This window comes from Coregonus lavaretus (genome assembly GCF_964263955.1).
Source record: "Coregonus lavaretus genome assembly, contig: HAP1_SCAFFOLD_799, whole genome shotgun sequence".
Lineage (NCBI taxonomy): Eukaryota > Metazoa > Chordata > Actinopteri > Salmoniformes > Salmonidae > Coregonus > Coregonus lavaretus.
This window is the reverse complement of record NW_028156671.1, coordinates 1-108,200: the sequence shown is the minus strand read 5'-3', so window position 1 is coordinate 108,200 and position 108,200 is coordinate 1. Positions and strand designations below refer to the sequence as shown.

The 108,200-nt window shown below is 43.8% G+C and overlaps 2 protein-coding genes and 1 pseudogene across 3 annotated transcripts in view; 1 reads left to right on the top strand and 2 right to left on the bottom strand.

Annotated features, from left to right (window-relative positions):
• The window catches only part of LOC311126101 (unconventional myosin-VIIa-like), a gene marked incomplete at its 3' end in the record, with an annotated part of 52,765 nt that extends 38,110 nt beyond the window's left edge, over positions 1-14,655 (bottom strand). The window contains exons 1-11 of the mRNA XM_084200125.1: positions 14,613-14,655; positions 14,239-14,340; positions 13,729-13,881; positions 11,961-12,145; positions 11,084-11,205; positions 10,086-10,228; positions 8,651-8,764; positions 7,756-7,909; positions 5,560-5,636; positions 4,277-4,396; positions 3,493-3,639 (exon numbers count right to left, since the gene is read on the bottom strand). Of these exons, the coding sequence (XP_084056251.1) occupies positions 3,493-3,639; positions 4,277-4,396; positions 5,560-5,636; positions 7,756-7,909; positions 8,651-8,764; positions 10,086-10,228; positions 11,084-11,205; positions 11,961-12,145; positions 13,729-13,881; positions 14,239-14,340; positions 14,613-14,630 (1,335 nt within the window). The 5' untranslated portion in view covers positions 14,631-14,655. The remainder of the gene's footprint in view (positions 1-3,492; positions 3,640-4,276; positions 4,397-5,559; positions 5,637-7,755; positions 7,910-8,650; positions 8,765-10,085; positions 10,229-11,083; positions 11,206-11,960; positions 12,146-13,728; positions 13,882-14,238; positions 14,341-14,612) is intronic.
• Positions 14,656-32,348: 17,693 nt separating this feature from the next.
• LOC311126099 (histone deacetylase complex subunit SAP130-like) lies at positions 32,349-94,961 on the bottom strand. Its single transcript, XM_084200124.1, has 21 exons — positions 94,892-94,961; positions 92,436-92,540; positions 81,569-81,654; positions 80,397-80,588; positions 79,777-79,971; positions 79,425-79,524; positions 78,004-78,566; positions 75,317-75,441; positions 73,060-73,207; positions 70,795-70,864; positions 68,772-68,876; positions 68,162-68,464; positions 67,751-68,017; positions 67,334-67,514; positions 61,073-61,159; positions 58,080-58,456; positions 44,377-44,631; positions 43,983-44,108; positions 40,516-40,616; positions 36,015-36,128; positions 32,349-35,560 (listed from the first exon to the last, which is right to left on the bottom strand). The coding sequence occupies exons 2-21, from the start codon at positions 92,527-92,529 to the stop codon at positions 35,402-35,404; spliced, it is 3,648 nt and encodes a 1,215-aa protein (XP_084056250.1). The 5' UTR covers positions 92,530-92,540; positions 94,892-94,961; the 3' UTR covers positions 32,349-35,401.
• Positions 94,962-95,756: 795 nt separating this feature from the next.
• LOC311126100 (uncharacterized protein C14orf119 homolog) lies at positions 95,757-96,373 on the top strand (annotated as a pseudogene). The gene has a single exon. The product of its transcript is annotated as an uncharacterized protein C14orf119 homolog (transcript).
• The last annotated feature ends 11,827 nt before the right edge of the window (positions 96,374-108,200 follow it).

Genomic DNA, 108,200 nt, shown 5'->3' with positions numbered 1-108,200 from the left:
TGGTTTGTGAGGCCCTACAATGGATAGAAATCTGAGAGGAAGAGTTCGTGTGAGAGGAGGTCGAGGTGGTCGAGGTGGTCAGCGAAGACAAAGAACAGTAATATCTGATGAAATCAGAGCTACTGTGATTGACCATGTTCTTGTCCATGGTATGAGCATGAGGGAGGCTGGACAAAGGGTACAACCAAACATCAGTAGATTCACTGTGTCCACCATAATCCGAAGATTTAGAGAAGAGAACAGGTAATTACCTTTTTTTGACATTATAGTACAGTATGTAAATGTTGACAGCAATTACTGTATGACATACTATATACTGTACCACAGTATACTGTAAGTAAATATATGTTTCAGTACATCACTGTACCAATGTACTGTAGTATTGTAATGGAGGGTTGGTCTAACTGTTTGCAGGCCTAGTATTCCATGTATATTTTTTGTAACTCCATGTTCTCTTTTTGTAGAATTGAAAGACTGCCACATGGGGGTGGGAGGACAGGTATGTTCTCCCCACACCAAGAGACCCTAATTGTTGATATGGTCCGTGAGAACAATGCCATTAAACTGAGCGAAATTCAGCAGAAGATCATTGAGGACCATTTAAATTTTGAGGGTATCAACAGTGTCAGCCTCTCTACTGTTGTTCGTGTCCTCAAGCGCAACAGACTGCGCATGAAACAGCTATACAGAGTGCCCTTTGATCGCAACTCAGACAGAGTCAAAGAGCAAAGATTCCAGTATGTACAGGTTGGCATATATCCAGACACATTCAATGTTGATTACTCTAAGTAGTGATTTACTGTAGTGGCCTAAATCACTTTTTCCGTATCACTTACAAAACTATATCTATTTCTACAGAGGGTTTTTCAACTGGATGCAATGGAAAGACCCCATCAATACATCTACATGGATGAAGCTGGGTTTAATCTCACCAAAAGGAGAAGGAGAGGCCGTAATGTGATTGGCCATCGGGCCATTGTTGGTGTTCCTGGGCAGCGTGGTGGCAATGTCACATTATGTGCTGCCATCAGCAATCATAGGGTTGTCCACCATCATGCCAACCTGGGGCCCTACAACACTCACCAGCTCCTCATTTTCCTCAATCACATGCGAGATGCTTTGTTAGGGCAGCAGGATGAGCATCCCATCTATGTTGTTGTTTGGGACAATGTGAGTTTTCACAGAGCCCTCCAGGTTAGAGAGTGGTACAATATGAACCAAGGTTTTATCAATCTTTGCCTTCCACCGTACTCTCCTTTCCTAAACCCCATTGAGGAATTATTCTCCTCATGGCGGTGGAAGGTATATGAACGCCAACCTTACACCAGGGTAAATCTCCTGCAAGCCATGGGCCTGTGGTGACATAGGTGTGGAGGCATGCCAAGCCTGGATACGGCATGCCAGGGGTTTTTTCCCCCGTTGCCTGGCCAGACAAAATGTGGCCTGTGATGTGGATGAAGTCCTGTGGCCTGACCCAGTACGGAGACATGATGCTGTGGCTGAGTAATGCACTTATTTGTATATTTTTGTACTTTATTTACATGGCAAACGCATAAGATTTCTGTTTGTTTTTACAAGTGCTACATGTAAATGCACAAGATTTCTGTTTTGTCTTTTTGTACAAGTGCTAAATGCACAGGTTTTTTTTGTTTTGCAACATGCATTTAGCCTACAGTGAACAATAAACATTTATTTCTCCAGCTTCATGTCCTGAGCATTGTGTTTTCTATTTTTCTACGTAGTGTTTAGTGACTGTTCAGTAGTGTTTTTTATTTTGATTGACTCAGGGCACGATTTGACAACATAGTTCAGTTTTGAGCACAGATTGAACTGTTTTGAGGTGAAAGTTTGGTTTTGCAAGAAGAGTCTGAGGTTTTGTGAATGTAGCTTGAAAATTGGGTTTTGTGTTCACAGTTAAGAGAAAAGGAGAGCAGCTTTCAAGAAATGTGTCTTAGCAATCGAGAAAAACTGAAACAGGTGTGCCTTCTTAAAAGTTAATTTGTTGAATTTATTTCCTTCTTAATGGGTTTGAGCCAATCAGTTGTGTTGTGACAAGGTAGGGGAGGTATACAGAAGATAGCCCTATTTGGTAAAAGACCAAGTCCATATTATGGCAAGAACAGCTCAAATAAGCAAAGAGAAACGACAGTCCATCATTACTTTAAGACATGAAGATCAGTCAATACGAAACATTTCAAGAACTTTGAAAGTCTCTTCAAGTGCAGTCGCAAAAACCATCAAGCGCTATGATGAAACTGGCTCTCATGAGGACCGCCACAGGAATGGAAGACCCAGAGTTACTTCTGCTGCAGAGGATAAGTTCATTAGTTACCAGCCTCAGAAATTGCAGCCCAAATAAATGCTTCACAGAGTTCACAGACACATCTCAACATCAACTGTTCAGAGGAGACTGTGTGAATCAGGCCTTCATGGTCGAATTGTTGCAAAGAAACCACTACGAAAGACATCAACAAGAAGAAGAGACCTGCTTGGGCCAAGAAACACGAGCAATGGACTTTAGACCGGTGGAAATTTGTCCTTTGGTCTGGAGTCCAAATTGGAGATTTTTGGTTCCAACCGCCGTGTCTTTGTGAGACGCGGTGTGGGTGAACAGATGATCTCCGCATGTGTATTTCCCACCGTAAAGCATGGAGGAGGAGGTATTATGGTGTGGGGGTGCTTTGCTGGTGACACTGTCTGTGATTTATTTAGAATTCAAGACACACTTAACCAGCATGGCTACCACAGCATTCTATAGCGATATGCTATCCCATCTGGTTTAGGCTTGGTGGGACTATAATTTGTTTTTCAACAGGACAATGACCCAACTCACCTCCAGGCGGTGTAATAGCTATTTTACCAAGAAGGAGAGTGATGGAGGGCTGCATCAGATGACCTGGCCTCCACAATCCCCCGACCTCAACCAAATTGAGATGGTTTGGGATGAGTCGGACCGCAGAGTGAAGGAAAAGCAGCCAACAAGTGCTCAGCATATGTGGGACTTCCTTCAAGACTGTTGGAAAAGCATTCCAGGTGAAGCTGGTTGAGAGAATGCCAAGAGTGTGTAAAGCTGTCATCAAGGCAAAGGGTGGCTACTTTGAAGAACCTCAAATATAAAATATATTTTGATTTGTTTAACACTTTTTTGTTTACTACATGATTCCATATGTGTTTTTTCATAGTTTTGATGTCTTCACTATTATTCTACAATGTAGAAAATAGTAAAAATAAAGAAAAACCCTTGAATGAGTAGGTGTTCTAAAACTTTTGACCGGTAGTGTATATATATTGACAAAAAAATATATGGGGGATTGGAAATGATGCAGACAATTACATTGATGGAAGCTACAATCTATCTGCAATATTAAAGCTCTCTAATTCCGGAATGTTCCGACCGGAATTTCAAGAAAACCTGGGAATCTTTGGAAAGTTAATGGAATTTTGCAACCCTTATTCCTCCATGGGAATTAACGAACTATTTTGTGATGGTACATGCCTGTTCTTGTTGAAGTTCTCGAAGCCGAAGATGTCCAGCAGACCGATAGACTGTCTGCCGTGTTCAGTGTCCTCGGGAGGAGGCTTGAACACAGCCATGTTGATCTTCCCCACCACCCAGACAAACAGTCTACCATATATGGCCTGGTGGAGGACAGAGCAGAATACAAGCAAACATTATCATACTGTATTATGATTATTATAATGCATTATCATATATTATCATACATTATCATACGTCAGCATCCTGTAGCTCAGTTGGTAGAGCATGGCGCTTGCAACGCCAGGGTTGTGGGTTTGATTCCCACGGGGGGCCAGTATGAAAAATGTATGCACTCACTAACTGTAAGAGCGTCTGCTAAATCACTAAAACATTTTTTTATCTAAAATACATTATTATATTATAGCCAAGCATCGGAGATGATAATGTTTCTATTTTTACCTCATGACTGAAAGTTCGCAAAGAGGAGTGTCTGATTTAAGCTCCAGATATATTATGGTCTTAGCAGGAGCCGATGCAGTCTCCTAGCCTGGTCCCAGGTCTGTTTGTGCTGTCTTACCAACTCCTATGGTCATTCCCTAGCCTGGCCCCAGATCTGTTTGTGCTGTCTTACCAACTCCTATGGTCATTACCTAGCCTGGTCCCAGATCTGTTTGTGCTGTCTTACCAACTCCTATGGTCATTACCTAGCCTGGTCCCAGATCTGTTTGTGCTGTCTTGCCATTGTCACTCAATTTTGCAAGACAGCGCAAACAAGACAGCAAGTGGTACCAGCCTCACCTTGACAAACGCGTCTCTGCCGTCCATGGCCTGGGCTGAGGTGAGGGGTTTGGTCACACTCTCCCTGGAGGTCATGAAGGAGCGCTGGGTCAGACTCTTCTCCAGGGCCTTGGGGTCCACCTGGACCACAAACAGAGAGGGACATCACAGAGGACAGTGACAGGTTAGGGTCCACCTGGACCACAAACAGAGAGGGACATCACAGAGGACAGTGACAGGTTAGGGTCCACCTGGACCACAAACAGAGAGGGACATCACCGAGGTCAGTGACAGGTTAGGGTCCACCTGGACCACAAACAGAGAGGGACATCACAGAGGACAGTGACAGGTTAGGGTCCACCTGGACCACAAACAGAGAGGGACATCACAGAGGACAGTGACAGGTTAGGGTCCACCTGGACCACAAACAGAGAGGGACATCACAGAGGACAGTGACAGGTTAGGGTCCACCTGGACCACAAACAGAGAGGGACATCACAGAGGACAGTGACAGGTTAGGGTCCACCTGGACCACAAACAGAGAGGGACATCACAGAGGACAGTGACAGGTTAGGGTCCACCTGGACCACAAACAGAGAGGGACATCACAGAGGACAGTGACAGGTTAGGGTCCACCTGGACCACAAACAGAGAGGGACATCACAGAGGACAGTGACAGGTTAGGGTCCACCTGGACCACAAACAGAGAGGGACATCACAGAGGACAGTGACAGGTTAGGGTCCACCTGGACCACAAACAGAGAGGGACATCACAGAGGACAGTGACAGGTTAGGGTCCACCTGGACCACAAACAGAGAGGGACATCACAGAGGACAGTGACAGGTTAGGGTCCACCTGGACCACAAACAGAGAGGGACATCACAGAGGACAGTGACAGGTTAGGGTCCACCTGGACCACAAACAGAGAGGGACATCACAGAGGACAGTGACAGGTTAGGGTCCACCTGGACCACAAACAGAGAGGGACATCACAGAGGACAGTGACAGGTTAGGGTCCACCTGGACCACAAACAGAGAGGGACATCACAGAGGACAGTGACAGGTTAGGGTCCACCTGGACCACAAGCAGAGAGGGACATCACAGAGGACAGTGACAGGTTAGGGTCCACCTGGACCACAAACAGAGAGGGACATCACAGAGGACAGTGACAGGTTAGTCTGGAGCTAACAGATATCACACCATATTCTTGTGTACTCTTTTGTATTCTTGAGAACTGAAAGCCGGTTTTGGGGGTATGGAGACACCTAGAACGTCTGGGATTGAGGCTAGTGACAGGCTTACCTCCAGAAGTTTGCTTGCCATGTTGAAATGATTTGACGTCATGACGTCACAGCTCTCCAGATTATTCAAAATGGTGGCTGGAAGGATCAAAGGTAAGGAAGTCAGTTACAGTAGGTATTTCAATGGCCCAATGGATTTGACATGCAAAAATCCTGTATCTCAGTTGGTAGAGCATGGCGCTTGCAACGCCAGGGTTGTGGGTTCGATTCCCACGGGGGGCCAGTATGAAAAATGTGTGCACTCACTAACTGCAAGTTGCTCTGGATAAGAGCGTCTGCTAAAATGACCAAAAAATAAATAAAAAATGTCTTCCTCCCCAACAGGCCCACGCCATGGCTCTATCTCAACTTGTCTTTCCGTGATTCCTCACATTCTGTTTTTCTCTCAACCTTATTATAGTAGATGGTCCAAGGAGAGATGATGGGTTAGGGTTAAGTCCCAATCCTAGACCAGGAGAGATGGGTTAGGGTAAAGTCCCAATCCTAGACCAGGAGAGATGATGGGTTAGGGTAAAGTCCCAATCCTAGACCAGGAGAGATGATGGGTTAGGGTAAAGTCCCAATCCTAGACCAGGAGAGATGGGTTAGGGTAAAGTCCCAATCCTAGACCAGGAGAGATGATGGGTTAGGGTTAGAGAATGTCCCAATCCTAGACCAGGAGAAAGGATGGGTTAGGGTTAGGGTAAAGTCCCAATCCGAGACCAGGAGAAATGGGTTAGGGTAAAGTCCCAATCCTAGACCAGGAGAGATGATGGGTTAGGGTTAAGTCCCAATCCTAGACCAGGAGAGATGGGTTAGGGTAAAGTCCCAATCCTAGACCAGGAGAGATGATGGGTTAGGGTAAAGTCCCAATCCTAGACCAGGAGAGATTATGGGTTAGGGTAAAGTCCCAATCCTAGACCAGGAGAGATGGTTAGGGTAAAGTCCCAATCGGAGACCAGGAGAGAGGATGGGTTAGGGTTAGAGAATGTCCCAATCCTAGACCAGGAGAAAGGATGGGAGTTAGGGTTAGGGGAAGTCCCAATCCTAGGGCAGGATATGTGGGTCAGGGTAGTCCCAATCCTAGGGCAGGAGATGTGGGTCAGGGTAAAGTCCCAATCCTAGGGCAGGAGAGATGGTTAGGGTAAAGTCCCAATCGGAGACCAGGAGAGAGGATGGGTTAGGGTTAGAGAATGTCCCAATCCTAGACCAGGAGAAAGGATGGGAGTTAGGGTTAGGGGAAGTCCCAATCCTAGGGCAGGATATGTGGGTCAGGGTAGTCCCAATCCTAGGGCAGGAGATGTGGGTCAGGGTAAAGTCCCAATCCTAGGCTATAAGAGACCATGAGAGGAATCCAGGAAGGGTGAATAGAGCAAAGTCATAAAACCCTCCCTGATCATGACCTTCAAATATATAAACCCCTCCTCCTCCTCCCTGATCATGACCTTCAAATATATAAACCCCCCCTCCTCCTCCCTGATCATGACCTTCAAATATATAAACCCCTCCTCCTCCCTGATCATGACCTTCAAATATATAAACCCCTCCTCCTCCTCCCTGATCATGACCTTCAAAGATATAAACCCCTCCTCCTCCTCCCTGATCATGACCTTCAAATATATAAACCCCTCCTCCTCCCTGATCATGACCTTCAAAGATATAAACCCCTCCTCCTCCTCCCTGATCATGACCTTCAAATATATAAACCCCTCCTCCTCCTCCCTGATCCTGACCTTCAAATATATAAACCCCTCCTCCTCCCTGATCCTGACCTTCAAAGATATAAACCCCTCCTCCTCCTCCCTGATCCTGACCTTCAAAGATATAAACCCCTCCTCCTCCTCCCTGATCCTGACCTTCAAAGATATAAACCCCTCCTCCTCCTCCCTGATCCTGACCTTCAAAGATATAAACCCCTCCTCCTCCCTGATCCTGACCTTCAAAGATATAAACACCTCCTCCTCCTCCCTGATCCTGACCTTCAAAGATATAAACCCCTCCTCTCCTCCCTGATCCTGACCTTCAAAGATATAAACCCCTCCTCCTCCTCCCTGATCCTGACCATCAAAGATATAAACCCCTCCTCCTCCTCCCTGATCCTGACCTTCAAAGATATAAACCCCTCCTCCTCCTCCCTGATCTTCAAAGATATAAACCCCTCCTCCTCCCTGATCATGACCTTCAAAGATATAAACCCCTCCTCCTCCCTGATCCTGACCTTCAAAGTCAACGTTTCCCAGGTGGAGTAAAGCAGCCAGTAACTTGTTGATCTCCCAGGAGTCATTCTCAGAGAACATCAGGATCTTCATGGCCGAGCGGAAGTGGGCATACTCCTTAATGTCATCACGCCCATCGCAACTGGTGCAGTTTCCCTGGCAACGCAGAACAACAACAACCAGGCTCAGAACAACATGATATTGATGCATCTCGGACCTGGTCCCCATTTAGATCAATGAGCAATTATCCATTCATAACTCATACATGTGCAACACTGGTATGCATTGAAGTTTATTCCATTCCAGGTATTCCGTCCCATGTGTTGGTAGTAGTACCAATGATGTCCATAAACACAATACACATACATGTAAATATAAACTATTAGAATATACACTGAGTATACCAAACATTAAGAACTCTTTCCTAATATTGTGCTGGCCCATGTTGACTCTAATGCTTCCCACAGTTGTGTCAAGTTGGCTGGATGTCCTTCGGTTGGTGGACCATTCTTGATACACACGGGAAACAGTTGTGCATGAAAAACACAGCAGTTCTTGACACAAACCGGTGCGCCTGGCACCTACTACCATACCCCGTTCAAAGGCACTTCAATCTTTTGTCTTGCCCATTCACCCTCTGAATGGCACACATACACAATCCATGTCTCAATTGTCTCAAGGCTTAAAAATCCTTCTTTAACCTGTCTCCTCCCCTTCATCTACACTGATTGAAGTGGATTTAACAGGTGACATCAATAAGGGATCATAGCTTTCACCTGGTCAGTCTGTCATGGAAAATGCAGGTGTTCTTAATGTTTTGTACACTCAGTGTATATGTCTATGTGTTGTTACCATGGTGATGTAGTTGTACTATATAGATATGTGTGTGGTTGTTACCATGGTGAGGTAGTTGTACTCTGAGGCGTTGCCTAGAGACAGGATCTTCTTCTGTTCAGCAGGCATCCCCATCAACATACAGTAGAATATGTGGTAGTTCCTCTCCTCAGGGGCCTGCACATACAAACACAATCACAACACACAGAACACATTTTACCTCTATGGACCTGCACAACAAACAATACTTCCTAACCACCCATAACGATCTGTAAAACATGGGAGTGAACTTCCACTTGAGTGGAATTTTCACTTAGTCATGCATTGATGTCAATGGGAGAGTGAAAATTCTACTTATGGTTTTTCTCAATCGCATACAAGCGATGTTGTCAATTTTCGAAACAGAGTCCACAAGACACAGAGCTCTGTGGCCTTTTGCAAAACAGTAAATGGGTTTTTAAAATGTATTTGCTTTCTCAAAACATAAATACATTCATCTAAACCGTATTATAAACTATATTATAAACTACATTATACCATCGGTATCGTCAAAATCCAATTCCATGTATTCAATACAAAGGCTGGTTTGCCTCATTGTTTTGAAGACTTTCCATTGGTGCACAGAAACGCTATCCACAATAGAAATAAGGAAAGGTGAATACACAATGGAGAAACACAACTGATATGAATGTATAGGCCTCAACCCACACCAAAGCAAAGCTCTATAATGAACGGTCGTGATGACTTTAAGGAGTAACACAAAGTTACTTACAAGTAACCCAACTTCATGCTCTAGGTTTCTGCATGTCCGCAATATTGTAAACAATCATAATAATTAGACAGTCCCCACTGCCTGGATATTTCCAAATATTTTACATGGTATGACACTGATGGGGTGATTTAGAATTTTGTGCAGTGGTATTCAACGATTGCCATAAACAGTGAACACAATTGCACACATTTATCTTTTGTAATTGTGTATTCACTGATGACATTTGTATTTAAAGTTTTTCAATAGACCACCTAAGATATGCAAGTCAGGCACTAGGGCAAGAAAATTATCAGTAGTTCTGTAAACGTATTTGAGCATTTGATCATTGCTGTTCTGCTATAGATACGTTTCAACACAGATCCATTGCTTGTACGCCATCGAGAAAAACCGGTACGTGGAAGTTCAAATTCACCCCTTTAGTTGTAACACATATTTATTCACATTCCCACAGAAACGTATGGATGTTTATGGGTATTCCTCTGTAGCTCAATTGGTAGAGCATGGCGCTTGTAACGCCAGGGTAGTGGGTTCGAACCCCGGGACCACCCATACGTAAAAATGTATGCACGCATTGACTGTAAGTCGCTTTGGATAAAAGCGTCTGCTAAATGGCATGTTATTTATTATCCACGTCTCCTACCTGTCTGCTAAATGGCATGTTCTTTATTGTCCACAACTCCTACCTGTCTGCTAAATGGGATATTATTTATTATCCACGACTCCTACCTGTCTGCAGACGCGGGACTTCTCCAGTAGGTACTGCTCTATCTTAGCCCCTTCGATGGCCCCGCCCTTAGTGAAGTTAACGTCCATGTACTTCCCGAAGCGACTGGAGTTGTCGTTGCGGACGGTTTTGGCATTACCAAAGGCTGAAAGAAGAGTAGAAGTTGCAGTGTGTTTATAAGGCAGAATAGCAGAAGTTGCAGTATGTTTATAAGGCAGAATAGCAGCAGTTGCAGTATGTTTATAAGACAGAATAGCAGAAGTTGCAGTGTGTTTATAAGGCAGAATAGCAGAAGTTGCAGTGTGTTTATAAGGCAGAATAGCAGAAGTTGCAGTATGTTTATAAGGCAGAATAGCAGAAGTTGCAGTGTGTTTATAAGGCAGAATAGCAGCAGTTGCAGTGTGTTTATAAGGCAGAATAGCAGCAGTTGCAGTGTGTTTATAAGGCAGAATAGCAGAAGTTGCAGTATGTTTATAAGGCAGAATAGCAGAAGTTGCAGTGTGTTTATAAGGCAGAATAGCAGCAGTTGCAGTGTGTTTATAAGGCAGAATAGCAGCAGTTGCAGTGTGTTTATAAGGCAGAATAGCAGCAGTTGCAGTGTGTTTATAAGGCAGAATAGCAGAAGTTGCAGTATATTTATAAGGCAGAATAGCAGAAGTTGCAGTATGTTTATAAGGCAGAATAGCAGCAGTTGCAATATGTTTATAAGGCAGAATAGCAGAAGTTGCAGTGTGTTTATAAGGCAGAATAGCAGAAGTTGCAGTGTGTTTATAAGTTAGTGAAAAGGAGGAAAACAGCCTTTCATTAGGAAGGGACCACAGGTCCAGGGAGAGCAGATTGAAATCACATTCATGAATTCTTCTGGTGCAACAAGATCCCAGCCTGATGAATGCATGAATGAATGAATGCATTAATTAATTAACACATTCATTCATTCACCCCATCAATCAACCAATCTATCAATCAATCAATGCTCTTTAGGACAACCCCAAAGCATTACCCTCCAGTATAGGGTTGGCCTCCAGTATCTGTTGTTCTATCCAGGAGTGTTGCCCGCTCACAGCAGCTAGAAACTGCAGCATCAACTTGGTGCTCTCTGTCTTCCCTGCCCCAGACTCACCACTGAAACACACAGGGAACATAGTTTAATCTAATGTACTGTTCTCACCACTGAAACACACAGGGAACATAGTTTAATCTAATGTACTGTTCTCACCACTGAAACACACAGGGAACATAGTTTAATCTAATGTACTGTTCTCACCACTGAAACACACAGGGAACATAGTTTAATCTAATGTACTGTTCTCACCACTGAAACACACAGGGAACATAGTTTAATCTAATGTACTGTTCTCACCACTGAAACACACAGGGAACATAGTTTAATCTAATGTACTGTTCTCACCACTGAAACACACAGGGAACATAGTTTAATCTAATGTACTGTTCGCCACCACTTAAACACACAGGGAACATTGTTTTAAGGCTATACAATCTAATGTACTCTTCTAGTTGATTTTTATTATGGTGCATGGTCCTGTTTTTCAACCCTAGTTACTGCCCACTGGGCAAAAACTTGCTGAATCAAAGTTGTTTCCACGTCATTTCCACCAAAGAAAATCAATGTGATGACGTTGAATCAATGTTGAAAACTGATTGCATTTGCAAAAAGTCCTCAAAGTTGTTTTAAGTCAGGGCACGTCCTCTTTTTTTTTTTTTGTTGACCTAAATCCAATGACATGGTACATTTTTTGTCATTGATTTCACGTTGAATTTATGTTAGTTGACAACTCAACCAAATGTAAATCAAAACTAGACGTTGAACTGTGGGTAGGGACTAGTACGTCTATGGAGAATCCCCCCCCCCCCCCAACCTGATGACACAGCACTGGTCCTTCTTGTTGCGTCTCATGTTGAAGAAGCAGCTGTCTGCGATGGCGAACACGTGTGGAGGCAGCTCGCCCAGCCGGCGGTCCGTGTACAGATGCACCTGCTCTGTAGTGTAGAGGGGCAGCAGCTGGTACGGGTTCACTGCCACCAGAATGGAGCCTGTGTAGGTCTGGACACAGGACAGATAGAGGGAGGGACGTTATCTGGCTGTCACGCACACACACACACACACACACACACACACACACACACACACACACACACACACACACACACACACACACACACACACACACACACACACACACACACACACACACACACACACACACACACACACACACACAGTGGTCGTGAGATGGGTGATGTGGGCACAAGAGAGAGACGTTATCTGTCAGACTGTGGTACCACTGATGAGAAGCGTGGGTGTCCGGCAACACCAGTCGGTTAACAGTAGTAGCACATTCATCAACACTACACTATAACCTTTAGTCTCGCTTGCCTGAGACAGAGCCTGTATGACCTCCAGCCAGGACACAACACAGAGAGGGGATTGGCTGCTCAGGCAAGGAAGTGTTTCTGATTTACTTTCCAGATACAGCAGCTGATGAAACTAACTCTGAAAAAATGTGATTAAAAAAAATAATAAAAAAAATAAATAAAACATTGTTATTTCCTGATAGTTGCTGGTTGAAAATACAATCTACACTGGACCTTCTAATCAGCAGGTTTGCATGGGGGCGGGAGTTTCGGCATTCCATGGTGACATCACCAGGCTGTAAATTTATTTAATAGACCAATAACAAAGAGAGTTCCAAACCTCTCTGCCAATAACAGCTAGTTTTCAGTTTTACCCTTCCCACTCAGACCACTCCCAGATAGTCCTAGCAAAAGTCTTGCTTGAGAAATAGTATTTTTTTTGTTGCTAAAAAAAACTATTTTTGCCCATTTGAATAGAAATCTATTACAGTACGGTACTTCATTGTTATGCAAGAAATGATTTGATATTGAAATAAAAACATCTGCATTGGGCCTATTACCCAGTCATACCAAAACCTAGCAGCCGTAAGGTTATAAAGTCATTGCAACGGGCTTGGTGTTCAGAAGCCGCATCGCATTTCATGTTCGTAAACGTCATAAATAAAACCAAACAATCGTCCCTCTGCTTTCTATGTTTCTATCTAGTTCTGATTCATGAAGGCAAGACAGCGGCGTTGGCAGTTTGGCAGGGCAACACTGGGACGTTCTCATTAAACACATAGAGCCTCATTGGTCTCTATGGAGACTAACACCAGTGTGATAACCTTACTACAGAGCAAAGTCTATCTATCTGTCACTGACAGAGCATTCACTTCAGTCAGAGAGGAATACAGCGTCTCCAAGGAGCCTAAACCACCAATCATCATGAACAAGCTAGTTATAGATCATTTATCGTGAATGGGGTTCTATTCAACCAGGAAGATGACAGTTGAATCTTTGCATAATGTTTGATCACATATGATCAGTGGTATGTCAATAAAAATATATGTGGTTCTAGCCGGTCCTACCTTTCACACACCATTAATCTCTGCAACTTCCTTATAGGTTGTTATCAACAAAGGCATAATTTGTTTAATTTTGCACATCCCATTTCCAGCTTGGGGGCAATGACTGTTAAGAACTTAGTAAGGTGGATTATAGATACAATCATATGAACAGGGACTAAATCGTTTTTATATAGTATACTATAATATATGTATCTAGTATACTAACATAGATGATACCCTCCTTGTGTCGGACCAGGAGGTTTCTGAGGAGCCCGGCCTCGTTGAGGTCCCCCAGTCTGATCATGTCGTCCACTCCGTTAACGGACGTAGGGTGCATGGGCCGGATCCCATCCTCTTCCTTCTGGTTGATCTCATGCTCCTGCAATGATCAATAACACTATCACAACTTTATCACAATATCAGGATCAAATATTTCTTCCAGAGGCCAAAGATTTCACACAACAACAAAAAAAATTGTTTCTTTCAATTCAAATAACTACATTATTTTCTCATGAGAATTTATTTTGTGGAGCGGTTCAAGAAAAAACTGTAAATATACATTTTTTTTAAAACAGCTAAGAGGACAGGACACTTAACAATATATCAAAAAAACATTCAGGTATACAGGACAGGTACAATACCCTCCAGCGGACAGTTAGGAGGTACAGGTAGGTATTGGACAGGTATTGGACAGGTATTGGACAGGTATTGGACAGGTATTGGACAGGTACCATACCTTTCCTTCATCATCGAAGAGCTGCAGCTGTCCAGTGTCGGTCAGCTTGACCTCAGCTCCGATGGGCACCCCCAGACCAGAGTCCACCCACACCCAATCACCCTGGGGGGGGGGCAATGGACATTGTCAATACTGAGAATACTGGAGTAAATACTGAGATAAAACTATGGGAATTCACCTACAGACATGCTATGAAACATAATGATTCAAATCTTTAAACTATTCCCCCCCCCCACCCCAATAATATCTGATGTTATATTCAGTCTGTGACATATTTTCTGTCAAAGACAATGTCGAAGATAGGACCTGTTATAAATCATGCAAGCAGATCTTCAACATTTAGTATGAGAGGAGTACAGTAATATGTATCTTACCTTCCTCAAAACCACCATGATTAAAAACGTCTTGTCTCCAGTCTGTAGATTTAGAGAAAAAACACAGCTGTGTAAGAGTCCATACTGTATGATGATAGTGACTGGTCTTCGTTCCAAATGGCACCCTATTCCCTACAAAGTGCACTACTTTTGACCAGAGCCCTATGAGCCCAGGTCAAAAGTAGTGCACTATACTGGGAATAGGGTGCCATTTGGGATACAGACAATATAATCGGTCCTATAAAAATGGCTGCCATTTCGGCCAGGACCACTCCCTTTACAGCAAAACAACATTGACACATTATGACACCTGATGGTCAAGCCCTTGGGATTTCTGCTCCAATAAGTTTAATTAAAGATGAGGTTTTACCATCTCATATTAAATCAAATTATTCAATGGAATCTGAATCCCATTTAAATCCCATTAAGAATCAAACCCCACAACAATGCATGTGGACAGATTGAAAATGTATCATGTGACATGGCATATCTTATCACTGGCTATACTATGGCTGTCATCACACCACCATTAGATTAATCAAAATAACTTTGACAACTGTGGGTCAAACCCCTATAGCAGAAGTTGACCAAGACCATGTGTTACCTGTAGAGGTCTGTAGAAGCCCTCCCTGGTCCTATAGTCAGTTCAGTCCTCAGCCACCGTTCAATTGTCTGTCCTGTCCAGTCCACCAAGAGAAAGAAAGAAACTGTGAACCAGGAAACAGGAGGACAGTGAGCTACGCCAACACAGCACAGCCAGCACCCCTTTATGGCCTGAAGACTTTGATCCCAGACACCCAGCATGGATAATACTCAGAGCAGGTACAGCCAGCACAGGTACAGTGAGGAAAAAACAGTATTTGATCCCCTGCTGATTTTGTACATTTGCCCACTGACAAAGAAATGATCAGTCTATAATTTTAATGGTAGGTTTATTTGAACAGTGAGAGACAGAATAACAACAAAAAAATCCAGAAAAATGCATGTCAAAAATGTTATAAATTGATTTGCATTTTAATGAGGGAAATAAGTATTTGACCCCTCTGCAAAACATGACTTAGTACTTGGTGGCAAAACCCTTGTTAGCAATCACAGAGGTCAGACGTTTCTTGTAGTTGGCCACCAGGTTTGCACACATCTCAGGAGGGATTTTGTTCCACTCCTCTTTGCAGATCTTCTCCAAGTCATTAAGGTTTCGAGGCTGACGTTTGGCAACTCGAACCTTCAGCTCCCTCCACAGATTTTCTATGGGATTAAGGTCTGGAGACTGGCTAGGCCACTCCAGGACCTTAATGTGCTTCTTCTTGAGCCACTCCTTTGTTGCCTTGGCCGGGTGTTTTGGGTCATTGTCATGCTGGAATACCCATCCACAACCCATTTTCAATGCCCTGGCAGGAGGTTCTCACCCAAGATTTGACGGTACATGGCCCCGTCCATCGTCCCTTTGATGCGGTGAAGTTGTCCTGTCCCCTTACCAGAAAAACACCCCCAAAGCATAATGTTTCCACCTCCATGTTTGACAGTGGGATGGTGTTCTTGGGGTCATAGGCAGCATTCCTCCTCCTCCAAACACGGCGAGTTGAGTTGATGCCAAAGAGCTCCATTTTGGTCTCATCTGACCACAACACTTTCACCCAGTTCTCCTCTGAATCATTCAGATGTTCATTGGCAAACTTCAGACGGCCCTGTATATGTGCTTTCTTGAGCAGGGGGACCTTGCGGGCGCTGCAGGATTTCAGTCCTTCACGGCGTAGTGTGTTACTAATTGTTTTCTTGGTGACTATGGTCCCAGCTGCCTTGAGATCATTGACAAGATCCTCCTGTGTAGTTCTGGGCTGATTCCTCACCGTTCTCATGATCATTGCAACTCCACGAGGTGAGATCTTGCATGGCGCCCCAGGCTGAGGGAGATTGACAGTTCTTTTGTGTTTTTTCCATTTGCCAATAATCGCACCAACTGTTGTCACTTTCTCACCAAGCTGCTTGGCGATGGTCTTGTAGCCCATTCCAGCCTTGTGTAGGTCTACAATCTTGTCCCTGACATCCTTGGAGAGGTCTTTCGTCTTGGCCATGGTGGAGAGTTTGGAATCTGATAGATTGATTGCTTCTGTGGACAGGTGTCTTTTATATAGGTAACAAGCTGAGATTAGGAGCACTCCCTTTAAGAGTGTGCTCCTAATCTCAGCTCGTTACCTGTATAAAAGACACCTGGGAGCCAGAAAGCTTTCTGATTGAGAGGGGGTCAAATACTTATTTCCCTCATTAAAATGCAAATCAATTTATAACATTTTTGACATGCGTTTTTCTGGATTTTTGTTTTGATATTCTGTCTCTCACTGTTCAAATAAACCTACCATTAAAATTATAGACTGATCATTTCTTTGTCAGTGGGAAAACGTACAAAATCAGCAGGGGATCAAATACTTTTTTCCCTCACTGTACACTGAGAGAAGGTCCACCCGGAGCAGGCCCACCCGGAGCAGGTCCACCCCGAGCAGATCCACCCGGAGCAGGCCCACCCGGAGCAGGCCCACCCGGAGCAGGTCCACCCGGAGCAGGCCCATCCCGAGCAGGTCCACCCGGAGCAGGCCCATCCCGAGCAGGTCCACCCGGAGCAGGTCCACCTGGAGCAGGCCCACCCGGAGCAGGTCCACCCCGAGCAGGCCCACCCGGAGCAGGTCCACCCGGAGCAGGCCCACCCCGAGTAGGGGAGGGATACCTCGTATAGCAACCACCCCCCTCTCAAACCTCTGTCTGTAGGATCACTGTTTCCTAATTCTATTTCAGCATTAGGATAGGTGGTGTTGACAAACCTCTGTTAGTGACAGGCGTCAGGTAGCTTAGTGGGTAAGAGCGTTGTGCCAGTAACCGAAAGGTCGCTGGTTCTAATCCCCGAGTTGACTAGGTGAAAAATCTGTCAATGTGCCCTTGAGCAAGGCACTTAACCCTAATTACTCCTGTAAGCCGCTCTGGATAAGAGCGTCTGCTAAATGACTAAAAATGTAACAGAAAAGGAATGTAAAGAGTGCTTTAAAGCAGCCTAATCAAATGTGAATTACATTATATTTGAGTGGCCTGCTACACTAAATGTATCATAAACAATGTTGATTAAGGTTACTGCAGCACCTTCAGAAAATATTCATACCCCTTGACTTGTTCTGCTTCTGCCTGAATTTAAATGGATTAAATAGTGGGGTTTTTCTCTCCACCATCTACACACAATACCCTATAATGACCAAGTGAAAATATGTTTTTAGACATTTTTACAAATTGATTGAAAATGTAATACAGAAATATTTAATTAACATCAGTACTCACACCCCTGAGTCAATACTTTGTAGAAGCACCTATGGTAACGATTACAGCTGTGTCTTTCTGGGTAACATTTTGTACATTTTAGTCATTTAGCAGACGCTCTTATCCAGAGCGATTTACAGGAGCAATTAGGGTTAAGTGCCTTGCTTAAGGGCACATCGACAGATTTTTCACGTAGTTGGCTCAGGGATTAGAACCAGCGACCTTTCGGTTACCGGCACAACGCTCTTACCCACTAAGCTACCTGCCGCCCTAACCGGGTAAGTCTGTAAGAGCTTTCCACACCTGGATTGTGCCACAAATTCTGTCAAATTGGTTGTTGATCATTGCTAGACGGCCATTTTCAGGTCTTGCCATAGATTTTAAAGTAGATTTAAGTCAAAACTGTAGCCAGGCTACTCAGGAACATTCACTGTCTTCTTGGTAAGCAACTCCAGTGTATATTTGGCCTTGTGTTTTAGGTTATTGTCCTGCCGAAAGGTCAATTAATCTCCCAGTGTCTGGTGAAAAGGAAACTGAAATAGGTTTTTCATTTGCCTGTGCTTAGCTCCATTACCGTTTATTTTTTATCCTGAAAAACTCCCCAGACCTTAACGATTACAAGCATACCCATAACATGATGCAGCCACCACTATGCTTGAAAATATGAAGAGTGGTACTCAGTAAAAAAAAAAAAATATATATATATATATATATATATATATATATATATATATATATATATATATATATATATGTATTCACTAAACTGTAAGTCGCTCTGGATAAGAGCGTCTGCTAAATGACTAAAATGTAATGTAATGTAATGTAATGTAATGTGTTGCATTGGATTTGCCCCAAACATAACACTTTGTATTCAGGACAAAAAGTTAATTGCTTTGCCACATTTTAATTAGTATTCAAATCAAATCAAATTGTATTGGTCGCATACACCTATTTAGCAGATGCTATATCACATGTAGTGAAATGCTCCAACAGTGCAGTAATATCTAACAACACACAACAGTACACACAAATCTAAAAAGTAAAAGAATGGAATTAAGAAATGTAGAAATATTAGGACGAGCGATGTCAGAGTCCGGAGTATAGATTGTCTCTACATCCCATCACACATACATACAGTGCCTTCAGAAAGTATTCAGACCCCTTGATTTTTTTCCACATTTTGTTACGTTACAGCCTTATTCTAAAATGGATTAAATAAAAATAAATCCTCATCAATCTACACATAATACCCCATAATGACAAAGCAAAAACAGGTTTTTAGAAATGTTTGCAAATGTATTAAAAATAAAAAACAGAAATGTCTTAGTTGCATATGTATTCAGACACTTTGCTATGAGACTCGAAATTGATCTCAGGTGCATTCTGTTTCCATTGATTATACTTGAGATGTTTCTACGACTTGATTGGAGTCCACCTGTGGTAAATTCAATTGATTGGACATGATTTGGAAAGGCACACACCTGTCTATATAAGGTCCCACAATTGACAGTGCATGTCAGAGCAAAAACCAAGCCATGAGGTTGAATGAATTGTCCGTAGAGCTCCGAGAGAGGATTGTGTTGAGGCACAGATCTGGGGAAGGGTACCAAAACAGTGGCCTCCATCATTCTTAAATGGAAGAAGTTTGGAACCACCAAGACTCTTCCTAGAGCTGGCCGCCTGGCCAAACTAAGCAATCGGGGGAGAAGGGCCTTGGTCAGGGAGGTGACCAAGAATCCGATGGTCACTCTGACAGAGCTCCAGAGTTCCTCTGTGGAGATGGGAGAACCTTCCAGAAGGACAACCATCTCTGCAGCACTCCACCAATCAGGCCTTTATGGTAGAGTGGCCAGACGGAAGCCACTCCTCAGTAAAAGGCAAATGACAGCCCGCTTGGAGTTTGCCAAAAGGCACCTAAAGGACTCTGACCATGAGAAACAAGATTCTCTGGTCTGATGAAACTAAGATTCGACTCGTTGGCCTGAATGCCAAGCTTCACGTCTGGAGGAAACCTGGCACCATCCCTACGGTGAAGCATGGTGGCGGCAGGGACTGGGAGACTAGTCAGGATCAAGGGAAAGATGAATGGCTCAAATTACAGAGAGATCCTTGATGAAAACCTGCTCCAGAGCGCTCAGGACCTCAGACTGGGGTGAAGGTTCACCTTCCAACAGGACAACGACCCTAAGCACACAGCTAAGACAACGCAGGAGCGGCTTAGGGACAAGTCTCTGAATGTCCTTGAGTGGCCCAGCCAGAGTCTGGACTTCAACCCCGGTCTAACATCTCAAACAAATCAAAATATGTTTTATATTTGAGATTCTTCAAACAACCACCCTTGGCTGATTAAGGTAGCTAGCTGCACTAAATGTACCATAAACAAGGCTGATTAAGGTAACTAGCCAATATTATCATGGTCCTCTGTAGCTCAATTGGTAAAGCACGGCGCTTGTAACGCCAGGGTAGTGGGTTCGATCCCCGGGACCACCCATACGTAAAGAAAAAAATGTATGCACACATGACTGTAAGTCGCTTTGGATGAAAGCGTCTGCTAAATGGCATATTATTATTATATTATCATGTATCAGCTGAAAGTAAGAGACAGATTTATAGGGGAGGGTTGTTCAACTTTTTTTTTTTTTCGCTTTAAGGAGTGTTGTGTGTTTATTTTTTGGGCTAAGGGGAGGATATTTCTTCTCTGGTTTACATTCACTCTTATGCAGGTTTTACTATATAATTTATTTCATCCACATTTCCTTATCTGCTTGCATGCGCACCTCCCCTATATCAAGGTGTTTTGGTACTTCCTTTATGCACAATCCAAACTGTGCAGCGGCCATTTGATGAATGGAAAGAAACATCTGTTACAAAACACCAAAAAGTTTAATGACATTCGGAGATTGTTAAACCGAGCCGTCGATACTGGGTAAATCTACAAGGTAGGGAGGGACGTATGTTCTGTTTGTCCAGATTGACATAGTCTATTTACTGTGGTGTTGAAAACACAAAACCATGACATTGAAGTTGGTAGAAAATGTGATGCATACCCAGTATTTTATATCATTATTAATATGGCATCAACATTGTGAAAGTCTGATTTCCCCTTGTCTGATCATTGTCTGCAGCCGGCTCTGATCGTAGCTTAAATGAGACGGGTAGGAGAGAGTGAGCACCTCCGTGGCGGTCCGGTGAACCCTCAACCTTCCGGCCCATAGCCCTGTGGCATCGACTGTGCCACAAAAGCATAAGTCAATAGCAGGTAGCTTAGTGGGTAACCCGAAAGGTCACTGGTTCTAATCCCAGAGCCGACTAGGTGAAAAATATGTCGATGTGCCCTTAAGCGAGGCACTTAACCCTAATTGCTCCTGTAAATCGCTCTGGATGAGAGCGTCTGCTAAAATGTAAATGTAATATCCATATTTATAAACACAGGGTTGCTGCATTATTTGTGGTCGTAAACATTATTTTGAGTTAATTCTATGAGGGGGGAGGGTATGCAGTCTTTTTTATAGTACAAGGTGAGGGCCATGTGAAAATAGTTTTTACGTTGGGGGGGCATTTTTTTTTTATAACACCTTGAATTGGACCAGCCCCCAGTAAATTTCGAACTGTCCCTAAAATGGCAGCAAAATAATGTCTGTTTCCTAGAAATTAAACCATAATGGTGAAGGACTAATGGTGAAGGACAATTTACGTGGCCTTCGGACTAATCTGACGTCAGAGGGAGACGAAACTTTCCGCTAATCTCCCACAAGGGCAATTAAGCTGTAAAGAATTGAATAGAGAAAAGGAGAGAGAACTCCAGGTGTAGAATACATCAACTTTGGTGAATGTTTCACTTGGTACATAGCTACATAAACACAAGTTATACCGGTTCTCTCACATAACGGTGGTCCCGTGTGGCTCAGTTGGTAGAGCATGGCACTTGCAACACCAGGGTTGTGGGTTCGATTCTCATGGGGGACCAGTACGAACAAATATGAAAATATATGTCGTCACTCTGGATAAGAGTGTCTACTAAACTGTAATCATTGACCAATTACCACGCACAAGTAACCTCAGATATGTGAGTGTTTTTTTACATTTTAGTCATTTAGCAAACGCTCTTATCCAGAGCGACTTACAGTTAAGTGAGCGCATACTTTTTTACACGGGGCTATATTTTTCTATTTTGAATCACAGTTGGTACTGTTAACAAGTTTCAGCTGATCAATATGAAACACATTGGCGTCAAACAGATTGAGCTATAATCTATCATTGAACATTTAATTAAAATAAAACAGTCAGATGCCACTGCTATCTTCTCATACTGTATATTCTAATCTGTCTGCATACCTCACAGGTGTAGAATAGATTCGCTGTAGATGTTTCAGACGGTAAGTTTAACAAGTTCTACTTAATCAATATGAAACTCATTGGCCTGAAGTAACAGAATGATCAATAATCATTTGAACATTTTCTAATCGAAATAGTCTACCACACGCAGTCTAATCTCAACCACCAGCGGCTCTCTCTGCCTATATGCGGTAGCTATTGAGCCTAGGGGTGAGGTAACCTGCTGCCAGATCCAGGGTTGGATAGGTTACTTTCTAAATGTAATACGTTACAGTTACATGTCCAACATTTTTATAAAGTAACGTAACTTTTGGATTACCCAAATGTAGTAAAGTAATCAGGTTACTTTGTTACTATTGGATGACTTTCCCTTTAAAGAGGCATTAGACGACTAAAAGGATCATTTAAATGCATTAGGTGTGTCGTCGTAGTGGACTGTGATTGGTGGTCCTCATTAGGTGTGTCTTCGTAGTGGTCTCTGATTGGTGGTCATCATTAGGTGTGTCGTCGTAGTGGACTCTGACTTGTGGTCAGACTTGCTCAGGTGGAACAAACTTAAAACTTGTGCCTTTTTCAATGCTGAATTGAATGTCACTAACCACGTTTCTATCCTCAGTTGTTATGCGAGTAAAGTTATACTGTATATAAAAAAAATAATCACCACAGTTGTGACGGGAAAAGGAAGTTTCGGTACAATTTTATAAATGCCACCAGATAATTTGTTTGTTTGACATGTTGGGATCTTTTTGTTTCAGTAAAATTATTTATGCGAGAAATGGCGGTGGAAACGACTATGCATAAATATTGATATAATAACTATCATATGGAAGTAAAGTTGAGTCACGCGTTGATACGGTGTGTGGTTCTCCCACCACGACTCGGGAAACCATGCAGTTTATTAGGCTACAGATGAAATAAATAATTAACTTTACAGGGGTGGTGAAAATGCAAAGTGATGAGCTTGATGCTCCTTTCCTATATACAGTATATCGAGGGTCTTTTTCTGGTGACATGATGATCGATGCTTGGCTGCCGTTTGACAAATTTAAATTGGCTCACTCTTTTGTCCATAATAATCTAATCGTGTAGGCTATACCCGCACCAGACTGGACACATTCACTTTATAACGCAACATTTTTTTGTAACAAAACCCTAAATAGAATTTTAAAATGGGACAGAAATCCATTTAACTTGTATTTTTTATTCCGTACATGGGAATTTAACCGCAAGTAATTTTTATGTGCACTAAATCATCACGCACAGCCTTTGATCTGCAACAAGTCAATTTGATGGAGACACATCTCTGGTGCGAAAATGCGCATATTGTTTTTATGCTGAATTTTTAATATTTGCATGTAAATATGTCGCCAATAGGATGGAAACCTAGCTATAGAGAAAACAGAAACCCAGAAAACAGAAACCTAGCTATAGAGAAAACAGAAACCTAGCTATAGAGAAAACAGAAACCTAGCTATAGAGAAAACAGAAACCTAGCTATAGAGAAAACAGAAACCCAGAAAACAGAAACCTAGCTATAGAGAAAACAGAAACCTAGCTATAGAGAAAACAGAAACCCAGCTATAGAGAAAACAGAAAGGTGTCATAACGTATTTTTTTTCTCAAACATTCTTTCTGAATTTTAAAAGTTATCCAAGAAGTAATGATCTAGTTTTTCTAAAGTATCTGTAATCTGATGACAATATTACATTTAAAGTATCTGTAATTTGATGACAATATTATATTTAAAGTATCTGTAATCTGATGACAATATTATATTTAAAGTATCTGTAATTTGATGACAATATTATATTTAAAGTATCTGTAATCTGATGACAATATTATATTTAAAGTATCTGTAATCTGATGACAATATTATATTTAAAGTATCTGTAATCTGATGACAATATTATATATTATAGTATCTGTAATCTGATGACAATATTATATATTATAGTATCTGTAATCTGATGACAATATTATATTTAAAGTATCTGTAATCTGATGACAATATTTTTTGCTGGTAATGTAATTGTGATTACAGTTACAGTTCTTTGTAATTAGATTGTAATGTAATCATTCACTCCCTGGTTAGATTTCTCCATTATCGTCTCATGCATCTGTTTTTTTACCTCTATAATCAATTTTTCTTCTCGTCAAGACCAGTATGTAGGGGATCTAGTTTCAGGCCTTTATTTTACGCCTGCCACGTCAGGTTACAATGGTTGAGTTTAATAAAGTTAGGTTACAATTCAACAATATGCATGTCTCTCTTTATGAGACAGTGGCTACTAACCAGTTATCACCAAATTGCTACCCATTACAATTACATCATTGGGCTGACCAAAATGAAGCTTTAGAATGAATCTCTGCATAGTAACATCCAACAGGAAATGTAGATTTTCTGATATCTGTACAATAGATGTATAATCTTATGTAGACTAGGCACAAACATTTATTTTACAGGCACTGATATTCTCAGAGGTTCTCAGAGGTTCCATCTTGCCTAATGTCATTCACATTAACGTCATTCACAGGTGACAGGTTACACCCAGGTTTATATTGCATAGTTACAGATAGTGGACGATTCCATTCTCTCTTCATATAGGGTGTGGTAGAGGCAGCTTCCTGTTTGAATTCCATTCTCTCTTCATATAGAGTGTGGTAGAGGCAGCTTCCTGTTTGAATTCCATTCTCTCTTCATGTAGGGTGTGGTAGAGGCAGCTTCCTGTTTGAATTCCATTCTCTCTTCATGTAGGGTGTGGTAGAGGAAGCTTCCTGTTTGAATTCCATTCTCTCTTCATATAGAGTGTGGTAGAGGCAGCTTCCTGTTTGAATTCCATTCTCTCTTCATATAGAGTGTGGTAGAGGCAGCTTCCTGTTTGAATTCCATTCTCTCTTCATATAGGGTGTGGTAGAGGAAGCTTCCTGTTTGAATTCCATTCTCTCTTCATGTAGGGTGTGGTAGAGGAAGCTTCCTGTTTGAATTCCATTCTCTCTTCATATAGAGTGTGGTAGAGGCAGCTTCCTGTTTAAATTCCATCCTCTCTTCATATACAGTGCCTTGCAAAAGTATTCATCCCCTTTGCCATTTTTCCTATTTCGTTGCATTACAACCTGCAATTTTAATTTATTTTAATTTGGATTTTATGTAATGGACATACACAAAATAGTCCAAAATAGTCCAAATTGGTGAAGTGAAATGAAAAAAATAACTTGTTTCAAAAAATTCTAATAAATTAATAACTGAAAAGTGGTGCGTGCATATGTATTCATCCCCTTTGCTATGAAGCCCCTAAATACGATCTGGTGCAACCAATTACCTTCAGAAGTCACATAATTAGTTAAATAAAGTCCACCTGTGTGCAATCTAAGTGTCACATGATCTGTCACATGATCTCAGTATATATACACCTGTTCTGAAAGGCCCCAGAGTCTGCAACACCACTAAGCAAGGGGCACCACCAAGCATGCAGCACCATGAAGACCAAAGAGCTCTCCAAACAGGTCAGGGACAAAGTTGTGGAGAAGTACAGATCAGGGTTGGGTTATAAACAAATATCAGAAACTTTGAACATCCCACGGAGCACCATTAAATCCATTATTAAAAAATGGAAAGAATATGGCACCACAACAAACCTGCCAAGAGAAGGCCGCCAACCAAAACTCACGGACCAGGCAGGGAGGAAATTAATCAGAGAGGCAACAAAGAGACCAAATATATATATATTTTTAACCTTTATTTAACTAGGCAAGTCAGTTAAGAACAAGTTCTTATTTACAATGACGGCCTACACCGGCCAAACCCGGACGACGCTGGGCCAATTGTGCGCCGCCCTATGGGACTCCCAATCACGGCCGGTTATGATACAGCCTGGAATCGAACCAGGGGGTCTGTAGTGACACCTCAAGCACTGAGATGCAGTGCCTTAGACCACTGCGCCACTCGGGAGCCCAGTGGTCTAGATAACCCTGAAGGAGCTGCAAGCTCCACAGCGGAGATTGGAGTATCTGTCCATAGGACCACTTTAAGCCGTACACTCCACAGAGCTGGACTTTACGGAAGAGTGGCCAGAAAAAAGCCATTGCTTAAAGAAAAAAATAAGCAAACACGTTTGGTGTTCACCAAAAGGCATGTGGGAGACTCCCCAAACATATGGAAGAAGGTACTCTGGTCAGATGAGACTAAAATTGAGCTTTTTGGCCATCAAGGAAAACGCTAGGTCTGGCGCAAACCCAACACCTCTCATCACCCCGAGAACACCATCCCCACAGTGAAGCATGGTGGTGGCAGCATCATGCTGTGGGGATGTTTTCCATTGGCAGGGACTGGGAAACTGGTCAGAATTGAAGGAATGATGGATGGCGCTAAATACAGGGAAATTCTTGAGGGAAACCTGTTTCAGTCTTCCAGAGATTTGAGACTGGGATGGAGGTTGACCCTAAGCATACTGCTAAAGCAACACTCAAGTGGTTTAAGGGGAAATATTTAAATGTATTGGAATGGCCTAGTCAAAGCCCAGACCTCAATCCAATTGAGAATCTGTGGTATGACTTACAGTGCTATGAAAAAGTATTTGCCCCCTTTCTAATTTTCTCTACTTTTGCATATTTATGATACTGAATGTTATCAGATCTTCAACCAAAACCTAATATTAGATAAAGGGAACATAAGTGAACAAATAACACAACAATTACATATTTATTTCATAAACAAAGTTATGCAACACCCAATTCCCCTGTGTGAAAAAGTAATTGCCCCCTTACACTCAATAACTGGTTGTGCCACCTTTAGCTGCAATGACTCCAACCAAATGCTTCCTGTAGTTGTTGATCAGTCTCTCACGTCGCTGTGGAGGAATTTTGGCCCACTCTTCCATGCAGAACTGCTTTAATTCAGTGACGTGTGGGTTTTCAAGCATGAACTGCTCGTTTCAAGTCCTGCCACAACATCTCAATTGGGATTAGGTCTGGACTTTGACTAGGCCATTCCAAAACTTCAAATGTGTTGCTTTTTAACCATTTTCATGTAGATTTGATTGTGTGTTTTGGATCATTGTCTTGCTGCATGACCCAGCTGCACTTCAGCTTCAGCTCACAGACGGATGGTCTGACATTCTCCTGTTGAATTCTCTGATACAGAGCAGAATTCATAGTTCCTTCTATTAAGTCGTCCAGGTCCTGAGGCAGCAAAGCATCCCCAAACCATCACACCACCACCACCATGCTTGACCTCTGGTATGATGTTCTTACTGTGGAATGCATAGTTTGGTTTTCGCCAGACATTACTGGAACCATGTCGTCCAAAAAGTTATACTTTTGAATCATCTGTCCATAGAACGTTCTTCCAAGAGTCTTGATGATCATCCAGGTGCTTTTTGGTAAACTTGAGTCAACTTTTTGGACGAGATGGGTCCCATTATGTCTGGCAAAAACCAAACACTGCATTCCACAGTAAGAACGTCATACCAAAGGTCAAGCATGGTGGTGGTGGTGGTGTTATGGTTTGGGGATGCTTTGCTGCCTCAGGACCTGGATGACTTGCCTTAATAGAATGAATAATAATAATAATAATAATAATATGCCATTTAGCAGACGCTTTTATCCAAAGCGACTTACAGTCATGCGTGCATACATTTTTGTGTATGGGTGGTCCCGGGGATCGAACCCACTACCTTGGCGTTACAAGCGCCGTGCTCTACCAGCTGAGCTACAGAGGACCATTCATGAACCATGAATTCTGCTCTGTATTAGAGAATTCTACATGAGAATGTCAGACCATCCGTCTGTGAGCTGAAGCTGAAGTGCAACTGGGTCATGCAGCAAGACAATGATCCAAAACACACAATAGAGTCTACATTAAAATGGTTCAAAAGCAACTCATTTGAAGTTTTGGAATGGCCTAGTCAAAGTCCAGACCTAATCCCAATTGAGATGTTGTGGCAGGACTTGAAACGAGCGGTTCATGCTTGAAATACCACAAATGTCGCTGAATTAAAGCAGTTCTGCATGGAAAAGTGGGCTAAAATTCCTCCACAGCGACGTGAGAGACTGATCAACAAATACAGGAAGCATTTGGTTGGAGTCATTGCAGCTAAAGGTGGCACAACCAGTTATTGAGTGTAAGGGGGCAATTACTTTTTCACACAGGGGAATTGGGTGTTGCATAACTTTGTTTATGAAATAAATGAAATAAAGATGTAATTGTTGTGTTATTTGTTCACTTATGTTCCCTTTATCTAATATTAGGTTTTGGTTGAAGATCTGATAACATTCAGTATCACAAATATGCAAAAGTAGAGAAAATTAGAAAGGGGGCAAATACTTTTTCATATCACTGTAAAGATTGCTGTACACCAGCGGAACCCATCCAACTTGAAGGAGCTGGAGCAGTTTTGCCTTGAAGAATGGGCAAAAATCCCAGTGGCTAGATGTGCCAAGCTTATAGAGACATACCCCAAGAGACTTGCAGCTGTAATTGTTATTGCATGCTCAAGTTTTCAGTTTTTTTGTCTTATTTCTTGTTTGTTTCACAAGAAAAAATATTTTGCATATTCAAAGTGGTAGGCATGTTGTGTAAATCAAAGGATACAAACCCCCAAAAAATCCATTTTAATTCCAGGTTGTAAGGCAACAAAATAGGAAAAATGCCAAGCCACTGTAGGGTGTGGTAGAGGAAGCTTCCTGTTTGAATTCCATTCTCTCTTCATATAGGGTGTGGTAGAGGCAACTTCCTGTTTGAATTCCATTCTCTCTTCATATAGGGTGTGGTAGAGGAAGCTTCCTGTTTGAATTCCATTCTCTCTTCATATAGAGTGTGGTAGAGGCAACTTCCTGTTTGAATTCCATTCTCTCTTCATATAGGGTGTGGTAGAGGAAGCTTCCTGTTTGAATTCCATTCTCTCTTCATATAGTGTGTGGTAGAGGAAGCTTCCTGTTTGAATTCCATTCTCTCTTCATATAGAGTGTGGTAGAGGAAGCTTCCTGTTTGAATTCCATTCTCTCTTCATATAGTGTGTGGTAGAGGCAGCTTCCTGTTTGAATTCCTTTCTCTCTTCATATAGGGTGTGGTAGAGGAAGCTTCCTGTTTGAATTCCATTCTCTCTTCATATAGAGTGTGGTAGAGGAAGCTTCCTGTTTGAATTCCATTCTCTCTTCATATAGAGTGTGGTAGAGGCAGCTTCCTGTTTGAATTCCATTCTCTCTTCATATAGGGTGTGGTAGAGGAAGCTTCCTGTTTGAATTCCATTCTCTCTTCATATAGAGTGTGGTAGAGGAAGCTTCCTGTTTGAATTCCATTCTCTCTTCATATAGGGTGTGGTAGAGGCAACTTCCTGTTTGAATTCCATTCTCTCTTCATATAGAGTGTGGTAGAGGCAACTTCCTGTTTGAATTCCATTATCTCTTCATATAGGGTGTGGTAGAGGCAACTTCCTGTTTGAATTCCATTCTCTCTTCATATAGGGTGTGGTAGAGGCAACTTCCTGTTTGAATTCCATTCTCTCTTCATATAGGGTGTGGTAGAGGAAGCTTCCTGTTTGAATTCCATTCTCTCTTCATATAGGGTGTGGTAGAGGCAGCTTCCTGTTTGAATTCCATTCTCTCTTCATATAGGGTGTGGTAGAGGCAGCTTCCTGTTTGAATTCCATTCTCTCTTCATATAGGGTGTGGTAGAGGCAACTTCCTGTTTGAATTCCATTCTCTCTTCATATAGAGTGTGGTAGAGGCAACTTCCTGTTTGAATTCCATTATCTCTTCATATAGGGTGTGGTAGAGGCAACTTCCTGTTTGAATTCCATTCTCTCTTCATATAGGGTGTGGTAGAGGCAACTTCCTGTTTGAATTCCATTCTCTCTTCATATAGGGTGTGGTAGAGGAAGCTTCCTGTTTGAATTCCATTCTCTCTTCATATAGGGTGTGGTAGAGGCAGCTTCCTGTTTGAATTCCATTCTCTCTTCATATAGAGTGTGGTAGAGGCAACTTCCTGTTTGAATTCCATTATCTCTTCATATAGGGTGTGGTAGAGGCAACTTCCTGTTTGAATTCCATTCTCTCTTCATATAGGGTGTGGTAGAGGCAACTTCCTGTTTGAATTCCATTCTCTCTTCATATAGGGTGTGGTAGAGGAAGCTTCCTGTTTGAATTCCATTCTCTCTTCATATAGGGTGTGGTAGAGGCAGCTTCCTGTTTGAATTCCATTCTCTCTTCATATAGGGTGTGGTAGAGGCAACTTCCTGTTTGAATTCCATTCTCTCTTCATATAGAGTGTGGTAGAGGCAACTTCCTGTTTGAATTCCATTATCTCTTCATATAGGGTGTGGTAGAGGCAACTTCCTGTTTGAATTCCATTCTCTCTTCATATAGGGTGTGGTAGAGGCAACTTCCTGTTTGAATTCCATTCTCTCTTCATATAGGGTGTGGTAGAGGAAGCTTCCTGTTTGAATTCCATTCTCTCTTCATATAGGGTGTGGTAGAGGCAGCTTCCTGTTTGAATTCCATTCTCTCTTCATATAGGGTGTGGTAGAGGCAACTTCCTGTTTGAATTCCATTCTCTCTTCATATAGAGTGTGGTAGAGGCAACTTCCTGTTTGAATTCCATTATCTCTTCATATAGGGTGTGGTAGAGGCAACTTCCTGTTTGAATTCCATTCTCTCTTCATATAGGGTGTGGTAGAGGCAACTTCCTGTTTGTATACCTCAGGTTTCCCTGACAGAGGTGCAGTTACGGATTCTCGTTGCCATGTTCCTATCGCTGCATATCTCAAATCAGGGACTACGGATAAAAAAAAGAACATTTTGAGAAATGTTCCGTCAAATAAAGTAAAGTTTATCTGCCATGGTTTTAATCCAGGCTGCTGAGGAGCTGCTATCCTACAATTCCTCTCTAGTCTACAATGTTTGTGAGTTTATATTTTTCAAAAAACATTAAGTTATTTCAAGAAAGTTTAGACAGTCAGCGGAGAAACTCAATGATACAGCTTTCTGGAACAGCCACCCGGGGTTCTCAAAGTGGGGTCTGCGGCCGGATCTCAAAATATCATTATTATTATTATTATTATTTATTTTTTTACATTTAATGAATATACTAACAAATTAAACAACTTATGGGCAGGGATCTGTGGAATACGTTTAAAGTGTGTAATACAATGTAATATTATTAGTCTACAATTTGTTGTTAACCCTGGGCAACATGGATCTGGGAGGCTCACTGGGATGTTGGTATCCTCAGTACCAGTATTATTATTTTTTTACATAAATGCACTTTAATTCAAGCTTTAAAAAGGTCCAATGCATTCATTTTTATTTCAATATCAAATCATTTCTGGGTAAAAATGAAGTACCTTACTGTGATTGTTTTCAATTAAAATGGTTAAAAAATATAAACAGAAATATCTTCTTAGCAAAGAAACATTTCTCAAGCAATTACTTTGCTAGGACTGTCTGGGAGTGGTCTGAATGGGGAGGAGGAAAACAGAAAACTAGCTGTTATTGGCAGAGAGGTTTGGAACTCTCTTCCTTATTGGTCTATTAACTAAATTACCACCTGGTGATGTCACCAGGTAGGCCAAAACTCCATCCCACCAAAAACAAGCTGAAATTTCAGGTGGTCTTTTCAAATAGCTCTTACACTAAAAGGGCATTATAATATTTTTCAACCTCAGTGTGTGACTGCACAGGGCCTTTACAACTGCAAAGTTATCTATGCCTAATGGAAAAATGTGTAGAATTGCAGCATATTAGCTTTGAAGCTGCAACAACAAAACATCTCTCTACCCCATGACAAAAGGTGTAGAATTGCAGGAAATAATCTTGAAAGTGGCAAAATTGTATATCTGATGCCAAGAATCGGGCCTTTTAAATGTTTGTTTTTTTCCCGCCGGGCCCGAGACGTGGTTCGTCCAGCCAGGCACGCGTCATAGTAAAACTCCTTGTAGGCCCATTTTTATCTCACGTGAGCTGTGTTCTGATTCTGTGGGGGTCCCTGATGGATTTGCTATCACAAAAGGGGTCTGTGGCCCCCAAAACGTTTGAGAAACCCCCTGCTCTAGTCTACTCTACAACAATGGGAACAGAACATATCAAAAAAAATTACTGAGAATACAGTTTCCTTGAAGTGGTTTTACTATAACAATAACACAGACAGAAACCCAGGTATAATATCTTGGATTTTCAGGCCCAGAGTGTCTCATCATAACATCTGAAAAAAAAAGCACAACATGTTTTCATGAAGTACAAAACCAACAAAAAAGAATGAGCCAAAAGAGACGATGAAAAAAAACAAAAAAAACAACGTAAAACACTTTCAACAACTTCTTAAAATTGTGAACACATCTGTTTCTGGCGTTGTAGTTAACACGACAAGCACACCACTTCCTTCCTTCAAGTAAATGTACCTTTTTCTTTAAACCAAAACGCATAATGTCCCGTCTTCAATCACACCATGATAAATGACCCACTATGCTTGTCAGCCATTTCCCAAAACATCCGTATGTAAAACGCTCTATTATACCCAGACTGTCTCGTTCATTATCAAATAAATATCAGAAGACAAACACTGTGAGCCAATATCCTCATCATCATTAAGTCCTGGGTTTGTACATACAGTACAATTAAGCCTGTTGAGATTGCCCTATCTTCCATTATAAGGAATATAACATACAGTGCCTTCGGAAAGTATTCAGACCCCTTGACTTTTTCCACACATTGTTACGTTACAGCCTTATTCTAAAATTTATTAAATTAAAAAAGGTTCCTCAATCTACACACAATACCCCATAATGGCAAAGCGAAAACATTTTTTTTTTTTTTTTTTTTACATTTTAGCAAATGTGTAAAATAAAAAAACATATGTATTCAGACCCTTTGCTATGAGACTCGAAATTGAGGTCAGGTGCATCCTGTTTCCATTGATCATCCTTGATGTTTCTACAACTTGATTGGAGTCCACCTGTGGTAAATTCAATTGATTGGACATGATTTGGAAAGGCACACACCTGTCTATATAAAGGTCCCACAGTTGACAGTGCATGTCAGAGCAAAAACCAAGCCATGAGGTCGAAGGAATTGTCCGTAGAGCTCCGAGACAGGATTGTGTCGAGGCCCAGATCTGGGGAAGGGTACCAAAACATTTCTGCAGCATTGAAGGTCCCCAAGAACACAGTGGCCTCCATCATTCTTAAACGGAAGACGTTTGGAACCACCAAGACTCTTCCTAGAGCTGGCTGCCCGGCCAAACTGAGCAATCAGGGAGGTGACCAAGAACCCGATTGCCACTCTGACAGAGCTCCAGAGTTCCTCTGTGGAGATGGGAGAACCTTCCAGAAGGACAACCATCTCTGCAGCACTCCACCAATCAGGCCTTTATCGTAGAGTGGCCAGACGGAAGCCACTCCTCATTTAAGGCACATGACAGCCCGCTTAGAGTTTGCCAAAAGGCACCTAAAGGACTCAGACCATGAGAAACAAGATTCTCTGGTCTGATAAAACCAAGGTTGAACTCTTTGGCCTGAATGCCAAGCGTCACGTCTGGAGGAAACCTGGTACCATCCCTACGGTGAAGCATGGTGGTGGAAGGATCATGGTGTGGGGATGTTTTTCAGCGGCAGGGACTGGGAGACTAGTCAGGATCGAGAGAAAGATGAACGGAGCAAAGTACAGAGAGATACTTGATGAAAACCTGCTCCAGAGCGCTCAGGACCTCAGACTGGGGCGAAGGTTCACCTTCCAACAGGACAACGACCCTAAGCACACAGCCAAGACAATGCAGGAGTGGCTTCGGGACAAGTCTCTGAATGTCCTTGAGTGGCCCAGCCAGAGCCCAGACTTGAACCCCATTGAACATCTCTGGAGAGACCTGAAGATAGCTGTGCAGCGACGCTCCCCATCCAACCTGACAGAGCTTGAGAGGATCTGCAGAGAAGAATGGGAGAAACTCCCCAAATACAGGTGTGCCAAGCTTGTAGCGTCATACCTAAGAAGACTTGAGGCTGTAATCACTGCCAAAGGTGCTTCAACAAAGTACTGAGTAAAGGGTCTGAACACTTATGTAAATGTGATATTTCAGTTTTTACATTTTTATACATTAGCAAAAATGTCATAAAACCTGTTTTTGCTTTGTCATTATGGGGTATTATGTGTAGATTGATGAGGGGAAAAAACAATTTAATCCATTTTAGAATAAGGCTGTAACGTAACAAAATGTGGAAAAAGGTCAAGGGGTCTGAATACTTTCCGGTACTTTCCTGTACTTGAAACAGAATGTGGCATTTGGCACCACATCGTTTTACCCACAGGCAAGACAATGTGAATGCTGAAATAAGAACAGGACGTTCTCAATAAATATAGAGTATTAAAGATGCGTTCTAAAGGTTTTATATAATTTCAGCCAGTAGTTGTGAAAGTAACGCTCAAAGCGGAACATTGTGGACAACGCCATCCACTTCATATTGATGATGTTACCAATTCCAATTTGTACAATATGTTATGAATTTGTAAGTGCTTAAGATTCCATTCAACCTCGTTTTTTTTGTTGACAAGAAGTAACTTCAATTGAATGACGCCAAAAGAAAAATATAGACCTGAGCTCTGTAAAAGTAAACTAAGAAGAAGGGGCCATCAGGCAGTGTTGTGTTCCAAATGGCACCCTATTCCCTTTATAGTGCACTACTTTTGATCAGGACCCATAGAGCTCTGGTCAAAAGTAGTGCACTATGTAGGGAATAGGGTGCCATTTGGCACACTCACAAAGTGTTGGGTCTTCTTCAGTGAGAAACTATTCCTAGAGGGATTCCTTCCAGCCGGTTGAGTTCTGAGCAACAGGAGGGTTCTAGTTATGTTGTCCAGCTTCAGTCCTCAGCTTCAGTCCTCAGCTTCAGTCCTCAGCTTCAGTCCTCAGACAGAGATAGAGGGTGATGGTGCGCAGCAGTCATAGCACCACCAGTTCGTTAGCTCAGAGCAGCTCTTCCACCCTGTCCTCCAGAAGGGCAGGGCAGAGGTGGGTCGTGTTCATTAGGCATGTAGCAGCAGCAAAACAGACAAACAGGGAGGGACTACCACCTTGACTTTTAATTTTCATCTTCCGTTGCAAAACGTTTTTAAAACATTGCATGCCCTAATGAACAGACCCATGGCGTTGGTGATGGAACAGGAAGCCCAGGCTAGGCCCGATCCTTACGTTTCAGTTTGTTAGACTTTTTGACAGCTCCGTTCTTGTTGAGCAGCTTGAGGACCTTGTCTTTGTGATCCAGAACTTTCATCATAGTGTCCCGGGTCTCTGTTACCTGGTCCATCACCAGTTTACAGCGCTGCATGTTACCCTGCACACAGAACCAACATTCAGTTAGTTACATGACAACACCGTAGAAGTATCACACTATTGAGTATAGAAAATAAATGCATTGAAATTGATCCCCACTCAAACTGTGACCGTGATAAACAAACTTGTGACTTTTGTCATGTGAGGATTTCCTCTTGAAGGACAATAAATGTCATCAAACACTCAACCAATCAATCAATCACTGAATCAACCAATCATTCAAACAATCCATGTACCTGTATGAGTTAACTTATATTTTACATTTTAGTCATTTAGCAGACGCTCTTATCCAGAGCGACTTACAGTTAGTGAGTGCATACATTTTTTAATAAAAAAAAAATCATACTGGCCCCCCGTGGGAATCGAACCCACAACCCTGGCGTTGCAAGCGCCATGCTCTACCAACTGAGCTACAGGAGGCCATATATGATGTATTTGGTACTAGACCCACACACCTGTATGAGTTCGTTGATGCGGTGCAGCTCGTCGTCGACCCCGGCCCTCTTCTTAGGGATTAGCCCCTCCTGGAGGGACGTCAGTCTGCTATATACATCATGCTCCAGGTTCGACTAGGGGTCAGAGGTCAGAGATCAGCCTGGAGGGACGTCAGTCTGCTATATACATCATGCTCCAGGTTCGACTAGGGGTCAGAGGTCAGCCCGGAGGGACGTCAGTCTGCTATATACATCATGCTCCAGGTTCGACTAGGGGTCAGAGGTCAGCCCGGAGGGACGTCAGTCTGCTATATACATCATGCTCCAGGTTCGACTAGGGGTCAGAGGTCAGAGATCAGCCTGGAGGGACGTCAGTCTGCTATATACATCATGCTCCAGGTTCGACTAGGGGTCAGAGGTCAGAGATCAGCCTGGAGGGACGTCAGTCTGCTATATACATCATGCTCCAGGTTCGACTAGGGGTCAGAGGTCAGAGATCAGCCTGGAGGGACGTCAGTCTGCTATATACATCATGCTCCAGGTTCGACTAGGGGTCAGAGGTCAGAGATCAGCCTGGAGGGACATCAGTCTGCTATATACATCATGCTCCAGGTTCGACTAGGGGTCAGAGGTCAGAGATCAGCCTGGAGGGACATCAGTCTGCTATATACATCATGCTCCAGGTTCGACTAGGGGTCAGAGATCAGAGATCAGCCTGGAGGGACATCAGTCTGCTATATACATCATGCTCCAGGTTCGACTAGGGGTCAGAGGTCAGCCTGGAGGGACGTCAATCTGCTATATACACACACTGAACAAAAATATAAACGCTACATGTAAAGTGTTGGTCCCATGTTTCATGAGCTGAAATAAAAGATCCCAGAAATTTTCCATACGCACAAAAAGCTTATTTCTCTCAAATTTTGTGCACAAATTTGTTTACATCCCTGTTAGTGAGCATTTCTCATTTGCCAAGATAATCCATCCACCTGACAGGTGTGGCATATCAAGAAGCTGATTAAACAGCATGATCATTACACAGGTGCACCTTGTGCTGGGGACAATTCAAGGCCACTTTAAAATGTGCAGTTTTGTCACACAACACAATGCCACAGATGTCTCAAGTTGAGGGAACATGCAATTGGCATGCGGACTGCAGGAATGTCCACCAGAGCTATTGCAAGAGAATTGAATGTTCATTTCTCTACCATAAACTGCCTCCAACGTTGTTTTGGAGAATTTGGCAGTACATCCAACCGGCCTCACAACCGCAGACCACGTGTATGGCGTCGTGTGGGCGAGCAGTTTGCTGATGTCAACGTTGTGAGCAGAGTGCCCCATGGTGATGGTGGCGGTGGGGTTATGTTATGGGCAGGCATAAGCTACGGACAACGAACACAACTGCATTTTATCAATGGCAATTTGAATGCACAGAAATACCGTGATGAGATCTTGAGGCCCATTGTCAGGCCAATTTTTTAAAGGTATCTGTGACCAACAGATGCATATCTGTATTCCCAGTCAGGTGAAATCCATAGATTAGGGCCAAATGAATTTATACAAAAAATTGACTGATTTTCTCATATGAGAAATATATGCACAATTGAGAGCATCCTGTCGGGCTGTATCACCACCTGGTACGGCAACTGCACCGCCCGCAACCGCAGGGCTCTCCAGAGGGTGGTGCGGTCTGCCGAACGCATTACTGGGGGCACACTGCCTGCCCTCCAGGACACCTACAGCACCCGATGTCACAGGAAGGTCAAAAAGATCATCAAGGACATCAACCACCCGAGCCACAGCCTGTTCACCCCACTATCATCCAGAAGGCGAGGTCAGTACAGGTGCATCAAAGCTGGGACAGAGAGACTGAAAAACAGCTTCTATCTCAAGGCCATCAGACTGTTAAATAGCCATCACTAGCACATTAGAGGCTGCTGCTGCCTATTGAAATCACTGGCCACTTTAAGAAATGGAACACTAGTCACTTTAATAATGTTTACAGCCACTTTAATAATGTTTCCATATCTTGGACTACTCATCTCATATGTATATACTGTATTCTATTCTATAATATTCTACTGTATCTTAGTCCATGCCGCTCTGTCATTGCTTGTCCATATATGTATATATTCTTAAATCCCATTCCTTACATAGATTTATGTGTATTGAGTATATGTTGTGAAATTGTTAGATATTACTTGTTAGATATTACTGCACTGTCGGAGCTAGAAGCACAAGCATTTCGCTACACCCGCTATAACATCTGCTAAACACGTGTATGTGACAAATAAAATGTGATTTGATTTGATTTGAAATGTAATTTGGTAAAATCTTTGAAATTGTTGCATGTTGCGTTTATATTTTTGTTCAGTGTACATCATGCTCCAGGTTCGACTAGGGGTCAGAGGTCAGAGATCAGCCTGGAGGGACGTCAGTCTGCTATATACATCATGCTCCAGGTTCGACTAGGGGTCAGAGGTCAGAGATCAGCCTGGAGGGACGTCAGTCTGCTATATACATCATGCTCCAGGTTCGACTAGGGGTCAGAGGTCAGAGATCAGCCTGGAGGGACGTCAGTCTGCTATATACATCATGCTCCAGGTTCGACTAGGGGTCAGAGGTCAGCCTGGAGGGACGTCAGTCTGCTATATACATCATGCTCCAGGTTCGACTAGGGGTCAGAGGTCAGAGATCAGCCTGGAGGGACGTCAGTCTGCTATATACATCATGCTCCAGGTTCGACTAGGGGTCAGAGGTCAGAGATCAGCCTGGAGGGACGTCAGTCTGCTATATACATCATGCTCCAGGTTCGACTAGGGGTCAGAGATCAGCCCGGAGGGACGTCAGTCTGCTATATACATCATGCTCCAGGTTCGACTAGGGGTCAGAGGTCAGAGATCAGCCTGGAGGGACGTCAGTCTGCTATATACATCATGCTCCAGGTACGACTAGGGGTCAGAGATCAGCCCGGAGGGACGTCAGTCTGCTATATACATCATGCTCCAGGTTCGACTAGGGGTCAGAGGTCAGCCTGGAGGGACGTCAGTCTGCTATATACATCATGCTCCAGGTTCGACTAGGGGTCAGAGGTCAGAGATCAGCCTGGAGGGACGTCAGTATGCTAGATACATCATGCTCCAGGTTCGACTAGGGGTCAGAGGTCAGCCTGGAGGGACGTCAGTCTGCTATATACATCACGCTCCAGGTTCGACTAGGGGTCAGAGGTTAGCAGTCAGAGATCAGCCTGGAGGGACGTCAGTCTGCTATATACATCATGCTCCAGGTTCGACTAGGGGTCAGAGGTCAGCCTGGAGTGACGTCAGTCTGCTATATACATCATGCTCCAGGTTCGACTAGGGGTCAGAGGTCAGAGATCAGCCTGGAGGGACGTCAGTCTGCTATATACATCATGCTCCAGGTTCGACTAGGGGTCAGAGGTCAGAGATAAGCCTGGAGGGACGTCAGTCTGCTATATACATCATGCTCCAGGTTCGACTAGGGGTCAGAGGTCAGAGATCAGCCTGGAGGGACGTCAGTCTGCTATATACATCATGCTCCAGGTTCGACTAGGGGTCAGAGGTCAGAGATCAGCCTGGAGGGACGTCAGTCTGCTATATACATCATGCTCCAGGTTCGACTAGGGGTCAGAGGTCAGCCTGGAGTGACGTCAGTCTGCTATATACATCATGCTCCAGGTTCGACTAGGGGTCAGAGGTCAGCCTGGAGTGACGTCAGTCTGCTATATACATCATGCTCCAGGTTCGACTAGGGGTCAGAGGTCAGAGATCAGCCTGGAGGGACGTCAGTCTGCTATATACATCATGCTCCAGGTTCGACTAGGGGTCAGAGGTCAGCCTGGAGGGACGTCAGTCTGCTATATACATCATGCTCCAGGTTCGACTAGGGGTCAGAGGTCAGCCTGGAGTGACGTCAGTATGCTAGATACATCATGCTCCAGGTTCGACTAGGGGTCAGAGGTCAGAGATCAGCCTGGAGGGACGTCAGTATGCTAGATACATCATGCTCCAGGTTCGACTAGGGGTCAGAGGTCAGAGATCAGCCTGGAGGGACGTCAGTATGCTAGATACATCATGCTCCAGGTTCGACTAGGGGTCAGAGGTTAGCAGTCAGAGATCAGCCTGGAGTGACGTCAGTATGCTAGATACATCATGCTCCAGGTTCGACTAGGGGTCAGAGGTCAGCCTGGAGTGACGTCAGTATGCTAGATACATCATGCTCCAGGTTCGACTAGGGGTCAGAGGTCAGCCTGGAGGGACGTCAGTCTGCTATATACATCACGCTCCAGGTACGACTAGGGGTCAGATGGGTCAGAACAGGGTTAGAGGTCAGGGGTCAGGGCAAGACGAAAGGGTTCAACAAGACATTAAGGAACACTGACATATGTACTGCATAATACAAGCTCCAAAATATTAATACATATTTCACTAATTAAAATGTCACTAAATGTCCTCTGGTGGCTGCAATGGAAATGAAGACATCTATGGCCATCGGGACTCACCAGCTGCATGAGCTGAGCAACACACAGGTGCATTTTCCATCCTTGAGCTCGACACGCTACTCCTCTCTGGTTCGCCATGTCCTGCAGCGACTCCTTCTCCTCTGGAACATGTCATAAAGCCTTGTTATAAGACATGACCAAGCTGGTCCCGCTTTAAATGACGTGCAGCTTATAAAGGATTCATAAACACTACATAAATGTATTACATATCATCTATAACCGTTTGTCATGGTTCATAAATGTGGCATAACCACCAATGTCAAATGTGACATAACCCACTATGTCAAATGTGACATAAACCTGTGCTTTATTAAGGGTGGCATAAGCACCGCTTAATAAAGACCTTATAGATCATATTAAAATTAAGGCTTCACAAAGCATTTATAACCCATCATGCATCTTGGTAGAGCATTGCAACGCCAGGATAGTGGGTTCAATTCCCGGGACCACCCATACGTAAAAAAAATGTATTTCACACATGACTCGAGTCGCTTTTGGATAAAAGCGTCTGCTAAATTGTATATATTATATTACTCTAAAACATTTCCTTCTTGGGTGAATAGTCAATTTAGACCTGACCTCAACTTCCCCCAGAATGCTGTGCTGCAGGATGACACACTAAAGTGCAGTCATGCACAGTAAAACACGTTGGTGAGTTTTTTTTTTTTAAAGCCTACTCCATATACAGTGATTCGCATTGTGGCCGCCAATGGAATGGGTCAAGTAAAAAGACTGCAACACTCTATTATTCAGAGACCCGTGAAATGACACCATATATATACACACATTCTACAGACCCTACGGAGTTTTCCCTACAATACTTTTACTGCGGCACCCAGAACAGTTTTTGCTCTATAACCCAATATGTATTCCATATACAGTGATTTGCATTGTGGGCATTTATATGACCTTGGAACATGTTTTAAAACCCACATTTAATGCAAATGTCACTTCAATATGAACAAATATGAATCATTGTTAATGTTTAGACAATTATTATTCATATATATCATTAATAAATACAGGTTGCTGACAATTTTATACTATTACGTGGGGGACTTTTATTTTGAACATTTCTGAAATTCTGTGACACGGAGGTATATTATTTTTTTTGGTGTGTTGCTGACGAGGCGCTGATCATGTGATGAGTTCGCAAATCAAATTCCCAATTTTGGTGCCAAATCGGACAGCGAAAAAACAAGCTAAACTTAATTTACTGTAATTTAAATTAGTCTGTAGTAGTTGAGTGTTGCATTAGATTACACTGTAGCTACCTCAGTCGTTATTTCAAATTATCGCTAGCTAGCTGAAACGTAGCTAGCTAGCAGGCTCTGCTAAATAAAATAAAAACGTAGATACACATCCACATCTCAGTCACATCATGAGATTTGTAAATGAAAGAGGAACGTAATAATATGAATCGAATGGAGTTTCCCCATCTCCCTCCCCATTTAGAGTTTCTGGCGCAGCACAGAAACGCCCTTATCCAGATGGTGTGACAAAGGCATTTCCTCACAGACCTGCTAACTTTCTTTGTTGTTACTTTTAAAAGGTTGGAACCAACATCCAGTTACCTCCAGCAGGAAGAGAGGTGAAGAACCATTCGTCCTCCAGTTCAGGGACAAGCTCCACTATTCACAGCCCTGTGTAATGTTCAATGTCATTGAAACTTAATAAAAAAGGAAATGTATGGTTTAAACATGTCTAATGTTGATTTGTTTTAGCTGTTAAGTGATAATTCCCCTAAGTGTTTACACCATTAAGGCTTTACGAATGTGTTATAAATGACCAAAGGGGGTCTGACTTTAAATGAAGTACAAACGTCATGAGATATAAAGTCTTTATGGATGTGAAACTCTGTAGCTCAGCTGGTAGAGCACGGCGCTTGTAACGCCAAGGTAGTGGGTTCGATCCCCGGGACCACCCATACACAAAAATGTATGCACGCATGACTGTAAGTCGCTTTGGATAAAAGCGTCTGCTAAATGGCATATTAATTAATTAATTAATTATTAATATTACAAGACACTACATAATGTGTCAATAAATAGGTTATAAACGTTCTGCTGATGTTATGAAGGTCCTCATGATCCACGGGTTACTGTAGGGTGGGAGACGTATTTAAATGGGTTGATGGACCTTCAAAGCTTGTGTGTGTGTGTGTGTGTGTGTGTGTGTGTGTGTGTTTTGGCCTCAGAACAGCCTCAATTCGTTGGGTCATGGACTCTACAAGGTGTCAAAAGCGTTCCACAGGGATGCTGGCCCATGTTGACTCCAATGCTTCCCACAGTTGTGTCAAGTTGGCTGGATGTCCTTTGGGTGGTGGACCATTATTGATACACAAGGGAAACTGTTGAGCGTGAAAACCCCAGCAGCGTTGCAGTTCTTGACACAAACCGGTGCGCCTGGCACCTACTACCATACCCAGTTCAAAGGCACTTAAATATTTTGTCTTGCCCATTCACCCTCTGAATGGAACACATACACAATCCATATCTCAACTGTCTCAAGGCTTAAAAATCCTTCTTTTAACCTGTCTCCTCCCCTTCATCTATACCGATTGAAGTGGATTAAACAAGTGACATCAATAAGGGATCATAGCTTTCACCTGGATTCACCTGGTCAGTCTGTGTCATGTTTTGTATACTACGTGTCTAAGCCTGGGATATCAACCATTCAAAGTTGGCCTTAGTGGGAGTGACAATAGAATTATGTGGGAGTGACCTTAACGAGTAAAGGATTTGTCGTCGTCACTAGTTAACACAGTCAGAAAGTCATAATTATGGCTAAACCCTGCCCATTTCCACAAAATGTTACTTTAAACGTAACCGTAACTAATGAAGGCCTGGTTTGATGCGTTGGTCCACCAGAGCTTCCGCACATCTGAGATGAGGTGTCATGTGACTAACATTACCTCATTTTAGAGCGTATTCCAATCCTTCGACCCAACATGCCACCCTTTGTAAAGCACATGTTTATGTCATATTCGAACATAGTGGGTTACGTCATATTTGACATTGGTGATTATATCACACAGTTATGACACATTTTATGAACCCATTATAAAGCATGACATAGTTATAGATGCTTCGTAAACACATTTATGTAGTGCTTATGAAGGCTTTATGAAGCCTTTATAAGCTGAACTTCATTTAAAGCGGGACCTAAAAGCTTACACATGCTTATAACAACTTCTCCTCTGAAATACACAACCATAGTTCTCACCAGTGGGTAAAATAACTTATAGTAACATACATAGAGAGACATAATATTAAAAGCCTCATAACAAGACATTAGAAAGGCTCACACGTGCTTATAACACCTTATACTTGCAGGATAAAATGAGTTCCAGAACATATTTAATGTCCGGATACTTCTTGATAAGATGTAGAAAAAAGGGCGTTGTAAGAAATTAGGAAAATCAGGACATAGTTTTTGTTCAGCGTTCTGATTGGACCAATACTGACCTTTGATCCGGATGTCGCTGTACCTCTGGAAGTGGTGATAGGCTGCCTTCCAGGGGTTCCTATAGTGACGCAGCAGAGTGACAGGTGGGCGTGGCCTGACAGGGATGTAACGCACCCCTTCCTCATCTGAGACGGAATACAGCAATATTATATTAATATGCCATTCCCGGGGATCGAACCCACTACCTTGCTCTACTACAGTATCATGGTTAAAAGAGAGACCATATTTCTGAAGCTTGCAATGAGCTACAAATGTATAGAAGGTAAAATAACTCAGTGTTTTTTCAATAAGGAGAATTAGAATTTCACTTTACTTCCTGAATTGGAATGAACTGAAATGTAATTGACCCCACCCTGGTGAGCGCAGCTGTGTAACATAGGGTTAACCACCTACCCACATACTCCCTGGGAGGGGACTCTCTCCTCTCAGCCCTGCTGCCCAGGGGCCTGTGGCCTGTAGCCCTGTCCTCATCTGTACTGTTGGTCTCCACCATCTCAGTCTCCTCGGTGGAGATGACGTGCTGCTGCTTGCGGGGCTTCTTCCTCGGGGAGGCACCAGGGACCAGGTCCCCTGAGGAGGCGGCCCCATTGAGGGACCCAGCTTGGTGGAGGTGGGTGCTGAGGCCCGAGTTCGCCGAGGGCTGGGGCACTGAGGAGAGGAGAGAGACAGACATGTAAATCACAGTACAGGTATGTCAACCAGTTTTACTTCCTTGTTTAAGAAAGATAGATGGGACTGTGGAACTTTCTCAATTAATCTTTACTGGAATCCTCACATTAGGGTGGGGCGACGTCTGGAATGACATCGGCCCATCATTGATATGAGATTGCATTGTCTATTTTTTTTTGTCTTGGGGAGGGGGTGAATTAGCAGGGAAGAACGCAATATACAGTATAATTTGATGCATAATGTAATTATTATTTAAATTGTTACAAAAGCCACAAACAATCTCATTAATACATTGTTCAAAACAGTATTAGGCCTATTATTATTTTTGTCTAGGCTGCAGAATGATTTTCAAATTGGTAGGGCTATTTCTCTTGTCCATTAAAATACTCAGATATAAGTTATATTAGCCTACCTTTTAAAAACTAATATTCTAGCCGTATCAAGTGTAGGCTATTGTTATTTCATCTGGGTAAGCACATCTTACATTCTTTCTTCATTAGGCTGCTTTCAGACAGTTAAAAACAAGGAAGTGATGAGATTTAACTTAGTAACTATAGAATAGCCTACCTTCACTTAGTAACTATATAGTGTAGCCTGCCTTCACTAAGTAACTATAGTGTAGCCTGCCTTCACTTAGTAACTATAGTGTAGCCTGCCTTCACTTAGTAACTCTAGTGTAGCCTGCCTTCACTTAGTAACTATAGAATAGCCTGCCTTCACTTAGTAACTATAGAATAGCCTGCCTTCACTTAGTAACTCTAGTGTAGCCTGCCTTCACTTAGTAACTCTAGTGTAGCCTGCCTTCACTTAGTAACTCTAGTGTAGCCTGCCTTCACTTAGTAACTATAGAATAGCCTGCCTTCACTTAGTAACTATAGTGTAGCCTGCCTTCACTTAGTAACTATAGAATAGCCTGACTTCACTTAGTAACTATAGAATAGCCTGCCTTCACTTAGTAACTATAGAATAGCCTGCCTTCACTTAGTAACTATAGTGTAGCCTGCCTTCACTTAGTAACTCTAGTGTAGCCTGCCTTCACTTAGTAACTATAGTGTAGCCTGACTTCACTTAGTAACTATAGAATAGCCTGCCTTCACTTAGTAACTATAGAATAGCCTGCCTTCACTTAGTAACTATAGAATAGCCTACCTTCACTTAGTAACTATAGAATAGCCTGCCTTCACTTAGTAACTATAGTGTAGCCTGCCTTCACTTAGTAACTCTAGTGTAGCCTGCCTTCACTTAGTAACTATAGAATAGCCTGCCTTCACTTAGTAACTATAGAATAGCCTGCCTTCACTTAGTAACTATAGAATAGCCTGCCTTCACTTAGTAACTATAGTGTAGCCTGCCTTCGCTTAGTAACTATAGAATAGCCTGCCTTCACTTAGTAACTATAGTTTTTTTAAAATCTTTATTTTAACAGGGAAAAACAGACTGAGACCTGGATCTCTTTTACGGCTGTGCCCTGTGTAAACATGTTGACATGTACAGTTTTAGACATACAGACAAAAACATTTCAAACATACAAAACAAAAAACACAATTCAACAGAAACAATCACAGACAACATCATATTGATCCTCCATAACATTTTTAAAATGGGCAAGGGACACCAGAGTGTCTAACTTCAGTTGGATCTGCAGTTTGTTCCATAAATAAGGTGCAAAGGAACTGAAGGCAGTCCTACCCAACTCTGGGGAGACCACAGGAGTCTCTAATGTAATCCACATCTGTGATCTGGTTTTAAAATTAGTATATCTAGTGGAAATTATTGATGATATATATGGAGGTAGTTTTAAAAGAAGTGCTTTATAAATAAACAAGAGAGCATGTTGCTCTCGCCTCACAGATAGAGAGGCCCAACCCACATGTTGATATAGGAAACAGTGATGAGTTTTGTAACTATCACCCGTGATAAACCTGAGTGCACAATGGTAAATATCATCCAGTGGTTTTAATGTGTTTGCCGATGCATGCATATAGATAATATCACCATAATCTAAAACGGACATAAAAGTAGCCTGCACAATTTGGTTTCTATTTACGGAGGACAGACAAGCCCTGTTTCTGTCAAGGAACCCTATCTTGAATTTGAGCTTTTTTCCCAATTCAGTAACATGTTTTTTAAAAGAAAGCCTATCATCTAACCATACCCCTAAGTATTTATATGCAGAGACCAGTTTGATTTGAGTACCATCCAAGCTAGTGATTACAAAAGTGTTTCTAATTGAGAGTTTAGACCTAGATTTTTTTTTTTAGCTTAGTAACTATAGTGTAGCCTGCCTTCACTGCCTTCACTTAGTAACTCCAGTGTAGCCTGCCTTCACTTAGTAACTATAGTGTAGCCTGCCTTCACTTAGTAACTATAGAATAGCCTGCCTTCACTTAGTAACTATAGAATAGCCTGCCTTCACTTAGTAACTATAGAATAGCCTGCCTTCACTTAGTAACTATAGAATAGCCTGCCTTCACTTAGTAACTATAGAATAGCCTGCCTTCACTTAGTAACTATAGTGTAGCCTGCCTTCACTTAGTAACTATAGTGTAGCCTGCCTTCACTTAGTAACTATAGTGTAGCCTGCCTTCACTTAGTAACTCTAGTGTAGCCTGCCTTCACTTAGTAACTCTAGTGTAGCCTGCCTTCACTTAGTAACTATAGTGTAGCCTGCCTTCACTTAGTAACTATAGTGTAGCCTGCCTTCACTTAGTAACTCTAGTGTAGCCTGCCTTCACTTAGTAACTCTAGTGTAGCCTGCCTTCACTTAGTAACTATAGTGTAGCCTGCCTTCACTTAGTAACTATAGTGTAGCCTGCCTTCACTTAGTAACTCTAGTGTAGCCTGCCTTCACTTAGTAACTCTAGTGTAGCCTGCCTTCACTTAGTAACTCTAGTGTAGCCTGCCTTCACTTAGTAACTATAGAATAGCCTGCCTTCACTTAGTAACTATAGTGTAGCCTGCCTTAGTTAAATCTGGAAAAAAACAATGGCTGACTTGGTGGGAAAGAAAATCATGTCTGTTTAATAGTTTTTCGTTTTCAGGCCGAATTATAAATGTGAGCAAGAAGACGCGACAAGTCAATTGCAGAATATGCAAAAAGATGATCAGGGCAAAGGACGGACAGACTACAAACCTCCATCGTCCTGCTGAGTTCGATACCCTGGGGAAGAAAAGGTGAACAGAAACCTTAAGGTAGGCCTGAGACATGGTAAAACTCAACTAGGGATGTGCATCTTTCCCTTTCAAGATGATTTGATACATATCTAGATACATGGGCTCCGATACGATACAGGAACGATAAGTTTAGTTTGAAACGATTCGGTTTCATTAGAGGAACGAAACGATGCGATTCGATGCACTAACATTTGCTGCATGAGGCACATGAGCCCCCCCCCCCCGTTTGGAAAGCAAATGGTTACTGCTGTAAAGAGATGACGATGAAAATACGCCAATCTATCATTTAGTTATCAAAATTCTTAACTTAATTGAGTGAACAGTAGCCTTATTGGCATCAGCGAGAACACCGTCCATATCCCCGGATAGTGTGCATATTCACCGTCTTTATCATTGGTGCCACTTTTGTTTGTTTTTGGACAATAATTTCCTCTTCCAGGTTGTTAGTATAGTATTTGTGTCTCCCCTTTTCGTAGGCCGATTATATGGATCAGACGACATCGGTTTTATTGATCTGTTTGCCAGGTGTCAGCAGAGTAGGCTACCCTGTAATTTTTGTAGTATAAAAAAAAAAATGTGTGAGCACACTTGAGTGTCCCGCACAAGTAAGAAATGACATCTACTTTCACCCTGGGAAGGTGTTTCACCTGTGCTGGCCCAGGTGCTATTTAAGAGTGGCTGGCCCAGGTGCTATTTAAGAGTGGCTGGCCCAGGTGCTATTTAAGAGTGGCTGGCCCAGGTGCTATTTAAGAGTGGCTGGCCCAGCGCTCCAGCTGTCTTGAGAGATGTGGAGGGTTAACGCCTTTATAGTTGGCTTTTTTGGTTTGCTTCCTGACTTTAAGTTTGATGTGGGTTTTTCCTTTGTTTGTCAAATTTAGTGGGCGCTCATGGTGGTCGTCTTTTAGGTCCCAGTTGTTGTTGCTGGTCAACCTTCAGTGGACACCCCCATGAGTGTCTTTCAGAACCCCTCCTAAAACCCCACCTGTTTCGTTTTGGTTGTTGGTCAGTGACTCTTGGTTAGCTCCCCCTTCTGTTTGAGCGACATTTTTGATTTTGGTTATCTTGCTGGGGAACGTAACACATCGGTGTGCATCGGTGTGATTTTAACCAATTATAAAAGTTGGCATTGCCTACTGATGGGTTCTGACTTAGAAACTTGAAAACATCCTTAATCATGTCACAGAGGGAGAGAGAGGAATGCAGTACTGTCAGAACATGTCGTTGTTAGACATCAGGGATCCTAAGAGAAAGAGGAGGGGCACAGATTGGTACAGGACAGCTCTGAGTTGGGGAGGATGGAGCTCTGAGTTGGGGAGGATTGAGGAATTCGGGCCGAGGTCAGGTCAGATAAAGTGAGAAAGAACAGTCATTACTAAAGTTCTGTCTAGCAACAGAGATGTATTGGCTGACCAGATGTGTGAGGAGGAGACTCCGCATAGGAAGGGTTAAATATCAGCGCTTGTGTGAATATGTTTTTGTCTGTGTAGCTGTGTGACCCAGTGGGAGAATAAACTTGGTTTGAGCTTTACTCGGCGTCCATACGGTTTTTTACTCTGGTTATTTTGAATCTAACACTACCAATTGTCTACTAATTGGTTGATGATGTCTTGAAAACACTTATCTTCCTCCATCTTTTTTTTTGCTACAAAACACAAACGTGCAACAAATGTTGATGTTGGGGTGGTGCTGGAGATGATGAATATGAAGTTGTTCCTTTCATTCCCACCTCACTTTGTAAAAGCCTTCCTCCACTGCTTCTTCACATGCCTCCTCTCCCAGATTAGGGGTTCTATCTCAACCTGCCTCCTCTCCCAGATTAGGCGTTCTATCTCAACATGCCTCCTCTCCCAGATTAGGGGTTCTATCTCAACCTACCTCCTCTCCCAGATTAGGGGTTCTATCTCAACCTGCCTCCTCTCCCAGATTAGGGGTTCTATCTCAACCTACCTCCTCTCACAGATTAGGGGTTTATTCTCAACCTTCCTCCTCTCCCAGATTAGGGGTTCTATCTCAACCTACCTCCTCTCCCAGATTAGGGGTTCTATCTCAACCCACCTCCTCTCCCAGATTAGGGGTTCATTCTCAACCTGCCTCCTCTCCCAGATTAGGGGTTCTATCTCAACCTACCTTCTCTCCCAGATTAGGGGTTCATTCTCAACCTGCCTCCTCTCCCAGATTAGGGGTACTATCTCAACCTACCTCCTCTCCCAGATTAGGGGTTCTATCTCAACCTGCCTCCTCTCCCAGATTAGGGGTTCTATCTCAACCTACCTCCTCTCCCAGATTAGGGGTTCTATCTCAACCTGCCTCCTCTCCCAGATTAGGGGTTCATTCTCAACCTGCCTCCTCTCCCAGATTAGGGGTTCTATCTCAACCTACCTCCTCTCACAGATTAGGGGTTCTATCTCAACCTACCTCCTGAACTTGCTCTGTCGGTGGTATGGCAATAGCACCGCCCTTGACCGCAAAGCGCTACAGAGGGACCTCTATACCAGGACAGACCAGTACGTCACTGGGGCCGAGCTCCCTGCCATCCAGGACCTCTATACCAGGACAGACCAGTACGTCACTGGGGCCGAGCTCCCTGCCATCCAGGACCTCTATACCAGGCGGTGTCAGAGGAAGGCCTGAAAAATTGCCAAAGACTCCAGCCACCCAAGCCATAGACTGTTCACTCTGCTACCATCTGACAAACGGTACCGGAGTGCCGGCTCTCAGACCAACATGCTCTGAGACAGCTTCTACCCCCAACAAGACTGCTAAATAGCCATACTGCTAAATAGTTCATTAACTATCTCCACTGACACACAGTTACTTTACCCTGCCTTCATGTACATATCTAGCTCAAATACCTTATTATTATCTATCCTGATGCCTAGTCACTGTACCCTGCCTTCATGTACATATCTACCTCAAATACCTTATTATCTATCCTGATGCCTAGTCACTTTACCCTGCCTTCATGTACATATCTACCTCAAATACCTTATTATTATCTATCCTGATGCCTAGTCACTTTACCCTGCCTTCATGTACATATCTACCTCAAATACCTTATTATTATCTATCCTGATGCCTAGTCACATTACCCAGCCTTCATGTACATATCTACCTCAAATACCTTATTATTATCTATCCTGATGCCTAGTCACTTTACCCAGCCTTCATGTACATATCTACCTCAAATACCTTATTATTATCTATCCTGATGCCTAGTCACTTTACCCAGCCTTTATGTACATATCTACCTCAAATACCTTATTATTATCTATCCTGATGCCTAGTCACTTTACCCTGCCTTCATGTACATATCTACCTCAAATACCTTATTATTATCTATCCTGATGCCTAGTCACTTTACCCAGCCTTTATGTACATATCTACCTCAAATACCTTATTATTATCTATCCTGATGCCTAGTCACTTTACCCAGCCTTTATGTACATATCTACCTCAAATACCTTATTATTATCTATCCTGATGCCTAGTCAGTCACTTTACCCTGCCTTCATGTACATATCTACCTCAAATACCTTATTATTATCTATCCTGATGCCTAGTCACTTTACCCAGCCTTCATGTACATATCTACCTCAAATACCTTATTATTATCTATCCTGATGCCTAGTCACTTTACCCAGCCTTTATGTACATATCTACCTCAAATACCTTATTATTATCTATCCTGATGCCTAGTCACTTTACCCTGCCTTCATGTACATATCTACCTCAAATACCTTATTATTATCTATCCTGATGCCTAGTCACTTTACCCAGCCTTTATGTACATATCTACCTCAAATACCTTATTATTATCTATCCTGATGCCTAGTCACTTTACCCAGCCTTTATGTACATATCTACCTCAAATACCTTATTATTATCTATCCTGATGCCTAGTCACTTTACCCTGCCTTCATGTACATATCTACCTCAAATACCTTATTATGATCTATCCTGATGCCTAGTCACTTTACCCTGCCTTCATGTACATATCTACCTCAAATACCTTATTATTATCTATCCTGATGCCTAGTCACTTTACCCAGCCTTCATGTACATATCTACCTCAAATACCTTATTATTATCTATCCTGATGCCTAGTCACTTTACCCTGCCTTCATGTACATATCTAGCTCAAATACCTTATTATCTATCCTGATGACTAGTCACTTTACCCTGCCTTCATGTACATATCTACCTCAAATACCTTATTATCTATCCTGATGACTAGTCACTTTACCCTGCCTTCATGTACAGTACCAGTCAAAAGGTTGGACACACCTACTCATTCCAGGGTTTTTCTTAATTTTTTACTATTTTCTACATTGTAGAATAACAGTGAAGACATCAAAACTATGAAATAACACATATAGAATCATGTAGTATCCAAAAAAGTGTTAAATCAAAATATATTTGATATTTTTCAAATAGCCACCCTTTGCCTTGATGACAGCTTTGCACACTCGTGGTCCTCTGTAGCTCAGCTGGTAGAGCACGGCGCTTGTAACGCCAAGGTAGTGGGTTCGATCCCCGGGACCGGGGTCGATCCCCGGGACCACCCATACGCAAAAATGTATGCACGCATGACTGTAAGTCGCTTTGGATAAAAGCGTCTGCTAAATGGCATATTATTATTATTATTATTATTATTATTCTCTCAACCAGCTTCACCTGGAATGCTTTTCCAACAGTCCCTGTTTCGCCCTCCAATAAACTTTTCTTTCCTTGGCGTATTTTAAAGCCCTTTGAAGATGTTACTTTCTTTCTTCCAGCCGCAGGAACAAACCGGTTGTTGATTTTCTTGTAAAGTTCTCTTTTATTATTATCTATCCTGATGCCTAGTCACTTTACCCAGCCTTTATGTACATATCTACCTCAAATACCTTATTATTATCTATCCTGATGCCTAGTCACTTTACCCAGCCTTTATGTACATATCTACCTCAAATACCTTATTATTATCTATCCTGATGCCTAGTCAGTCACTTTACCCTGCCTTCATGTACATATCTACCTCAAATACCTTATTATTATCTATCCTGATGCCTAGTCACTTTACCCAGCCTTCATGTACATATCTACCTCAAATACCTTATTATTATCTATCCTGATGCCTAGTCACTTTACCCAGCCTTTATGTACATATCTACCTCAAATACCTTATTATTATCTATCCTGATGCCTAGTCACTTTACCCTGCCTTCATGTACATATCTACCTCAAATACCTTATTATTATCTATCCTGATGCCTAGTCACTTTACCCAGCCTTTATGTACATATCTACCTCAAATACCTTATTATTATCTATCCTGATGCCTAGTCACTTTACCCAGCCTTTATGTACATATCTACCTCAAATACCTTATTATTATCTATCCTGATGCCTAGTCACTTTACCCTGCCTTCATGTACATATCTACCTCAAATACCTTATTATGATCTATCCTGATGCCTAGTCACTTTACCCTGCCTTCATGTACATATCTACCTCAAATACCTTATTATTATCTATCCTGATGCCTAGTCACTTTACCCTGCCTTCATGTACATATCTACCTCAAATACCTTATTATTATCTATCCTGATGCCTAGTCACTTTACCCAGCCTTCATGTACATATCTACCTCAAATACCTTATTATTATCTATCCTGATGACTAGTCACTTTACCCTGCCTTCATGTACATATCTACCTCAAATACCTTATTATCTATCCTGATGACTAGTCACTTTACCCTGCCTTCATGTACAGTACCAGTCAAAAGGTTGGACACACCTACTCATTCCAGGGTTTTTCTTAATTTTTTACTATTTTCTACATTGTAGAATAACAGTGAAGACATCAAAACTATGAAATAACACATATAGAATCATGTAGTATCCAAAAAAGTGTTAAATCAAAATATATTTGATATTTTTCAAATAGCCACCCTTTGCCTTGATGACAGCTTTGCACACTCGTGGTCCTCTGTAGCTCAGCTGGTAGAGCACGGCGCTTGTAACGCCAAGGTAGTGGGTTCGATCCCCGGGACCGGGGTCGATCCCCGGGACCACCCATACGCAAAAATGTATGCACGCATGACTGTAAGTCGCTTTGGATAAAAGCGTCTGCTAAATGGCATATTATTATTATTATTATTATTATTATTCTCTCAACCAGCTTCACCTGGAATGCTTTTCCAACAGTCCCTGTTTCGCCCTCCAATAAACTTTTCTTTCCTTGGCGTATTTTAAAGCCCTTTGAAGATGTTACTTTCTTTCTTCCAGCCGCAGGAACAAACCGGTTGTTGATTTTCTTGTAAAGTTCTCTTTTATTATTATCTATCCTGATGCCTAGTCACTTTACCCAGCCTTTATGTACATATCTACCTCAAATACCTTATTATTATCTATCCTGATGCCTAGTCACTTTACCCTGCCTTCATGTACATATCTACCTCAAATACCTTATTATGATCTATCCTGATGCCTAGTCACTTTACCCTGCCTTCATGTACATATCTACCTCAAATACCTTATTATTATCTATCCTGATGCCTAGTCACTTTACCCTGCCTTCATGTACATATCTACCTCAAATACCTTATTATTATCTATCCTGATGCCTAGTCACTTTACCCTGCCTTCATGTACATATCTACCTCAAATACCTTATTATTATCTATCCTGATGCCTAGTCACTTTACCCTGCCTTCATGTACATATCTACCTCAAATACCTTATTATTATCTATCCTGATGCCTAGTCACTTTACCCAGCCTTCATGTACATATCTACCTCAAATACCTTATTATTATCTATCCTGATGCCTAGTCACTTTACCCTGCCTTCATGTACATATCTAGCTCAAATACCTTATTATCTATCCTGATGACTAGTCACTTTACCCTGCCTTCATGTATATATCTACCTCAAATACCTTATTATCTATCCTGATGACTAGTCACTTTACCCTGCCTTCATGTACAGTACCAGTCAAAAGGTTGGACACACCTACTCATTCCAGGGTTTTTCTTAATTTTTTACTATTTTCTACATTGTAGAATAACAGTGAAGACATCAAAACTATGAAATAACACATATAGAATCATGTAGTATCCAAAAAAGTGTTAAATCAAAATATATTTGATATTTTTCAAATAGCCACCCTTTGCCTTGATGACAGCTTTGCACACTCGTGGTCCTCTGTAGCTCAGCTGGTAGAGCATGGCGCTTGTAACGCCAAGGTAGTGGGTTCGATCCCCGGGACCGGGGTCGATCCCCGGGACCACCCATACGCAAAAATGTATGCACGCATGACTGTAAGTCGCTTTGGATAAAAGCGTCTGCTAAATGGCATATTATTATTATTATTATTCTCTCAACCAGCTTCACCTGGAATGCTTTTCCAACAGTCCCTGTTTCGCCCTCCAATAAACTTTTCTTTCCTTGGCGTATTTTAAAGCCCTTTGAAGATGTTACTTTCTTTCTTCCAGCCGCAGGAACAAACCGGTTGTTGATTTTCTTGTAAAGTTCTCTTCTTCCTCCCTAGTCTTTTGTGTTCCTTTTTTTCTGCTCTGTAACCGTGTTATCCATTGATGAATCATCTTCTGCTCTGTAACCGTGTTATCCATTGATGAATCGTCTTCTGCTCTGTAACCGTGTTATCCATTGATGAATCATCTTCTGCTCTGTAACCGTGTTATCCATTGATGAATCATCTTCTGCTCTGTAATCGTGTTATCATTTGATGACTCATCTACTGCTCTCGCAGACTCAAGGGGTATTTTTATTTAGTTCTGTTCGTAGCCATTGGTGGGTGTCTCCAACATACTGGTTCAGCATTGGACTGACAGCTAATAAATACAAATACAAAATTCATGAGCATTAACCGAAAAAAGAAAAAAACATGCTCCGGTGTTGAGACACGAATAGGGACAGAGCAGATACAGCATTGAGGTTTTCAAGTGGGCACCTTCCATCCTTAATGTTTCATTGATGATCCCACGACATCTCAAAAAGGCTCAACACTAACTCCCGCTGTACCTGTCTAGTTTTCTCCCCGTTCGCTTTGGGGCCCAGCTGGGGTCTTTCCCTCTTCAGCCAGAGCCATTGGCTACTCCTTTTGCAGCACCTGATGTTGTCTTAATGGTTTGGCGAAGGGCTTGGCCGCAGATCAAGAATGTTATAAATACACTGAACATGAACAAAACGACAACAACTTCAAAGATTTTACCGAGTTACAGTTCATATGAGGTAATCAGTCAATTAAAATAAATAAATAAGTTCCTAATCTATGGATTTCACATGACTGGGAATACAGATATGCATCTGTTGGTCACAGATACCTTTTCCAAAAAAAGGTAGGGGCATGGATCAGAAAACCAGTCAGTATCTGGTGTGACCACCATTTGCCTCATGCAAGGCGACACATCTCCTTTGCATAGAGTTGATCAGGCTGTTGATTGTGGCCTGTGAAATGTTGTCCCACTCCTCTTCAATGGCTGTGCGAAGTTGCTGGATATTGGCGGGTACTGGAATATGCCTGGTGAGTAGGCAGGCCATGGAAGAACTGGGACATTTTCAGCTTCCAGGAATTGTGTACAGATCCTTGCAACATGGGGCCGTGCATTATCATGCTGAAACATGAGGTGATGGCAGTGGATGAATGGCACGACAATGGGCCTCAGGATCTCGTCACGGTATCGCTGTGCATTCAAATTGCCATCGATAAAATGCAATTGTGTTAATTGTCCGTAGCTTATGCCTGCCCATACCATAACCCCACCATTGGGCACACTGTTCACAACATTGACATCAGCAAACATGCGGTCTGCCATCTGTCCGGTACAGTTGAAACCGGGATTCATCTGTGAAGAGCACACTTCTCCAGCGTGCCAGTGGCCATCGAAGGAGAACATTTGCCCACTGAAGTCGATTTACGACGCAGAACTGCAGTCAGGTCAAGACCCTTGGTGAGGACGATGAGCACGCAGATGAGCTTCCCTGAGACGGTTTCTGACAGTTTGTGCAGAAATTCTTCGGGTTCTGCAAACCCACAGTTTCATCAGCTGTCCGGGTGGCTGGTCTCAGACGATCCCGCAGGTGAAGAAGCTGGATGTGGAGGTCCTGAGCTGGCGTGGTTACACGTGGTCTGCGGTTGTGAGGCCCGTTGGATGTACTGCCAAATTCTATAAAACAACGTTGGAGGCGGCTTATGGCAAAAGCTCTGGTTGACATTCCTGCAGTCAGCATGCCAAAACTGCACATTTTAGAGTTTTTTTTATATATATCTGTGGCATTGTGTTGTGTGACAAAACTGCACATTTTAAAGTGGCCTTGAATTGTCCCCAGCACAAGGTGCACCTGTGTAATGATCATGCTGTTTAATCAGCTTCTTGATATGCCACACCTGTCAGGTGGATGGATTATCTTGGCAAAGGAGAAATGCTCACTAACAGGGATGTAAACAAATGTGTGTATGGAACATTTCTGAGATCTTTAATTTCAGCCTTAACTTCGATAGGCAAAAGGCATAGCCTAAGAATAATATACCTTTTAGTGTTTAGCATAAAGCCAATGTTCATTCAAGTGTTAGAAAGAATGTTATAGGCTAAATAAAACAAATTATTATCTGATTCTTGTTGTTTGTGAGACAACACAGACTCACCCTTAATGTATTTCTTGTTCTCCTGACAGTAGCCTATTTTTATTGGCTGTTTGGGGTTGCCAGGAGGGATTGTATGACGGCACAATTTATACTGCTTACACTTTGTTCACGTAAAGCAGAAACGTGTCAGGTTTGTTTAAACTTCCTATTGGATTAGTCCATCTTGCAATAGGTTTGTTCTCCTTCTCATTATTTCTATACTAGGTTTTTATTCAGGCTATTCACAAATAACTTCCTGAGATAGAACTCCGTTAGGCCTATTAGATTCATTCGATGGTTGATCATGAAAGAGGAGGCTGTGCCTAGGCCAACAGGTCACATTCAAATCTAAAACGGGGATTAGGGAGAAAAAAGGGAAATGAAGATTTTAAAACGGTGAGCCAGACAGACAGTGTGTCGTCATCCAAGGTCAACATCCGTCACCATCGTCGCTAGACGACGCGATCGTAAAAAAAATCGTTACAACCCCTACCTCACATCCTCTCTTCGCCCTCTTCTCAAAACGCATCGGAGAAGAAGGTCCAAGAGGAGGGACTACAGGCAAGGAGACAGGACGTGAGGTATTACGGGAAAGAAACATATACACGTTACCATAGTTACCTGGTTGACACATCTCCATAGACTCTGCCTCCTGCTTGATCTTGACCTCTGTGTGGGCGGAGCCGCCGCCGCTGCATGCTGCCGTGCTACTGGCTGCGGGCTGGGTGGGGGAGGCGACTGTATTGGCCATGGAGGCGGGGCCAGGGGGTGTCACGGCCATGGCAGCCGGCAGGGCAGAGGAGCTGGGCTGGGACGGGGGTGGCGGACCAGGGGGGGCCAGCAGGCTGGAGGGGATAGCCTGGGATAGGTGCTGCTGGGCTGGGGAGGAGACCGCCTGCTGCTCCCCTCCTCCCTGGGAAGGTAGAGCCTCCACTGCAGCCATGATTTGGATTGGAGGAGCCACCATGGTCATGTGGACCTCTGCTTTAGGCTTCAATCTGACAGGGAGAGAGAGAGGTATGTTAGAGTCACTCTGACAGGGAGAGAGAGAGGTATGTTAGATTCACTCTGACAGGGAGAGAGAGGTATGTTAGAGTCACTCTGACAGGGAGAGAGAGAGGTATGTTAGATTCACTCTGACAGGGAGAGAGAGGTATGTTAGAGTCACTCTGACAGGGAGAGAGAGAGGTATGTTAGATTCACTCTGACAGGGAGAGAGAGGTATGTTAGAGTCACTCTGACAGGGAGAGAGAGAGGTATGTTAGATTCACTCTGACAGGGAGGGAGAGAGGTATGTTAGAGTCACTCTGACTGGGAGGGAGAGAGGTATGTTAGAGTCACTCTGACAGGGAGAGAGAGAGGTATGTTAGATTCACTCTGACTGGGAGAGAGAGGTATGTTAGAGTCACTCTGACTGGGAGGGAGAGAGGTATGTTAGAGTCACTCTGACAGGGAGGGAGAGAGGTATGTTAGAGTCACTCTGACAGGGAGAGAGAGAGGTATGTTAGAGTCACTCTGACAGGGAGAGAGAGAGGTATGTTAGAGTCACTCTGACAGGGAGAGAGAGAGGTATGTTAGAGTCACTCTGACTGGGAGAGAGAGGTATGTTAGAGTCACTCTGACTGGGAGGGAGAGAGGTATGTTAGAGTCACTCTGACAGGGAGGGAGAGAGGTATGTTAGAGTCACTCTGACAGGGAGAGAGAGAGGTATGTTAGAGTCACTCTGACTGGGAGAGAGAGAGGTATGTTAGAGTCACTCTGACTGGGAGAGAGAGAGGTATGTTAGAGTCACTCTGACAGGGAGAGAGAGAGGTATGTTAGAGTCACTCTGACTGGGAGGGAGAGAGGTATGTTAGAGTCACTCTGACAGGGAGAGAGAGAGGTATGTTAGAGTCACTCTGACAGGGAGAGAGAGAGGTATGTTAGAGTCACTCTGACTGGGAGAGAGAGAGGTATGTTAGAGTCACTCTGACTGGGAGAGAGAGAGGTATGTTAGATTCACTCTGACTGGGAGAGAGAGGTATGTTAGATTCACTCTGACAGGGAGGGAGAGAGGTATGTTAGAGTCACTGACTGGGGGAGAGAGAGGTATGTTAGAGTCACTCTGACTGGGAGAGAGAGAGGTATGTTAGAGTCACTCTGACAGGGAGAGAGAGAGGTATGTTAGAGTCACTCTGACTGGGAGAGAGAGAGGTATGTTAGAGTCACTCTGACAGGGAGAGAGAGAGGTATGTTAGAGTCACTCTGACTGGGAGAGAGAGAGGTATGTTAGAGTCACTCTGACAGGGAGAGAGAGAGGTATGTTAGAGTCACTCTGACAGGGAGAGAGAGAGGTATGTTAGAGTCACTCTGACAGGGAGAGAGAGAGGTATGTTAGAGTCACTCTGACAGGGAGAGAGAGAGGTATGTTAGATTCACTCTGACTGGGAGAGAGAGAGGTATGTTAGAGTCACTCTGACTGGGAGAGAGAGAGGTATGTTAGAGTCACTCTGACAGGGAGAGAGAGAGGTATGTTAGATTCACTGACTGGGAGAGAGAGAGGTATGTTAGAGTCACTCTGACAGGGAGAGAGAGAGGTATGTTAGAGTCACTCTGACAGGGAGAGAGAGAGGTATGTTAGATTCACTCTGACTGGGAGAGAGAGAGGTATGTTAGAGTCACTCTGACAGGGAGAGAGAGAGGTATGTTAGAGTCACTCTGACTGGGGGAGAGAGGTATGTTAGATTCACTCTGACAGGGAGAGAGAGAGGTATGTTAGATTCACTGACAGGGAGAGAGAGAGGTATGTTAGAGTCACTCTGACGGAGAGAGAGAGGTATGTTAGAGTCACTCTGACAGGGAGGGAGAGAGGTATGTTAGAGTCACTCTGACTGGGAGGGAGAGAGGTATGTTAGATTCACTCTGACGGAGAGAGAGAGGTATGTTAGAGTCACTCTGACTGGGGGAGAGAGAGGTATGTTAGAGTCACTCTGACGGAGAGAGAGAGGTATGTTAGAGTCACTCTGACTGGGGGAGAGAGGTATGTTAGAGTCACTCTGACTGGGGGAGAGAGAGGTATGTTAGATTCACTCTGACTGGGGGAGAGAGAGGTATGTTAGAGTCACTCTGACAGGGAGGGAGAGAGGTATGTTAGAGTCACTCTGACAGGGAGAGAGAGAGGTATGTTAGAGTCACTCTGACAGGGAGAGAGAGAGGTATGTTAGAGTCACTCTGACAGGGGGAGAGAGGTATGTTAGAGTCACTCTGACAGGGAGAGAGAGAGGTATGTTAGAGTCACTCTGACAGGGGGAGAGAGAGGTATGTTAGAGTCACTCTGACAGGGGGAGAGAGAGGTATGTTAGAGTCACTCTGACAGGGGGAGAGAGGTATGTTAGAGTCACTCTGACAGGGAGAGAGAGAGGTATGTTAGAGTCACTCTGACAGGGGGAGAGAGAGGTATGTTAGAGTCACTCTGACTGGGAGGGAGAGAGGTATGTTAGAGTCACTCTGACAGGGAGAGAGAGAGGTATGTTAGAGTCACTCTGACTGGGAGGGAGAGGTATGTTAGATTCATACGACTCTGGATGTGTCCCAAATGGCACCCTATATATTGGTTGATTATTCTAAAGGCTCACCCTGCAGGTGTTGGTGATCCTGGTCCTCTCACTCCTCCCTTAGCCTCACCAGGCCCCACCGGGATCACATTCTTACCAACACCACACCTAAAAACACACAACAGCAGTTTGGGAATGTTAGGCTGGGCGATATCGAATTCATTCAAATTCATGTTATAGTGCAACAATCAAGGCAACGATCAGGGTTTTTTATGAACGTTTATGTCTTTTTGGTCTCGTCTCCCTCCTCCTTCTGTTTACCTTCCCCCTCTCACAGACACCAAGCCCCTCCTCCTTCTGTTTACCTTCCCTCTCCACAGACACCAAGCCCCTCCTCCTTCTGTTTACCTTCCCTCTCCACAGACACCAAGCCCCTCCACCTTCTGTTTACCTTCCCTCTCCACAGACACCAAGCCCCTCCTCCTTCTGTTTACCTTCCCTCTCCACAGACACCAAGCCCCTCCACCTTCTGTTTACCTTCCCTCTCCACAGACACCAAGCCCCTCCTCCTTCTGTTTACCTTCCCTCTCTCACAGACACCAAGCCCCTCCTCCTTCTGTTTACCTTCCCTCTCTCACAGACACCAAGCCCCTCCTCCTTCTGTTTACCTTCCCTCTCTCACAGACACCAAGCCCCTCCTCCTTCTGTTTACCTTCCCTCTCTCACAGACACCAAGCCCCTCCTCCTTCTGTTTACCTTCCCTCTCTCACAGACACCAAGCCCCTCCTCCTTCTGTTTACCTTCCCTCTCTCACAGACACCAAGCCCCTCCTCCTTCTGTTTACCTTCCCTCTCTCACAGACACCAAGCCCCTCCTCCTTCTGTTTACCTTCCCTCTCTCACAGACACCAAGCCCCTCCTCCTTCTGTTTACCTTCCCTGTCTCACAGACACCAAGCCCCTCCTCCTTCTGTTTACCTTCCCTCTCTCACAGACACCAAGCCCCTCCTCCTTCTGTTTACCTTCCCCCTCTCACAGACAACAAGCCCCTCCTCCTTCTGTTTACCTTCCCCCTCTCACAGACAACAAGCCCCTCCTCCTTCTGTTTACCTTCCCTCTCACAGACACCAAGCCCCTCCTCCTTCTGTTTACCTTCCCTCTCACAGACACCAAGCCCCTCCTCCTTCTGTTTACCTTCCCTCTCTCAGACACCAAGCCCCTCCTCCTTCTGTTTACCTTCCCCCTCTCACAGACACCAAGCCCCTCCTCCTTCTGTTTACCTTCCCTCTCTCACAGACACCAAGCCCCTCCTCCTTCTGTTTACCTTCCCCCTCTCACAAACAACAAGCCCCTCCTCCTTCTGTTTACCTTCCCTCTCACAGACACCAAGCCCCTCCTCCTTCTGTTTACCTTCCCTCTCTCACAGACACCAAGCCCCTCCTCCTTCTGTTTACCTTCCCCCACTCACAGACAACAAGCCCCTCCTCCTTCTGTTTACCTTCCCTCTCACAGACACCAAGCCCCTCCTCCTTCTGTTTACCTTCCCTCTCTCACAGACACCAAGCCCCTCCTCCTTCTGTTTACCTTCCCCCTCTCACAGACAACAAGCCCCTCCTCCTTCTTTTTACCTTCCCTCTCACAGACAACAAGCGCCTCCTCCTTCTGTTTACCTTCCCTCTCACAGACACCAAGCCCCTCCTCCTTCTGTTTACCTTCCCTCTCACAGACACCAAGCCCCTCCTCCTTCTGTGCTGTTTACCTTCCCTCTCACAGACACCAAGCCCCTCCTCCTTTTGTGCTGTTTACCTTCTCTCTCTCACAGACACCAAGCCCCTCCTCCTTCTGTGCTGTTTACCTTCCCTCTCCACAGACAGCAAGCCCCTCCTCCTTCTGTGCTGTTTACCTTCCCTCTCACAGACACCAAGCCCCTCCTCCTTCTGTTTACCTTCCCTCTCCACAGACACCAAGCCCCTCCTCCTTCTGTTTACCTTCCCTCTCACAGACACCAAGCCCCTCCTCCTTCTGTTTACCTTCCCCCTCTCACAGACACCAAGCCCCTCCTCCTTCTGTTTACCTTCCCTCTCTCCCAGACACCAAGCCCCTCCTCCTTCTGTTTACCTTCCCTCTCTCACAGACACCAAGCCCCTCCTCCTTCTGTTTACCTTCCCTCACAGACACCAAGCCCCTCCTCCTTCTGTTTACCTTCCCTCTCCACAGACACCAAGCCCCTCCTCCTTCTGTTTACCTTCCCTCTCTCACAGACACCAAGCCCCTCCTCCTTCTGTTTACCTTCCCTCTCTCACAGACACCAAGCCCCTCCTCCTTCTGTTTACCTTCCCTCTCTCACAGACACCAAGCCCCTCCTCCTTCTGTTTACCTTCCCTCTCTCACAGACACCAAGCCCCTCCTCCTTCTGTTTACCTTCCCTCTCTCACAGACACCAAGCCCCTCCTCCTTCTGTTTACCTTCCCTCTCTCACAGACACCAAGCCCCTCCTCCTTCTGTTTACCTTCCCTCTCTCACAGACACCAAGCCCCTCCTCCTTCTGTTTACCTTCCCTCTCTCACAGACACCAAGCCCCTCCTCCTTCTGTTTACCTTCCCTCTCTCACAGACACCAAGCCCCTCCTCCTTCTGTTTACCTTCCCCCTCTCACAGACACCAAGCCCCTCCTCCTTCTGTTTACCTTCCCTCTCTCACAGACACCAAGTCCCTCCTCCTTCTGTTTACCTTCCCCCTCTCACAGACACCAAGCCCCTCCTCCTTCTGTTTACCTTCCCTCTCTCACAGACACCAAGCCCCTCCTCCTTCTGTTTACCTTCCCCCTCTCACAGACAACAAGCCCCTCCTCCTTCTGTTTACCTTCCCTCTCACAGACACCAAGCCCCTCCTTCTTCTGTTTACCTTCCCTCTCTCACAGACACCAAGCCCCTCCTCCTTCTGTTTACCTTCCCCCTCTCACAGACAACAAGCCCCTCCTCCTTCTGTTTACCTTCCCTCTCACAGACACCAAGCCCCTCCTCCTTCTGTTTACCTTCCCTCTCTCACAGACACCAAGCCCCTCCTCCTTCTGTTTACCTTCCCCCTCTCACAGACAACAAGCCCCTCCTCCTTCTGTTTACCTTCCCTCTCACAGACAACAAGCCCCTCCTCCTTCTGTTTACCTTCCCTCTCACAGACACCAAGCCCCTCCTCCTTCTGTTTACCTTCCCTCTCACAGACACCAAGCCCCTCCTCCTTCTGTGCTGTTTACCTTCCCTCTCACAGACACCAAGCCCCTCCTCCTTTTGTGCTGTTTACCTTCCCTCTCTCACAGACACCAAGCCCCTCCTCCTTCTGTGCTGTTTACCTTCCCTCTCCACAGACAGCAAGCCCCTCCTCCTTCTGTGCTGTTTACCTTCCCTCTCACAGACACCAAGCCCCTCCTCCTTCTGTTTACCTTCCCTCTCCACAGACACCAAGCCCCTCCTCCTTCTGTTTACCTTCCCTCTCCACAGACACCAAGCCCCTCCTCCTTTTGTGCTGTTTACCTTCCCTCTCTCACAGACACCAAGCCCCTCCTCCTTCTGTGCTGTTTACCTTCCCTCTCCACAGACAGCAAGCCCCTCCTCCTTCTGTGCTGTTTACCTTCCCTCTCACAGACACCAAGCCCCTCCTCCTTCTGTTTACCTTCCCTCTCCACAGACACCAAGCCCCTCCTCCTTCTGTTTACCTTCCCTCTCACAGACACCAAGCCCCTCCTCCTTCTGTTTACCTTCCCCCTCTCACAGACACCAAGCCCCTCCTCCTTCTGTTTACCTTCCCTCTCTCACAGACACCAAGCCCCTCCTCCTTCTGTTTACCTTCCCTCTCTCACAGACACCAAGCCCCTCCTCCTTCTGTTTTCCTTTCCCTCTCCACAGACACCAAGCCCCTCCTCCTTCTGTTTACCTTCCCTCTCACAGACACCAAGCCCCTCCTCCTTCTGTTTACCTTCCCTCTCCAGACACCAAGCCCCTCCTCCTTCTGTTTACCTTCCCTCTCACAGACACCAAGCCCCTCCTCCTTCTGTTTACCTTCCCCCTCTCACAGACACCAAGACCTCCTCCTTCTGTTTACCTTCCCTCTCTCACAGACACCAAGCCCCTCCTCCTTCTGTTTACCTTCCCTCTCTCACAGACACCAAGCCCCTCCTCCTTCTGTTTACCTTCCCTCTCCACAGACACCAAGCCCCTCCTCATTCTGTTTACCTTCCCTCTCCACAGACACCAAGCCCCTCCTCCTTCTGCACACCTTCCCTCTCCACAGACACCAAGCCCCTCCCCCTGCCACCCACAATAAAGAGGAAAGATCACGTCTTCCTCTATGACGACAAGCAGTTTCAACTCACTATTTGCATTAGAGGCTTGGTCCAACAGAAATCGGTCGATTCCCCTTGTACCTATTCCTTTATTATGTCTCACCTCCCAACATGTAGAACAGAGCAGACCCTACTAAAATGGGAGTATCAATGAACATGATTGTGGAAAATGAATGTTCCGTTTTTGTCGCGCGCGGCATTGCAGTGCCGCTAGCAGTATTTTAGCCACATACTGTCATGTGCCAGCTGTCTAGTCTGTGTTTTAGAAAGGTGCAACTAGCATAAAAATATTCATTAATATAAGCAATTGGCAACTAGTTCTAATTCAGAGAAATAAGCATCTTGTTATGCAGGTAGGCCACTTGATTTCAACATCTAAACAAAGTGAACGGGCTATGTTGTTCAAACAGTTGGGAGACGGACAGGAGGGTGCGTTCATAACAGTTAAACGGTTCTACCTCGTTAACGAGCAAATAGATACAAGTTAGCTAGACTTTAAATATAAAGACTGGCTGGCTACTCACTAAGCACGTGGGCTTATGCTTGTTTATGACAGGGGTTCCCAAACTTTTTCACTCAGCATTGGGGAACATCCGGCGCACACCACGTCTGTTTCCATGGGCACAAGCACTGTTCTGTTTCTATGGGCACAAGCACTGTTCTGTTTCTATGGGCACAAGCACTGTTCTGTTTCTATGGGCACAAGCACTGTTCTGTTTCTATGGGCACAAGCACTGTTCTGTTTCTATGGGCACAAGCACTGTTCTGTTTCTATGGGCACAAGCACTGTTCTGTTTCTATGGGCACAAGCACTGTTCTGTTTCCATGGGCACAAGCACTGTTCTGTTTCCATGGGCACAAGCACTGTTCTGTTTCCATGGGCACAAGCACTGTTCTGTTTCTATGGGCACAAGCACTGTTCTGTTTCCATGGGCACAAGCACTGTTCTGTTTCTATGGGCACAAGCACTGTTCTGTTTCTATGGGCACAAGCACTGTTCTGTTTCTATGGGCACAAGCACTGTTCTGTTTCTATGGGCACAAGCACTGTTCTGTTTCTATGGGCACAAGCACTGTTCTGTTTCCATGGGCACAAGCACTGTTCTGTTTCCATGGGCACAAGCACTGTTCTGTTTCTATGGGCACAAGCACTGTTCTGTTTCTATGGGCACAAGCACTGTTCTGTTTCTATGGGCACAAGCACTGTTCTGTTTCTATGGGCACAAGCACTGTTCTGTTTCTATGGGCACAAGCACTGTTCTGTTTCTATGGGCACAAGCACTGTTCTGTTTCCATGGGCACAAGCACTGTTCTGTTTCCATGGGCACAAGCACTGTTCTGTTTCTATGGGCACAAGCACTGTTCTGTTTCTATGGGCACAAGCACTGTTCTGTTTCTATGGGCACAAGCACTGTTCATGTGACACCAAGTGTTCCACCTCCCCCTCTTGTTGGCGGAGAGAACATTTTGCAGGTTTAAAGCTTATTTCTTGAGAATTCTACACATTTTGTCATGTCTCGTGTATTCATGTGATATTTGAGTGACTCGAACGTTACAACAAAATCCGTAGGCTAAAAAAAAAACCTAGCTAAAATAAGCGTTAGCTGACATGGGTTAGTTGATCTGATTTCTGACAAGTTATAAATAGTCTCTCTAAGGTCTGCGACGACTGACATAATAATATAATATGCCATTTAGCAGACGCTTTTATCCAAAGCAACTTACAGTCATGCGTGCATACATTTTTGTGTATGGGGTGGTCCCGGGGATCGAACCCACTACCTTGGCGTTACAAGCGCCGTGCTCTACCAGCTGAGCTACAGAGGACCAATCATGACAAGAGGAAAACTGATGATGCACTGCCCGAGTTCTAAATTGCAGCTTGTGCATTCTACTATTACAACTTTGAAAGCCGGACTGAGTTCCCGTGACCCTGGGCTCAGAGGCTCACTCACCCCTCATTGGCCCGGCAGATCGATTCATTAATTGACCGACTGATTGACTCACCCCTCATTGGCTGGCTTCTTGCGGAGGATGCTGGGTCGAGGGGAGGGAACCAGGGGGGGAGCTCCGCCTCCTACTCCGCCCTGGGGGTGTGTCTGTACAGTGGTAGCATTAGGCTGTGTGGCGCCGAACGGGCTGCCCATAGGACCACCCACAAACGTACCGCCTTCAGCCAATAATATCCCTGCAGAACAGACACAGGACAGAACACAGGTTCAGATGTACAGCCATAGACTTATCATATAGATTTGATCAATTATCATTCAAATCACATCACCTTGAGCAGACGTTTTATCCAAAGTATATATTTGTACAATACTTTCAGTATGTGTTTGTGGTCCCTGTGGGACATATTCAATATTTCAAGTAGGATATGCTGCTTCTTGAGGCCATGTTAAACGTTAGTATACTGTAGATTACCAGATGGTTTGGGCTCAGACTGCTGCCTTGCGTTTGGTGCCTGCTGAATTCCCTGTGTGCCGATTGGACCAGAGCTATGCAACCCCTGCACTCCCATTGGTGCAGGCTGGATGCCCTGGGCTCCCATTGATTGAGGCTGGATTCCCTGGGTGCTGATTTGTGCAGACTGTAGACCAATCCTGTCCACGGCCATCAGCTGCATGGGGTTGAGGTGGACAGCCACACCAGGCTGGCTGGGCTGAGCGGAGCTAGGGGTCTGGGGCGTCGCTGAGGAGAGGAGCAGGGTGTCAGTCAAGCAGACCTGGGAGATTATGCCGACTGATCCTTAAGGTATTTACTCTTTTGTGTATCGGGCAAGGTATTCCAGAGTCAATTGAATGAAGTTAAATTCAAAAGTGTTGACGTGTTTACCTGGGTACTGTCTGGTGGGGGACACAGAGCTGGTGATGGGGGCGTAGGTGTGTGTCATGGGGTACGGAGAAGAGGAGTAGGTGGGCAGGAAGTACTGGAAGTGCACCGGTCCAGACGGCCTGTTGTCACTCCTGCCCTCGATGGCGACAGGGTTAGGAGAGGAGCGGTGGCCAGAGATGGAGATCAGGTTGGTCCTCTCTGCCGGGTAGTCTGATTGGACACGGGGGGAGGTGTGGGCTATGGGCTGGTAGTCTGATTGGACACGCGGGGAGGTGTGGGCTATGGGCTGGGGCACCACTTTAGCTGTTGGTACAACATAATGAAAGAAATACACTTTAGCTGTCGATACAACAGAGGATGGGGGTTATGATACAGGAGAGTGGTAGGAATAGACAGAGCTCAAATAGGCTGATTATCCAAAATGAGGAACTATGAGAGCACTTCTACGCAGTTTCAAAGTTAAAAGATTTAATGGAAGTAAAGATGGAAATACTCTTTAAAAGGAAATAAATAATGAATGCAAAAAAGCCCACTAGTGGCTTTGAATGTGTCTGAGTATTTTGTGCACTAGCTTTCACTGCATCTGAGTTTTATACCGGCTGTTACTCACCAACTGGGATGGTAGAGGTGGTCACTGCTGTGGCATGGGAGGAGTGGGAGGTCATCGCCATGGTGACGACAGTACCGCTGGTCATCTGGGTGTGCGGCGCAGTGCCTGAAAGAGGACAGGGACAGAGGATCATGGGAAAGAGAATACCATTCGTTTCAACGAGGAATCGTTAAAAAGGGCGACTGTACTTCCTTGACTTGGCCTCGTTTTTTAGATTTGGTTCATTAAGAAATGTCGGCGGCCATTCAAACGTGAGTTGGTTTCGGGCTGTGGTTTGATGTGGGTCTCGTGTGTGTTCGCAAGGCGGAAAGAGTTAGCCAAATTATTTAGCCAATTAGCTTCAGCCGGCTGGTGTACGACCAAAGTGGTTTGACTTTGGCTAGCCCCATCTCCGTGGCTAATTAGGGACCGTCAATAAATGACACAATGTAAATAAGACAATATTTTCATGTGCACACCTTTTAGTTCTCATTAAATGCTTTCAAAATGTGTATAGAATTTATAGTTGGTTTGAGGCAGTGTTTCCGCTGCAGTTTATATATGGCGCTACGCCATTGGCAAAATCACTGCCGCCACGCCCCCAAAAATATGGAGCATAAAAGATATAACAATCTGACGAGGCGCACTTTGAAGACGCTAAAAAAGCATTCCACATTTACTTTTCCCCTGCAAACAAAATGAGTAATGAATAGAACAATCTTGACAACCCCATAGTAAAAATAGTTTATCTATTTACCTAGTCGGCTTGTTGTTGTGTGTTCTATGCGAGATAAATATTAGAAAGAGGGGGTTTCCATTTCTACTTTATTTCTGAACTCCTAAAAGAGCAAACTGCACCCGTTTTTAGCAGCAGCATGTTTAAGCAAGTTTGTAACATGGGTCAATTGTAAGGTAACTTGGGGTAAAATGCCGCCCAAACTCAACATATTTTTTGGGGGTGACTTAAATTGTGATGAGACAGATTCCATTTTTAGTTGAGCAAGGGAAAGTGTTAGGGGGGGGGGGGGGGGGGGGGGATGGTGACATGAAGGGGTTTCTGTGAGAAGTACAGGCAGGGGGAACTTTACCCCGGCAGCGGTTTACCCCAAGTTACCCAGGTAGGCCTAAATTATATTTACTGTGTTTATGCACGTTTTTGGGGACATAACATGTATGCCAACTAGTTAAAATATCACATTTGGGATCTAGCTAATGATTAGTCCAATAGGGTGAATGCAGATAGACAACCCCATGCTTCAGCCTATTTATTTATAGCCAGCGATAATGCTTATTTTCTAATAGCATACCTTATAATACGGACCAAGCATAGGCTATATGGGTCCAATATGTCAAAATAATTTAAACTAATAATTATACCAATAGCCCAGCATTATTTTATTTTAATTCATTTTGGAGTAGAATGACCTTTTAAAATGTTTGAGTCACTCATGTTCGAGCCACTGAGATAGCATGAACTATGGCAAAATGTATAGGGCTCCCGAGTGGCGCAGTGGTCTACTAGAGATCCTGGTTCGAATCCAGGCTCTGTCGGCTCTGTCGGCCGAGACCGGGAGACCCATGGGGCGGCGCACAATTGGCCCAGCGTCGTCCAGGGTAGGGGAGGGAATGGCCGGCAGGGATGTAGCTCAGTTGGTAGAGCATGGCGTTTGCAACGCCAGGGTTGTGGGTTCGATTCCCACGGGGGGCCAGTATGAAAAAATTAATAATAATGTATGCAGTCACTAAGTCGCTCTGGATAAGAGCGTCTGCTAAATAATGTAAATGTATAGAATGGTAGGAAATTAGCTTTAAAACTATAACAGGGAGGCCTCTAAAATAGGCTGATTTTTAGGGGCAGTTGTTCTTTAAAATGTCCATGTCATTTTATTTAAATTATGATCTAAAAAGGCTAAACGGATCCTAGATCAGCACTCCTCCTCTGACTCTTTGTGAATATGGGTCCTAGAAATGGTGGCCTCATAGAATTACATATTAAAATATTCATTCAAGTGATTTAAAAAGGATCTCTGTGGGTGTTCCTTACCTGTGGTGGTGGTTAGAATCGGCGCCACTGTTGCTGCAGCCACCGGAGTCCCACTACCGAAGATGGATTTCTGTAATACAAGGTAATATATGTTCTTCTATGTCTATGTCGTAGTGTCACCCTTCAATATAACAGCATTTGACAAACAGAAAACAAGACTTGAGGAGAACAACCACAGAGCATCTTACCCTCCCCTCCGTATGTATTTGGACAGTGAAGCTAACCACAGAGCATCTTACCCTCCCCTCCGTATGTATTTGGACAGTGAAGCTAAAAAAAATGTTACATTTGGCTCTATACGCCACCATTTGGGATTTGAGATCAAATGTTTCATGAGGCGGCCGACCGTCCAGAATGTCACCTTTTATTTGAGGGTATTTTCATACATATCCGTTTTACTGTTTAGAAATGAAAACACTTATACATACATACACACACACACACACACATCTTCACTGACATTTTCAACCTCTCCCTGAATGACTCTGTAATACCTACGTTTCAAGCAGACCACCATAGTTCCTGTGCCCAAGGACACTAAGGTAACCTGCCTAAATGACTACCGACCCATAGCACTCACGTCTGCAGCCATGAAGTGCTTTGAAAGGCTGGTTATGGCTCACATCAACACCATCATCCCAGAAACCCTAGACCCACACCAATTCGCATACCGCCCCAACAGATCCACAGATGATGCAATCTCTATTGCACTCCACACTGCCTTCTCCCACCTGGACAAGAGGAACACCTATGTGAGAATACTATTCATTGACTAAAGCTCAGCATTCAACACCATAGCGCCCACAAAGCGTATCATTAAGCTAAGGACCCTGGGACTAAACACCTCTCTCTGCAACTGGATCCTGGACTTCTTGACGGGCCGCCCCCAGGTGGTAAGGGTAGGTAACAACACATCCGCCACGCTGATCCTCAACACGGGGGCCCCTCAGGGGTGCATGCTTAGTCCCCTCCTGTCTGAGACAGACTATAGGGAGGAGGTCAGAGACCTGGCAGTGTGGTGCCAGGATAACAACCTCTCCCTCAACGTGATCAAGACAAAGAAGCTGATCGTGAACTACAGGAAAAGGAGGGCCGAACACGCCCCCATTCACATCGACGAGGCTGTAGTGGAGCGGGTCGAGAACTTTCAAGTCCCTTGGTGTCCACATCACCAACAAACTGTCATGGTCCAAACACACCAAGACAGTCGTGAAGAGGGCAAGACAAAGCCTATTCCCCCTCAGGAGACTGAAAATATTTGGCAAATCCTCAAAAGAGTTATACAGCTGCACCATCGAGAGCATCCTGACTGGTTGCATCACTGCCTGGTATGGCAACTGCTCGGCCTCCGACCGCAAGGCACTACAGGCGAGGGTGCGTACGGCCCAGTACATCACTGGGGCCAAGCTTCCTGCCATCCAGGACCTCTATACCAGGCGGTGTCAGAGGAAGGCCCAAAAAAATCTCAAAGACTCCAGTCACCCACTGGGTTCTCTCTGCTACCGCACAGCAAGTGGTACCAGAACGCCAAGTCTAGGTCATAAAAGGCTCCTTAACAGCTTCTACCCCCAAGCCATAAGACTGCTGAACAATTCATCAAATGGCCACCCGGACTATTTACATTGACTCCCCCCCTTTGTTTTTACACTGCTGCTACTCTCTGTTTATTATCTATGCATAGTCACTTTACCCCTAGCTACACAGGAGCAATTAGGGTTAAGTGCCTTGCTCAAGGGCACATCGACTGATTTTTCACCTAGTCGGCTCGGGGATTAGAACCAGCGACCTTTCGGTTACTGGCACAACGCTCTTAACCACTAAGCTACCTGCCGTGTTTCGAACTGTATTTTGCCCAATAGAAAGTGAATGGTGAATAATGTATTGTCATTTTGGAGTCACTTTTATTTTAATACACTATAAGTGAATTTTGTCCAAATACAGATGTAGGATCTTAATTTGAGCCAGTTTGCTACAGCAGGACAATTATACATTTTTCGTAAGGGAAAATCAAGTCTGAAATTTCGAAGTGTAAATTAAACTTCAGAAGCCTCTTTAAACCTCAAATACACTATGCAAGTTAAACATTTCCTGCAACAGGGAAAAGTGCTTTCATTTATAAATAGTAAAACAGATATGCATATGAAAATACCCTAAAATAAAAGGTGACATTCTATTCTGTTGCCTGATATAAGAACATTTGATCTCAAATCCAAAATGCTGGAGTATAGAGCCAAAGGTAAATATTTATCTTCACCAGGTTCTGACCTGTGTCATGGTGTGGGGGGGCTGGGGTTTCTGCCCCCATATGGCAGGGTGGGAGGGCAGGTTGATCCGTGTGGCCGTGTCCCTGGCCCCCTGGGGACGCTGGATACTGATGGTGGCCGGAGGAGGGTGGATGGTCAGCCCTGGATGCCTGGAGGAGGGAGCACAAGATATCATCAACCCACCATCCCTTTAATGTAACATCATCAACCCACCATCCCTTTAATGTGACATCATCAACCCACCACCCCTTTAATGTGACATCATCAACCCACCACCCCTTTAATGTGACATCATCAACCCACCATCCCTTTTAATGTGACATCATCAACCCACCATCCCTTTTAATGTGACATCATCAACACACCATCCCTTTAATGTGACATCATCAACCCACCATCCCTTTTAATGTGACATCATCAACACACCATCCCTTTAATGCGACATCATCAACCCACCATCCCTTTTAATGTGACATCATCAACACACCATCCCTTTAATGCGACATCATCAACACACCATCCCTTTAATGCGACATCATCAACCCACCATCCCTTTTAATGTGACATCATCAACCCACCACCCCTTTAATGTGACATCATCAACCCACCATCCCTTTTAATGTGACATCATCAACACACCATCCCTTTAATGCGACATCATCAACCCACCATCCCTTTTAATGCGACATCATCAACCCACCATCCCTTTAATGCGACATCATCAACCCACCATCCCTTTTAATGTGACATCATCAACACACCATCCCTTTAATGCGACATCATCAACCCACCATCCCTTTTAATGTGACATCATCAACCCACCATCCCTTTTAATGCGACATCATCAACCCACCATCCCTTTAATGTGACATCATCAACCCACCATCCCTTTAATGTGACATCATCAACCCACCATCCCTTTTAATGTGACATCATCAACCCACCATCCCTTTTAATGTGACATCATCAACCCACCATCCCTTTTAATGTGACATCATCAACCCACCATCCCTTTAATGCGACATCATCAACCCACCATCCCTTTAATGTGACATCATCAACCCACCATCCCTTTTAATGTGACATCATCAACCCACCATCCCTTTTAATGTGACATCATCAACCCACCATCCCTTTAATGCGACATCATCAACCCACCATCCCTTTTAATGTGACATCATCAACCCACCATCCCTTTAATGCGACATCATCAACCCACCATCCCTTTAATGTGACATCATCAACCCACCATCCCTTTTAATGTGACATCATCAACACACCATCCCTTTTAATGTGACATCATCAACCCACCATCCCTTTAATGCGACATCATCAACCCACCATCCCTTTAATGTGACATCATCAACCCACCATCCCTTTAATGCGACATCATCAACCCACCATCCCTTTAATGTGAGAGCTCTGGTGGGTATTGTTTCAATATATTATACATGGTCAATAAACTTCAAATTTGAATTCTAAACATTGTGGGCACAAACACACATTTTGTCATTTATACAGGTGGTTAAAGAGAAGTCCTATTGTTCATTTTGTCATTTATACAGGTGGTTAAAGGGAAGTCTATATATTATATATATATATATATATATATATATTTGCATGCGTTTTACATTCATAAAGCAGGGCGTTATAAAACTACTCGCAGGCTGCCTTTGTTTTACACCTTGTTCAGTCCTGTTACCTCATTGGCTAGCTAGCTAACAACCTGGTAACTCTAGTTTATCCAAACATCGGGGACACAGAAACAAAGGAAAGGGGATGTTTTCTTCAGGAGATCAATGATCACAGCAATGAATGAATGACCCATCTCTTGCATGTCCTCATCAACCTTGATGCTTTTTATAAAAGAGACAGTGTACACTTTTCAATAGGAAAATAGTGCTTTTAACACAATGTAGAAACCCAATATTCCACAAATGACTTTTTAATTTCAATGACAGATATTCGTATCAACAGTTTAGCTTTTTATAATAAACAAACGTATTTACAGGGTTACATATTCGTTTCTAGGGCACAACATGTGCTTCGGAAGTAGATGGAATTCACGTAGGCTACATCACAATCTTATTTTCTGGTGCTCCTAACTTTTTTTTAAAGTCGGGAGCACCACTGCTACCAATAAAAAATGTTTAATTTAGAGCCCTGACCATCAGTTCATCTGACTCTGGGTAAGTAGATAAAGGGCCAACATCCCACACTATCCTTATCAATGCTAGGATAGCATTTGGGCCACTTACCCATGCAGCATCTCTGCAGAGCGGGTGACCGTTGGGTTGATGACAGGGGACTGGTTCCGGGTGGCTGAGATGGGGTCCACTACTGTGGGAAGGACCGCTGTAGAGCCGGTGACAGGGGGACGAGACTGAGGAGGAAGAAGAGAGGGAGAGTATCAAGCGTTGTATGTCACACGATGTTTCTCTACATGACTGACTGAACTGTCAACACAAACAACTACAGAGGGAAAAATCATGAACGCAGGAGTTATCTTTGTTATAATGAAGAAACTCCAACACCGGGGCAGTCATTTCCTGCACCACAAATGAGAAAGACATGGTGTGCAAGTTAACATTTGATCTGTAAACTCTCCCACCATAACAATGCCATTGAGCTGTAAACTCTCCCACCATAACCCCAATGCCATTGAGCTGTAAACTCTCCCACCATAACAATGCCATTGAGCTGTAAACTCTCCCACCATAACAATGCCATTGATCTGTAAACTCTCCCACCATAACCCCAATGCCATTGAGCTGTAAACTCTCCCACCATAACAATGCCATTGAGCTGTAATCTCTCCCACCATAACAATGACATTGAGCTGTAAACTCTCCCACCATAACAATGCCATTGAGCTGTAAACTCTCCCACCATAACAATGCCATTGATCTGTAAACTCTCCCACCATAACAATGCCATTGAGCTGTAAACTCTCCCACCATAACAATGCCATTGATCTGTAAACTCTCCCACCATAACCCCAATGCCATTGATCTGTAAACTCTCCCACCATAACAATGCCATTGATCTGTAAACTCTCCCACCATAACAATGCCATTGAGCTGTAAACTCTCCCACCATAACAATGCCATTGAGCTGTAAACTCTCCCACCATAACAATGCCATTGAGCTGTAAACTCTCCCACCATAACAATGCCATTGAGCTGTAAACTCTCCCACCATAACCCCAATGCCATTGAGCTGTAAACTCTCCCACCATAACAATGCCATTGAGCTGTAATCTCTCCCACCATAACAATGCCATTGAGCTGTAAACTCTCCCACCATAACAATGCCATTGAGCTGTAAACTCTCCCACCATAACAATGCCATTGATCTGTAAACTCTCCCACCATAACAATGCCATTGAGCTGTAAACTCTCCCACCATAACCCCAATGCCATTGAGCTGTAAACTCTCCCACCATAACAATGCCATTGAGCTGTAAACTCTCCCACCATAACCCCAATGCCATTGAGCTGTAAACTCTCCCACCATAACAATGCCATTGAGCTGTAATCTCTCCCACCATAACAATGCCATTGAGCTGTAAACTCTCCCACCATAACAATGCCATTGAGCTGTAAACTCTCCCACCATAACAATGCCATTGATCTGTAAACTCTCCCACCATAACAATGCCATTGAGCTGTAAACTCTCCCACCATAACAATGCCATTGATCTGTAAACTCTCCCACCATAACCCCAATGCCATTGATCTGTAAACTCTCCCACCATAACAATGCCATTGATCTGTAAACTCTCCCACCATAACAATGCCATTGATCTGTAAACTCTCCCACCATAACAATGCCATTGAGCTGTAAACTCTCCCACCATAACCCCAATGCCATTGAGCTGTAAACTCTCCCACCATAACAATGCCATTGAGCTGTAAACTCTCCCACCATAACCCCAATGCCATTGAGCTGTAAACTCTCCCACCATAACAATGCCATTGAGCTGTAATCTCTCCCACCATAACAATGCCATTGAGCTGTAAACTCTCCCACCATAACAATGCCATTGATCTGTAAACTCTCCCACCATAACAATGCCATTGAGCTGTAAACTCTCCCACCATAACAATGCCATTGATCTGTAAACTCTCCCACCATAACCCCAATGCCATTGATCTGTAAACTCTCCCACCATAACAATGCCATTGAGCTGTAAACTCTCCCACCATAACAATGCCATTGAGCTGTAAACTCTCCCACCATAACAATGCCATTGAGCTGTAAACTCTCCCACCATAACAATGCCATTGAGCTGTAAACTCTCCCACCATAACAATGCCATTGAGCTGTAAACTCTCCCACCATAACAATGCCATTGAGCTGTAAACTCTCCCACCATAACAATGCCATTGAGCTGTAAACTCTCCCACCATAACAATGCCATTGATCTGTAAACTCTCCCACCATAACCCCAATGCCATTGATCTGTAAACTCTCCCACCATAACAATGCCATTGAGCTGTAAACTCTCCCACCATAACCCCAATGCCATTGATCTGTAAACTCTCCCACCATAACAATGCCATTGAGCTGTAAACTCTCCCACCATAACAATGCCATTGATCTGTAAACTCTCCCACCATAACAATGCCATTGATCTGTAAACTCTCCCACCATAACCCCAATGCCATTGATCTGTAAACTCTCCCACCATAACAATGCCATTGAGCTGTAAACTCTCCCACCATAACCCCAATGCCATTGATCTGTAAACTCTCCCACCATAACCCCAATGCCATTGATCTGTAAACTCTCCCACCATAACCCCAATGCCATTGATCTGTAAACTCTCCCACCATAACAATGCCATTGAGCTGTAAACTCTCCCACCATAACAATGCCATTGAGCTGTAAACTCTCCCACCATAACAATGCCATTGAGCTGTAATAAAACTGGGGTAAGTACCTGAATAGTCTGTTGGGTGATGTGGTGTACTGTGGTCTGAACAGGGCCTGCACTGGGCCCTGATGCTGGTCTGAGAACAGGGCCTGCACTGGGCCCTGATGCTGGTCTGAGAACAGGGCCTGCACTGGGCCCTGATGCTGGTCTGAGAACAGCTGCACTGGGCCCTGATGCTGGTCTGAGAACAGGGCCTGCACTGACCCCTGATGCTGGTCTGAGAACAGCTGCACTGGGCCCTGATGCTGGTCTGAGAACAGGGCCTGCACTGGCCCCTGATGCTGGTCTGAGAACAGCTACACTGACCCCTGATGCTGGTCTGAGAACAGCTGCACTGGCCCCTGATGCTGGTCTGAGAACAGCTGCACTGGCCCCTGATGCTGGTCTGAGAACAGCTGCACTGGCCCCTGATGCTGGTCTGAGAACAGCTGCACTGGCCCCTGATGCTGGTCTGAGAACAGCTGCACTGGCCCCTGATGCTGGTCTGAGAACAGCTGCACTGGCCCCTGATGCTGGTCTGAGAACAGCAGGCCCTTTAGAGCTGGACATCACTGCTGCAGCCACCGCCCCTGGAAGACAGACAGCACAACGTTGATTAGAGAACATCTTCCAGAACGAAAGGCAGAGGGTAAGAGCTCCCTCTAGAGGCCGAGCCAGAGGAGTGCAACACGCCAGCAAAAATAGAATGTCAAAAGTTTCCCCTCCTGACAGTAATATAGGCTTAGGGTAAATGGGAAGTGAATGTTTGTTGTGGAACAGTGGGGGCTAGGCCTCAAACCAGATGTCGCTTAGGGGCCTCAAACCAGATGTCGCTTAGGGGCCTCAAACCAGATGTCGCTTAGGGGCCCCAAAACGCTGGGTGAGAGGGAGGTACAGTACATACCTCTGGGTAGGTGAGAGGGAGGTACAGTACATACCTCTGGGCGGGTGAGAGGGAGGTCCAGTACATACCTCTGGGTGGGTTAGAGGGAGGTACAGTACATACCTCTGGGTGGGTTAGAGGGAGGTACAGTACATACCTCTGGGTGGGTTAGAGGGAGGTACAGTACATACCTCTGGGTGGGTTAGAGGGAGGTACAGTACATACCTCTGGGTGGGTTAGAGGGAGGTACAGTACATACCTCTGGGTGGGTTAGAGGGAGGTACAGTACATACCTCTGGGTGGGTTAGAGGGAGGTACAGTACATACCTCTGGGCGGGTTAGAGGGAGGTACAGTACATACCTCTGGGTGGGTTAGAGGGAGGTACAGTACATACCTCTGGGTGGGTTAGAGGGAGGTACAGTACATACCTCTGGGTGGGTTAGAGGGAGGTACAGTACATACCTCTGGGTGGGTTAGAGGGAGGTACAGTACATACCTCTGGGTGGGTTAGAGGGAGGTACAGTACATACCTCTGGGTGGGTTAGAGGGAGGTACAGTACATACCTCTGGGTAGGTGAGAGGTGAATGTGTGTTGAGGAACAGAAGGAGCTCTGATTATCTGGATATTAGCTGCCATGAGGTGATGCCGGTTACCGGAGTGGCCCTGAATTAAGAATAGGACAAAAAAACATCAGTCGTTACTCAAGCATTATGGGGCGGTTTCCTGGACACGGGTTAAGCCCTAGACCTGGACTAAAAACACATTTTCAACAAAGATAAGTCTGTTGACTGGTGCTTAATCTGTGTCCAGGAAACCGTCCCTAATGGCTTATTCCTGAACGTTATTATAAAGCGTTTTCCAAAACAATGATCACAGACCAGAGTCAATGAGAATGTATTAGGGCTATGTAGTCACCTGCTGTCCACTGATGGTCGCGACAGGGATGGAGGAGATGGGAGCAATGTTGCTCTCCAGGGTGACAGTGATGTGGCCAGGCAGGGCAGGCTGCACCTTGGGGGGCAGAGGAAGAGGGATGTGGCCCCCCTGGCCCTGGCTGGAGGCTGGAGCTGGGGCGATGAGACGACTGGGCATCAGCGATTTCAGGGCAGCCTGGGGGAGAAGAAAAAAAACACACCGAAATCTTATTAGTCCTCTTAAAACGTTGAGTTTTTTTCTATGATATTTGCTGTCCTAAACACATAGATTTGATTTAAGGTAGAGATAACATAGACCATCAATCTATTTTTAAATCTATATTTTTGGACACTTGGGGGGTATCAACTTTTCCGCTCTGACTGGGTGAGTTCTCAATCAGATGATAGCCTGGTTCCAGATGTGTTCGCGTCGTCTTGTATAGTTGGCTATACACAACACACAGATCTGGGATCAGGCTAGGGGAGAGAGGGAAATGGGGTGTTTTAATAGCACCCTGTTACCTTTACAGTGTGCTACTTTCAACTAGAGCCCTGGTCAAAAGTAGTGTACTAAATAGCAAAAAGGGCACAATTTGGGACAGAGCCATGGAGAGTTCATACCTTCATCTGCCCGTCAATGAGGGCAGCAGGCTGGGCATGCAGTAGGTGGACAGGAGGGTTGGACACGGTGACAGGTTGGCCAGGTTTACCCGCCTGGGACTGCAGGTTGTGGGTCTGAACCTGGACCTGGGACTGCAGGTTGTGGGTCTGAACCTGGACCTGGGACTGCAGGTTGTGGGTCTGAACCTGGACCTGGGTGTGGGATGAAATATTAACTTTCTTATCCTCATGGGGATTTAAGACATATCGGGGTGGATTCTGGGACAGATTAAGCCTAGTCTTGGACTAAAGAGTTTGATGGCGAATTCAGGACAATAAAAAGCCTGCAATGAATGAGAAAATAGAGAAAGTGCAGTTCATGTTATCTGTACATTATAGGTTATGTCCCAAATGGCACCCTATGGGCACTGGTCAAAACAAGTGTCCTATAAAAGGAAACATGGTGCCATTTGGAACGAACAAATACATGTACACTATCAACTAGACCAGGGGTACTCAACTCTGACCCTACGAGGTCCGGAGCTTCAACTCTGACCCTACGAGGTCCGGAGCCACCCTATCCTCTACAGCAGGGGTATTCAACTCTGACCCTACGAGCTCCGGAGCCACCCTATCCCCTACAGCAGGGGGTATTCAACTCTGACCCTACGAGGTCCGGAGCTTCAACTCTGACCCTACGAGGTCCGGAGCCACCCTATCCTCTACAGCAGGGGGTATTCAACTCTGACCCTACGAGCTCCGGAGCCACCCTATCCCCTACAGCAGGGGGTATTCAACTCTGACCCTGCGAGGTCCGGAGCCACCCTATCCCCGTACAGCAGGGGGTATTCAACTCTGACCCTACGAGCTCCGGAGCCACCCTATCCCCTACAGCAGGGGGTATTCAACTCTGACCCTGCGAGGTCCGGAGCCACCCTATCCCCGTACAGCAGGGGGTACTCAACTCTGACCCTACGAGGTCCGGAGCCACCCTATCCCCTACAGCAGGGGGTACTCAACTCTGACCCTACGAGGTCCAGAGCCTGCTGCTTTTTCTGTTCTACCTGATAATTAATTACACCACCTGGTGTCCCAGGTCTATAATCAGTCCCTGATTAGAGGGAAACTGTGAAAAAACACAGTGGAACTGGCTTGGAGGTCCAGAGTTTGAGGGAACTAGAGTATCCACTGACCTGGGGATAGGATCTGTCTTCTCTCCTTCCACTCCTGCTGCTGGTCGGATGGTCCACATCACCACTACTGTCCTCACCTGCTCCCGCTGGGGAACCGTTCATCACAAACAGTGTTAGTTTTGATATATACGTCACAGATCACAACATACAATTTAGGGAATGTGTCGCGTCCCAAATGGCACCCTATTCACTATATAGTGCACTACTTTAGACCAGAGAATGGCACCCTATTCACTATATAGTGCACTCCTTTAGACCAGAGAATGGCACCCTATTCACTATATAGTGCACTCCTTTAGACCAGAGAATGGCACCCTATTCCCTATATAGTGCACTCCTTTAGACCAGAGAATGGCACCCTATTCACTATATAGTGCACTCCTTTAGACCAGAGAATGGCACCCTATTCACTATATAGTGCACTCCTTTAGACCAGAGAATGGCACCCCTATTCACTATATAGTGCACTCCTTTAGACCAGAGAATGGCACCCTATTCACTATATAGTGCACTCCTTTAGACCAGAGAATGGCACCCTATTCACTATATAGTGCACTCCTTTTTAGAGTTGGGACGATAAACCAAATATTACCAACACCAACATTGCCGCCTTCTTACAAAAGTATGCTGTGTATGTTGGTAATGTTCTGTGATTTTGCTACACAACGTTCCTGTAGATTGTTTTAAAACTATTATTTGGTCAACAATAATAGCCTGTTATGCATTATGTTGATTCCTGCTATTTTTATTTATTTATTTTTATTTCACCTTTATTTAACCAGGTAAGCCAGTTGAGAACAGGTTCTCATTTACAACTGCAACCTGGCCAAGATAAAGCAAAGCAGTGCGATAAAAACAACAACAACACAGAGTTACACATGGGATAAACAAAACATACAGTCAATAACACAATAGAAAATCTATATACAGTGTGTGCAAATGTAGTAAGTTATGGAGGTAAGGCAATAAATAGGCCATAGTGCAAAATAATTACAATTATAATTTAGTATTAACGCTGGAGTGATAGATGTGCAGAAGATGATGTGCAAATAGAGATACTGGGGTGCAAATGAGCAAAATAAATAACAATATGGGGATGAGGTAGTTGGGTGGGCTAATTACAGGTGCAGTGATCGGTAAGGTGCTCTGACAACTGATGCTTAAAGTTATTGAGGGAGATAAGAGTCTCCAGCTTCAGAGATTTTTGCAGTTAGTTCCAGTCATTGGCAGCAGAGAACTGGAAGGAATGGCGGCCAAAGGAGGTGTTGGATTTGGGGATGACCAGTGAGATATACCTGCTGGAGCGCATACTATGGGTGGGTGTTGCTATGGTGACCAATGAGCTAAGATAAGGCGGGGATATGCCTAGCAGTGATTTATAGATGACCTGGAGCCAGTGGGTTTGGCGACGAATATGTAGTGAGGGCCAGCCAACAAGAGCGTACGGGTCACAGTGGTGGGTAGTATATGGGGCTTTGGTGACAAAACGGATGGCACTGTGATAGACTACATCCAATTTGCTGAGTAGAGTGTTGGAAGCTATTTTGTAAATGACATCGCCGAAGTCAAAGATCAGTAGGATAGTCAGTTTTACAAGGGCATGTTTAGCAGCATGAGCGAAGGAGGCTTTATTGCGAAATAGGAAGCCGATTCTAGATTTAACTTTGGATTGGAGATGCTTAATGTGAGTCTGGAAGGAGAGTTTACGGTCTAACCAGACACCTAGGTATTTGTAGTTGTCCACATATTCTAAGTCGGACCCGCCGAGAGTAGTGATTCTAGTCGGGCAGGCGGGTGCAAGCAACATTCGATTGAAGAGCATGCATTTAGTTTTACTAGCGCTTAAGAGCAGTTGGAGGCTACGGAAGGAGTGTTGTATGGCATTGAAGCTTGTTTGGAGGTTTGTTAACACAGTGTCCAATGAAGGGCCAGATGTATACAAAATGGTGTCGTCTGCGTAGAGGTGGATCTGAGAGTCACCAGCAGCAAGAGCGACATCATTGATATACACAGAGAATAGAGTCGGTGGTGCACCCATGACCAGCTCGGAAACCAGATCGCATAGCGGAGAAGGTACGGTGGGATTTGAAATGGTCGGTGATCTGTTTGTTAACTTGGCTTTCAAAAACTTTCGAAGGGCAGGGCAGGATGGATATAGGTCTGTAACAGTTTGGATCTAGAGTGTCACCCCCTTTGAAGAGGGGGATGACCGCGGCAGCTTTCCAATCTCTGGGGATCTCAGACGATACGAAAGAGAGGTTGAACAGGCTGGTAATAGGGGTTGTGACAATTTCGGTTGCTAATTTTAGAAAGAGAGGGTCCATATTGTCTAGCCCAGCTGATTTGTAGGGGTCCAGATTTTGCAGCTCTTTCAGAACATCAGCTAGCTGAATTTGGGTGAAGGAGAAGCGGGGGAGGCATGGGCAAGTTGCAGCAGAGGGTGCAGAGCTGGTGTCCCGGGTAGGGGTAGCCAGGTGGAAAGCATGGCCAGCTGTAGCAAAGTGGTTGTTGAAATGTTCAATTATCGTAGATTTATCGGTAGTGATAGTGTTTCCTAGCCTCAGTGCAGTGGGCAGCTGGGAGGAGGTGCTCTTATTCTCCATGGACTTAACAGTGTCACAAAACATTTTGGAGTTAGTGCTACAGGATGCAAATTTCTGTTTGAAAAAGCTAGCCTTTGCTTTCCTAACTGATTGTGTATATTGGTTCCTGACTTCCCTGAAAAGTTGCATATCGTGGGGGCTGTTCGATGCTAATGCAGTACGCCACAGGATGTTTTTGTGCTGGTCAAGGGCAGTCAAGTCTGGGGTGAACCAGGGGCTATATCTGTTCATGAATTTTTTTAATGGGGCATGCTTATTTAAGATGGAGAGGACAGCACTTTTAAAGAACAACCAGGCATCCTCTACTGACAGAATGAGGTAAATTTCCATCCAGGATACCCAGGCCAGGTCAATCAGAAAGGCCTGCTCGCTGAAGTGTTTTAGGGGTGGTCGTTTGACAGTGATGAGGGGTGGTCGTTTGACCGCGGACCCATTACGGACACAGGCAATGAGGCAGTGATCGCTGAGATCCTGGTTGAAGACAGCGGAGGTGTATTTAGAGGGTAAATTAGTCAGGATGATATCTATGAGGGTGCCCATGTTAACAGATTTAGGGTTGTACCTGGTAGGTTCCTTGATAATTTGTGTGAGATTGAGGGCATCTAGTTTAGATTGTATGACGGCCGGGGTGTTAAGCATATCCCAGTTTAGGTCACCAAGCAATACGAACTCTGAGGATAGATGGGGGGCAATCAATTCACATATGGTGTCCAGGGCACAGCTGGGGGCTGAGGGGGGTCTGTAGCAAGCGGCAACAGTGAGAGACATTTCTGGAAAGGTGGATTTTTTTAAATAGAAGCTCAAACTGTTTGGGCACAGACCTGGATAGTATGATAGAGCTCTGCAGGCTATCTCTACAGTAGATTGCAACTCCGCCCCCTTTGGCAGTTCTATCTAGACGGAAAATGTTGGGAATGGAAATTTCAGAATCTTTGGTGGCCTTCCTAAGCCAGGATTCAGACACTGCTAGAACATCAGGGTTGGCGGAGTGTGCTAACGCAGTGAATAACTCAAACTTAGGGAGGAGGCTTCTGATGTTAACATGCAAGAAACCAAGGCTTTTGCGGTTACAGAAGTCAACAAATGATAGCGTCTGGGGAGCAGGAGTGATACTGGGGGCTACAGGGCCTGGGTTAACCTCTACATCACCAGAGGAACAGAGGAGGAATAGAATAAGGATACGGCTAAAGGCTTTAAGAACTGGTCTTCTAGTGCGTTGGGTACAGAGAATAAAAGGGGCAGATTTCCGAGCGTTGTAGAATAGATTCAAGGCATTATGTACAGACAAGGATATGAAAGGATATGAGTAGAGTGGAGGTACACCTAAGCATTGGGTAAAGATGAAAGAGATAGCATCACTGGAGGCACCGATTGAGCCGTTCTCCGCGTGTGTGGGGGGTGGGACAAAGGAGCTATCTGAGACAGGTTGAGCAGGACTGGGGGCTCTACAGTGAAATAGTACAATATGAACTAACCAAAACAGCAATTGGCAAGGCATATTGACATGAGAGAGAGGCATAAAGCAATCACAGGTGTTATTCGAGAAAGCTAAGACAACAGCTGGTAATGGCGACGAAGGTTTGGGCTGAGGCTAAACAGATAAACAGGACAGGGTACCGTATAAAGGAATAGTCCAGCAGGCATCAGCTGTGTAGCTGAGTGATCATAAGGTCCAGTGAACAGCAATAGGTGAGTCCGGGAGCAGTTCAGTGGCTGCTACGCTACAGGCGAGCTGGAGGCACGGCTGTTGATTGCGTGTGCTAGCGGGTCTGGGCTAGCAGATGGATCTTCATGGTCGTTGCAACAGGAAGCCTGTTGAAACCACATCAGACGATTACGTCGGCAGACCAGTCGTGATGGATCAGCGGGGCTCCGTGTCAACACTAGGAGGTCCCATCCGGTTGACAGAGAGGTAGATAGCCGGGAGATGGGCCTGGCTCGAGGCTAGCTCAAGGCTAACTGGGGTTAGCCAACAACGACAACAGCCATTCGGTTGCAGCTAGCTAGTTGCGATGATCCGGTGTTAAGGTCCAGTGATTCAGTGATTCCGGCAGAAAATCCGATATGCTCAGGCTCGATAGTGCGATGTGCAGACTGGTCGATAACTGTCCAGGCTAGAGCTGGCTGGTAGGTAGGTAGTGCAGGCCACAGACAATGGTGAAGACCGCTAACGGTGGCCAATAGCAAGTAGCTAGTTAGCTGGCTAGTTTCAGCCAGAGGTTCTGGATAAAAATGTATGAAGAAATAATAGAATTCGTTCCACATTGGGTGAGGCGGGTTGCAGGAAAGTATACTTAGTTAAAGGATGGAAAGTGAGATTGAGAAATATATACGAAAAATACAAAAAACTATTTACACGAGGACACTACAGAAAACACGACAGCATTGCTATGCCATCTTGGATGCTATGAAAGTACAGCGCCTTCAGAAAGTATTCATACCCCTTGACTTAACGCATTTCGTTGTGTTACAGCCTGAATTTCTCACTCCTCTCTACATGCAACACCCCATAATGACAAAGTGAAAACATGTTTTTTTGAAATGTTAGCAAATGTACTGAAAATGAAATACAGAAAATACGTATTTACATAAGTATTCACACCCCTGAGTCAATACGTTATTACCTTTGGCAGCGATTACAGCTGTGAGTCTTTCTGGGTAAGTCTCTAAGAGCTTTGCACACCTGGATAGTACAATATTTGCACATTATTATTAAAAAAATTATTCAAGCTCTGTCAAGTTGGTTGATCATCGATAGACAGCCATTTTCAAGTCTTGCCATAGATTTTCAAGACGATTTAAGTCAAAACTGTAACTAGTAGGGTTGGGCAGTATCCAGATTTTCATATCGTCATACCGTCCTTCTCTCACCCTGGGATTTACGGTATTACCGATTTAGTACACAAGGGGGCGCCAACACACGGGGGGGGAAAAAGCCCAGTAATAGCGATTTAGACAGCCAAGAACTGAGAGGAGAAAAAACACAAGAAAATCTAAATAGCAGCTGTTCTAATAACTCATCCAATGGGCTTTGACTTCTCAAACACGGCAGAAAGCTAACACAAAATGATGCCTGTCACCTTATTAATTCAGCCACTTATAAAGCTAGCAAGTTAAACATAGGGGTCGTGTTAAAGCAGAATTCAGCGTTTTTCATGCAGGGAAAAAAAATATATAAAATGCATAAGAAATATCTTGCTGCGTTTTGTAAATGCAGCTCTAAAATGCTTCTTATTGTAATTTCTGCTCGGCGTCAAACAAATTCTGTGCTTCAGTTGCTCTTCTCCACTAAAGGCCTTCTATCAGCAGCTCTTTAGCTGATGTTTAGCTACTTTTCGCGGTGCAGCCAGCCAACTTTTCTCCGGTAAAATGCAAGATTAACTTTGAGCAAAACATTAGGAAATGTAGCTGGCTATCATTCTTTCTATGATAGGTAGGCCTAAACATTAGAAATGTGATGGCCATTAATTGTTTTTGAATTTTTTTTTAAAAAAAAAGACCTTGCCTTTTCATCGTAAGATCATTTACTTGTGCGGCTGCCACCCAAATAGCGTTAAACTTCTGATGAAAATGAAGCTATTTTCTGCCAAATGTTTTGCACTAATGTATTTTCTGTGAAGGAAAACTATAGTTGCACGTCCCTGATCCCTCAAATGAAGAAAAAAAAAAACACTTGGCTTTAAATATAAAACGCGCCCCCTGTCAATACACAGCTGGACTCACCAGCTCCCGCTTTCTCCAGTTGTGCTATTTACAAACAAACACGTGACTGGCTCAACCGTTCTGGGGAACTACGGTAAGCTTCATAATGTAAAATAACGTGACGGGTGAAATAAGAACGCAATCTGCTTTATCTCCTATCGCATTGACTGCAGGTAATTACTTAAAAAATTGCTACAAATATTACAATGTATTGAAAAACCTCAAAGAAATAGTTTCAACGGTATTGAAAAACCATCCTGTGGCACAAGCCTAGTAACTAGGCCACTCAGGAACATTCAATGTTTTCTTGGTAAGCAACTCCAGTGTAGATTTGGCCTTGTGTTTTAGGTTATTGTCCTACTGAAAGTTGAATTTGTCGCCCAGTGTCTGTTGGAAAGCCGACTGAACCAGATTCTTCTTCTAGGATTTTTGCTGTACTTCGCTCTATTCCAAAACTCTGAAGTCATTGCCGATGACAAGCAAAACCCATAACATGATGCTGCCACCACCATGCTTGAAAATATGAAGAGTGGTACTCCGTGTTGTGTCGGATTTGCCCCAAACATAACGCTTTGTGTTCAGGACATAAAGTTCTTAGCCACATTTTTTGCAGTATTACTTATTGCAAACAGGATGCATGTTTTGGATTTTTTTCTTCTGTACAGGCTTCCTTCTTTTCACTCTCATTTAGGTTAGTACTGTGGAGTAACTAAAATGTTGTTGATCCATCCTCAGGTTCTCCTATCAAAGCAATTAAACTCGAACTGTTTTAAAGTCACCATTGGCCTCATGGTGAAATCCCTGAGGGGTTTCCTTCCTCTCCAGCAACTGAGTTAGGAAGGACGCCTGTATCTTTGTAGTGACTGGGTGTATTGATACACCATCCAAAATGTAATTAATAACTTCACCATGCTCAAAGGGATATTCAATGTCTGTTTTTTTTATTTTTTACCAAATCTACCAATAGGTGCCTTTTGCGAGGCATTGGAAAACCTCCCTGGTCTTTGTGGTTGAAATTCACTGTTCGACTGAGGGACCTTACAGATAATTGTACGTGGTAATCCAGCGGACTAAGGCACTGCAGTGAGGCGCCACTACAGCCTTGGGTTCGATCCCATAGGGCGGCGCACAATTGGCCCAGCGTCGTCCGGGTTATGGGAGGGTTTGGCCCAGCGTCGTCCGGGTTATCGGAGGGTTTGGCCCAGCGTCGTCCGGGTTATGGGAGGGTTTGACCGGGGGGGATTTCCTTGGCTCATTGCGCTCCAGCGACTCCTGCAAGCTGACTTCGGTCGTCAGTTGAACGGTGTTTCCTCCGACACGTCGGTGCGGCTGGCTTCCGGGTCGAGGGAGCAGTGTATAAAAACAGTGCGGTGTGCGGTTTCAGAGGACGCACTACTCGACCTTCACCTATCCCGAGCACGTTGGGGAGTTGCAGCGATGAGATCGTAACCATAATTGGGGACAAAAAGGAGGTATAAAATAAAAGATGAGTCTTTAAAAAATAAAATGTTAAACACTCTTATTGCACCAAAGTGAGTCCATGCAACTTATTGTGACTTTTTAAGCAAATATTTACTCCTGAACTTATTTATGCTTGCCATAACAAAAGGGGTTGAATACTTATTGACTCAAGACATTTCAGCTTTCATTTTTAATGAATTGATAAAAAACATAATTCCACTTTGACTATATGGGTTATTGTGTGTAGGCCACTGACACAAATGGTATATTTAAAAAGTCAAGGGGTGTGAATACTTTCTGAAGGCAGTGTAGTGTATCAGCCTGTCCCAGTTTGGTTGTTGGCTGAGGAGCCCCTTGAGCACAGAGGAGGGAGAGCACAAGCATATGACCGTTGCTCAAAATGTTGTCCTAGTTACAGTGGAGAGTCACAGCTCTGAGAATATATAATAGGGCGGCAGGTAGCTTAGTGGTTAAGAGCGTTGTGCCAGTAACCGAAAGGTCGCTGGTTCTAATCCCTGAGCCGACTAGGTGAAAAATCTGTCGATGTGCCCTTAAGCAAGGCACTTAACCCTAATTGCTCCTGTAAGTCGCTCTGGATAAGAGCATCTGCTAAATGACTAAAATGTAAAATGTAAATATACAGTGCATTCGGAAAGTATTCAGAGCCCTTGACTTTTCCACATTTTGTTATGTTACAGCCTTATTCTAAAATGGATTAAAGAAAACAATTTTCCTCATCAATCTACACACAATACCCCATAATGACAAAGCGAAAACAGCGCTTTCTTTTCTTTTTCAAATGTATTTTAAAAAACGGAAATACCTTATTTACATAAGTATTCAGGCCCTTTGCTATGAGACTCGAAATTGAGCTCAGGTGCATCCTGTTTCCATTGATCATCCTTGAGATGTTTCTACAACTTGATTGGAGTCCACCTGTGGAAAATTCAATTAATTGGACATGATTTGGAAAGGCTCAAACCTGTCTATATAAGGTCCCACAGTTGACAGTACATGTCAGAGCAAAAATCAAGCCATGAGGTCGAAGGAATTGTTTGTGGAGCTCCGAGACAGGATTGTGTCGAGGCACAGATCTGGGGAAAGGTACCAAAACATTTCTGCAGCACTGAAGGTCCCCAAGAACACAGTGGTCTCCATCATTCTTAAATGGAAAAAGTTTGGAACCACCAAGACTCTTCCTAGAGCTGGCCGCCCGGCCAAACTGAGCAATCGGAGGAGAAGGGCCTTGGTCAGGGAGGTGACCAAGAACCCGATGGTCACGCTGACAGAGCTCCAATGTTCCTCTGTGGAGATGGGAGAACATTCCAGAAGGACAACCATCTCTGCAGCACTCCATCAAATCAGGCCTTTATGGTAGAGTGGCCAAACGGAAGCAGTTCCTCAGTAAAAGGCACATGACAGCCCGCTTGGAGTTTGCCAAAAGGCACCTAAAGCACATTCCAGACCATGAGGAACGAGATTCTTTGGTCTGATGAAACCAAGATTGAACTCTTTGGCCTGAATGCCAAGTGTCACGTCTGGAGGAAACCTGGCACCATCCCTATGGTGAAGCATGGTGGTGGCAGCATGGTGGTGGCAACATCATGCTGTGGGGATGTTTTTCAGCAGCAGGGACTGGGAGACTAGTCAGGATCAAGGGGAAAGATGAACGGAGCAAAGTACAGAGAGATCCTTGATGAAAACCTGCTCCAGAGCGCTCAGTATCTCAGACTGAGGCGAAGGTTCACCTGCCAACAGGACAACAACCCCAAGCACACAGCCAAGACAACGCAGGAGTGGCTTCGGGGCAAGTCTCTGAATGTCCTTGAGTGGCCCGCCACAGGAATGGAAGATCCAGAGTTACCTCTGCTGCAGATGATAAGTTCATTAGAGTTACCAGAAATTGCAGCCCAAATAAATGCTTCACAGAGTTCAAGTAACAGACATCTCAACATCAACTGTTCAGAGGAGACTGCGTGAATCAGGCCTTCGTGGTCGAATTGCTGCAAAAAAAAACACTACTAAAGGCCACCAATAAGAAGAAGAAGACCTGCTTGGGCCAAGAAACACGAGCAATGAACATTAAACCGGTGGAAATGTGTCCTTTGGTCTGGAGTCCAAATTGGCGATTTTTGGTTCCAACCGCTGTGTCTTTGTGAGACGTGGTGTGTAGTTCCCATCATAAAGCATGGAGGAGGAGGTGTTATGGTGTGAGTGTGCTTTGCTGGTGATGCTATCTGTGATTTATTTAAAATTCAAGGCACACTTAACCAGCATTCTGCAGCGATACGCCATCCCATCTGGTTTGGGCTTAGTGGGACTATCATTTGTTTTTCAACAGGACAATGACTCAACCCTTTTTTGGTTACTACATGATTCCATATGTGTTATTTCATAGTTTTGATGTCTTCACTATTATTCTACAATGTTGAAAATAGTAAAAAAATTAAAATAAAGAAAAACCCTTGAATGAGTAAGTGTGTCCAAACTTTTGACTGGTACTGTATATATATATATATATATATATATACACTGAATATTAACAGATTACATTAATTCTGGCCAAGGAATCCATAGAATAAGTTCAGAGGATGTAATACCATACAATGTAACATTATTAATTTACATTACATTCTAGCCATTTAGCAGACGCGCTTATCCAGAGCGACTTAGTTAGTTAGTGCATTCATCTTAAGATTGTGATATGTGATTGTCTCACCTAGCTATCGTATGAAGTACATTTTCCCTCAAAGTATTTAACAACAAAGTCAGTGCTAATGGGAAAAGAGGAGTGCCCTTTTTTTATTTATTTTTTACAATTTGTGTTTTTAACCCCGGGCAACATGGACCTGGGAGGCTCACAGGGATATTGGTATCCACAGTACTGTAATTTAAGCTTTAAAATCACAAAGTTGTCTCTGCCTCATGGAAAAATGAGTAGAATTGCAGGAAATTTGCTTGAAAACTGCAAAATGTAATCTCCGATGACAAGAGGCGGGCCTTTAAAATGTTTCTTCCCACGGCCCAAAAAAGTTTGAGAACCCCTGATATATGGAATAGGACGCCATTAGGAACACGCATTATTCAATATTAATGTTCACCTGGCTGGTTGGATGACTGATTGGCAGAGACCGGTTTTCCACCAGGATTAGTCTGAGCAGGCATTCCAGGTCTAGAAAATGGCTGAGAACTCATCTTTCACTATCCTAGAAGGGAAGAGGATAGAACAACCATTATATATATATATATATATATTTTTTTTAAAGAAATCACGCCTCTTTCTCAATTCATTTTTTCCCTTATCTCGTCAAATGTATTGACGGATAAGGTCCAAGGTCCCTCCCCTCAATGGCTTTTGAGAAGGGGGGAGAGGTTGTGAGGAGAAGGGGGGGAGAGGTTGTGAGGAGAAGGGGGGAGAGGTTGTGAGGAGAAGGGGGGGAGAGGTTGTGAGGAGAAGGGGGGAGAGGTTGTGAGGAATCCACGACAGTCAACGCAAATGTCATGACCGTCATAGCCCTTGAATCAAGTAAAGATGAATTGAGAAAAAGCCCATTCTAGCGGCACTAGCCAAGTCTCACTAAACTCAGTATCCCGTCTTTCATTCACACGGAGCTCAGCTACCCTTTGTGTGCAACGGAAATGAGTGTAAGCTGAAGCCTTTTTTACATATCATTGCTCCGTCTGCGATCAATGAAACGTTCCAAGCAATTTGTGAAATTCAAACAGAATGAAAAAAAGACGGGGGTGGTACATTCTAGCTAGCTGGTTACTTCGCCAGAAGATACCGACCCTACCATTACGCTTGTTTACACTGAGCTGCACTGGGGTTGGAACGCAATAATAGTTGCCGGTGTGAGATAATAGTCGGAAAACATACCTCAATGCAGGGATGGGATTAGCCCTTGATCATGACTCTCAGTTAGGGCTGGGCGGTGTACTGTATGTTACTATATAACGGTATTGATGCACGGACCCAATTGGTGTTTTTACTTTACCTTCTATAACAGCATTTTAATGTTTGGTTTGTTAAAATGTGATACGCTGTGTGTAATGTCCATTTTTATAGTTTATTTTTTTATACTCCACTACTTGAGTCATCTCTCTCCGCTCTCCATGCCGATTTCCCCACCCCCCGTCACTCAAGGAGCGCATTTGTTGTCGCTTGACCACGAGACACTTGCGTTCAGTCTGGCATGGTCAATGCAGTACATGCAACAGTGTTGATGACTACGATGCCGTTTCCACTTTGCTTCTTAATATAAATCCACAAGCGTTCTATAATTACACTATTAGTGTGTGCATCTTATATCTGCAAACAGCTAGTTTGTATTTTCTTAGCAAGTTGTGTTAGCAGCTTATGATTTTCGCTAGTTAGACAGACGGAAGAAGGAACCACCTGTGGTAATTAGCTATCTAGCACGCTCTGACACCTGTGTGTAACGGAAGAAGGCCGCCAGAAATGTGTTGTCACTGAAAAATACTGTCGACTGCAACTGTGACACAGCCGGTTAAAACAGTGTACAGTAAGTGTGTATTTTGCATTTGTGAAAATAATTTGGATGTGATATGAAAGTAAAGGGCTTTACATTTCTAGAACCGTATCGCAATTGAGAATCGATTCACGTTTAGATGGAGTATTTGGCTGTTTTGGCTGCCAGAACCAGTCTACCTCTGAAAATAACATACAGTCCTTGGACCTTAAGGAGCAACGGTAACGTTAGGTTCCTTAAGAGTACATCTTGGGCTAGGATGGGATACGCCACTGTACCTCAAATTGTACCTTTATCCACGAGATGATTGAAACACTGCTGGTTTTCCTGGAAAACCACCCTCTTTGTCTTCATGCTAGATTGCAGTAGCCACCGCTGCCATTATTGAATGGCGCGCTGTGTTGAACAACAAAGGAGCTGATTGGCTGCCACTGCCATTCCAAAATGGTTGCGGTGGCTCCTGCTAGCGGGCAGTTTTACGGGAAAACCAGCAGTATTTCAATCTTCTAGATGGAGCAGTGTGGATAAAGGTCCAATTTGGAGTACAGTGGCATATCCCATTCCTGTATTGAGCAACGTTTCCCGACCCATATCTCGCGCCAGCTCCCTGGTGTCTTAATGTCACCACGATTGCGTTCCAACCCCAGTGCAGCTCAGCGTAAACGAGCGTAACGGTAGGGTCGGTATCTTCTGGTAAGCTAGTTACTATGAAACCCTGGCTAACTATACAGCCGTTAGGAGTAACTTGATAATCACCGAATAGGCACTGCTCTCAAGAATGTGCCTTTCTGCTTTGACAGTATCACAACCGATGGCAGCGACCACAGTCGCTCTCAAATAAAACGTATGCATAACGTTAACGTTTAGTTTTGATCGCATATCCAGATGGTTAACCTTGCAAAATTGCTAGGTAAGGATAGCTGGCTAGCTGAAGCTATCGCTAAACAAACATTGGGTGAACAACTTAGCTTCTTACAATATTTCTAGAATCCCCAAGTAAGTTGGGGGAAGCTTTTTTTCGACAAAGCTTTGACTATACATTCGCACAAAAAGACATGCTAAAATACCGTATTCGTAGAGTAAATTTCTTTCCCAGGCATTCGTCTTCTCTTTTCAACAACACACAAGCCGGAAAAACGAATAGGAGCTCCCCATTTTTTCGTCCAATCGTCGGAGAGAATTGTGTAAATCCTTGACCAATCACAAACGGGAGGGAGTCAATCGTATCTGCGAAACGATTGGCTGGTCGCGGGGGAGGTTTTAACACCTGTACACCTCACAATAACTTCCCCCTGAAGTGTGGACTTGTTTCCTTCACTACTCCCCACAAATGTAAAAGCATTGGATTGGTGTTGGTATGGGGCTAGGCCATCATTGTAAGTAAGAATGTTCTTCTTTTAACTGACTTTCCTGGTTAAATAAAGGTTAAATAAAATATAAATATAAAGATGCCACCCGGGGAGCGCATTCGGTCTTCAATGAGGTCCGGACACTGAGGCATAATAAGAAAGAGTATGGAGGGCGGCGCTGAATTATTTTTTCATTTCGGCGATAATCAGTGAGCTGGAAAACAGTCAAGAAACTGTATGAATGCAGGACCATTATCATTTAACCTCTTAAACTCTAACGCCCTCTGGTGGCATTCTCTTAACAATGCATAATATTGAATACTACGGTCACAAAGTACATTTCGGTTAAAAGTCCTACAAACACATGCTTAGTACTGTTAGAACTACTACAATGTGACTACTACAGAGGCCAAAATACAGCAGCCCCCCAAAAAAAACGTACAGGGGTCCCCCAAATGTCCCCATGTTGGGGAATAAGAGATTTGAAAGTCTAGGTTTGAAATAAAATATGTCACCAATTACTGTTACAAAACTACACTCAGTTGGAGGTTGCAACATGTTGAAAATAAGAAGAACGTGACTGATGTCCTGGTTCTTCCATGTCAATCAAGGCTCAAACCAGCAGCCCCCTGGCATGATGCCCCCAGCAGCTGGCACCCTGTCCAGCAACACACACCCACCCAGCATCAGTAGCAACACACTGGATACAGCTAACACTGCTGGGCAGGGTTGGCTCTGCACGCTGTCCAGTTCGTCTTCCCCCCAGCCAGACAGACTTTCCGTCAGTACCACAGGGTTTAGTGCCTCCCAGCTTGGAGAACCTATATTGTACCTATCTGAACTCAGCGGCAGGCAGAGAGCCCCTGCCATTCTCCTACGTAACCCTTCAGGAGCCGCGTTGTGTATTGAGCTGGTTCCTGAGCTGGGGCCACTGCCCCAGAGGGAACGGTTTCTGCAGGACCTGTTGGGTAAAGCTGTGCCAGGGAAAGCGTGTACCCTCCTCGAGTCGCTCAATACGCTACAGGTTAAGGACAGCCCACCAAATATATTTGAGTGCCAACTGCGCCTCTGGACCCCAATGGTTTGAGTCATGGAGTGAGGAGGAGAGGAACAGTTTTCTGCACATTCTAGAAGAGAGGGACCCGATCTTTTGTTGCCCGCTTCTACAGAGGTGTAGCTGGGACAGCAGGCAGGGATTGAGGGATACGGGAGAAGAGGCTGTAGAATGGATAGACAATGCGTGGGTGGTAGACAGATAGAAACAAGTAAAGTTGGAGTGGTACATGGGGAAGCATATGTGTGGAGACAGTGAAGAACGGAAGGGTGGTTAAGAGCGTTGGGCCGGTAACTGAAAGGTCGCTGGTTCGAATCCCCGAGCGAACTAGGTGAAAAATGTTGATGTGCCCCTAGGTGAAAAATGTCAATGTGCCCTTGAGCAAGGCACTTAACCCTAACGGCTCCTGTAAATCGCTCTGGATAAGAGCGTCTGCTTAAAAATAAAGAAAATATTTTTTCAGATCGTTTACCAAATGGTGGCACTGTAAACGTGCAAATTCCCATAGGAACACGGCCATTTTAAAAGTGCAGGGCTTGTGCCATGCCTTGATATACATATGAGGAGAAAGCTGAAGTCTCGATCTACCCATTGATGTAAATATATCCCGTCTGATTCCCAGTTCATCCACTAGATTGCAGTATTAGATCCCATGACGTCTCTTGGCGATTTTCAAGCCCGACATCTTTAAATGACCCAAGCAATCAGGCCTTTCAAGTTATCGAGTTTATTTTGTAAAAATAAGACACAGACAGGGCCCAAAACAACCGCTCCGGATTTAACGGGTTATACACAGTTTCGATTCGCATTTATTCATTTTGAAAGTTTATTTTTCTCAAACCACCCGTATGTTTGACACCCCATGGGCTAGATAGAGGGAGTTTCCATGTAGTCATTTCCTTTCAAATCCATGAAGGTAGAGAGGATGGAAAACCTATATGAACTCTCTTTGAAGAAGGGAAGTGAACAAGTGCACACATTTGGCTGCATTTACACACAGCCTAATTCTGATCTTTTGCCCAATTATTGGCAAAAGATTTGGGCTGCTTTTGTAAATGCAGCCTTTCTATATACACGCTCAATCGTGGCTGGATGTCCACTATTTCATTTCATCACTAAAACCATAGGGACCAAGATGACTTGACAGATGTATAGCCGTTGTCTACGTGATATGACCAACACTTTCCTGCAATTTATTTGTTAACATATATTTTAAAGACTGTCACGCCGTTAGTCTGATTGCTCAAAGCGCTGAAGAATACATTGAAATAGTGTAATGATATGGCTATTACTACTGCCATTACAGAGACAGACAGCTAGATGGCAGCAGAGCCTCTTCTTGTTTTGCATCGTTCTTATGACCTTTTAGTTGAAAATAAAGTCATTGTTAGCTGCTGCTATGGAGTACCTTCCACTCTCTGTAGATTGTAGTCTGAGCATTAGGCCTTAAACCAAGTGTGCTGTCACTGGATGTCGTTATTAAGGTGTTTGTCCCAAATGGCACCCTATTTCCATTATAGTGCACTACTTTTGACCAGGGTCCATAAGGCGCTGGACAAAAGTAGTGCACTATTTAGGCAATAGGGTACCATTTGGATTTGGAAAACATCTAAGGAACCACATTTTTCAGGTTTCCTGTCTGGGTCCAGTTCAGATATTATACCGGGGGCTAACCCAATATTTGGATGAGGGATTTCTCCAGAACTGCAACAAGGGAGATCCACTTCAGTTGAGTTGCTGTACTTTTCACAGCCAACATTCCATAGGTTTTAATCTCTCACCTCTGTCCTGACTATATTCATGGTGACCCCTCACCTCTGACCTGACTATATTCATGATGTTGTCCAATGCAATGTTACAGATAAACACGGATGCATCTCAAATGGCACCCTATTCCCCATCAGCAGATGGGATTTGAGATTATATCACAGAATAGACAAGTTATTAAAGGGTTGAGATTATAGCACAGAATAGACAAGTTATGAAAGGGTTGAGATTATATCACAGAATAGACAGCCATGCATCCTGGACATACTGCAGGTTTTCTGAAGCTGGGAAAGGAGGTGAAGCTATTCAGTCTCGTCATACAATCCATTCAGTCATGCAGGGTACAGAGACTGTAAATATGCTACACATTGAATCGATCACAATACATCTAAAATATAATCTTTAGTGATCTTAAGTTTCCCCGTTACAGCTATGAACAGGGGGGCCCTCAGGCCAGGGGAAGCTAGGGGGGAGCACTGCAGAGCCACCATTTTGGACAGAAGAAGCCCTGCTGGCAGAGATGATAATCCCGTGCAGGCGCTCCGCATCATGTTACCGCCACATTCACAGGGGCCGTGACATCATTCAGACACCGTGATGCCCTTCACCGTGCGGGATCCTGCTGCTGGACGCGGCTACTACTGTTATTCCTGTCACCCCCTTTACAGAAGGAAGGTCTCTGTTTGCCCACGGCATGCTTGCATCCCAAAATGGCACACTATTCCCTAGTGCACTACTTTTACCAAGGCCCATAGGACTCAGGTCAAAAGTAGTGCACAACACAGGGAATAGGGTGCCAATTGGAACACACAACCCATGTGATGGGACTTCTGGGTGGTTGGTGCCCTCCCGCCCCTTGTTGAGACGAAGGTGTGTCCTTTTCAGTCATACCCTTCAACACAAGCTAAGCCCTCGCCATTTGGCACACACTGCATTTCCTGTTCAGTACAGAGCGCTAGTGAAGGACCTTGATGGTGTCTGATAGCACTGCTGTAGATGGTCTCCGCATCTTGCTGGGGAGGATTTCTATTTGAACACAACGTGTGAGGAAACAAAAGCTCATCATATCCCTTATATAGATATATCCATATGATTCATCTCTAATTGATGCAATTCCCTGTTAAATTAAACTACAATTCATTAATTCATTCTCTCTACGCTATTGCAGGTGATTTTATGTTGAGCTTTAGCAGGATAGTCACACCTTTCATGACGGAATCAAAAATAGCAGCAAAGAATTCCACGGATTTTTCCTATAAGCTTTTAGACAGTGTCCTGCCCTACTTCTAGTAGTGGTGGATGCATTCCACCCATCTTGTTTTCCTGGGCTAGAATGCCATCAAGTAGGTCAAACTTAGCCAGTGTGTCAAATGACACCCTATTCCCTTTATAGTGCACTACTGTTGCCCAAGGCTCATAGGGCTCTGGTCAAAAGTAGTGCACTATGTAGGGAATAGGGTGCCATTTGGGACGTACATACACTTGGTCGCAATCCTCCACACACACCATGACTTGCATCTGTCAAAAATTCCTGCAGTTTTTAAGTTTAACAACTGATTACTTTTAGCAACACTTAGGCGACATTTATGGAAAAGCACATCAACAGACAGAGAGTACATTGTTTGTGCCCCAAATGGCACCCTATTCACTATTTAGTGCACTACTTTTTGAGCTGGAACCTGGTAAAAAAGTAGTGCACTAAAGAGGGAATAGGGGTGCCGTTTGGGACGTGGTCAATGACTGCATTCAAATGTACTCCTTGGAATTCTAAGATTCTAAAGGGAGATGAACTGAGCAGATACAGTCATCAATACCTATATGTTTATGTTATGATGTGTTTCAACAGTTGAACAGTGGAATCCGTGTCCATAATTCTGACATGATGTGATGTGCCTGATTAAGAGATTATTGCGTAATATTCCAACTAAAAGGGATGTTTATTATGCCCATTCAGAACAGTCCCTTGCCTCTAACAAGCAGACCAGACTCTACGTCTATGTGACAGTTGACAGATGAAGCATGTGACCAGGGCGGAAATATAGTATTGATCTATTATGAATTATTATTCTCCGGTATGGATTCATTAACTTTTTTTTTTGGGGGGGGCTTTTTTATAAACAAAGTGGCCTCATTAAGCAGGGCACAGTGGCCAGGAAAACCCCATCGCTCCCCATTTCCTTTGCAATTTTGAAGCTTCCTGAAGATTTAGCTGCTTCTGATCCAACCTGCTGAAGCAAGACAGAATGAGAGCGGTGAGGTGAGCAGCCCACGACAGCCGATCGTTTGTCAACGCATCACTTCTCACTTCTGAGACGTATGTTTTGTTGTGCATTGTCCCTGTTCAAATAAACATAATGAATTACAAATAACTGAAGACAGACAGTGAAATCTGTAGCTCAATTGGTAGAGCATGGCGCTTGTAACGCCAGGGTAGTGGGTTCGATCCCCGGGACCACCCATACGTAAAGATGTATGCACACATGACTGTAAATTGCTTTGGATAAAAGCGTCTGCTAAACGGCATATTATTATTATTAAATCGGTCAGTGTCAACATATTCTGGCACCAGAAACTTGATAATCTGGTGACTAAGGACAAAACAGACAGTGTCTGAGTGGTTAAAAAGCATTGTGGGTAATCTGTCTCCTCTGATCACAGAACATCAGCCATCAATTTGTTGTTGATTTCCAGATTATTCTACATGTTGAATGGCCACTGTTTATCGACACCCAGCAGGTGATCTACAGCTGAGATTCGTTATGGTGTCTCTCAACCTTCATAGAAGCAGATCCTCACTGTGTACATAGGTACACTACATGACCAAAAGTATTTGGACACCTGCTCATCAAACATCTAATTCCAAAATCATGGGCATTAATATGGAGTTGGTCCCCCCCTTTGCTGCTATAACAGCCTCCACTCTTCTGGGAAGGCTTTCCACTAGATGTTGGAACATTGCTGCGGGGACTTGCTTCCATTCAGCCACAAGAGCATTAGTGAGGTTTGGCATTGATGCTGGGCAATTAGGCCTGGCTTGCAATCGGCATTCCAATTAATCCCAAAGGTGTTCGATGGGGTTGAGGTCAGGGCTCTGTGCAGGCCAGTCAAGTTCTTTCACACCGATCTTGACAAACCATTTCTGTATGGACCTCACTTTGTGCATTTTCTCCTGGCATCTGCCAAACCCAGATTTGTCTGGTCGGACTGCCAGATGGTGAAGCGTGATTCATCACTCCAGAGAACGCGTTTCCACTGCTCCAGAGTCCAATGGCGGTGAGCTTTACACCACTCCAGCCGACGCTTGGCATTGCGCATGGTGATCTTAGGCTTGTGTGCGGCTGCTCTGCCAAGGAAACCCATTTCATGAAGCTCCCGACGAACAGTTATTGTGCTGACATTGCTTCCAGAGGCAGTTTGGAACTCGGTAGTGAGCGTTGCAACCGAGGACAGGCAATTTTTACGCTCTACGCGCTTCAGCACCCGGCGGTTCCATTCTGTGAGCTTGTGTGGCCTACCACTTCGCGGCTGAGCCGTGGTTGCTCCTAGACCGGGGCAGATCTAACAGGGCAGAAATTTGACGAACTGACTTATTGGAAAGGTGGCATCCTATGACGGTGCCACGTTGAAAGTCACTGAGCTCTGAGCTCTTCAGTAAGGCCATTCTACTGCCAATGTTTGTCTATGGAGATTGCATGGCTGTGTGCTCGATTTTATACACCTGTCAGCAACGGGTGTGGCTGAAATAGCCGAATCCACTAATTTGAAGGGTTGTCCAGATACTTTTGTATATATAGTGCATCTGAGGTCAAAGTACAGCCTGATGGACAACACAACAGAAGAGAAAGAGTCATTGTACTGGGAATTTGACCTCTGACCCTTTGCATGCTCCATCCGCACAAATAGAACACATTTTCCCAGAGGCTCGGGGTTAAAGCCTGCAAAAGTATGTTTTTTTTTCACGAGTCAAACACGTGATTTTCAGACACGTGTGAAGGTTCACATGGACTTTCACGTTTATTTTTCACATGATTCAGACAGATGTGGTTTCCCAACATTTTCACGTGATATTCTAAGTTTCACATATGTGCTTTTGTAACCGGTCTGATTATAACCCGGGTCTCCCACGGGAGAAGCCAATATCTTGACCATTAGACCATGAGGGCAGACTGAATCTCTCAATCACTCTCAATCTCAGAATATTGACTTTTATATTAAAAATAGGGTTTTCAAACGTTTAAAAAAATAATTATGTAATTGAGTTAATCGCAGGATTTGCTGAAAATTCTGCTGTAATTTAATATATATATATATATATATATATATATTAGGGCTGTCAAAAATAGCGCGTTAACGACGTTAATTAGTTGTTTGCTGTTAATTACGTCAATTTTTTAACGCATTTCACGCATGCGCAGTGTGACAAATTATTCAGGTCAGGAAAGTGGTTGGGAGCTAGAGGCGAGATGGAGCAAGGTGAGCCTATTGACGGATTCAAATATAAAAAGAATGATGATGGTACAGTTAACAAGTACAAGGTTATTTGCAAGATTTGTAAGAAGGAGTTTCAATTTCACCGGAGCTGTTCAAGCTTGAAGTACCATGTCAACGCCAAACATGCGTTTGCTGGGCCGTCAGATTCAGCAAGTGGTTTGCGCCAGACCACGCTGAATGTTTGCAGGCAATTAACAAAATCAACCTCAGATAATTTGACCAACACCATAGCAAAATGGATTGCAAAGGATTGTAGACCCATTAGCATTGTAGAAGACTCAGGTTTCCTTGATGTTTTGCAAGTGGCGTCTCAAGACTCATTCTATAAGCCACCGTCAAGAGCCACAGTTATGAAGAAAATCCACGAGCTCTATGAAAAGAAAAAAGGAAAGAGGTCTTGGCTCAAGTAAATCATATCGCCCTGACAGGAGACCATTGGACATCAGTGAGTAACAACAATTACCTCGGAGTAACTGCACATTTAATCAGTGACACGTGGGAACTGAAGTCTTTTGCGCTGACTATATTAAAAACTGAGGAGCGTCATTTTGCGGAGGCTTGTAAAGAACAGTTCCTGTCTGTTGCACGTGAGTGGGACATCGTATGCATTTCAGAAAAAAAATGGTTAGGATTCAGGTGTAATTGCAAATAGTGATTAATCATGATTAATCCACTGAAAATTCTGATTAATTTAATTAAAATTTTTAATCATTTGACAGCCCATATATATATATATATATATATATATATATATATATATATATATATATATATATATATATATTGTATTACAAAAATATTGCTGTCTTGATTTTGTCCAAAGTAATGGTTAGTAAAATCAGATACATTGATGAAGCACACTTTCTTTAACCTCAATGTTAATTAGTTTTGACATTGCATTGTTGTTTTTAGCTGTTAGTTTTTATGTATTTTGGATGTTTTTGGTGTATTTTGAACAACACATTCACACATTTTCAAATACATTAAAATCCCTTTTAGGCCTGTGTATTAAATGTCACAAAAACCAATGGACAGCTAGCAATAACAACCAATGGACAGCTAGCAATAACAGGACAGCTAGCAATAACAACCAATGGACAGCTAGCAATAACAACCAATGGACAGCTAGCAATAAAAGTATAAAAAAAATAGGACGAAATGGAAGGCTAGCTATCATCTATCACTAAGCTAGCTAGTGGCTAGCTATCATCTATCACTAAGCTAGCTACTGGCTAGCTATCATCTATCACTAAGCTAGCTAGTGGCTAGCTATCATCTATCACTAAGCTAGCTATCATCTATCACTAAGCTAGCTAGTGGTTAACAATTAGCACGCAACCATTAAGATATACATTTCAGAACCCATACGGAAAAAATGTATGCACGCATGACTGTAAGTCGCTTTGGATAAAAGCGTCTGCTAAAATGGCATATTATATTATTATAACAAATAACCTTCTAAAATACATATCATTACTGTGGTTAATACTGTATGTACACATATAAATACACTCAATATGAGCCCTCGTTAAACTTTTTTTTTTTTTTTACGTTTAAAAACCAAAACATTTACATTGCCTTCAGAAAGTTGTCACATTACTTGACTTTTTCCACATTTTGCTGTATTACAGCCTGAATGTATTGTCACTGGCATACACACAATCTTTTTACAAATTAATAAAAAATGAAAAGCTGAAATGTCTTGAGTCAATAAGTATTCAACCCCTTTGTTATGGCAAGCCTAAATAAGTTCAGGAGTAAAAATGTGCTTAACAAGTCACATAATAAGTTGCATGGACTCATTCTGTGTGCTATAATTAAGCAATAAGGCCCGAGGGGGTGTGGTATATGGCCAATATACCACGGCTAAGGGCTGTTCTTAAGCACGATGCAACGCGGAGCCCTTAGCCGTGGTATATTGGCCATATACCACAAACCCCAGAGGTGCCTTATTGCTATTATAAACTGATTACCAACGTAATTAGAGCAGTAAAAGGAAACGTTTTGTCATACCCCTGATACACCACGGCTCTCAGCCAATCAGCATTCAGGGTTCGAACCACCCAGTTTATAATAGTGTTTAACATGATTTTTGAATGACTACGTCATCTCTGTACCCCACACATACAATTATCTGTAAGGTCCCTCAGTCGAGCCAGTGAATTTCAGACACAGAGACCAGGGAGGTTTTCCAATGCCTCGCAAATATGGGCACCTATTGGTAGATGGGTCAAAATAAAGCAGACATTGAATATCCTTTTGAGCATGGTGAAGTTATTCATTACACTTTTTTTATGGTGTATCAATACACCCAGTCACTACAAAGATACAGGTGTCCTTCCTAACACAGTTGCCGGAGAGGAAGGAAACCTTTCAGAGATTTCACCATGAGACCCATGCGACGGCGCACAATTGGCCCAGCGTCGTCCAGGGTAGGGGAGGGAATGGCCGGCAGGGATGTAGCTCAGTTGGTAGAGCATGGCGTTTGCAACGCCAGGGTTGTGGGTTCGATTCCCACGGGGGGCCAGTATGAAAAAAATATATTTAAAAAATAATGAATGCACTCACTAACTGTAAGTCGCTCTGGATAAGAGCGTCTGCTAAATGACTAAAATGTAAATTGGTGACTTTATAACAGCTGCAGAGTTTAATGGGAAGAAAATTGAGGATGGATCGACAACGTTGTAGTGACTTTATTTGTCATAAATTTTTTACTAATGTTAAAATGTTTCTACCACTTTGACATGACAGAGTATTTTGTGTAGATCTTTGACCCCCCCCCCCCCCCCCAAAAAAAGACAATTAAATTAATTTGAATCCCATTTTGTAACACAACAAAATGTGGAAAAAGTCTAGGGGTGTGAATACTTTCTGAAGACACTGTACATGAGTGTATAGTATAGTATAGTATAGTATAGTATAGTATAGTATAGTATAGTATAGTATAGAGTTTATAGTGGAGTGTATAGTATAGTATAGTATAGTATAGTATAGTATAGAGTTTATAGTGGAATGTATAGTATAGTATAGTGTAGTATAGTATATAGTATAGAGTTTATAGTGGAGTGTATAGTATAGTATAGTGTAGTATAGTATATAGTATAGAGTTTATAACGGAGTGTATAGTATTGTATAGTATAGATTTTATAACGAAATAAAAAATAATCCGAAACGCCATCTTGTTCTCATACAGTGAGCTAGCTAGCTATCTACTTAGCTACACTCATGTAAATGTGAAAATCTCACTTTTTTTTCACGGACCAACGTATGAGAAAGAGAGTCATGGGCCTGCAGCAGTAACATTCCGAATGTAGTGCACTGGGCTTCTTCATGAAGATACGAGGCGTGCACTGTAGCACTAACAGTCCGAATGCCTCCCCCTGGTGGTAGTGCTAAGCATACATGTCTATCAATGCAACACCATGGAGGACTACAATATTAATGGAGTGGATGGCTCAGAAAAAAAGTATTATTATTTTTAACGCACTATAATTATTATACTCAGGTAGGCTAAATAACCTTTTTTTTTTTTTTACAGAATGGCATTACATAATTTGCTGTTCCACATGTGGAAACATTGCTACTGCAACATGTTAACACCACCTTTTCACATGTGAGGAGAATAACACTATTTCACTTCCCACATGTGAACTTGCAATTCCACATGTGAAAATTAGAATTTGACATGTGAAGATTTTTCACATGAACTTGCAATTCCACATGTGAAAATGACATTTTCAAGTGGATTTTTTATTTTCATCGCATATGAGGTGAAAACATGTTATTCTCCTCACATGAGAAAAGGTGGTGTTAACATGTGAACTCTTAATGTAATACTTGTGGAAATATGATTTCACACGTGAAACTGTATTTTTTTGTAAGGACACATACATTCTCCAGATGTGTCTACGTATGCGTCCCAAATGGCACCCTATTCCCTATATAGTACACTACTTTTGACTGGAGCCCATAGAGGTAGTAGTTTACCATATAGGGAATAGGGGACGAAGCATACAGTATTTATCCTCCCTGCCTCTTACCTACACCTGCTGCTATGTGGCTGTGTAATTGGAAGCTTGTGAAACTAACATAGCGAACATTCTCGGGATATCACACGGCACATTGCAGAGGGACCCATTCTAGGTAATCGTGAGGCGGAGATTCAGTGGAGTTTTGATTCACATTCATACTGTGGTTCTGGGTTAGGTTGGGTAGATGATTGAAAACGCAGACGTTTCAGTAGCCCGCGTCTGTATCTGAAGGAACGTTCACCACTACCTTAGCTGACGCTGTCACTTAATATACACAGAGCTTCACATTTCTAATTTAGAATAAACCAATTAATACATCTCTGAAAGTAGAGAATTGCGCTACAACTATTTACTGTACAAGTCATTCTTGAACAGAAATCCAGATTCCATACTGTGATTCACTGACACATGACACTGACACATTTTACAAGAGACAACACTACATCATTCACAAAGTATTCTCTCTCTCTCTCTCTCACTGTCTCTCTCTCTCGGTCTCTCTCTCTCTCTCTCTCTCTGTCTCTCTCTCTCTCTGTCTCTCTCTCTCTCTGTGTGTCTCTGTCTCTCTGTCTCTCTCTCTCTTTCTCTATGTCTCGGTCTCTCTCTCTCTCTCTCTCTCTCTCTCTCTCTCTCTCTCTCTCTCTCTCTCTCTCTGTCTCTCTCTCTCTCTCTCTGTCTCTCTGTTTCTTTGTCTCTCTGTCTCTCTCTCTCTCTCTATGTCTCGGTCTCTCTCAATTCAATTTCAATTCAATTTAAGGGCTTTATTGGCATGGGAAACGTGTGTTAACATTGCCAAAGCAAGTGAAGTAGATAGTAAACAGAAGTGAAATAAACAATAAATATTAACAGTAAACATTACACTCAGAAGTTTCAAAGAATAAAGACATTTCAAATGTCATATTATGTATATATACAGTGTTGTAACAATGTGCAAATAGTTAAAGTACAAATGGGAAAATAAATAAACATAAATATGGGTTGTATTTACAATGGTGTTGTTCTTCACTGGTTGCCCTTTTCTTGTGGCAACAGGTCACAAATCTTGCAGCTGTGATGGCACACTGTGGTTTTTCACCCAGTAGATAAGGGAGTTTATCAAAATTGGGTTTGTTTTCGAATTCTTTGTGGATCGCTGTAATCTGAGGGAAATATGTGTCTCTAATATGGTCATACATTTGGCAGGAGGTTAGGAAGTGCAGCTCAGTTTCCACCTCATTTTGTGGGCAGTGTGCACATAGCCTGTCTTCTCTTGAGAGCCAGGTCTGCCTACGGCGGCCTTTCTCAATAGCAAGGCTATGCTCACTGAGTCTGTACATAGTCAAAGCTTTCCTTAAGTTTGGGTCAGTCACAGTGGTCAGGTATTCTGCCACTGTGTACTCTCTGTTTAGGGCCAAATAGCATTCTAGTTTGCTCTGTTTTTTTGTTTGTTCTTTCCAATGTGTCAAGTAATTCTCTTTTTGTTTTCTCATGATTTGGTTGGGTCTAGTTGTGTTGTTGTTGTTGTTGTCCTGGGGCTGTGTGGGGTCTGTTTGTGTTTGTGAACAGAGCCCCAGGACAAGCTTACTTAGGGGACTCTTCTCCAAGTTCATCTCTCTGTAGGTGATGGCTTTGTTCTCTCTCTCCTTCCCCCCCCCCCCTCTCTCTCTCTCTCTCTCTCTCTCTCTCTCTCTCTCTCTCTCTCTCT

Coding starts and splice junctions, on each gene's coding strand:
- LOC311126099 (XM_084200124.1), bottom strand. CDS start 92,529: ATGAGTTCTCAGCCATTTTCTAGACCTGGAATGCCTGCTCAGACTAAT. Junction 68,877..70,794: donor GATTCTAACCACCACCACAG/GTAAGGAACACC, acceptor GTCCTCTTTCAG/GCACTGCGCCGCACACCCAG. Junction 68,465..68,771: donor CACCTCTACCATCCCAGTTG/GTGAGTAACAGC, acceptor TTGTACCAACAG/CTAAAGTGGTGCCCCAGCCC.